General features: G+C 41.4%; 1 protein-coding gene across 2 annotated transcripts; it reads right to left on the reverse strand.

The window, feature by feature from the left end:
- Positions 1 to 25,558: 25,558 nt before the first annotated feature.
- On the reverse strand, positions 25,559 to 102,681 carry LOC148024709 (beta-glucuronosyltransferase GlcAT14A-like). Of its 2 annotated transcripts, none has more exons than XM_087694352.1 (4): positions 101,430 to 102,681; positions 26,901 to 26,976; positions 26,675 to 26,790; positions 25,559 to 26,508 (listed from the first exon to the last, which is right to left on the reverse strand). In XM_087694352.1, exons 1-4 carry the CDS (start codon positions 102,049 to 102,051, stop codon positions 25,997 to 25,999), a joined length of 1,326 nt encoding a protein of 441 aa, XP_087550478.1. In that variant the 5' UTR covers positions 102,052 to 102,681; the 3' UTR covers positions 25,559 to 25,996. The 2 variants fall into 2 exon arrangements, with proteins under 2 accessions (XP_087550478.1, XP_087550477.1); XM_087694351.1 differs by having other exon boundaries at positions 26,901 to 27,012.
- Between the last annotated feature and the right edge of the window lie 41,498 nt (positions 102,682 to 144,179).

A 144,179-nucleotide genomic window follows, 5' to 3' on the forward strand; every position in this document is an offset into this window, starting at 1 on the left:
AGTTGACCTTGTTGAGGAGGGGGAAACACCTAAACTTGCATTTATTCTGAGGATTTAAGTAGGGAAGATGAGGAGGCATTCATCTAGTTACTCAAAGAGTTTTGGATGTGTTTTCCTAGAATTATAGATCTCAAAGGAGTGCCATCTCAAGTACTTACTCACATTATTCCCATGTGGCCAGATGCTAAAATTGTCAAGCAAAGGCCCTATCCCATGAATCCTCACTACACTCAACACGTGAAGGAGGAATTGGACAAATTTTAGAAAGAAGGATTCATTTCTGAGATTGAGCATGCTAATGGGTATCACCATTATTGTAGTACTAAAAAAGAATGGCAAAATTTGAGTATGCACCAACTATAAGAAGGTCAATGCAGCAACCAAATGCAATCCCTATCTGCTACCCTACATAGATTACATGATTGAGAGAGTGGTCGAAAGGGAGATTTACATGTTGCTTGATGGGATTTCCAAATACAATCAGGTTCAGGTTCAACTAGATGATCATCATAAACTGCTTTTGCCATGGATTTGGATGTCTTTGCTTACATTGTCATGCCATTTGGGATAATCAATGCACCCACCATCTTTCAATGACTACACATGCTGTATAAGAACTTGAAGTATTTTTTGACAACCTGTGTGTCCATTCCAATTGGTAAGAGCACTTAGCCAAGCTTCACCTTGTCTTTGAAATATGTTGCCAGTATCAACTTTCCCTAAATCTACTAAAATATCAATTCTAGGTAAACCATTGCATTATTCTAGGACATCTTGTGTCCAAGAATGGAATTATCACTGATATAGCTAAGATTGAGATTATTTTGGAGTTTTCGCCTCCCACCAATTTGAAGGGTATTCAATGCTTTCTTGAGCATACTCATTATTATCGATGCTTTGTTTATAAGCTTTTGGTTGTGTGGGAATGGATTTGTGAATGTTAGGATGCCTATGGGGCCCTAAAGAAGGCCCTTGTCTCTTCACCCATTTTATGAGCCCCAAATTGGATGCTCATGTTCCATGTTCATAGTAACGTATCCAAAATTGCCATTGGAGTTTTTTTGTGCCAACCTAGTAAACATAACATGGATTTTCTAGTGAGCTTTACAAGCATGAAACTCACTAAGACTAAGATGAATTATTCCATCAATACTAAACATGAAGTTTTAGCAATGGTTTATGTAGTTAAGATGTTTTGATATTATTTTTTGGCCACTCCCTTTACATTTTTTGTTGATCATCAAGCTCTACTTTATCTTGTGAGCAAGCCACGTGCTACAGGCAGAATTGCAGATAGTTGTTGCTTTTGCTTGAGTTTGATTTCTATGTGGTTGTGTGGAAAGAAAAGTAGCATTACATGGCTAATCACATGTCTTGCTTGACTAGTGGAGAAAAGGAAATAGGCATTGATGATAATTTACCCAATACCCATTTGTTTTGACTTCAAAAAGAGACCCAATTGTTCAAGGCTAACCTCACATCTCATTGGATTGATGATATTGTTGCTATTTTAGAGAATGAAATTCTTGAACACCCCATTGAGAAGGCTTGCCTAAACCACTTTTTGATTAAGACCTGACCCTACCAAATGATTGCTGGTCAACTTCACTGACTAGGGTAAGACAATCTCCTTCAACGATACATGTGTGATAGAGCATGTCCTCCAAGAAGCCCATGGAGGCATTGTTGGTGGATATTTTGATAATCAGGCTACAACACATAAGGCTTTACAAGCCCAATTTGGTGGCCCACCTTGTTCAAGAATGCAATATGTTTTATTAAGCATTGTGATGAGTGCCAATGCACTAGACTTCCTATTCACAAGGACAAGATGGTTGGTCATTGCTAGACAACCTTTTGAAAAATGGGGGATTGACTTTGTAGGACCTATCACTCTAGCTACCCAGTATTCTCAAGTATGCTACATCATTGTGGCAATTGACTATATGACTAAATGGGTTGAGACATGTTCCATCCCCACAAGAATGACGCCCGCACAATAGCTATGTTCTTGTCGGGGAACAAGTGATTTCTTTCTTTGGCTACCCAATTGAATTGGTTAGTGACAAGCGACTCACTTTCTCAATCAAGTCATTGAGCATTTACCCTCTACCTTTCTAATTATCCATCACAAGTCATATCCATATGATCCTCAATTCAATGGCCAAGCTGAGTCCACCGACAAGATTTTGCTTAATGTTTTGACCAAGATTATCTCTACTTCCTGTTCTAATTGGGATAACAAGCTTATAGCTATCCTTTGGATATTGCACAAATTTCAAGATTGCAACTAGCCAGACTCCGTTCTAACTCAACTATGGATGTCAATCGAGTTTCTAATTCCGAGTCTTCGGTTCGCATTACAGGAGCATTGGCAAGGCACTAGTGCTTGGACAAACTACCTTCTAGAGTTGGAACACCTTACTGAGACTCGTCTTTTGGCCATACATGCTCTTCTTATTGAAAAGGCATGGTTTGATAGACAAGTGCAACAATGTTCCTTTGATAAAGGTGACATGGTGCTCTTGTATTCTTTAAAAGGCTATAAGTAGAAATTGAAACTTCAACGCCTATAACTACATTGCATTCATCAAATTAGTAGGACAAGCAATGGTGAGCTTGAGATCCTGGAGACAGAAGGCATTGGACACTTTAGTGGTAGCCATATTAAGAAAACAGCTCCTGTGGCAAACTTTGATGCATCAATGTACACATGGAATGTTATGTTCCAATTTGGGGCTCATAGGATAGGTGTGGTTGTAAGATCCTTCTTTAGTTCCTCATAAGCATGTTGGCATTCCTTGGTCCACTCAAATATGATCAACAATTTGTAGAGGGGTCTAGCAATCAATGCATAGTTTAGAATGGATCACCGATAGTACCATGTATGTCCCGAGAAGCACTGCACTCCCTTATGGTTTGTGGGTGGTGGTAATTTGACAATGACCTTGACTTTGGAGAAGTCAGTGGCAATGCCATTCTTAGACACTACATGCCTTAGGATACATTTGTGTTTTACCTAGAACTGGCACTTCCAGGAGGTTCAATGAGAGACCGTATTGCCAGCACCATTCAAAGACTATTTGCACCTTTTCCAAGTGGTCTTACCAGTAGCTGGTGTGGATACATTAAGGTCATCAATAAAGACTTCCAACCATTTCCTGATCATGTCCTTCAAAATGGCACACTTGAGGCACTAGAAGGTAGCAAGAGCATCAATCAATCAAATGGCATGACTATGTAAGCAAACACCCCCAATTCGGTGGCAAATATCAACTTGTGCCTATCATCTTGATGTGCTCACTTGGTTATAGCTTGAGAAGCCATCCAAAAAGCTGTAGGCTTCCTTTTTTGTCTCGCTTGGTAGCTCTGTTAACCTTCCTATAGTTTACGAATACTCGAAATCCCTTTTTTTTTAAATGACTATGACTATGGGTGATTCCTAGTCCATATGCTCTATCTTGTAAATGAATGATGCCTTCAATAGCTTATCCATCTCTTCCTTTACAATGTGTGCATGCTTAGGGTTCATTGCATATGGTTGTTGCTTGACTAGTATTACTTCGGGGGTCATGGGAATGTTGTGAGTCATAATACTTGGATTTATTCCCTTCAGCTCATCTAAAGACCATGCAAACACATCAGTGAACTCCTTTAAGAGATTTATGAGATCATGCTTTTCCTCATTGGTTAGGTTGTCTGCTATGTACACAAGTCAAGGCTTGCATTTCCCTCCTACCAAGTTGACCTCCTTAACCTTGAATGGTTCTTTGATGGGTTCACTTGCTTGTCCTTTTCATTTGGCTCCTACTAACACCACTATTTGATCACCCTTTTTGTACTTCGTGAAGTGCTTGGGTAGGTGCGAGGGTTTTTTCTCTTGCTCAGCTTTTGAAGATTTTGATTGTTTCCTTTTCTCCTCCCTTAACCTCTTGCACCTTAGGTGGACTAGGAGGTCCCCCTTGGTGCATCAGGTCCCAGGTGGTTAAGGTATCCCAATGTCACTATCAAAGCTCGCCTTTGACTCAAAATTGTACTCGTCATCCTCACTAGAAGAGGTTGTCTCCAGTGGTGCTCACAACTCCGAAGTTGACTCTACTCCAAATAGTGGTGTGGTGCAAGGACAAGCTAGCCCTGCTTGCTCATAATCGACCACCTCAAGGCATTCTAGCCAATCTCAATTGTAACCTTAGCAACTCCTTTGCTCACTTGAAATGTGTTGATCTCTTAGGGGTTTAGTATTCACTCTGATTTGCTCAATTACTCTTCCCTCCATATCATATTCTATGGTCTCTACTTCCTCTCTACCCTTGTCATTGATGGAACAGTAGTATTTGCCTGTGTCATTAGAATCCTCATACTGGAAATGTATGTCGCTTTTGCAAGGTTCCTACTTCCAAGCTCTACCACACTTGTCATGAGAGTCTAGTTATATGAAAAATTTAGGTTGTGCACCTTAGTTGATTGCCACTCTCTGCTTTCCATAAGATCCTTGAGAACCTTTAAATTGGTAGCTGGGTTACCCCCAAGCTGACTTGACATGTACTCAATGATTTCACGAAGTTCTTATTTGTTTGTTGGGACATGATAGGTGATTGGTGTCGGTTGACCCATGAACTCCCAACCATCATGCACAAGGGTACTGCATGCAGGTTAGAAGTGATGGCAATCTTAGGTTTGCTAATGGAGTTAGCAGCTTGACTGGATCCACCCTCATCCTCTGAGAAACGAGAGATCAATGGTTGCCAATACATGTATCCAATCTAGCTCATCTTCAAGGCAAGGAACGTACCTTGTTAGAGGTCCATAATTGCTTCTAGGCCACGAGTTGCCCTTTAGCAAGGTAGAGATGGCATCTAAGTCCACTTGTGAGGTTTTCCATGTGTCCAACACTCCATTACCCCAATCCTCTACTACTCTGGCATTCCTCATCCAAGGTCTGCCGAGCAAGATATCATAATCCACTCCTTTCATAACTATGAAGCTCACTAAGAATTGGATTCCCATTATCGTTTAGCGGCCAGTCCTTTAAGACTTCGAAGGGTCTGATCTTCATCCTGTTTGCTAGAGTGACATTAAACCTTGCAGTTTCCACGAGTGGGTTTTACCAAGCTTGCAAGACTGCATGACTAAGTACACTAACTCCTGGTCCCATGTACACTATCCCCCTTCGTATAGTATCTCATAAGGTAATGAGATAGGTAAAAGTGCATGCATCTCAGTGCCCTCCCAAAAGGTATTCACTTGTGGGGATTCAGACATTTAATTCAACGTTATGCTTGGTATGTGTCTCACTACATTGTGATTTGGAAAGTCTTGCGGTTCATGTTCATTATTGCTTTCTACCCATCACTTCAATTCTTGCTTTGCCTAAGCAATTCTCCTAACATTAATGTCACAGGATTTGTTATTAGTGTGGTTAGCAATTTTCCATCCGTCTTTCCCTCTTCAACTTCATGGGCTCCCTACCAATACTCGTGAGCCGTTTGCGCAATCACGGCCCCCTCATCCTACCCATGCAACTATTCACATAGTGGTGTTGCATCTCCTGCCCTCAAATATGTGGGAGATACTTGTGGGCTCAAAATTGAGAGTTCATAAAACTCATCCTCATTGAGCCTATCATCCTCAATGATAGGTTCAACATCTTGAAGGATAGCTTGCGCTTCTTTTATCCACTCAACCTTGTCTGCAACCCTCAGCTCTACTGGTTGGGATCAGGGTACTCTCGAACCTTAGCGCTTCCCTTCTCTCTCGTCTTAGGAGCATATGTTTCTACTTTGGCATCAATGACCTCTTTTCCCTTAATTAATGCGGTCTCACTCTCAGTCTTGAGAGTTATTTTTGCATCGATGCTCTTTTTCCTGCATCATCGACTCCTCTTCACTATAGGGATGCATCTAGGTTGCTAGGTCCAGGTAATGAGATACCAATCGGCTTCATTTGAGCTCGTGTCATGACATTTAGTGGAATATATGTGGCATCATTGTCAAGTGACTTGACACAAAAGAGTACAAGTGGCATAGAGATGGTATGATTGCCAAGCTAGTGGAGGGTTTTTACCTAGGGAAATCAGTGAACATATGTCTGACTCTGCATTTGAGGCATCTCAAGTCGATCTTCTCTCTATTCACTTGCTCCTTTTTTGGGCTGCCCTAGATGGCCACATGTCCAATATGCTATGGTTTCCTAGCTCCTAGCTCCTCCTAGGCCTCTACCTCTTCCTCTGCCTAAGGCCATGATCGGCACGTCTATAGTCCATCAATATGGGATTGCCCTCTTCGTCATAAGAGACATAAGAGTTCAAGTAAGGATCTTCCTCTAATGGTTGCTCCACAAAGTCCACTAGAGCATCGCTTGGTGGATGGCACACCATAGGTCTTGGAGGTTTAGGCATTCTCATTGGGTTGATGCCTATCCTCTAAGTGCTTGTAATATTTCCACCCGTGAACATTGACTTTCCGCACACTGCGTAAACTTTGTACAAAGGTTATCCCACATATTGGATTTACCGGCAGTATAATGTGTAGCCTGCACGTGAGAAATCGAGACCATTCGCATTGGCAAAAGCAAGCCGAGGTTCAAAAATCGAAATTCCCGCATAAACACCCTCTTGGGAGGGGCAAAATAGTTATTATTAAAGCAAATTTTTTTTTCTTTTATCCCTTTTTCCCCAGTCAATGCACGACTGGAGAAAAGGGAGTGTGGGAGAGATGGACTTGGGGGAGTCGTGGACTCCATGGAGAAGGGGAAACCCATGCAAGGGCCACGTGGGGGAGCCCTTCTCTCCCCCCCCCCCCCCCCCCTGCCTATATATACCCCCTCTGAAGGGAGGAGATGGGGGATTCTGCTGGCCACGCCATTGTTGGAGAAGGGAGGAAGACGAGGCCGCTGCCATCGCCATAAGCCTGTGGCTGCGTGGGAAGAGGAGGGAGGTCGCCGTGCTGAAGGAGGATCAGAAAAAAAAGAGAGGAGACGTGGCTGCCGCCATCGCCATAGACCAGGGCGGCGTGGGAATAGAGGGGGGGGAAGTCGCTGGCCGCTGGGGAGCCGCCGACAGGCCGCCGCCATCCTCGCCTTGTTCACGACCCCTTCCCAATCATTGGTACCCCCCCTGACGTGGCCGCTGCTGCCCAGAAGCTTCTTAGAAGCTTCTATAAGAAGCTTCTAAGGGGGCTTCCCTAAGCCCCCTTCCCACCAGAACCCCATAAGTCCATTCCTACCCCCCCCCCCCCGGGACTTTGAAGAGAAGAAGAAGAAGCTATAAAGCCCTCCCGCAAGACCCATCGTAAGAGGCTTTCCGCAAATAGGCTTCAAAGCCCACAAGCCATTCGTGAACCCATTCCTAGCCACCCAGGTTTTTCCTAAAGAACTCATAAAGCCCTCTTCCGCAAGCACCATTTATCCAAAGTCCCGCAAAGGAATCTCTTGCGCACGAGGGAAAAAGGCAAAGATCTGGAGGCTGCATACCAAGGCAAGTAAATTCATAGACCGCAAAGGCTAACCAAAAGCCGAAACCACGCCTACGATGGCCCCTAAAAAGTCACAAGGTGCGCCTGCGGGAGGTTCATCTCCAAGCATTCAAGTGGATATCTCCCCGAGCCCACAGACCCAGGTTTTTATGATTTCGATTCTACGCGAAAGTAATGCATTAGGTATGATAACTTTTATGGGATTGAAAGCACCTATGTATGTTCAAATTTATCAAGCCGAATAAAAAGGAAATTGAGGAAAATTTGTCTATTATCTCGTGACATGAAATGGAGTTAATAATAATTTCAATATGATGATCGTGAGTGGTCTATCATCTTACGACCTTAGTAATATGTTGCCTTATCATGCATTTCAAAGAAAGAGTCTAGAACACCTACCGCCTATCATTATAAGGCTAAAGTTATTAAGTGTATTTTGACTAGACATGGAAAGAATAAGCTTATGTCGCAATTTAGGAAAAATCTTTATTGTAATGGTTCATGGCGAAAAATTGTTAGCACCCGTAGGAGGTTATCCGAAAAGTAATGGTGGCATATCACAAATTGAATCTAGGGATTGGCATATGGCATGTGCTTGCAAGAAAGAATATACCAACACTAACTCTACAGTAATCTCAATTAACTACGTTGTAGTTATGTAAGGGTTGCATGTTGCACTTTCATCGTGCATAAAAATTCATTCATCAAGTGTTGCCGTAGGAAAGGTTGCAGGATTTAAACAAAGCCTGAGATTCTAAGGTGTAGATAACAAGGTAGTAGACATGATTATTTGAAGTAAGGCCTAGTAGGTCCTAAGAAAGTTGGTATCCAACTTATCATGTGTTTTTTCTACCAATAATAGAGTGAGTCGCATGTTTACATGTATTGTGGTAGTCGAGGCCATTTTTCTTCTTTAGATTTAGTTTATTATCTCTAGGAAGGATTCATCCTTGTCGCGAGACAAGCATAGTGAATTACCCAAATCACCTAGCCGCAAAGGATTCGTATGGGCAAGGTTCAGTCAATACGATAGATATCCCAAACCCTAACTAAGTATTAGCACGTTAAGGATTCGGCCAAGTTTTCCAATTGACGTTAAGTCGAAACCTTCAAACCCAATAGTCCTAACCATATTCCCAAAATGTTAAGCTAATTGGATGCTCATGTAAACAATAATCTAGGATTTCTACCTTAAGGACCAAGCATTTAAAATGATGAAACTCGAATTGAGTTGGAACCCTAGGACTAAACATTGTCGATTTAGTGAAATTAAGGATGGGGTGGGTAAAAAGACAACCTAAACCCTCCCTCTCGTCTGAAGTTAATTCCGTGACCTGAATACGCCATTCATTAGGTGAAATGATCTTTTGGAATGGAGACAACACTTGTGCAATAAGTTGCAACGTCACTTAGCCTTGCAGGTTGATCGTAAGGAGTTTTGCCATTCCTTGGAATAAGGTTGGCAAGTTCTTGCGCAAGTTTAACTTGCAAGGGGAAAGGGTAGTCATCCTCTTGCTCTATCCTCATTAGGGAAAATTTGCCAAGTTAAGGGGAAGCTAGGTATTTGCTTGGACGCAAATGATTAGTCAATAAACTAAAGCGACATGGTCGCCGGAATCTACCATTAACAAAACCTAAAAGTATTGACAGGGTATGACCCTAACCCAAAGACGATAGGAATCTTGCCATGTTGCAATTGATTCCGGATCGAATGCGGGATGCATTCGGAGAGAAGGAGTCACTCCTTAACAGTTTGCCAGCTAAACGTCCACGGGAATTGATTGTGCTTGTAACAATTTAGAAAGCACTGTTTGCATTGTTTGTTCAAGGAACTAAAGGATGAAAGATATATAAATGCTTCAGGTTGAAGGCCTGAAGGGAGTGGCAGCTCAGTTACCCCCGACTGCCTGCCTGACCCTAACCAAGGGGGTTGTTGACCGCGCCGGGAACGTGGACCGAACCCGCCGTGTGAGGTCTTTCCGTTGAGCTCTACTTGGAGCAGGAGGACGCTTGGGTGCCAGGGGGGGCTCTGGCCGTAAATCCCTCGCCTTCCGGGTCCTGCACAAGAGGCTAACGTGACTCGGGATTGGATCTCGAGGCCCGCATACTAGTCTACGGGCAGAAGCTTGGATTAGTGATCCCTAGCGGATTACTGGATAGCCTTCGGGCGGATTATGAACAAGCCTACGGGCGGAACTCCTTGTATTTCAAAGATAAAAGGATAAAATGATAATAAAGAAGTTGTTTGACATTGTTTTCTTTATGTCCTGTGATAAGATTACGTGAAGGAACCAGTGCTTAACAGGGTTAATCAAGGAAGCTGTTTGTTATATGTCAAATTAATGTGGTAGGTAATTACATAACTAAAACAAACCGAGGAAAGTGCGGAGGATGGACCATGGGTCCGTCCTATGGATGGGTGGTCCCGGTTAGCCGGGAACTTTTCTCAAAATCTTCGACGAACAGAGGAATGATCATCATCGCCGAAACAAATCACAAGAACGATGACTTAGAATTACCTATTACCCGATTCACGCTGTTTTAGGGGAACGGAATGGGATTATGCCTTATGGCAGAGAGGTCGAGCCTTGCATCCCTCTCGTTTCCCATTCTCCTTGAACCAAGTGCAGCATGAATCCGCTTCGGACCTGGCGTTTCTGCGTAAAGTAGTTCGCTCGGTTCTGACGCTAGTTGCTGCTAGTTAACGACCAAACAGGAAAAACCTTAATTCCGGTCGATCCTAGGTGGGAAACGGCCAGGACACTTCCGCTACGTGGCAGACGCGGGGAGACCTAGATTGCAAAACCCGTAACATTCCATGGGAGTGCCAGGTGGAGTTCTCTAGACAGCCTTTCCGATGGACTGCCAAGACGTGTCCTAGAGGATTCTAGTGGACACGTTACAGTGCTAGATAGCTTTGAATTGCTAGGCGTAGGGAGAGCCAAAGGGATTTCCCTTCCAAAATATGGTTGTCTAACTCCTATAGTATGGCTGAGCTTAAGGTTGCTAGTAAGGCAACCATCTTGGCAACCAGCAATGCATGGTGTCATGCTCAAATCTTCCACAATTGGCAAAGGCCTTAATCTAGGATCAAGACATTCAAAAGGCATGTGGTTCCCTCCATATTGTACATACTACACATGAGGTCGTATTGGTCTTTGTATTGAGTCTTGTAGCCTTGCTAGCTCTAATTTTAGGTCGGCTATAGCTTGGGTCTGGTCAACACTCTTTTATTTTTCTTATTCACTAGGGGTTGCTCATTCTCACTAACTTCTATAGCTCTCTTAGTGTTCCTAAACATATTGCTACCTTTGTTGTGTGCTATCGAAGGGGTTTTTGTCGAAAGGTCGTATCCACTGGGGATCAAAGATAGAAGGAAGTAGAGATAGGAGATGGAAGAGGAAAAAAGAATAGACAAGAGGTAAACACGATAAAGACAAAGCACAATGAATCGAATCAATATGTATTGATAGAACTTGGAATCCCTTGTCTGGCACTACTCAGAAGCAATCTCCAAGCATTAGATCTCCTAGGGCTCCTTCGTAGACCAAGAACGTGGATCAAACAACAGCTTCCTCTCTGTTGGTCGAAACCCAAATCTGATGGCTCTGTTGGCTTTGAATTGAAAAGGGGGGGGGGGGGGGGGGGGGGGGGGGGGGGGGGGAACTCTAGGACACCTTCTCCAAAATCTCCCAATTCACTCCTTCTTCTTCTTCCAGTTCAAAGTGTTATTTTCAACCTGTCAACTGCGATGGCAACACGCATGATTTTGCCCATCTTTCTTCTTCATGAAAAATCCAAAACTAGTTGAAAAAGTAAGTTGCTTTTTGGATGCCATCCTAATCTAGAAGCTTTTCTAACTTTTTAGGACTTTTTTACAATAAATAATATCAAAAATAGGCTAAAATTGTCCAAAAATATAGTATTTTTGGACCATCCATGCCACAAACACTAGCACTAATGACTCAGATCATATTAACTCTCTACATCAATAAGAAAGTTGGATGATGATGCACTCTAGAGTTTTCATCTACATCAATAAGAAAGTTGGATGATGATGCACTCTAGAGTTTTCACACTGTGCCCACGTAGTGGCACGATAGCGCATCCCAAGAGCTTCCCTCCCTAAGCAAGTCACCTACCTATATGGCCTCCTCAAAGACTCTTGCAAGCACATCTCTTTGCATGTTTGAGTTTCTTGCAAGGATATTATGGAGTTCTTCATTGTTTCAAATCCCATTAAATGAATATGATAGAGACTGCTCTCTCATTGGGTCGCAACTATATAGGTATCCTCTTATAAAGACTCCTCACATGTGTGACTTAGTCTCGTATGTCCTCTTTGTCTTTCTAACTAACATTCATCAGCTTAACAATGAGATTATCAAAGTATCCTATCCAAGAATCTCTTGATGAAGAGATCCTTCAATTGGATGAATTCATTACGTTCAACATTATCTAGACTAGTGAACCAAGTCTGTCCCTTGTCCAAATGCTTATGCTCATTGAGCAGGGTCTATGAGGTTATTAGCCTCACACGCCTGCTCAAACTTCTCGACAAATCTATAGGGGTCATTGCATGCCTAGTATTTATCAAGTTGCTTTGCAACTATGGGTATTTTTGTTTAACTTTGAGCATTTGAGGTCCAACTAGCAATGATGCCACCAAGACTTCCCCACTTTGCTCGACGCTGGTAGCACTATCTTGCAATCTTTTTGTGAGTATCTCACTTATTGTAAGGTTGTCCTCTAGGTCTCTCTCCCTATTGGCATTGCCTCGCATTCTATTCCTACCTGATATGGCTAGGGTCCTATGAATCTCATTGAGCTCTCCCTTTTGACACAACCTCTAAGCCCTTTGCTCATGGCTATAACTCGCAATGTGCTACAATGCTATCCTTTCCAGTCTCCTCTCTTCCTCAAGGTTGGCTATAACATCAACTATTGGTCTCCCCTCGTGTGCTATCCTCATCTGCTGGTTATATTGTGTGGCAAGTTGTCAGATGTCATCTGGGTGCTTAGCCATATTAAGGTCAAGGTCAAGGTCTAGATTTTTCTTGTTTGAGCTGATTCCTACCGTAGTAATTGCCTCCTGACCCACTAGTGCGTCTATGAGGTCAACTAAGCTAGCCAAATATGTATCCCTAATTTTGGTGAGCCTTTCCTTCTTTCATTGTGACAGTGTGAAGGTTTTTCCCCCTCTATGTCTTAGTTCCTGGCGTTTTGGGTTACTTGTCTGATCCTTGGGGTTTTACTCCTACTAGTGTGTTTGTTTTTAACTTAATCCCCCTTAGCAAGTTCCTTGTTAATCCAACAGTTTACAAATGTGCAATACTTATAAACCAATAGTGCCACTCAATGTGCACTATTGTGAAAAATCACGTTTTCCAACTTTCACACGTGCTTAAATGCCTACACTGTCGAGTCTGACCTTTGATGGAGTCAACTGCATCCATCAATTCCATGTTCTTATTGCTTTTGGAGGGGTTTTGACTCTTCCTAACATTTGAAATTGGGTTCTCTATGGGTTGCAATAGGTGGTCTATCAGGCATTCAGCCAAGTAAGTCAACTGAGAAGTAAGTCAACTTGAGTCTCTACCGAGGTAGCAGTCAATGGTCCATTCTTTTAGTCCCCCCATGGACTGCTAAATTGAGGTTTTTTTAGTATAAACAGTCATATAGTTTCATCAACTAGTCCAAACTTCCACATGTTGGGAATAGGCCCTAACAAGCCCCTAAAGGGTCACAAATTAATCAAAAAAAGGTTCTAGACAATTGGTCTGAGTCCTAGACTCGGCCGTTCAAGTCATAGATTCAGTCGTCTGAGTGGTCAGACTTTGACTCGGACAAGGGATGCCCGTCCAATTGTTCGAGGAGGCTAAGTGGTCAGTTCCATCTGAGTCTCACATCCAAGTGGTCACTTAAATGGCTCAGACGTCCGAGCCATGGTCGTCCAAGGCCTGCAATTGATATCAGAGCGATGCCCAAAAACTCACTGAACGGCACAAACACCCCATTTAATGACTTAATGCCCACTATTTAAATCACCCAAGATTCCAAATTAATGCAATAATCAACAACAAGGATTCATCGCATACCTAGAAGAGCTTAAAGTGTCAAAGACAAGGATCCTTGGTGTTGTAGCCTGTACATCTATCACTCCTTGTCTCTCTCTCACTAGCTCTCTCTCAATCTCACTGAATGTAAATGAGCTCTTTCTTCCCCTTTTTTCACCTTTTTTTCTCTCTCTTTCTCCCTTTACACTTTGTTTTCTTTCCTAGACATGAAAATCCTATTTCCTTTATCCCCTTATTTCCTTGTTTCCTGGTTATCCAAAGAGTTATCTTTTCTTCTTTTTTCCTTATTTCCCAAACCTTAATGTCTCAAGTTTGATCAAAATGCACAACTTCTCCTCAATGCACAAAATGCTTCCTAAACCTAAACTAATACACAAAAGAAATTGAATAGCCTTCGACTCCCTTGCTTCCTACCTAAAACCAAGTGCCATTTTAAAGTTGAACTCCTACTTCGTTGCTCGATTTAGAGCGCACAATCACTCAAGGCTTGAATTGATTAGTCTCGGCAACAAAACCAAAATGTGTGAGCTTCTCGCTCAACTACCAAGTCCCATGGACCACTATTATTTCAAGTGTTTCAAGCCAAGTGCAATGGCTATCTCTCACATAGCCGTGCATGCTCTCATACCTACAAGTATAGTGAGTTTACCTTCATGCCCATCGAGTTGCCTCCTCCCTCAAGCTCTCTAATAGCTCCATGATCCATTGTGCAAGCTCAATCCTCAAGCTCTAAGCTCCAAGCTCCATTGCCATGCACGAGACAAGAGAAGAGAAAAGAAGAGAAGAAGAAGAGAGGAGAAGATGGAGAGCTTCTCCATCATGGTCCCTCACACTCCCTCTCTCAAGTACAAGCACAAGCACAAGCAAGAACAAGAAGAGAAAGAAGAAGAGAGCTAATTCTGGCCACATACAAGAATGAGCTTCTTCATTCACGTTTTTCCTTTTTATATATGCCCTACTCCTCTTTGGGCATCCATCCTTTTTTTACAAGGCCATTTTAACCTAGGTCCTCTTTTCCTATTGCCTTTCTATTTACATGGTTCCTTTACCAATGCCCTTCTACACTTACAAATTGCACCATAACGCTATTTTACAAGGATTCAGGGTGTGCTTTTATATTTAAAATGTGTCTTTTCCCTTTTGCACTTGCCTTGGAATTTTGAGTTTGCTTCTTGAACTTTTGGCTCTTTTCCTCCTGTTTTTTCCATTGGGCTACCTTTTTCCACTCTCTCCTTTACATCTTTTTAATTTTATTTGCTTTCTTTGCACTTTCTTTACATCGGGGCTAACATCATGTATAAACTCTGATTGGCAATACTTATAGAAAAAGCAACATCAAGACTTGTTATGGTTAGATAGATCAAGCAACTAGCCGATTGCCTATATAGATTGGCATAAGCAAGTTTGGATCCATCATTTTGTACAAGTTTGAGATTGAGTTCCACTGGAGTGGAGGCTAGTTTACAAGATTGCATATTAAAGCTCTTTAAGATATCATTGGCATACTTATACTAACAAAGAAAAAATTGATTTTCATCCCTTAAGGATCTAGCCCAATAAAGTATTTTGACTTACCAAGGTCTTTAATATCATATTCCGATATTTGATAGCATCCATACTTGCAAGACTACTACTAGTGAGTATGAGATCATCAACATAAAGAATGATCAATGTAGTATCCATATTGTTCTTCTTTATGCAGTGATTAGGATCAACATCACTATTCTAAAATCCATGAGATTGCAAGAAAGAGTTGATCTTGGTGTACTAAGATCTAGGGGCTTGCTTTAGTCTATATAGAGACTTCCTTAGTTTGCATACCATGTATGGATGGTTGACATCTACATATCATGGTGGTTGTTGCATGTAAACTTCTTCCTACAAGTTTCCATTTAAAAAAACATTTTTTACTACCATTTGGTGTATGGGCCATCCATAATGAGCAACAAGAACAATCATAAGTCAAACACTTGTCATCTTTGCAACTAGGGAAAAGGTTTCATCATAATCTTCTCCATACGTTTGAACAAATCCTTTAGCACATAATTTGGATTTGTATCTATTGATTGTATCATTAGCATTCATGAAAGAGCAACCCTCCCACAGGCATAAACTAAACTAAAAACTAGGGAGGACAAAGCACACAAAATCTATGTGTATGGCTCTACCATTAATCTCAAAACAAGAAAGAATCACAAATCTTGCACTTAACAAAAAATATAATCTTCATCTTTATCTTCATCCTCCATAACTTCAGTTGTGTAAGAGAAAAGGGGAAAGGGAAAAGAGAAAGAGAGGAGAATTTTTGCACAAAGAAGACAAGAGAGAGAAATTTTGACACCATACAAAAAGGAGAATGTGTGTGGCTTGGAAGAAAGGGAGAGAAAGAGGCACATAATCAACCATGCACTCCACCCCACCTTTTCTCCAAAAGACACGCAACTCTTCATATTTTTAATTATTTCTTTGAATTTTCAATGATACATTTGTATTCCTAAGGCTTTAGCCTTCACATTTCAATTCTTTCTAGCTTCTCACAAATGCATGCACTTACATTTTTGTGTATACTATTTATTTATGATAGATGTGGATGTGGTCCCTTAGTGCTTCTACAACAAAATGAATATTATTCTCTTTACAAAAGATGAAAATATGGTGTATGTATGGACATTTTTGTGCATTTTTTTAATGCTTCTTTTGGTTTCATCATTTCTTTCCACACTGAAACATGAAGCGTCCTCATGAACCTTGTCAAAGAAGAACCATTGTTTAACACAAAACACCTCCAACATTGTTAATAAAACTACTTTGATTACAAGGCCCATCTATGATAGGGTATAGGGACTCCAAATCCATGACCACTAGAGTAAGGGAACTCCTGCCTCAATCATACTCCCACACTAAAAACTTGCATACTCTCCAAAACATAGGGTTCTATCTTCAACATGGTCTCACAAGAATGACTCCTCCATCACAATAGAGGAAGAAATATAACTACATCATATTCCCTCAATATGGACTTTTGTCTCATCTTGTGAAGGCTAAGATAAGCCATCAATGAGATAAGGAAAAGTATGGGAACAACCTCTTGCTTAAAGTTCTTTAAATGCTAAAGAAGCTATTGTTATAGCAACTCTTTGTTTTTCTCCTATCTTGAGAGGATAATAATATCAAATGGGTGAGGGAACAAGACCTTGCAAAAAGAAAATGTTAGCACAAAAAATATTTTTTTTATGTTTTGTAAGCTTGGGTATTATTTTAGTTTTAAGATTGTTAAACCTTATCTTTTTTTTTCTTTTCATTATCATGGTGGATAGGGAAAGATGGGCATGTGCATGTGTTGCAAGAACATTTTGCAAAGAGAACTATTTTTCTGCGCAAGAAAGAAATCTAATTAAGGGTATGAAAAGGGAGTGTGTTGTCAACAAAGATGGCTTGATGGGGAGGGAATAAGGAGAAGATGGAGGGATAATTGATGTTGATGGTACATGGGAGACAAGGTCAATGATGGGAGCATGTGGAAGGAGGCATCACGAGTGGAAAAACAAGATAAAACTACTATTATTATGGAAATGAAAAGATGGAGGGAAACTCCATGCTCAAGGGCATTTACTAGAGGAATATGTGGAAGGGGTTAGACAACCATAGGAAAAGGTTCATAGCAAAAGTGGTTTATTAAATTTAATGTTTAATTATATTACTGTTTTCATTTTTTTTCTAAAATGAAGGTAAAGTTTTGGGAATAAGAAAAGAAAGAGGAGCCGATGAAGATGCCCGAGGCAAAGGGAAGCGGCACCAATGAAAAGGCCAAGATAATAGTATTCCATAATCTATTTCCTCATCTTCCTCCTCGTTCAATCATTTGTTCACATATTTCTCTCTTCTTTTTTTCTATTATTCTCCTGTTTCTCAAATTTGGTTGCCCTCACTGTAAGAGGAGCCTACCTTCCACCAGAAAGATAGACCTTTAAATATGCTTTCGCAAACTCTTGAGTCCTCTTCCACCTCCCCTTCGAGGTGTGGTACTTATTCTCAGACCGATCTTGGTGGCATACATTCCAAGGTAGCAAAATGCCTTGGCTATGAGGAGTGCATAGGGGCTTGGGATGCTTAAGATGGGATTTAGTAGAAAGAGAAGGCACTGGTATAATGGACTTGAGCCTCTCTCTCTCTCTCTCTCTCTCTCTCTCTCTCTCTCTCTCTCTCTCTCTCTCTGCATCAAAGGTGCGATGTCGGATGAAGTGTTTGCTTGGCTACCAGCTTTTCTGATTCTAGCTTCTTCTCCTTCTTCTTCTTTTTCTCCTCCTTCTTTTGTCTCTATATCACCTTGCCTTAAAACGACATGATGGTGTGATCCACCTATAGCAGAATAACCTATGGTCTAGGCTATCCTTGTGTAAATCTTACATGTGGCTCCATATCTTAAAATTTCTATTTCTATTTTGTTTTCTATCTTTATTTTTCATTATTTTTGCTTTCACTGGGGCACTTGAAAAGAAATCTCAAAACCCTAATACAATCTCTACATTGCCACCCTATTTGAGCGGCTTACTTCAACAACAAACTCTCCTTCCTCATCATCATCATCTTCTTTGTCTTACTCTCATCAGTTTCTTATTCTTCTTCTTCTTCTTTGTCGTCATCGTCTTCTTCTTCTTCTTCCTTGTAAATTGACTCTTGCTCTTCATTGCCATCAATTTATTTACTCTACTAGTCTATGGTGTCTTTCCCAAAGCAAGCATTGCAAGAGTGCTATTTAATAATCCATTATCTTCTTGTTGATCATGTGGTGGAGAGTGGTTGAGGGGAGGAAGAAAGATGGAAGATTGTGAGGAGTAATGTGTGACATGCAACAAGGGCATGCCAACGACCACTAAATGTGTCAATTCTCTATCTTCTTCCTCTTCTGTTTCATTTTTGTCTTCTCACTTAACTCCTTTATTGTGTTGTGTTTTTTTCTTCAAAATATACTTGCCTCTTGCCCGCATGAAGAAAAATGGCTTTTTGCAACAAGGAGGCAGTGCCACCATTGCCCATGCCTCTACAAGAGAATATGGTCACCATTATTCTTTTCTTCCTTTCTCTTCTTGGGTCTATCAATGCAGTTTTCTTTGTCTTCTTCTAAGATCCTTCTAAGTACATGGAAATGAATTCTTTCTCTTCACAAGTAGACCTTTGAGAACAAGAAGCAAGTTTTGGAAATTGAATCAGAACCACCACTAGCACTTGTTGCCAAAACTTTATGAATCTCTTACAGCACCATTGCTTCACCATTACAAGTCTTGAGATTAGCCATTTTCCCAGTTGTGCACCAAAATGAAAGCATCCCTCCTGTGGCATAAACTGAACAAAAAACCAGGGACAAAGCACACAAAATCTATGTGTATGGCTCTACCATTAATCTCAAAACAAGAAAGAATCACAAATCTCACGCTTAACAATGAACAAAATCATCATCTTCATCTTCATCCTCCATAACTTCAATTGTACAAGGGAAAATGGGAAAAGAAAAAGAGAAAGAGAGGAGAACTTTTGCACAAAGGAGAGAGAAGGGAGAAATATAAGAAGACCACCTAAAGAATGATGATAATAGGCCCAAAATATGCCAAATATGATAGTGGGTCCGCCAGCATCTAATGCTCATTGGCCAACAAAAATAAATGCCTAAATAATCACTAAAATGACCACCACAAAATGCTTAAATTACTCAGTAATATCAAGCATAGCCCAGACTCACACATGAGCTGACTACATTGCTAACACATCAAGCATGACACGTCATGAGGCCCACCAGAGCTTTATCCAGTAACCTCAGTATCATGTACATTATGAGATATAAACCCTAACATTGCACTCATCTCTTTAAGCTATAACACATTAGGAATTTATGGGTGAGAGAGTAAGGTTGATGGATGAGTTGAGGGTCGAGAAGGACTTCATCACTAGAGTGGGAATCAAGAAAGGCTCATCATACATCACCTAATATCGCATGAGGGATTGAATTGTAAGTGTGGGGGGTGGAGTTGAGATACATCTTTTTACCTAAGGGGTCAAGATTCAAAAAATAAAGGCTTTTAAATATAATAAAGGAACCAATGGATGTATGGACATATTCTGCAAATTCACTAAGTAGACACCAAAATTTCAATGCATTCATTTTCCTTGTGTGAGCATCGGTTGCTTTAAATTGCATGGCATGTTTTTTTAAAATTAATGCATCTCTTCTTCAAGACATTCTACACTAGAGCATGAAGTTCATCAATGTCTCAAGCATTTCTTCCCATAGGTGCACAAGGGTTGACTAAGGAGCCCATGTAGTGTGGACATTAGTGCAAGATACTGAGAAGATATTGGGCATTGAAATCTCAAATATTGAGTGTGATGGGAGGATGGGTGCTAAAGTGTAGATTTTTCTTCCACATCAAAGAGAGTTGAGGTTAGTAAGAGAGTTTGTTTGGTCGTGGGATACTTAAGGTAATAAGACGCGATGTTTTTTTTTTGGTGATATCTAAGTAACATTTTCAATTTTAGTGTAACTTTGGGCCTATTGTGTACATAAGACACATCGAGAGTTTGCATGGGTGTTCAATTTCGCAACAGTGTTTGATATGCTTTGCTTGGGCCATCACTAAAATGCTTGCTAAGGGTATAGCATATTGTCTTGCACTTTGAAGCACAGCATTAGCCATGTCTAACAAACATGCGTTGAAGAGGCTCCAACTCGTCCAAGAAATTTATAAAGTCACAATCCCCCACAGTATTGCCACTGAAATCTTGGCCTTGTCCCATCAGTGACTTCATGAGAAAGTCCCTTGCTATTTTCATTCGTACCTTTTGTGGTGCTACACTCTTATCCATTCTTAAAACCTTTGTCATCTTCTTTGTTTTTGTGATCATTGACTTGGACATACTAGATTGCACTACATGAGAATGTTGACTAGTATGATGCATTAGTCTTGTCATATTGATATCATGTGTCATGACACAATACACTCTACATTTACAAGTGTCCACACAAATAACGAGCTTTCAATAGTAATAGCATAACAAACCATTATTACTATCATCAATGTAATGCCCGATTTTTGCCTTCCTTATCAATAAACCCTTGAAGAAGATATTCTTACAAATTTTGTGATTGGTTGCATAGTTAAGGGCATTTTATTAGTGGCAATCTAGCATGCCCACACAGTAGCTAACTTGCATGGTGCATGGGATCGACATGTTAGATGTTATATATTTAGTCCAAAGGTGGCCATTGTACTTCTACTCCATACCATCCATTCCTAAGACCTTTCCATACGTGGGCGTGGTAGCTCAAATATTTTGTTGTTATCATATATTCTAGGAATCTGTATCACTATGACCCTATCCTTCATTGTATGTGTCTTTGCTTTTAGTACTAGTCTTGCTTTCAATTATCACATTGATAGCACTTGTAGTGACAACACAGTCCTCCTCTAATGGTTCAAGTTCTTCAAAGTCCACTCTTCTTGGCATCCCCTCCATGTCAATAACATCAACTCCCACATTTGACAAGTTGGTACCCTAAAGCAAGGGTTCATCATCACTGCTTAAACCATGTCCTTAACTAGAGTTGCCATCTTTCGAAGATAGTGGCACATGCACAATGGGATCATCGGTTGGTTCAAGACTGTTAACTGCAAGATGAGTGAGGAGGCTACTTCCAAAACACCAAGTGATCAAAATCTACTTGATTCATTCTTGGTATCGGAGGATCCTATTTTGCACGTAGAGACCATTTTACACCAATAGCTAGGCTCATTACCAATGAGTAGTGTTGGTAGCAGTGCTTGCCAATAAGCTATAGGTGCATCCCACATGGCTAATACAAAGGTTATAAGCCAAGAAAATGATTGTGATGCTTACACATGCAATGTCATGACACACTACTTGGCAAAGAATTGGAGATTGATATTTTGTAAAATGTAGTTGATACCTTCATCATCAAGCAAGGATCAAAGCCTCCACTTAGTGCCTTTATGTAGATTTTTCCCTAATGAGGCGACAAGGACTATGGGTGCATAAGTTGAGAAGTTCAAATATATCTTTGACAATAATTTTTATAAGACTACTAGTACTCCATTTCTGGTGTCTATCATGCAGCCCTATTTGGACACGGTCATGGAGGTGACAAATCACAACTTACATTATTGGTCACCAATTTGGAAAACTAACAATGATGAGTTTGCAAACAAGCTTCATGGCACTGGTTGGGAGGATCTTTGCAACAAGAAATTCTTTATTTGGGATGGGAACCATCGATTCAAAGTGTGGCACAACCGCATTTGTGAAAGTATGTTTCTTACACTAGGATTTTCTATTATTTATAGTCACACAATATGCATTATCACAGTTGTCTTGCTTTGCTTGCAACATGTCCCACATGGCAACTCTTCATGAGAGAGTGCAATGTCAATTCTTGGAGGTTACAAAAGAGAGAGTGGGTGATTTGTTAATGGTACTACATGGCTAAATGAGGAAGTCTAATTCCACCCTTTTAGAGTACTTCCCTCATGGTTTTATACTTTTTCCATTTACCTCTCATATGATCATGTGTTCACAATTTAGTCAATTGTTACAAAATAGCACAAACCAACATTACCCCGACGACCGACACTATCACAAAAGATATTATATTTTCAAAAGTTTGGGCTAGCTAACAAGAGTTCCGTGATGAGAAACCTAGGCATGATGTGTCTAAATAGGCAGAGAATGATATGGCCATAAAGGAAAATGGGTGCTCCATGATTACAATGCCTTAACCATGCTATTGGAATAGCTTGTATGGAAGGTACCTCATTCTACCTTGCTGATCATTTGTTGACCAACACTATGTTAAAGTAACTTTGAAGCACTTCAAATACTTGTGTTTACTATATGAACATGGCTTGAAACAGTATGGCCAGTTTGCACATGCTGTGTGGATAGCAATTACATATGTGGATGGGACACAACTTAGTGATGCAAAATATCACATCAAGTACCACACGATCATTAAAAACATAGAGTCACAATTCAGAGATAGAGCATACAAGATGCTCACTATTGCAAATCCTGTAAATGGAGAGGGGTGCAATACCAATAACAAAGGAAAAACTTTATATTCTTACAATGTCCAAGCTCAGTCCTATAAGGTATACTATTTGGTTGCACATTAGTAATATTTCCATGGCAATGTGCTTAGGAATTACATCTAAGTCTCTAATGGTTGTAGGAAAAATGAGATCTTGCACATGTTGATTAGTAGCAAAACTCGAGATACCATAGCTCAAGCTAAGTGATAACAAGAGGATGTTTACTTATGTTCACAAGGAATTGTATCGAGAGTATATATTGCAAACATGTGAGGGTTTTATTGAGGAGTTGTGGTAGCGACGATCGAGTTACCTTTAGACTTTTGCAAGTACTAGAGGGATGCTTGGAGTAAACATGTAGATGAAGCATTCCAAAGTCTATGGAAAGATGTGAGTATAATTCAGGAAGCAAAGAAATAGCCATAGTTAGAAGAATCCTCAAGGAGAGTGGTGTACATTTAGGTGCTTTGTTTGAATAATGTATTGTTTGTTCTTATAGACTACACATAAAAAATTTATACAATTACCTACATGGTGCAGGTGAGCAAGGACCTCAAAGAGGGAGGGAGGCTTCGATATGCCATAGCTCATATTGATTTGGGCAAATATGGAGGTGTTGGGGGGCTTATATCCAAACTCGTGGAAGGAACAAGAAATGAGTGCTTGGGAGTATAGGGAATGACCATGGTGGTTGCACTATCTGCATGGACACATCCATCCTCAAATCAAGCCCTTTGGGATGGTAAACAATAAAAATGGCTATTTGATATAAAGCTTGTCATTTTTTTTCAATAGATAACATGATGTGGTAATATGTGGAGTAGGTTTTCAAGTAGCTCAGCACAGGGAAGGGGAAGGGAATGAGGATACTGGAGATAATGAAGAAGCGAGAGAGGGTAAAGACATAAATATGCTAGATAGGCTCACAATAATGGAGACTAAGGCTCCACTAATAGCAAGAGGATTGGGTCTGCCTTGTATGCCAACTTTCCCACCAGTCCTGTCATGGAGATGGAATCTACAAATTTTCCACCATGGAATTGTTTCTTTGTTCCTCTCGATGACTATCACAACATTTTGCACCAAATATGTTGCAGATGAGGGATGGTTTGTGATATGTAACATTGCAAACCCTTTGCCTATTGTTTCCAAGCATGCACAGAAGGTAGGGTTTATACATTACAAAAACGTGACCTTGGTAGTCAAGCGTGGATATATGTATGAGAATGAGGAAGAGGTTTGTATCATGTCCTTCTATGTTGACTTTCACACGTCTTGTATTGAGTGATGTGTCCATTGTAACTAAAACCATTTTTTATTGTTAAGATGAGAACTCTCATGGCCACAATTTTCCCAAAGAAGGCACATCATTGACCCATTATGGGGCAAGATAGAGGCGAGGAACTTTCACAAGCCCTTTTCAATGCAAAGAGAAACATGTTAGGGGAGCAAAGCAAGACCTTGCCATATGAGGACACCAAAGTAGACAATGAATATCTGCAAGGAGGTTTGGAGCAATCATTAAACTTTTATAGGTGATGTTTATATTCAAATTTTTAAATAATAAATGTATCTAATGACTATGAATGATATTTTATGACAGGTCATGGGATACTTTTTGTGCAAGTGGCTATTATCTACTTTTATTGAGAAAGAGACATTGTAGTTGATGTATTTGTTGGATGCGAGGATGTTTTTGTGCTTTTTATTTTCCTTGATTGTAGGGAGCACTCGACACGAAGCCTCATTAGCAAGCACATCTATGCAACGATTTGGGCAATGCTTATAAGGATGGTACCATGCCCTACCCTTACTGACTTTGTGGAAGCCTTGAACATGAAGAAGAATATTCTAGCGTGTTCCTATGCCTCCTTGCTAAAAATGTACCTAGCCCTACTTGCTAGACTCTTGAAAGTCTAGTAAAGAGCATAGGTGTGACATGCAAGGACCAACGTAAATGCAAAGTTTTCAAGCCTTTGGACTCTTTCATGCATCCTTGACTCATGGTATTCATTTTAAATGCAGTCGAAATTGTTTAAGCAATTGGTTAAACATAAATGCATTAGATATTTAGAGCATGTTCTATAAGTTTGGGAATTTGTATGATACTCTGAAGTATAAGTCTAACAAAATTCGTGCATCTCTTGTTATGACTTCAAAGAGGCTTATCACACATGAGACCACTTTTAGAATCAAGAATGGGATTTTCATATGATCCGAATGTGGACAAACATTGTTCAATCAAAATGACTTCTACGAAAATGCGTAATAGTTTTTAGGATCAAACTAGTGCATATGCTCTCAAAAAATTGGGTACTATCAATCTTAAGATCACCTCATTCAACATTAATGTCTTCAACATCAATAGTAAGATGCACTTGCACACCCACACATTTCAATACATGTGGACATCATTTATGATCTTGAACTTACAACTTTCCCTCTCCATTCACTAAGTGCAACTTAAATCCAATGCAACACATTAAAAAGCATGCTTGATCAACATCAAAGGAGAGAGACTAAGAAGATGAGATAGCCAATTAGGTTTTTTTAGTCCAACCCCAAAATCGTATCACATCTGTCATGATCCTAGTGCTTGCATGCCTACATGCATGTATACTTGCCCTTCATGAGCTTGCATCATTTGATCATATGGTTCTTCCTCAAAACATAGACCAATATTGGACAGCCAAGCATAAGAGTACATTCTTAACTCTAAAGCTTTCCATTTTATACATGCAAGTTTGTCAAACTAGTAAATATTTCAATTAATAATGTGCCAATTACAAGGTTTTGCTATGAAATGTCTGAACCTAGTGCCATACTTACAAGCAAGATGGAACTTTGATTATCAAGATCCAAAAAGCGCATCTACTTACTAACTACTAGCTTGAGCAGTGGGGAGTGTGGAAGTAACCAAAGTCAACTCTCTAATGCTAAAATGATGCATCCTTCCTTTGGTGTCAAAAACATGGTATGACTCCCATTCCTCCTTGGTCAACTTGCCAACCAAGGATATTCTTTTCAGTCATGCTGAAAAGGAAAAGGGGTTTCCTCGTGGTTCACACAGCAGGCAACTGGTAAAGGACCAATATTGAGATGATCATCAAGGGGGTTGATGGGCGTCATATGTGGTCATAGGTGAAGAAAAAGAGCCAATTTACTAGGGGTGAGCTAGGGGTGGGTGACTGCATGAGTCAGGTGAAGGCAGGCAAGTTTTTCACCAAACAAAGAACACAAGTGTGCCAAGAGTAAGACGAATATCAACTTTTCCTCCAGAAAAATTAAATGTGCAGCTCCATCCACCAGAACAAGAGAGCAGACATCCACCACATTTTCCACCTTTCACTCACTTGCATTGTTTCGCACGAAAATTTTGTTCTGATAACAAATTTGTAGTTAATTGCCTAAGCCTTGCTGCACCTGGTCCAGGTTTAATAACAGAGGGATCCCCAACAATAGAACATGGATCTGTCTCATTGCTACCCTTCCCAGCACACCATCCCCCTGGGGTAAAAAACCCAGGATTCCTACCTAATAACTCAGCATCTATCTTATCGAGAACTGGATCATCTTTTGCAAATTTTCGAGCAAATGGAGCACCACTATTATTCATAGCTTCAAAATGGTCAAGATTAAGTAAAAGGGGATGTTGCTTTGGTGGATTGTCCCATTTAAGATAGTGCATATCATGATTGACTGTAGTATTATGGAACTCCGAGTTGCAGATGATAGTGTGAAAATATCCTTCAGGGGATGAGACAAAGTTGGTGTAGTACATGAGCACAATGCGTGGCAGATTTTCCCAACCCAATATACAGTATTCTACAAATGAGCGTGTCAAAATCACCCATGCTGAGCCTGCATTGAAAAGCCAATTCATTAGTATGCCAAGTACAGAAATGCTATTTGTATAGTGGAGTCCGCAATGATCCAATCAAGACATGTAATACCAACTGACCCTTGTTTTTCTGAATGCTTGAAGTCGGAACAATTAAAAGCAATATTTCTTCCTAGGAACTTGTACCTGTAAATAACTTAAAAGCAGTTGGTACTGAACGCCTTTGTGTAACCCAAAAGATATTTGATTTCTTCGCCATATATAATCCTGGATCAATAATTATAGGCCTGGCTCTCTGATACCTTAGAATACGAAGTTCAAAACAACCAAAAACATGTTAGGATAAAAGTCGTTGGGGCAAGAAACCTAGATCCATAATAGCTTGAACTACAAGGCATAGTCAAGTGCATACTCCTTCCAGCTCAGGTCACTTGTGTGATCAAGGAAATTCAGTTCCCGGGGTAGGTAGGAAAGCACATAAAGCAGGTCTGGAACAAAAAGAAACATAATTCTGAGATCTCCACCTGTAAATTTTGAACTGGGTATTTACAAATTTTTGAAAGTACATTGATTGCAGTCAAGTTCAAAAGATGACATAAAACTCTAACCAGTCTTTAAATCACAGCCGTCCAAGTCAAACTTGAGAATGCCAAAATTGGAATGGATGCTTAAACGGAGCTCTCAAATCCATGCACAGATAGAACATACAAACACACCTACACATTTCAAGAAAAAGGGTGATAGAATGCACAAGTTGGGGCGACTCCTGTAAAAAGTGAAATCTAATTCCGTTGAACAGCTAGTACAATCTCAGCAGGCAGAGTACAAAGCTACACATCTGCCATGCATGAAAGAGGAATGTAATCTGGAATAGTCATTACAGCCACAAATCCATCCACACTAAAGAGAGGTATCTCAGCACTCCCGTAATCTGATCTATAACTTGCATAAACCAGTGGAAAGACACTGACTAGATCTAAAGGGTACAATGCAAGAGAAACAAAACTGGAATCTGCAACCAAATGGAATGAAAGCTGGTACAGCAGCCCCTCTAAATGTCCTCTGGCCATGTCTGTGAGGCACCAGACTGAAAAGGTAGGAGAGAACCTGAATGAGGCAAGATGAGAGAGCAGATGATGATGTGGCTGGAAGATGACTATGACAGCAGGAAGAGATGGCAAATCTGATGAGAATACTAGAGCACGAGAAAATGTCATGAGGACATGAATTTTTGCAAGTCTCACTTAACATGTGGATTAATTTTTAATCACATGTGAGGTGCAACTGAGGTTAGTGCAAACAAATAAGCCCAAGAGGGAATCGGCAGATATCAAAGGCAAAGGTTGCAATTAGTTATGTCGCACAAATACTAGGTGGTATCCGGTGCCAATTATTAACCTAAGTCATTTATTTAGCCATAATTGTCAATTGGTGATACTAGAGATGTGGCGTTTAATGGTACTTAACTCCGATCTAATAGTCAAAATTGACACAAGGACACTCAGGAGATGAAGTGGCCTAGCCAATTTAATTACTAGCTGGTCAGCCTATTTTTCTCAGCATCAAAAAAATTATTATATTAATTTTCAACAATTTGAGACTGAAAATTAATATGATAATGTGGATAATGCAGGAAATTCAGTTTAAAAGCCTGCCACTTGGCAAAACTTGCCCATGCAAGTTCAAGAAAGCTGAATTGGGGCTGAATGGGGAAGGAAATTTGGCTGTCTGATTGCATTTCTATGCATTTCCTTCAATTGTCTCCATCATGTGTGCATTTCAAGGTCAGTTTCTGCATTTCTTAGTTTGCCTCCACCTACCATACATTGTCCATGCCTGTCAGGATTTATCTGTGGCCACTTGTCATTTTCTCTAGCATTTTCCCAATGTGGACAGCACTAAATGCTGATCGGCCAGTATTTATGATATTTATTGCTGCAAATTGGCTAGTTTAGGGCATTTATGGCTATTTATAGCCTGCACATCCCACACTTGGCAAATTATCTCATTCAATCTTCTTCCTCTCCAACAGGTGCACACTCCACCTCCTCCATGCTTGGTGCTGCCATCATCATCACCTTGATCTGGTGCCCTCACTAATGCCACGGGCTTCGTGCAAGGACTGATCAATCTCCTGCTTTCCCATATGTTTCAACATTCTTTCCTGTATGTATCAATATTCTTCCTTATTTAGTGCAGATTTCATTCTTCTTTTCTTGCAATCTTTCTTTGTTCCTTTGTCTCTATGTTTCTATTTCCTTTCATTCCGCACTATCATATGGTATTAGCGAATGGTATTTGAGAGTGACACAGAGTTCATGGACGTTGCATAGGAGGCCATCCACATCTGCGTTTCCTACAAACACAACCTTTTGTGGAGTATTTGTGTAGAGGCGACATCACCTGGCATCTAAGCATCAACTTTCTGTGCCTAGCATCCACCTTCTGCCCTAGTGTGGAGATGACCTTCTACAGCGCCAAGTGACAATGTCTAATCAATGTTTTGCTGAAGCAACAATTCCCTTGGCCAGGCAACTTCTTCTACCATCAAGCAACAAGACCTTCTACAATGTTTTGTGTTTTTTACAGCTATTTCTTAGCAAATGACAATTTACTTCCCTCAAGCGGACCTTCTACATCGAGATCTTAGCATATGGTAGTGAAGTTCCTTCTGTTTTGGGACTGTCACACAGATTCTTGTGGGTGATGCAGGTTCGAATATGTCTTATCATCAGTTTTTTGTTGACTCACAAGATGAGGTTTCTACTCCTTCCTCTGAGAGACGGAGAGATTTTTGTGCTGGTTCACGTAATGAGCGGAGGTCTCCTAGCCCATTTCCCTCTCCTCCCCATTCTCTCCATGTTTCCCAAAAGGCCCGTTCTACTAGCCTTCATATGCCTTCCACGGCATCCTCTATACAAGTGCCTGTACTCCCTTCTTTACCCAAAGAGAACCAACTTGATGGTTCAAACTACTCACTTTAATCGTGTAAGGTGGAATATATCCTTGATACCTTTGATCTTTGGGAGTTTGTTACCCACCCTATTCCCCATCCGTATAGGATCCCACAATTGGATCATCGATGGATTGTGCGGTCTTATGGGATAGGCTCAATTCTAGAGCCCAATCTTTCCTCTTTATAAGCTTACAAGAATCTATCCCGGTGCATGTGCATAGCTTATAGAAAGCAATGGAAGTGTGGACAAAGCTTGCTTCTTTGTACCATCAAAAGACATCTGCCCAATAGTGGATTGCTCTCGAGAAGAAATTACGGGCACTCGTCTATGATTCTCCTTCCATGAAGAATCATATCAACAAGTTGGAGGATATAAGGCATGAGCTTGCGTCCCTTGGCAGGATGATCTCTTCAGAGAATATGGCTATGATTCTTTGGACTCAATTGCCATCTCCCCAGTTTGAAGTATTCTACACCAACCTTCTTATATCAAGGACCCGTGAGAAGCTTCTCTGGGAGGAACTTGCCCCGCTTGTTTTGAAGCATAACGAGTGTGCCAAAGAGATAGCCAGTGGATCCACCTCCACCAAAGCTTTTGTTGCAGGTTCACGAGGGCGAAAGAAAAAAGGAAAGTCACGGGTTAAAAGACATTAGAGTTCTTTAAGCTCTGACTCCGACTTGGAGAAGCCTAAATGCCCATACTATAGAAAGGGGACACATCTAGAGGAGAAATGTTGAAAGAAATACCCTCGCCTTTGCCCGAGAGCGGAGGGTGGATCTACATCGAAGCCTTTTTTTATCTCTACCCTAATTGTTACCCATGAGTAATCCAACAATCCAAGTTTTACAACAATCTAGTCATTGGAGGTGGAGATTTTGGATGAATTGCTGTTGTAAACCCTAATTTATAGCAAAAGTTAGGGTTTAGCAACTGCCTCACGAAGAGTGTCAAACATTAAACACTCCAAGACCTAAAATAGGTGATTTTAAACTAAAATCAAGTGGACCAACCAAACATCAAATTTGGAGCATTTCCACTCTTCTCGAAGTGGGTGAAGGCTAATTGATTGCCCAAATCAAGGGGCAAATCAAATTGAAGACTTGCTAGTCATTTTGGACAGTAAGGGAGGTTTGGATTGCAAAGGAGATTGAGAGAATTCCATAGTAAATCAACCTTTGCTTCAATAAAGCTAAAGAAATACCAAAACATGTGCTAATTTTGGGGCCAACTAGGTGTCCATTGTCCAAAGATTAGCACGTAAATTTGTATTTTTTCCAATAAATGCTCAGTGCTAAAATTAAGTTGTAATCAGGGAATTACTACCCATCCACTGAAGGAAGGCTGGTTTCAAAAAACTAGCTCTAACAAAAGGGAGAGATAAGAACAACAATCCGACCTTGGAGCTAAAAACATGACAGTTGATCAAATGCACCGGTAAAAACACAGAATGCCATGGACAAGACGCAGAAACCCAAATTTTCACCTAACGTTTGTGATGAAGGCTGTAGATAATGATGGCTGACCTGTATTTGTGGCCACATTTAATGCAGAAGACCTAATCATTTTGTTGCATCTCTTTTGCCTATTTATAGATTGCTCCTCTTGCATTTTTCATTGATCAAATACGAGCACACTCTGCTTCCTACTGGAGAGAGGAAGACTGCAGCACTCTGCTGGTTGCCCATAATCCATACCATTGTACACACTCTTGAGCTTTAGAATATTGATTCCATTTCCCGAGTCTATTCTCTTTGAGTTCATTGTGTTCTTGCTGTTCTATTCCATTCTTTGTGTTTACAGACTTCTCTCAGCTCTATCACTTTTTCTCCACTGCTCCACACTTTTCTAACATGATATCAAAGCCCAAGTCTCTTGATTCTAGTTCCGTCTGCCATGTTGACTGCTGCGTCAGGTCTGATCGCACGTGTAGAATGCTTTGAGATTTGTGTTCTGCAGTGATCCTGATCTAAGCAGTCCTGGGCCACATGCATAAATTTTCCGCATCAGGGCACCCTGCTTTGACAGTGTTATACCTCTGTTTTTGCTGCAGTATCTGGGTTTTGATTGTTCCAACCTGCATTTACCCTATTCAGCCATCCTTTTCATCACAGCTGCTGACACTTGGATCTGCTCTGCAGTCATCTCACAGTTTTCTTTTGCAGGTTTCCAATTCTTTAGCTTGCATTTTCAGCCTGATCATTAGGGGCAGGATCAATTGTATCACTAGTTGTGCTGTATCACTACACTCTCTTCACATCTATTCCTCTCTCTCTCTCTCTGAACTGCCTTTATTCTTCTTGAACTATTGAACTTGTGGTGTTCGATGTTCATCCAAAGTGCCTATCACTCAATTCTACTTGATCTTTTCAGCCTCTAATCTACGATGGCTCCTCCATGTTATAATGTTAATAACAAGCTTGAAGGACCTGACTTCTAAATTGATGTGCCATTATGAAATCTTGGTTCATGTAGAAGCAACTCCAGTACATCATTTCAGGATCTACCTTGCATCCTTGAAAGCTCTCTCCTCTTCCCTCAAATTGTAGTGATTGGTCTAGCACAGAGATCGAGACAGTCAGTCGTTACGCGCAATGAGAGACAGAGAGAGTGAGATCGAGCAGAGTAGAGAGTGAGCATGTTTGTAGGTACAATGACGAGTGTACCTTTAGGTTTTTAGATAGATATATGTATAAATACAAGTGCTAAGGGTGTGTTCACACTCGATCACATTTAAAGGCGCGAGGCCTTTATTCCCAACAACCTCCCACCTAAAGGCAATGTGCCTTAAGAGGAGAAAAGAATTAGCTAAGTCTAGGTATGTACAAAGCTGAAATACATATATCTAACCAACTTGCATCATCTGTTGGCAATGAGCAAACCCCTCGCTGGAAGACCCTTCATGAGAAGGTCTGCAGGATTATCATCTGTATGCACTTTGACAAGCTCAATGCTCTTGCTGTCAAGTACATCTCTAATGAACTGGTACTTCACCTATATGTACTTTGTCTTTGCATGAAAGACAGGATTCTGTGCTAGCATGATAGCACTCTAACTATCACAATGGAGAACAGGTAACTCTATGATGCCAAGCTCTCCCACCAAACGTGAAAGCCATAAAGCCTCCTTGCATGCCTCAGTGGCAGCCACATAATATGCCTCTGTAGTAGACAATGCAACACACTTTTGTAGCCTAGAGATCCAAGAGGCTACTCCTCCTGTGACGGTAAACACATACCTAGAAGTGAACTACCTGCAATCCACATGACCAGCATAGTTTGCATCCATAAAGCCAACAACAGATACCTTCTGCTTCCCAAAGCAAATGCACAACTCCTTATGATTATCCTTGCCAGCAATCAGCATATCATCAATATACAAAACCAAGATAATCAAGCTGCCATCTACTGCCTTCTTGGTGTACAAGCAGCAATCCACTTGACTTCTATGAAAACCTTGGGACTGCATGAATGTATTAAACTTATGATATCATTCTCTTGGTGCTTGTTTCAGCCCATACAAACTCCTTTTGAGTTTACATACCATCTTCTCTTTTCCTTGTTCAACAAACCCTTCAAGCTACTGCATATATATGTCCTCATGCAGATCACCATGTAAAAATACATTATTTACATCCATCTCTATGAGTTCCATATCCTCAACTGCAAACAAGCTGAAAATGGTTCTCAATGTAGTCATCTTCACTACAGGAGAGAAAATCTCATCAAAGTTAATTCCATACTCTTGCTTGTATCCCTTTGCAACCAATCTTGCTTTGTACTTTGGTAAGGAACCAAAAGTGACCTTCATCTTGTAAATCCATTTACATGGAAGTGTTTTCTGCCCCTTAGGCAACTACACCAAGTCCCAAGTGTCATTTTTCTCAAGAGATTCCATCTCTGACAACATGGCTTTATACCATTTCTTGTTGTCCTGTCTGTCCATTACTTCCTTGAAGCAAGGCAGTTCACCACAGTCTATCAACATGACATAATCAGCCACATTGTTTGCACCAGGAACAAATCTGTCAAGTTGTCTAGTAGCCCTAGACAATCTCCTGACCCAATGGTCATTGTTTGCTGGCTGTTCCTGCAAATTTCCATTTTCAGTATGTTGTCTTGGCATTTCAGCCTGCACATCAACATTAAGAGCTTGTTGTCCTGGCTGTTCCTACACATGTAGTGGCTCATTATCATGGCCAATAGCTGGCTGATCGTTTCCTGCACCATTTCCTACATTTATAAGTTCATTTACAGCAGGTATTTGCTGCTGTACAACGGGCACATTTTGCTATCTAGAAGGTATTTCTTCCCGCCGGAATACAACTCTATGGGTCTCCTTAGTCTTTTCCGGCTGTTCATGCATGCGATCTTCCCGGAAGATAATGTCATTGCTGTGTACTACTTTTCTTTTCTCCAGATCCCACAATTTATACCCCATTTCATCCTCGTCACCATATCCTAGGAAAATGCATTTACAGGACTTTGGCTGTCATAACAACCTCTGCCCGAAAACCATGGGTTAATGCAGCATGAGACAGCATCATACGGACCTTCTCCTGTATGATCCGATTCATATGCTCTGCAACTCCATTTTGGGGTAGGTTATGAGGGGCAAAGAGCTCCCTCTTTATCCCTTTGCTGTCACAAAATGCCTAAAAGGCCTTGGACACATATTCCCCGTCATTGTCAGAGCGAAGGCACTTAAGTGTCTTATGAGTCTGATTTTCAGCCAATGCCAAGAATTTTTTAAACTTGTCTAGCACTTCACCCTTGCTACGAATAGGGTAAACCAATACCTTTCGTGTAGCATCATCGACAAAGGTGACAATATTTTTCTTTCCCCATAAAGATAATCCTAGCATCTGACATACATCTGAATGTACTAACTCTAGACATGAAGATTTCAACGAAAGAGACTTTTTATGAGACGTTTGTACATGTTTATCATAAATACAATGATCACAATGCTCAAAATCAGCATAACGAAGACAAGGCAAGTAGCCCAAACGAGAAAGCACTTTCATTCCTGTCTGACTCATGTGTCCCAATAGGCCATGCCACAAAGAAACACTTGGCTGCTCAGTCACGGCAACAACATGGTCACGCACACTAAATACATGAAGTGAATACAAAGTATTACTCTTGCAACCTCTGGCAATCACTCTTGATCCCTTACAGATCTTCCATTTTCCATCACCAAAGGTGGTATGGAAACCATCATCATCTAGCTACCATGTGCTAATCAAGCTCTTCTTAAGCTGAGGTACATGCCGTACATACTGAAGTGTAAAGGCAAAGCCATGCTAAAACTCTAACTGCACACTACCAATACCTGTAATCTCACATGCATAGTTGTCCCCAAGATGGACAACACCATGTCGACCCCCTATATAGGCAGATATTGTAACACTGTTTTTGCCCAACTGCAATGTTATGTGCTCCAAGATGGACAACACCATGTCGACCCCCTGTATAGGCAAATATTGTAGCATTGTTTTTGCCAAACTGCAAAGTTATGTGCTCCTTCAAGCTTCTTTATGTGCATTAGATTACTGTTGTCATTGCTGCCAGCCATGATTCTCAGCCCAAATGTGACCAAAAAATCAGCAAATGCAAGCCCAAAACTGTCACCCAAGTGACCAAGGTACAAACAAGTACCAACCAGCAATAAATAACCATGTAGAAGCACAGATTTCAGATCTGTGATTAAATTTTCAGAAGCACCAAGCCATGTGCTACAGCATTATCCAACTGATTACAGCTGTTCCAAGAGCATATACATCACATTACATGAGATATCCCAAATTTTAGCTGCAATTTCTGTTGTACATGTACCCACGGGCATAAAATTTGACACACACGGTCAAAAGGCCCAAAAATTTTGCGCTCAAAGCATCAAGCACACATCTGCATTTTCTCTGTCATGCATAGAATAGGCCAATTTTGCCAAAATAGAGCAATTTCAGCAAAACCCCCAAATTTACCAAGTGTTGATGTCCAAATTGCATGGAATTCAACCTGCATGTACATAAAATGACAAATGATGCACAGATTTTGCCGAGACTCCAAAAGCCCCAAATTGCATGGGGTCCAATGGGCATCAATGTCGAGAAATTGGGTAAATTTCAGCCCAATTTCTGCATGTACATGAAAAGCCCCAAATGTCGGGGACAAAATGTCACAAATTCCTGCAATTTCTGAGACAGATATCACTATTGCATCTTGTTCGCACCAAATCTAGACAAATCCCCAAATTTTCCAAGTCCTGCATGCACTAATTTCAGTGACATTGAAAGAATTTCACTAAAATGTGAAAAGCCCCAAAATTCCTCAGTAAATGTGCACCAACTTTGCAATTTCCGAGTCAAATTGCCCAATTCTATGTTGAGATTCCCAAATTCGAGAAAAGCCCCAAATTTCAGGGCCTAAATCTACACAGATTTGCACACTACGCTTGCGCGCGCGAACACCCAGAGGAGAGGAGGCAAAAACAATCTCAAATATTTCTGAAGAAAAATGGCGGGTCAACGGCCATTCAGGTCCGCGACTTGTCAAGCGACATGACACCTGCCAAATCGCTGCCCGTCCTGGTCACGTTGTGCCTGGGGCTGCGAGTCGCTACTGGGCACCAAGTGCACGTACCTTCCTGCAATCACGCCCACTACTGCCCAACTCAGATTGCACGTTTGTTGGCACCTGCTGAAGCCTGTCGAGCACGTCGCAGCCTGTCCCATCCATTGCCCGCTGCCTGGACCTGGTCGCGCGCAGTTCTTTCATGGACCCCGTAGACCTACAACAGCTGTCACCTGATGTTTGACTTGCGTGCAGCCCTGGAATTGTCACCTGGTTCTACCTGACTGCTACTCGTCTCTTGTTTGCTGATACATACACTCAACAGCTATACACAAGCTGCCATTGACCTCAGAAAGCATGCACTCTGGGCTCTAATACTAGTTTGTAGTGACGGGTCCGGCACGGAGATCGAGATAGTCAATCGTTACGTGCAGTGAGAGACTGAGAGTGAGATCGAGCAGAGTAGAGAGTGAGCACGTTTGTAGGTACAATGACGAGAGTGTACCTTTAGGTTTTTAGATAGATATATATGTGTAAGTACAAGTGCTAAGGGTGTGTTCACACCAGAGCACATTTAAAGGTACAAGGCCTTTATTCCCAACAATTGCAATGAAGACAACTATGAGGAGTCAAACATTGATTGGAACAATGCAAATGCCAAGGCATACTCAGCTTCCCTTTGGTACATCTCAAAGGAAGATTTTCCAGTGATTACCTCCTATAGGACACCTCCAAAGGTGTGGGACAAGCTCCAGCTTGTGTACAAGGCTCTGTTGACTCTGCGAACTATGATCTCTATGGGCAGTTACAAACTTTTCGATTCAAGATGATGCAATCCAATCATTTCTTCTTAGGGGAAGATAAGTCCAAAATCAACATTGCAACACACAATCCGCCCTTCCCAAAGCTCATATCTTGTGGGGACTATACTCTACAAGCTACACCTAAAGTTTAATGGTGTGCTTTGCAAGCTATCTCCACAATTTAATGATGTTGTTAACGCCTTAAGGGCTTTGACATTGACGACACCCATCGATTTTGATCATATGACCACAATGCTGCTTAGGCATGAGGCTGCTTTGCATTTATAGGGAGGTTACCATCTCATTCTAGCAGCCAGTCAGTCTTCACCTACATGGTTGCTTCAAAGAGGTATGGCAAGTAAAAAAAGAAGTCAGTGCTATCATTGTGGTAAGAAAGGGCATCTCTGAAAGGACTGCAAGAAACTAGGAGGAGGAGGACCTCCTCCAACAAGTCATCATCCTCACATCCCAAGTCCAACTCTAGCCAGGGCGGCAAAAGCCACACTAGCCTCTGCTGCTTTCTGGCCTTAGTGTTGCTATTCTCCCTCACAACTCTCAAATGTTAGAGAGGGAATGTGAGAGGGTGGTGGTGGTGGACTATTTGAGCCTCATCCATATGCAAATGTGGTTGTTAGAGGATACATCAACTGGACAAACAAGCAAGCATACTAGGCAGCAGTGTAGGGCAAGGCAAAGACCACCATTATTCTCTCTCTCTCTCTCTCTCTCTCTCTCTCTCTCTCTCTCTCTCTCTAAACACAAACAAGGAGTATTGATTGATCGAGCCGTTCAGCTTAGCCGATCCAAACGTCCTAGGCCTCAACACAGACACCGACAACACCTTCATAGGCAGATACAGGGGATTATTGCTCGGGCTAGAGCTAGGCCCTCCATACCCACATGAGATTGTATCATTTTGGAGCTCATGGTTACTAGATAGAGCTCTATGTTTTTACACATAGCCATAGTTAGTTTCCTTTCTTATTTTGCTTGTGCTACATATTTTGCCCAAACAGTTATACCATCATACACATGTTTGTAACTCGTGGTCTCATAGGTCATTTTGGTCTTTTGTAGACATTAATATATCATTTCATCTCTCTCTCTCTCTCTCTCTCTCTCTCTCTCTCTCTCTCTCAAAACAATGTCTTGGCTTCGTTCTTCTTGAGATACAGCTACTTAGAGAGACACTTCTTAGGAACAAAGCCCCACAATACTAAGGACCAATCCAAAGGCAACTTACATATTTCTTTATGAGGAAGGCCCAAGACACTTTGGAGCAATCTCGATCCCTATCTTTATCTGGCAGGAGCATTAAGGAGACTTCGACACAACCATAGCCTACATCTACACAAGGAACACTAATTAATCAAGCAATCCGACTTGGCCAATCCAAATGTCCTAGACCCTAACATAGGTGTCAACGACACAAGCATACTACGATACAAGAGATCATTGCTCAAGCTAGAGCCAACAAGCCCCATATACCTCCATGATATAACTAGACTAGGCCCATGGTCTTATCACAATTCACACATGATTATATCATGTGGGGGCTTTTTATTCATTGTTAGCTTTAGTTCTTTAGCTTTTTGTTATTATTCATTTACATTTATTGTACTTTTTCCAAATAGTTATATCATACAAATGATTATAACTCTTGGTCTCATAGGTCACTTTCGCCTTTTGCAAACGTTAATAAATCATTTCTTCTCTCTATGTTCAACACATTCGATAGTCTAAGCACAGCTTCGACATTATAGCACTCTCTCTAGCAGTGGTGGACCTTGAACATAGCTTTTCACAAGCATTGATTATTTCAGTAGATTCAAATCCTAGAGTTGGTTTATTGCCTTTTGAGTTTACTTCATTTAGTATCTTTGAGTTTCAACATTGCCTTCTTTTCCTCAATATACACATTCGTTCCCTATTGTATCTACCTTTTGCATTGCATGATCATAATCCTTGTAAAAGGGGACTTAAACAAGTTAAAAGTTTCCAAATTCCTTAGGAGGGACACTAACGAAGTGGCACTTTGTTACATACACATTCTCATCATATAGCATCGTCTATGCATCTCATTATGCAAAGTACTTGTGAGCAACCTACTAGCACATTCTCATCAAATACCATGCATCTAAGCATCTCATTATGCAAAGCACTTGTGAGCACCCTACTATGCATAAGATCCCAAGCAATCTCTACCACAAGACACAACACAAGTCATACTTAGAATGAAAAAGACTGGACATCAAACTCACCTCCCAACCATAGAGCCAAACGTGCAAATCACGACTACATCCCAAGAGTTGGCATCCCAAACTACCAACCCACACCATTTGGGTATACGGATGCATAGGCCAATGGGCCAAGAGTGGAAGAGTGGTGCTCACACAATAGATGTGCACAATAGGGCCTTGAGTCCTATAAACAAGACTTGACTACCCTAATCCCAAAGTGTCCTTAGTGCATTTGTACTAATGCACTTCATAACCACCACGACCAATGCTACTAGCACCCATATGGATGTCAAAGGATGTAGCACTTCCCCCCTTGTGAATGATTTTTGTCCTCAATAATATCCTCAGGGACAAAGTAAGAAAAGTAACACGTCAATGAACGTACCAACTTCCAAGTAGCAAAGGCGGTTTTTCCATTTGATCATCATGATCATTTGGTCCTAAGGTTAAGAACCAATTCAAGTTCGAGTGGGAATATAACGAGCAATATCCTCTAGTCATGGAACTTCCTCGATCGGAAAAATCATTTCACCTTGTCCCAATCGTTCTTTCAAACGACTCAAGTGGAACACAGGGTGGAATTTGATTTTCGAAGATAAATCCAGCTCATAGGATACACTACTTATCTTCTTGCTAATCTAGAAAGGACCACAATACCTCAAAGATAAGTTATAGCACTTGTCAATAGTCATTGAATCCAAGTCCTTTGGGACTTTAAGATAAACCCATATGTCCTCTTGGAGCTCCCCAAGAGTATAGTGCTGGTTAGCAAAAAACGTAGCACAATCCTGAGCTATTTTAATGCTTTCCAATGCTTTCCCTAGCAATCATCAACATCTCCTACATACCGTACAAAAAGCTAACTATGGATTGTATTTTCGTGAGGGAAAAAGTGTTATGCCATCGAACCTCACGTCCAACTGCAGATTGACACTTTAATACCAATGAGATATTCCCCTAGGATCCAATCTACATACAAGACACAACACAAGCCATACTCACAATAAAAGGGATTGCACATCAGACTCACCCCCCAACCATAGAGCCAAACAAACTCACCCCTAGGCCTAGAAGCTAGCAATACTCCGAGTCACAACCACATTCCAAGCATTGGAGTCCCATACCACCAGCCCACACCATCCCTATCTATGGATGCATCAACCAACAAGCCAAGAGTCCAAGAGTGGTGATTACATAATGAACGTGCACAATCGGGCCTTGAGTCCTACAAATAGGACTCCACTACCCTAACCCTAAAGTGTCCTTAGGGCATTCGCACTAAGTCACTTCATGACCATCACGACCAATGCTACTAGCACCAATCCCATTCAAGGACATAACACTTGTGTGGAAGATTCTCCTCTTCCATACTATATCAACCTCCTCGATTGCTCAAACACATGAATCCCCATCTTGTGCTAATGAGTCATCTCCTTCTTTAAAGGAGACAAGGAGTGAAAAGATATTACCTCCACACTTAGACCCAATTCTGCCTTCCCTGCCGATTGACCCTAAGCGCAAACCATGTTCTAATGTCGATGGCCAGTCTCCTTTGAAGAAAAAAAAGAGCGGTATATTCACACCCTGAAAAAGACCCTCTTGGCCCTTCTTACCCAAAAAGAATAGGTTTCACTTGGTCAACATTGGAACCATCTCCTCAGATCGAGTACAAGCACATCCAGACTACCTTGGTGGCTGACTTTTTCCCCCTCTTTCAATTGGGAAGAGTTAGGTCTTCCTCCTCCATCCATTCAATCTATTTGCATGGTGGACTACTATCCTAATGTTTTATCAACTAGCATGGAGCTATCTCGTGAGGTTGAGATTCGAGCTTGTGAAACAAGCTTCATTCCGTGGATGGGTGGTAACCTTGATTACAACTCAATTACAACAGCAAACAATAAATGCAAATCTAAAAATACAAATTTACCTACTGATCTTAGATAATGCACACCCGATTGGCCCCAAAATTGATGCCCCTTTCGGTATTTCTTTAGCTATATTAAAGAAGAAGTTGATTTACAATGGGATTCTCCCAATCCCCTTCGCAATCCAAACTCCCCTTGCTGTCCAAAGTGACCAGCAAGTCTTCAATCTGTTTTGCCCCTTAATTCAAGCACTTAATTGGTCTTCACCCACTTCATAGATGATGGAAATGCCCCAAATACAATGGCTAGCTAGTCCTTCACCTGAATTTAGCTGAAATCCACCTTCAACCTTGAAAAATCCAAGTCTTTGAGCTTCCAATTTTTGGCACGCTTCCCAAGACTGCTAGTAAACCCTAATTTCTGCTGTGAATTAGGGTTTACAACAGAGAATTTTGCAATTTCTCAACCTCCAAGGATCCAAATGCTGAGATCTTGGAAGGAAGGCTGTGGAATGACTGGGAGATGAGAGAGAACGCTGTAGAGAGAGAAAATTCAGAGTTTTGTCGCGAAGAATAACTGAAAATTAGTCAAATGCAGCTGCTGCCCTACCACAACAACATTAAATGTTGTCGCCTACAGCTGAGATATCCAAATCAGCTGTCATCTTGTACTTGGATGCAATCGCCCAACTGTGGAGGGTCCGAATTTGCAATCGCCTCCTCAAAACTCACTCATGGTTGGTTGCAATGGCTGAAAATAGGCTAGCCATGGCTGCTCACAGCTCTCCCACATTTGCTACAATAAGAATGATCTCGTTTTTTCTCTTCTTCAGTATTTTACCAGCCTATATGGGCAAATTTGCCAAGTGGCAACCTTCCCAAATGGTTTTCGCAACATTATGCATCTTTAAATATTAATTTTCAGTCTTTACTTACTAAAAATTAATCTAATAATTATTTTGGTGCCCAAAAAAATAATCTGACTGACCAATAATTGAATTGGCTAGACATCTTTCACTCCCGAGTCTCTCTGTTCCATCTTTGACCATTAGATCGGCGTTAGGCATCATTAAACACCACATCTCTAGTGTCACCAACTCACACTTATGGCCAAATGAATGACTTTGCCTCTCTCATATGAGGATTTTCAGATTATTGGCGTATGCTCATGTGCCTTCTCAAAAAAGGCATAAGCTGGATGATAAGGTTGTTCGCTGCATATTTATCAAATATAGTGCTGAAAGCAAAGGATATCGTCTTTATCAACCCTCTACAAGAACATTTATTGCTAGCAAAGATGCTATCTTTGTGAAAAATGCTTCACACCCCTTGCTCGACTGTCAAAAACATCCTACTATTGATGCTTCACACATCTTTAGCAACCTACTACCGTTTTTCCATAATGGTTTCATGCCTGATCCTTCTTCTTAGCCTTCATTATCACCATCTAAAGATACATTACAGCAATCTATTCAGCCTGATTTACAGCCACAACAACACATGATACCTTGTCTAAAGAGCATCACCCTATCCTAGATCAATTGGACAACGGCTGAAATTCAAGAGCCTAAAAGAATCCCTCACTAGCTATTACACACTCTTCGAGATAGCAAACATCTTAGAACTTGCCAATTCTATGGGCAATGCCCAATGTTTTAGTCTTTAGTTCTCTTTCACTTCTTAGTACAAACACAACTAAAGTTTTAAGTTGTGTCACCACTCTTAGAGTTAGAATTAGAGTCAATCAACTCTAGTTGAGTTAGAGCTAGGCCTATCTTAGATCTATCTTGTACCTTTCATTCTCATTCTTTCAAGTCAACAAGTACACACTTACTCTCTTACTTCAGCACACTCTCATTGTCTCTCTTTTCTCTCCTCCATAGCTAGCTTTCATTTTCCAACATTTGGTATTAGAGCCAATTCTACGCGCAAATTCAGTTCAGCCACCATCAACTGGTACAGCCCCGCCCTAAGGTCCAATTGCTGTCCACTAGCTCTCTACTTGAGGAAGAGAAGGACGAGTTGCTGCTATTTTCAGCTTGCATACAGCCCTATGCACAATCCTACGCACAAACCCATACGCAGCCCGAGGAGGGACGAGCTCCTTCTGTTTTCAGCTCTGCCCCTTATTTTCTCACCTTTGCCCACCATATTCTCAACTCTGCTTAAGATTTTTTGCAAACCCTAAAAAGTGCAAAAACCCTAATTTTCAAATTTTGGTTTCTTCGAATTTTTTGCAATTTCCCATCCATTTTCCCATCTTTTTCCGAACTGAACCTCGTGCTGCCAAAATTTGGGCCTTATGTCAATTTTCGCTCCTGGAGTAAAAATTGACAACCAAATCCAAGAAATTTCACATTTCTCTAACATTCCCGCAAAATATTTTGGGGGTTTTGCCCAATTCGCAGTCCCACGTGCGAATCTTTATCGGAAACGTTGACATTGCACAATTTAGTCAACATTTGTCGCAAGAAATTTAGGGCTTTTTGTCCTAGAGTCTTGACATGCATCACGAGGCAAATTCCAACTGCTCTTCACTGTTGGCATGCGCCCCAAGGTGACATTACTGCAGAAATTGAAGTTGTAAGGTACAAATTTTTTCAATTTCTTTGAAATTTAAGGAAGAAAGTTGGAGCTTTGCCCAATAGGCATTCCAAGGCAGCACGGGTGGGCAAATAGCCCCTTACATTTGTGAAGTTGGAAGGCTGCTTTTCAAGTTCAAAGGCAAAGAAAAAGTAAAGCAAAAAAATCAGTAAAAGGGTGATGTTGAACAGCCATCGAATAAACCTGTCCAAGACATAGAAGAGTCTAAGACGAAGGGAAAATGTCATTATTACAAGAAGCCAAGTCACTATATTGATGAATGCCTTAAGAGATTAGCCAAAGAGAAGAAAAAGGACTCCGGTTTGGGCTATCCAAGAGACATCTTAAAACCAGCCTTCCTTCTCGGATAGGGTGGTTTAAGCTGATTAAGCACTTAATTACAGCAATTAGCAAATGAACATAAATTGAAATGCTCACTTTACCTTCATAAACTTGGACAGTGGACATCCTGTTAGCCCCAAAACTGGCGCCCCTTTCGGTATTTCTTTAATTTCAATTGCTGATGGATAAATTACAAGTCGAGATTTCACAATCTCCTTGGCTGATTCAAAAGCCCCTTGCTGTTCCAATAATCAGCAAAGCATTCGGCCAAATTGCCCCTTGATTTTCACCCAGCACTTGCTCTAATGGAAACCCAACTAGTCAAATGCTACCCCAAATTCACAATAGATGGGCTGGCATCTGAAATCCTCACAATTCCACGAATTTCCGGTGCTGATTTCAGTGTACAATGCCTTTGACTGATGGCACGGGTCCCAAGGTGGCTGCTAAACCCTAATTACTGCTGTAATTTAGGGTTTACAGCAGTAAACTCTATGCTGTCCACCAAATTTGGTTGTACTCTGCTACCCATGGCTGAGAATTGCTGAGAATACTTGAGCATAGACTGGAGGAGATGAGAGAATGCTGTAGAAAGAGAGAAAATCAGCTGAAACGTATCTTCTGATTCGTGGCTCTGATGACAAATCTGATGGCACCAACACCTTCAAAAGGGGGGTGAAACACCAACTCAGCTGGCGAGCCCTCCTCTCCTACCGCTGCCTCTCTTGAGGCGGGAGAGAAAACCTGCTGCCCCCTATCCTATCGCAGCGCGCGATCAGTCGTCGTCGCCTCTCAGAGCCAAATCTAGTCACCTCCTCTCCCTCCACCAAGCTCCGAATGGCTGCCATTTAGCTTCCACCACCCACCAACAGCCTTCTTCCTAGTTGCATGGGAAATTTTTGCCAAGTGGCAGCCCTCATAATGCATTTTCAGCCATTAAATTAATTTTTCAGAATTAACTAATTCTGAAAATTAATTTCAGCCCTTTTGACCCTGCCCAAAATTAAACATGCCCATCTGGAATGAAATTGGCTAAGCCATTTTGCAACTTGGAGTGGTTCCCAACCTCTGTTTACCCTTAGACTAGCATTAATTAATTAATTAATGCTAGTCCCTAATATCACCACCTACACTTAATGGCCAAACAATTGTCCTAGGGTCCAACCTAGCACCAACTGACCACCAAAACCAAGTTGGCATAACTTAACACAACTTCTGCCTTTAACACCCACTGCATCCTCAAGGTCTAGCCCGTTCCCATGAAATAACTACCATGTGCATCGCATGTGCTAAACAACCTTGCACATTTAATTAGTAACTTAATTAAATGTTACTAGCAAGACTAAAGCATCTCAAAATTTCACATCCCCGTGACAGACCTCCCCAATGAAAACCTTGCAATCGTCCTCAATTGCACTACATTGGGCCAAAGCAAAAGTATATTGCACTGGAATTTTAATTTGGCATGACAATCACCACAACATTGGCCACTGTTGTCAAACCGTTACATATGCACAAAACTTATTGAAAATTTCCAGCCAGCAAAACATAATAGAATATTGAAAAATAGTCCAAAACTGTTGGGTAGAAACCATTGGATGCATCCATAACTCATGTTTCTCAATCGTTCTGACTTCAAAACCACAGTAAAGCATATTCTCAGCGTAAACCATGGCTGAAACTTTCAATGACATTCGTTTACATGCGGCTGTCCATGGAATCAGCTGTGAACCATTAAAAACTGAGCATGACCTGATCATAAACTGATCATGGATTGATATGAGAACTGATCACAAATGGCTGCAAATGTGACTCCAAACTGATCACAAGCTAATGGTAAAAAAGTTTGATCAGAAACTTATGCAAAAGCTGATGCAAAACTGATACCAAAGTGATCATAAACGATTCTCAAACTAATCAAAAACTGAGCTGAAACTAATCACAAATTGATTTCAAAATTGAGGCAAAAACTCATGCCAAACTAGTCCCAAAACTCATGCATACGTATAGTCTCAAAGCCGTGGTGATAACCATACTCATATATATGTATCTCACAGTGACTAGTACACCGAGTAGTGACCTCATGGCAGACATACTGTCAGCACAGTACCTTGGATGCATGTTGAATACATCTGAGATCCACGACATATGAGAGCTGTCCAAAACCGATGGAGTGGAAGTGCTACCTCCCCCTTGAGCATCAGGCAATGCTCCGGACGCCCACTCTGCTGAACTCGAGTAAGCCTGATCCAAAGTCGGCTCTAACTGAAAGGCATCGAGATAAAGTTGCAACAACTGAGGATTGTTTGCCAAGTCATCCTCTTCCATCCATTTTGCATCCATTGGTGAACAATTTTGAAACTTCACCAAATATCTTCTGGAAACTTTACCTCTGACCTTCCTTTCCTTATGTGCCAAAATCTGCTCGGGTACCAAAATCTCATCTAGTTCCTCAATCTCTATCTGAATTTCAGCAGATACATCTTCTGGCACATCACCACAAAAAGGTCTCAACAAACTGACATGAAAGGCATTGTGTATCCGCCAATGTGGAGGTAATTTCAGCCAATATGCAACATCGTTGACCTTCTTCAACACTTGAAAGGGCCCATAGTATCTCATATTTAACTTCGGATACAACCTCTCTCTTCCCTTCATCTTTTTCAGCCTTGCCTTTTCAAAACGCAGCAATTCATAATCGCCCTCTGCAAACTGCAAAGCACGTCTATGGCGATCAGCCGTCTGCTTTTGCTTGTCCTGTGACCTCTAAAGTGCGTACTTTATCTTTCCATAGGCTGCATCCAAGCTTTCCACTAAGCGATCAGCCTCAAAGATCTTATCCTTAGTGTGCAAAATAGGTGGAACCTTCTTGCCACCCTCAACCACCTCAAATGGAGCTTTGCCAGTGGAACTATGCACTGTATTATTGTATGCAAACTCAACCAATGGCAAATACTGCTCCCACTGTCGTCTAGTCCCATTAGGATACCTAGCTTTCACCCAAGCAACCCGGGTTCAAATCCCAGCAATGAAACCATGAAACCAGCCTTCCTTCTCGGATAGGGCGGTTTAACCTGATTAAGCACTTAATTACAGCAATTAACAAATGAACATAAACTGAAATGCTCACTTTACCTTCATAAACTTGGACAGTGAAAACCCTATTGGCCCCAAAACTGACACCCCTTTTGGTATTTCTTTAATTTCAATTGCTAATGGATAAATTACAAGCCGAGATTTCACAATCTCCTTGGCTGATTCAAAAGCCCCTTCTTGTTCCAATAATCAGCAAAGCATTTAGGCAAATTCCCCCTTGATTTTCACCCATGAGTTGCTCTAATGGAACCCCAACTAGTCAAATGCTGCCCCAAATTCACAATAGATGAACTCGCATCTAAAATCCTCACAATTCCATGAATTTCCGGTGCTGATTTCAGTGTACAATGCCTTTGACTGATGGCACGGGTTCCAAGGTGGTTGCTAAACCCTAATTACTGCTGTAATTTAGGGTTTACAGCAGTAAACTCTTTGCTGTCCACCAAATTTGGCTGTACTCTACTACCCATGGCTGAGAATACTTGAGCATAGATTGGAGGAGATGAGAGAATGCTGTAGAAAGAGAGAAAATCAGCTGAAATGTATCTTCTGATTCGTAGCTCTGATGACAAATCTGATGGCCCCAACAGGTTCAAAAGGGGGGTAAAACACCAGCTCAGCTAGCGAGCCCTCCTCTCCTACCGCCACCTCTCTTGAGGTGGAAGAGAAAACCTGCTGCCCCCTGTCCTATCGCGGCGCGCGATCAGTCGTCGTCGCCTCTCAGAGCCAAATCTGATCACCTCCTCTCCCTCCACCAAGCTCCGAATGGCTGCAATTCAGCTTCCACCACCCTCCAACAACTTCTTCCTAGTTGCATGGGAAAGTTTTGCCAAGTGGCAGCCTTCCTAATGCATTTTCAGCCATTAAATTAATTTTTCAGAATTAACTAATTCTGAAAATTAATTTCAGCCCTTTTGACCCTGCTCAAAATTAAACATACCCATCTGGAATGAAATTGGCTAGGCCATTTGCAACTTGGAGTGGTTCCCAACCTCTGTTGACCCTTAGACTAGCATTAATTAATTAATGCTAGTCCCTAATGTCACCACTGACACTTAATGGCCAAACAATTGTCCTAGGGTCCAACCTAGCACCAACTGACCACCAAAACCCAGTTGGCATAACTTAACACAACTTTTGCCTTTAACACCCACTGCATCCTCGAGGTCCTTGGCTCGTTCCCATGAAATAACTGCCATGTGCATCGCATGTGCTAAACAACCTTGCACATTTGATTAGTAACTTAATCAAATGTTACTAGCAAGATTAGAGCATCTCAAAATTTCATGTCCCCATGACACATCTGTCAACAAATCTACTAATGGTGATGCTTCAGCCAACTTTGTGGAGGAGAACTATGCATTTTTTACTTGTAGTTATGATTCTTCAACGGCTGATTCAGCATTTAATGCTGCTGAAACGCAGCAAACATGGTATTTTGACAGTAGAGCTTCAAAGCACATCACTTCTAGGAAGTGTTTGTTTTCCTCGTTGCGTTTAGCCCTTGGTTGTGCCTCGCATTACCAAGAACTTGTTGTCTATCTCTACTTTTAATAAGCATGGCTTCCAAGTCATCTTTCAGGATGACAAATGCATTGTCAGAGACACGGAGATGGATTATGCACTCAGACTGTCTGGGACCCTGTATAAGGGTCTTTTTTTGTCGGATACCTATGATGTACAGTCTCTTGATACTCTGGCAATCACTACTCTATCACCTGCTATCCAAAATGCGGAGTATGGCATGCCGACTATAGACATATGAGTTTTGGAGTTTGATGACCGTTTAGAGGTGTCATATGATAGATGCATTGCCTCCAATGGAGACTCCACCTCCTCACGCATGCAAGGGATGTATTTTGGGAAAGATGCACAGATTTGCCTTCAAAAAGGATTGTGCAGTGTATGCCGTTCAAAAATTGCAACTTATTCACTCTAACGTTGTGCTGCCATGAGGATAGGTGCATTTGGAGGTTATCTTTACTTTGTTACATTTACTAATTACTACCCTCGGTATACATGGGTGTATGGGCTGAAAGTAAAATCTAATGTCTTTATGCATTTTAAACATCTTGTTGCAAAGCTTGAGGCTGAAACTGGCTTGAAAGTGAAGACACTCCTGACAGATAGAGAGAGGGAGTACATGTCTCATACTTTTAACACATATTTTCTTAGTCATGGCATTATGCATCAAGCCATTGTTAGAATGACTCCTCAGAAATGGTGTTGCTAAAAGGAAAAATCGCTCTCTTATGGAGATGACTCGTCATATGCTCAAGAGCAAGGGACTGCCTCATAAATTTTGGTTAGAAGGCCTTTAGCGTGCAAATCATGTTTCAAATCGTCCTAATACACTAAAGACAATCACCCCGTTTGAAGCTTGGCATGGCAAGAAACCCAAGGTTGACTACTTTCTAGGCATTTGGTTGCATAGCCTATCCATTGTTGAGAAACCCTTCACCCGCTGTTTGCGTTTTTTGTGTTTCTGCGTTTTGCGTTTAGGGTTTGTAGCCCCAAAAAGGGGCACCATCCTAGATTGACTATGCCTATTTATAGACCTCTCTCTCATTCATTCCTTATGGCTGATTCATTCAATCCGTCACCTCTTCTCTCCAGCCTCTCCACTACCCTCACACCCCTTCAAGAGGACATTGCGGTTCGTGGTTCGTGGCTGCCTTCATCATCTTCCTTGTGCTACGACACCCTTGGTCCCTTGTATCACATTCACTCCATGATTCGAAACTTCATCATTCCATTCATCAGAGTTTCTTCTCTCTTGTCTTCTCTTCTCCATGTTTGCCGAGTTCACTCCGCGTTCCTCCCCGCCAACCCAACTGTCTCGCTCGCACGCCATCTTTTGACATGGTATCAGAGCTGGATCTGCTCAAACACCAGCAAAGATCCTCCACTCCATTGAAGGCAAAGACCGGTGGCAGGTTTGGCATCCACTTCTCTTCTTCTTCCGCTGCATAAAATCTCGTTTTTATAGATTTCAGGTGTCTCAACTTGCTGCCCACACCCCATTCACGGAGGACATCTCAACCGAAGCTGTCCATTGCTGTCTCCATTAGTTGGCACTTGATTTCCAGCCCTCTTCACGCAATTTGGAGCTGATTCCAACCATGCAACTGTTGTTCCTGTGCAGACCTGCTACCGTACAACCTGCCACATCATCACAATCCTACTGCCTACGTTTTTAATCTTTCTCTCTCCTGCAGGCTATCTTGCTTGCGTTTTTAGTCTTTCTCTCACCTATTGCTTGCGTTTTTAGTCTTTTTTAGTCTTTCTCTCACATGCTGCCTACGTTTTTAGTCTTTCTCTCTCCTCACCTACGTTTTTCTACTGGTTGCAACCTCTTACTGTTAGACGCATCCTCCTCGCACTCGCAGCTCACTTTCAGCCCTTCCACTACCCTTCCACCCCTTGAGGCAAACATTGCGATTCGTGCTTCACACTGTCCTCACACCCCTTGAGGCGAACATTGTGGTTCGTGGTTCATGGTGGCGGACCTCTTCCTTCTTCAACAACGCACACTGGTATCCATGGCTTCTTTACCAATAGATGACCAGACTACTGGGAACTCCTACTGTGGCATCACCGAACACACCACCAATGCTTGCCGACTTCGACCTTTGCTCCCCACCCCTCCGAAGTACATGCGTCTTTCACCAGGCACTCCTTGTGCCACCTCTCCTTTCTAGGCCACAAAGATTGTTCTACATTGGCTATCAGAGTACTATGCTCAAGGCAATAAGACACATCCGATGCGCACTAAGTCCTTTCGAGCACATGGAGGTTCGATTGGCGCTACGACCTCCTAGAGATTGTCGCAATGCTAGCGGCAGTCTTCTCCCACCTATTTTTGGGTACAATGGCTACCGCGGCCCACGGTTCCACAGTCCACTCCATCGAGAGACAGTGATTGTTTGATACCATCTCCTCGTCAATCTACTCCTTCGAGAGACAGTGGGCTGCTTGACTTCTTCCTCTTCTTCATCTACCCAGTCCACTCCACTGAGAGACAGCGATTGTTGCCCACCTCTTGCTCATTCTGAGCCCTACCCTTCTCCACCCTCGACTACTCAAGTTCGAGAGGCTACCTCTGGAAGTTCTTCGGCACCCTAGCTACCTTCTTCAACACGACCCGCGGCACTTCCTTCATCATTAGACATTTTGGAGTCCGTGATCCATGAGTTTTTGGATTCCCTATCTACTTCAGAGGGAAATGCAGAGGGGGATGTTATTTCTTGCCCTTAGAGGGAGCATCTACTTTTTCTTCAACTTCAGCGGGGGCCCCTCCACCTCCCACCTCAGAAGGGGAACCTATTCCACATGAAGTTCTTCACCCATCCTCTAGTTTCTTGGGGTGGTTGTCTTCGACCAGTCATCTCTTCTACTGATACCCAGGATCTTCATGTACCACCTAGATTGAGACCTCGGAGATTCAGCCGCAACTTGGTGACGAGGCCTTCGTATTCCTTCCAACATGGATACACGGAGCTAGTGGCTTCTCTCCCGAGGTTGAGTTTCGGATTCTCCAGTTTACTCTGTCTACTGTTATTTACTACAGGGTCCCTTTCCGGTGGAAATCTTGGATCTTAGGGATCCTCTACATCTTCTTCCTTCTCCTTTTCTTGCCTTAGTCACTCGGTCAACATGGCGCCAACTCCCACGATTGAGTACGGCCATACCCTTATGGTTCTCAGCACCACACAAAGTCTGACATTCCTCCTGTGCATTGCATAATTTCATCATCTATGTACTAGGACGCTTGGGCAAGTGAACAATTTCCCCACGAGAGACACTATCCAAGTGGCACCTATTGTATGAGCATTCTTCAACATGTAGCATTGCATCTCCACCTCACTCTTATCTTATTCCCCTTTTTGGGCCTGAGAGGGGGTGTTGAGAAACCCTTCACCCGCAATTTGCGTTTTTTGTGTTTCTGCATTTTGCGTTTAGGGTTTGCAAATCCCAAAAAGAGGAGCCATCCTAGACTGACTGTGCCTATTTGTAGGCCACTCTCTCATTCATTCCTTACGGCTGATTCATTCAGTCCGTCACCTCTTCTCTCCAGCCTCTCCACTACCCTCACACCCCTTCAAGAGGACATTGCGGTTCGTGGTTCGTGGCTGTCTTTATCATCTTCCTTGTGCTACGGCACACTTGGTCCCTTATATCACATTCACTCCATGATTCGGAACTTCATCATTCCATTCATCAATGTTTCTTTTCTCTTCTCTTCTCTTCTCCATGTTTGCAGAGTTCACTTCGTGTTCCTCCCCGCCAACCCAACTGTCTCACTCGTACGTCATCTTTTGACATGCACATATTCTGAACAAGCTCCATGGGAAGCTTAATGATGTTGGGAATAAAGGGCCATCGTGCCTTTTATATGTGCACGGGTGTGAACACACCCTTAGCACATTGTACTTTCATACATATATCTATCTAAAACCTAAAGTGATACACTCGTCCTTGTACCAAAAACGTGTTCACTCTCTATTCTGCTCACTCGCACTCTCTCTGTCTCTCTCACTGCACATAAGGTCTGTCTACCTCTATCTCCATGCCTCACCGGTTCCTTCAAACTGGTATCAGAGTCAATGGTTCACTCAAGCTGTTGAGAGGTGCAGGCAACATGCAGAGTCTCGTGTAACAGTCTTGTGGACTGTTGAGGAGCCAGCAAAAGGCAGTGCGAGCAAGAATCGTTGGCATGTTGCTGGCGGGCAACAGTCCGACAGAATGGGCAGTAGCGTGACGGGCTGTGACTAGTCGAGGTCCAACCTGGACCAAGGCGATTGCACAGGCAGTAGCGTGACGGGCTGCGACAGCGTGGACCAAAAACGGCTGCAACTGACGGGAGATAGTGGACAGCAGTCAACGAGCGCAACTCCTGACGGAACAAGCACGAGCAAGGAGACCTGACGAGGTGGCGCAATGCATGACGTGCAACGCGTGACGCAAGACCGCGCGACGGGGAGACCTGACGCCCGTCATTCGAAATTTTTTCTTTAAATTTTTTTTTTCTCAAACTCCTTTCCCTAATCGGGGTTCGCGTGTGCAAGCACAAAACATCAACTTTCTGCAATTTTGGCCCAGAAAGCTGGGGCTTTGCCAGACTGAGCACTGTTCGTGAAAAATTGAGGCATCTGCATTGGAATTGCAAACATTGTGCGCATTTGAATAGGGGATTTCGCCAAAATGTTGAAATTTCGCTCATCTAAGTGAAATTTCTCAACATTTAGCCCAGAAATTTGGGCATTTTTCCAGTTTGGAAAATTTGATGCAGGACATCCAAATTTGTCTCAGAAATTGCAGGAATTGGTGACATTTTGTCCCCAACATTTGGGGCTTTCCATGTACATGCACAAATTGGGCTGAAATTGACCGAATTTCTCGACATTGAGGAACATTGGACCCCGTGCAATTTGAGGCTTTTGCAATTTGGGTAAAATTTGTGTAGCATTTGGTCATTTTATGTACATGCAGGTTGAATTCCGCGCAATTTGGACATCAACACTTGGTAAAATTTGGGGGTTTTTCTGAAATTGCTTTTTTTTGGCAAAATTGGATAGTCCTATGCATGACAGAGGAAATGCAGAAGTGTGTGTGACGCTTTTGAGCACAAAATTTTGGGGCTTTTGACTATTCGTGTCAAATTTTATGGCCGTGGGTACACGTTCAACAGAAATTGCAGCTGAAATTTTCGGATTTCTCATGTAAAGTGATGAACATGCATTTAGGAACAGCTGTAATCAGTTGGATAATGCTGTAGCACTTGGTTTGGTGCTTCTGAAAACTGAATTACAGATCTGAAATCTGTACTTCTGCGTGGTCATTTATTGCCGATTGATACTTGTTTGTAATTTGGTCGCTTAAGTGACAATTTGGGCCTGCATTTACTGGTTTTTGGGTCACTTTTGAGCTAAAAACCATGGCCGGCAGCAATGACAGCAGTAATTTGATGCAAATAAAGAAGCTTGAAGGCGCACATAATTTCACAGTGTGGCAAAAAATAGTGCTACAATATCATGTTACAAAAGAAGCAAGCAAAGCCGATCAAAACTAAAGAGGCAAAGCCTGTGGACATGGATCAGGATGATTGGGATGAGTTGAATGAGCTTGCACGCTCAACCATAGAGCCATCGATTTCTCATGCCTTGCTCTTCAACATTGAACGTTTGGATTCTGCATATGCTATATGGACTAGACTAGAAGAACTGTATGCACAGAAAAGCGATGCAAGTAAAGTGTATTGTCTCAAAAAAACTTCTGGATTTGCGTACGAAAGAAGGTACAGCAATGTCTACTCACTTGAGTGAGTTTAATTCCATTTTCAGCCAGCTGGTTGCCTTGAAATTTATGATTGATGAGGAATTTAAGGCTACTTTCTTGCTTTGCACTCTATCAGAGACTTGGGATACATTCAGGACTGCTATGAGCAATTCTAATGTGATCCTTTTGTATGCTGATGTAGAGAGTGCTCTACTTATGCAAGAGATGAATTGGCAGAACAATGCATCCAGCAAGTCTTCCAGTGTTTTGCATACTATGGGCAGATCACAGCAAAAGGACAAATATGATGGCAAGGGATGCAGTAAATCACGTGGCAAAGATGTTGAATGCCATCATTGTGGCAAGAAGGGTCACTTTAAACGTCACTCCTACAAATGGAAGAAAGAGAAAGGAAAAGGAAAGAAGACAAATGATTGCAAGGAAGAAAAGAAGGACAGTCAGCCTAAGAAAAGCAATGTAAAAATTGAAGAGGTGAATGTAGTCACTCATGACAGTCACAGTGGGAGTGATGTACTCTTTGTCTCTTCACATTTTGGTGCACATGCTCTACTTGCAAATACAGATGATGATATGCATACCTGGATTCTTGATTCAGGTGCTTCTTTTCATGTCACCCCTCATCGTGAGTGGTTTTCTGCATATACACGGGGTCGACATGGTGTTGTCCATCTTGGGGACAACTATGCATGTGAGATTGCAGGTATTGGCAATGTGCAGTTACAGTTTCAGCATGGCTCTGTCTTTACACTTCAGCATGTATGGCATGTACCTCAGCTCAAGAAGAGCTTGATGAGCACAAGGCAGCTAGATGATGATGGTTTTCATACCATCTTTGGTGATGGAAAATGAAAGATTTGTAAGGGATCTAGGGTTATTGCTAGAGGTTGCAAGAGTGATACGTTTTATCCACTCCATGTATCTAGTTTGCGTGACCATGTTGTTGCCGTGACCGAGCAACCAAGTGTTTCTTTGTGGCATGGCCGATTGGGACACATGAGTCAAACAAGAATGAAAGTGCTTTCTCGTTTGGATTACTTGCCTTGTCTTCGTTATGCTGATTTTGAGCACTATGATCATTGTATTTATGGCAAACATGCACAGACTTCTCACAAAAAGTCTCTTTCTTTGAAATCTTCTCCTCTAGAGTTAGTACACTCGGATGTATATCAAATGCCAGGATTATCTTTAGGGGAAAAGAAATATTTTGTCACCTTTGTCGATGATGCTACACGGAAAGTATGAGTTTACCCTATTCGTAGCAAGGATGAAGTGCTTGACAAGTTTTAAAAAATCTTGGAATTAACTGAAGATCAGACAGATAAGACACTTAAGTGTCTTCGCTCTGACAATGGTGGGGAATATGTGTCCAAACCTTTTCAGGCATTTTGTGACAGCAAAGGGATAAAAAGGAAGCTCACTGCCCCTCATAATCCACACCAAAATGGAGTTGCAGAGCGTATGAATCAGACCATCCAAGATAAGGTCGGTACGATATTGTCTCGTGCTACATTACCCCATGCTTTTTGGGCAGAGGCTGTTATGACAGCCGTTCACTTGATCAATCGTTCATCAAACGCGTCTCATTGGGGGGGGGGGGGGGGGGGGGGGGGGGTTGTTCCCCAAGAAGCGTGGTCCAGCAAGCCACCTTCATATGCTCATTTGAAAGTGTTTGGCTGCAAGGCTTTGTGTGCACATTCGTAAATAAAAATGCAGCAAACCTGAGCCAAAGTCCTGTAAATGCATTTTCCTATGATATGGTGACGAGGGTGAAATGGGGTATAAATTGTGGGATCCCGAGAAAAGGAAAATAGTACGCAGCAATGACGTTATCTTCCGGGAAGATGGCATGCACAAACAACCCAAAAGACTGAGGAGGTCCGTAGGGTTGTCTTTCGGGAAGAAATACCTTTTGGACAGCAAAATTTGCCCACTGTACTGCAGCAAATACCTGCTGTAAATGAACCTGTAAATGCAGGAAATGATGCTGGAAATGATCAGCCAGCAGTTGCCCATGAAAATGAGCCATTACATGTGCAGGAACAGCCAGGACAGCAAGCTATAAATGCTGATTTTCAGGCTGAAATGCCAAGGCAGCATGCTGAAAATGGAAATTTGCAGGAACAGCCAACAAACAATGACCATTGGGTTAGGAGATCGTCTAGGGCTACTAGACAACCTGACAAATTTGTTCCTGGTGCAATTAATGTGGCTGAGTATGTCATGTTGACAGACTGTGGTGAACCGTCTTGCTTCAAGGAAGCAATGGACAGACAGGACAGAAAGAAATCGTATAAAGCCATGCTGTCAGAGATGGAATCTCTTGAAAAAAATGGCACTTGGGACTTGGTGCAGTTGCCTAAAGGACAAAAAACCATTCCATGCAAATGGGTTTACAAAATGAAAGTCACTTCTGGTTCCTCACCAAAGTACAAAGCAAGATTGGCTGCAAATGGGTACAAGCAAGAGCATGGAATTGACTTTGATGAGATTTTCTCTCCTGTAGTCAAGATGACTACATTGAGAACCATTTTGGGCTTGGTTGCAATTGAGGATATGGAGCTCATACAGATGGCTGTAAAGACTGCGTTTTTACATGGTGATCTGCATGAAGGCATATATGTGCAGCAGTCTAACGGGTTTGTTGAACAAGGGAGAGAACAAATGGTATGTAAACTCAAAAGGAGTTTATATGGGCTGAAACAAGCACCAAGTGAATGGTATCGTAAGTTTGATACATTCATGCAATCCCAAGGCTTTCATAGAGGTCAAGTGGATCACTGCTTGTACACCAAGAAGGCAGCAGATGGCAGCCTGATTATCTTGGTTTTGTATGTTGATGGCATGCTGATTGTTGGCAAGGATACTCATGCCTTGGATTCATTGAAGCAAAGTCTTCATAGCAGCTTTGACATGAAGGATCTAGGTGATACAAATCACATTCTTGGCATGCGAATACTCAGAGATAGATCTAAAGGTTTACTCTATCTATCTCAGCAGGAGTATATCTCCAAAGTTTTGCAGCGTTTCAATATGGAGGGGGGGAAAACAATTGGGGTTCCATTGCCTCCGTATGTGAATCTCGGTGCAAAAGACAGCCCTATATCTGATGATGAGAAGGCTGAAATGGCCAAGATACCATATGCTTCAGCTGTTGGCAGTTTGATGTATGTCATGGTTGCTATACGTCCTAACATTGCTTTTGCAGTTGGAGTGGTTAGCAGATACATGGCAACCCCTAGCAAGAAGCATTGGGATGCAGTTAAAGGTATTATGAGATATCTCAAAGGCACAAAGGAGTTGTGCATCTGCTTTGGGAAGCAGAAGGCATCTGTTGTTGGCTTTACGGATGCAAACTATGCTGGTCTGATCATGTGGATTGCAGGAAGTCCACTTCTGGGTATGTGTTTACTTTCACAGGAGGAGCGGTCTCTTGGATCTCCAGGCTACAAAAGTGTGTTGCATTGTCTACTATAGTGGCAGAGTATGTAGCTGCCACTGAGGCATGCAAGAAGACTTTATGGGTTTCATGTCTGGTGGGAGAGCTTGGAATCACGGAGTTACCTATTCTCCATTGTGATAGTCAGAGTGCTATCATGCTAGCACGGAATCCTGTCTTTCATGCAAAGACAAAGCACATACAAGTGAAGTATCACTTCATTAGAGATGTACTTGACAGCAAGAGCATTGAGCTTGTCAAAGTGCATACAGATGATAATCCTGCAAACCTCCCCACGAAGGGTCTTCCAGCAGAGCGGTTTGCTCATTCCCGACAGATGATGGGAGTTGGATAGATATATTTATTTCAGCTTTGTACATACTTAAGACTTAGCTGATTCTTTTCTCCCCTTAAGGCACATTGCCTTTAGATGGGAGATTGTTGGAAATAAAGGGACATCGTGCCTTTTATATGTGCACGGGTGTGAACACACCCTTAGCACATTGTACTTTCATACATATATCTATCTAAAACCTAAAGTGGTACACTCGTCCTTGTACCAAAAACGTGTTTACTCTCTATTCCGCTCACTCACACTCTCTCTATCTCTCTCGCTGCGCATAAGGTCTGTCTACCTCTATCTTCGTGCCTCACCGATTCCTTCAAATGACAAGGCTGTAAAATGCACATTTACTGGCCACAGTTCGGAACGCAAGGGCTATTGCTTGTATGACCTACGCATAAAAAAAGTTAATATTAGTAGGGATACCATTTTTGCTGATCAGTTTCAAATACGAGTCACCCATGGCATTGGTGATGTCTTTGAGGATCTCTTGCCACTTTCTTTGGAGTCTGTGCCTGCTGTAAATGTCCAGAGAAACATAATACACTAAGCTATTGCTGCACCATATGCGCCTAAAGAGCAGGGTGTTGATGATGGTTTGCCACATGCAGTGGAAGATGCAATACAACATGAAAGGGCTGTCAGCTATCTCGATACTTCTTGACTCTTTCATCTAGTTTGATCTTAGGATATCATTTAGTTTGGGTCTTATGTTCCATTTTGATGTACCTAGCGTATCATCTATGGAACTTACTATCATGTTTTGCAAATTGTACATGTTTCTTTCAAAGAGCCTTTGTAAGATATATATAAATTAATAAATTTAGACATATGTATTATGTATACAATAGAAGTCATTTCCCACTTAGGGCCCAACTCCCATTCTCATTCTGTTCCCTTGCTACTATGAGCCCAAGGCTTTGACATTTATTAAAAATGTCATGGATGAAATCTATTGGGAGGATTTAGCTACATTGGTAAAATATTGACTCCCATTTACACAATTTTGAGGATCATTGATATGGAGGGTAGTACTCTAGGCCTTTTGTAGAAGTACATGGATCAAATTGGAGAGGCGCTTCACAAAAACATATTTTTGTCTCGAGTTAAGTAAGTGAATCAATGAACATTCATTCTAATTTCGTCTTTTTAATCATATGTATGAATCTATGATCTATCATGATTCATAATTTATATTGCTATGTGGGTAACAAGTTAACTTTTATATATGTTATAAAGTGTAGGACATTGGTGTACTATGCAATGGGAGATGGGATTGTTTTCACAAACCCATTCATGCTGGTGCACATTGCTTGCATCGTCTTTGGTGCAACAACAATCAATATGCAAGTGAGGAGCTTGAAGAGGGGCTGCAAAATTATTTTAGTAAGTGATGGAGATGTTTCCATCCTTACATAACTTGAGAATGATTTGCTCAAGTTTCGTAACCACACTCTCCCATTAGCATGCCCCACAGCAGAGTTACGTAAGACACAACTCCAACCTCTGTCTTGATGGGTGAAGTACGAAAATTTTGCTCCAACATTGGCAAGTAAAGCTTAAACAATAAACATGTTACATGATACATCATACAATGATACATGTAAGTTGTAACTTGTAACATAAATAAGTGTGTTGAATTTCTCCTTATTCTTTTATTGGAATTTGGCAAAAAAGGATAGATATCCATGTTCTCTCGCAAGATTGTGATAGTGGTCCTACTAAGAGAAATTGGAGCATGTGGGCATTGTTTCATACCAAAAAGAGAAATAAGTGGAAGATTGCTTAGCTTGAGAGATTGGTTTTTTGCCATTGCAACTTGCACTTAATTAAGAATTCAAGTTACATACTTGAGCCAAAACAAATAAATGTAGATAAGATTGACATAGAGAAGATGAGGGACATTCCTACCATTCCAAAGGAGGAGACAGACGTCTACAATATGCTATATGAGGAGATGTCTACACCTGCACATCGGACACGGTCCAAGCATACATCAGCTAGAGCGAGAGGATCTCGACTTCCACCTAGAGTTGCTTTTACTTCTACAACTCCAATGGCGGATGATAATGATGATGCTTCCTCTTCCTCTAGCAGCAGTACTAGTGCTCTTGCTAGTGGCCCTAAGGAGGCCGAGACAAAGATGGCTTCAAATGATGCTTAGTGACTCCTATGACTAATTAGATGACAAATCATGATATGATGATTCATAGACTTGTACTCTCCAGACTTGCTATTAGTTGATTAATAGGATTTATATTTGTGGTTCAGTGGCATTTGGATTATGACATGTCTCATGACGTACTATGATACACCATACATCATAGTTGTGTTTCTTTTTCACGTACTATTTACTAAGTTATGACTCATGAGTACTATCTTTTTTGAGTATATATCACAAGATACGAGTCTACGGCTATTTACTTTTGAGCCTTCAATCTTGAGTTTACTGTCTATGACAAGTTACAATTTACTATCTTAAATTGAATAATGATTTGTGTATTTTTTTTTCCATAAACAAGAGTATATTAATGTATGGAGATATTTACATTAGGCCTTTAGGCCAACCAAACAGGATGGAAACAACTATAATAAGCCAACAGGCTATTAGAAAACCCTACTACAAGAGTAGCACTAATAAATCACACAGAAAGGAGAGCTGGAGTAGAGTGAACAATAGCTAGCCAGGAAGCACCAATATCACAGAGAACCAAGTCGGCCAACATCATAGAAGAGATTTACCATAGCACTAAAACACGAATACGGGCCACATGCCCATGGATGCCCGATGCTGAATCAAAAATAAAGGAATTCCAAGTGCACCAAATATGCCACAGGGCTGTCCATCTAAGGAAATGGAAAAGGCAGGAACAATTTGAATGCAAAGAAGACATAGATGAGATGTTTTTCATAATCCACAAACGAGCTGGTATGCGGTGTTGAGTTGCCAAGGACCACACTCGGGAAATAAAACTTCAGATTTGTCGAGCAACTAGGCAAGAGATAAAGAGGTGAAGCAATGTCTCATCACATGTAGTGCAGAATACACAACAACCAGTAGAGATCTTTCGAGCGCGGAGCACATCTCCCATTGGAAGACCCCCAATAAGCAACCTCCACATGAATACTTTACCCTGATATGGAACCTTAGACTTCCAAAGCTAGATAAATCTTTCCTGCCACTTCTTTTTGCTATCCCGAAGATGCCATAATTTATGAACTTTCCCAAAGACCCATCTCTTGGCTTCCACCATCTGATAATATATTTGATTAGCTGACCTTTTCTCAAAATCATTAGAAAGCACAAACATCCAATCACGCCATGGATACAATGGCTATAACACAGGCAAAGGAGAGAACCTCTGAAAATTGTCCTGTACGGATGACCAAATGTCATTATATCCACGAGGCATCCTAAAGTGCCAACAAATACACCTCAAAGAATAAAGACGGGGCTGCCCAGGAATAACACCATCAAGGACTGTCTGCAACCCCAACAAAGCCATCCGATTAAACTTGTCTCGCTACAAATCTTTATGCGGCCAATTCTCCTCCTTATGAATATCAGGAGGGCACCAAACTTGTCAAATCTCAATTCTCTTCTAAGTTCTAATATTATATTGTTGAGAAATTTAAGTGTTTTTCTGTAGAGGTTCAACTAATTAGTGTTACTCCATCATATATTTATAGTTATATTTATGATTATATATTTTTATGTTTATACCTCTATTTTTTGGATTCCCAATTTCCCATTTCGTCGTTTCAAACCAAGGCAGAAACTCTGTTTCATGACTTTGCAATGTATTTCTAATCTGCCGTTTCCAAAACTCCTAGCAACTATGACCAAGTGGTATCCAGTGTCAGAACTTGGCCTAGAACATTTAATTAGCTATTGTTATCAAGAGTGACACTAGGGAATTGGCACTAAATAATTATTTAATGCTAGATCCGCACTGACGGGAGCTCATGATCGCCTAGGTGACAAATTGGACTAGCCAATTTATTTGTTAGTTGATATAGTTAAATTTTTTGAGTAAGAATTGATAATTATTTTCAAAATTAAGTACATTGAAAATCAATTTAACTAGGCTGAAAATTGCTGAAAATGTGATTAGTGTGAAAACATGCTAGGGTTTCCACAGAGAAAACACAGAATGTCAGAATAGAACTAAAACACAATAACTCAAACAGTAGTGCAAAACGCAAAACACTAAAAACACAAACACAAACAGAGAAGAAACAGAGAAGAGAGAGAACTCTGAAGTGAGTGAATGAATGTTGTAAATGAAGGAAATGATGTACAAGATGCTCAAGGGTAGAGTTGTCCAATGGTGGAAGCAAGCTAAGGGAGGTGTCGATGTGTGTCGTCCATTGAAGAGGAATCTTGAGTGCAATAAACACCAATCGGAGCAAATGATGATAAAGAATAGTATCGAAATTAGAAAAACGACTTGCTATAGATGTAAACACAAACCAAGCAAATATCGGACATGGAAGGGCAGCAAGCTCGAAACCAAAACAGAGCAGTCTCTAGGGTTGGAACTACTAAACACGGCAATGTAATCGCTTGAAGATGATGGCAGTTGATCAAGAGCAACAATGTGGGAGATTGGGTGACAAATGTAGATCCCATAGCAGCAATGACTAGGTGTTGAACAACTAGTGGAAGAGGATTGATGGCAGAAACCTGCAAGACAAGGATAGGGCCGAATGGTGGGCAACTTGTCTATTTATAAATGTAGAAGGATCCTCCTAATTTAGGGTTTTGCATGTGGGACAAAGAAACTCTCTAGAATCACTTCCCACTTAATGAAACTTTTGATAATTTACATGTTTTGGGGCTATTTGAAAAAGCTAATCAATATGGAATGAATTTTTAGCTCAAGACTCCCTCTCCTGCCCAAAACTAGAACCAAAAGGGGGTTGAAAGAAAAGCTCAAGCCCATTTTTACCCAAAAGCATCCCACCCCAAAGAAATCACGATATCACACAAAGGATACACATCAACTGACTAGTGGCCTACCAAGACTACAAAGGCAATCATTACCTTACCAACGGAGTCGAAGTGATAACCCCAAAGAGACCAAGGCATCGAGCAAAGGATGCTTGTCAGCTACCCAAGAGCCTACCAAGACCTACAAAGATGGATGGAACCATATTGAATCCTCTTTTCTATTTTTCAGGGTGAGAAAATACGGTTCTAGTCTATCAAGTAACCGTGCCCCGTGGGGCAGAGTCAAAAAGCAATGGATAGTGTTGAGAAATGACAACCAGCTATGGAGGAGAGAAAAGAGAGACAATGAGTGTGCTAAAGCAACAGAATAGAGTGCACTTACTGAACTGAAAGAATGAGAATAAAAGATACAAGATAGGTCTAAGATAGACCTGGTTTTAACTCAACTAGAGTAAATTGACTCTAACTCCAGGAGTGGTGACACAACTTATAACTTTAGTTGTGTTCACACTAAGAACTAAAAAAGAAATAAAGACTAAAAGCTTGGGCATTGCCCATGGAATTGGCAAATTCTGACACCCCCTTACAATGCCAATGTGGTAAAGTACAAGAATGATCAATCACCAAAGGGTAACAAGTTTAAGAACTTGTGAAAAGCCTCAAGCTTCTCACAAGGTAGTGCCTGTTGGGAATAAAGGGCCATCGTGCCTTTTATATGTACACGGGTGTGAACACACCCTTAGCACATTGTATTTTCATACATATATCTATCTAAAATCTAAAGTGGAACACTCGTCATTGTACCTAAAAACGTGTTCACTCTATACTTTGCTCTCTCGCACTCTCCCTGTCTCTCTCACTGCCTGTAATGATTGTCTACCTCGATCTCCATGCCTAATCGAATCCTTCAAACTCGTATCAGAGCTGGCAAGAGACAGCTCAGGTGTTGCAGGAGTCCTAGGTGGACTCGACGAGCGGGAGTTGTCCGAGTCGACCAGTTGGTTGTAGCAGGTAGGCTTGTGAGCAAAGGATACAGTCAACAGCTGTAGAAGTGCGAAGGGCAGCTACAGTCAGAACGTACCAAGCGACTCGTTAGGTACAGGCGTAATGGATGTCTGACGCACGGACGACTATAGGCGTGGTAGAGTGGCGCTGAAGGCGCGGACCAACGGGCTCACAGACTCACCGAGAGCAGACGGCAGTCGGTTGCAATAGACGGCACATGGAGCTAGTAACAACGGCGCAACAGGACCTGTAGCAGGGCTCGACAGCTGCACGTGATGGGACTGCATTGGACGCTGAGAAACGCGACCAGCCGGCGGGCGTAACGGTCAAGCAACGCCTGGTGGGTCAACGGACCCGTCCCCGTCATTTTTTTCTTCAAAAATTCAATCGTTTTTTTTTCTCTGAAAATTGCTTCACCCACTGACAAGGCTTTGCGCACGTAAGCACAAGACTTCAGATCTGTGCAAAATTGGCTCAAAAACTTGGGGCTTTTCTCGAATCTGGGGATCTCAACGCAGAATTGGACAATCTGACTCAGAAATTGCAAAGTCGATGCACATTTGGCCGGGAAATTTGGGGCCTTTCACATTTTTTTAGTGGAATTCTTTCAATTTCACTTAAATTAGTGCACGCAAGACTTAGAAAATTTGGGATTTTGTCCAGATTTTATGCACGCAAGATGCAGCAGTGATATTTGTCTCAAAAATTGCAGGAATTTGTGACAGACATTTTGTCCCCAACATTTGGGGCTTTTCATGTAAATGCACAAATTGGGCTGAAATTGACCCAATTTTGCAACATTGAGGGACATTGGATCACGTGCAATTTGGGGTTTTTGCGATTTGGGCAAAATTTCTGCAGCATTTGGTCATCTTATGTACATGCAAGTTGAATTCCGCGCAATTTGGACATCAATACTTGGTGAAATTCGAGGGTTTTGCTGAAATTGCTTCATTTTGGCAAAATTGGACAGCCCTTTCCATGATAGAGGAAATGCAGATGTGTATTTGACGCTTTTAAGCACAAAACTTTGGGGCTTTTGACCGTTCGTGTCAAATTTTATGCCCGTGGGTACACGTACAAAAGAAATTGCAGCTGAAATTTTGGGATTTCTCATGTAATGTGATGCACATCCCTTTTGGAACAGCTGTGATCAGTTGGATAATCCTGTAGCACTTGGTTTGGTGCTTCTGAAAACTGAATTACAGATCTGAAATCTGTACTTCTGCATGGTCATTTATTGTTGAGTGGTACTTGTTTGTAACTTGGTCACTTCGGTGACAATTTGGGCCTGCATTTACTGGTTTTTTGGTTACTTTTGAGCCGAAAACCATGGCTGGCAGCAATGGCATCAGTAATTTGATGCATATAAAGAAGCTTGAAGGCGCACATAATTTTGTAGTGTGGCAAAAACAATGCTACAAAATCCTGTTACAAAAGAAGCAGGCAAAGCCCATCAAAACTAAAGGGGCAAAAGCCTATGGACATGGATGAGGATGATTTGGATGAGTTGAATGAGCTTGCACGCTCAACCAGAGAGCCATCGATTTCTGATACCTTGCTCTTCAACATTGAACGTTTGGATTCTGCATATGCTATATGGACTAGACTGGAAGAATTGTATGCACAGAAAAGCGATGCAAGTAAAGTGTATTGTCTCAAAAAACTTATGGATTTGCGTACGAAAGAAGGTACAGCAATGTCTACTCACTTGAGTGAGTTTAACTCCATTTTCAGCCAGCTGGTTGCCTTGAAATTTATGATTGATGAGGAATTTAAGGCTACTTTCTTGCTTTGCATTCTATCAGAGATTTGGGATACATTCAGGACTGCTATAAGCAATTCTAATGCGATCCTTTTGTATGCTGATGTAGAGAGTGCTCTACTTATGCAAGAGATGAATCAGCAGAACAATGCATCCAGCAAGTCTTCCAGTGTTTTGCATACTAGGGGCAGATCACAGCAAAAGGACAAATATGATGGCAAGGGACGCAGTAAATCACGTGGCAAAGATGTTGAATGCCATCATTGTGGCAAGAAGGGTCACTTTAAACGTCACTCCTACAAATGGAAGAAAGAGAAAGGAAAAGGCAAGAAGACAGATGATTGCAAGGAAAAGAAAGAGGACAATCAGCTTTAGAAAAGCAGTGTAAAAATTGAAGAGGTGAATGTAGTCACTCATGAAAGTAACAGTGGGAGTGATGTACTCTTTGTCTCTTCACATTTTGGTGCACATGCTCTACTTGCAGATACAGACGATGACATACATACCTGGATTCTTGATTCAGGTGCTTCTTTTCATGTCACCCCTCATCCTGAGTGGTTTTCCACATATATAGGGGGTCGACATGCTATTGTCCATCTTGGGGAGAACTATGCATGTGAGATTGCAGATATTGGCAATGTGCAATTACAGTTTCAGCATGGCTCTATCTTTACACTTCAGTATGTACGGCATGTACCACAGCTCAAGAAGAGATTGATCAGCACAAGGCAGCTAGATGATGATGGTTTTCATACTACCTTTGGTGATGGAAAATGAAAGATCTGTAAGGGATCTAGGGTTATTGCCAGAAGTTGCAAGAGTGATACGTTGTATCCACTCTATGTATCTAGTTTGCGTGACCATGTTCTTGCCGTGACCGAGCAGCCAAGTGTTTCTTTGTGGCATGGCCGATTGAGACACATGAGTCAAACAGGAATGAAAGGGCTTTCTCGTTTAGATTACTTGCTTTATCTTCCTTATGCTGATTTTGAGCACTGTGATCATTGTATTTATAGCAAACATGCACAGACTTCTCATAAAAAGTCTCTTTCTTTGAAATCTTCTCCTCTAGAGTTAGTACACTCGGATGTATGTCAAATGCCATGATTATCTTTAAGGGGGAAGAAATATTTTGTCACCTTTGTCGATGATGCTACACGGAAAGTATGGGTTTACCCTATTCCTAGCAAGGATGAAGTGCTTGACAAGTTTAAAAAAATCTTGGCATTAGTTGAAAATCAGACAGATAACACACTTAAGTGTCTTCGCTCTGACAATGGTGGGGAATATGTGTCCAAAGCCTTTCAGGCATTTTGTGACAGCAAAGGGATAAAGAGGGAGCTCAGTGCCCCTCATAATCCACCCCAAAATGGAGTTGCAGAGCGTATGAATCGGACCATCCAGGATAAGGTCGGTACGATGCTGTCTCGTGCTGCATTACCCCATGCTTTTTAAGCAGAGGCTGTTATGATAACCGTTCACTTGATCAATCGGTCATCAAACATGTCTTTTGGGGGGGGAAGGGTGTGTGTTCCCAAAAAGCGTGGTTGGGCAAGCCACCTTCATATGCTCATTTGAAAGTGCTTGGCTACAAGGCTTTTGTGCACATTCGTAAATAAAAACGCAGCAAACCTGAGCCAAAGTCCTGTAAATGCATTTTCCTAAGATATGGTGACGAGGGTGAAATGGGGTATAGATTGTGGAATCCCGAGAAAAGGAAAATAGTACGCAGCAATGACGCTATCTTCCGGGAAGATTGCATGCACAAACAACCCGAAAAGACTGAGGAGGTCCATAGGGCTATATTCCGAGAAGAAATACCTTTTGGACAACAAAATGTGCCCGCTGTACAGCAGCAAATACCTGCTGTAAATGAACCTATAAATGCAGGAAATGATCAACCAGCTATTGGCCATGATAATGAGCCACTATATGTGTAGGAACTGCCAAGACAACAAGCTCTTAATGTTGATGTGCAGGCTGAAATGCCAAGACAGCATGCTGAAAATGGAAATTTGCAGGAACAGCCAGCAAACAATGACCATTGGGTTAGGAGATTGTCAAGGGCTACTAGACAACTTGACAGATTTGTTCCTGGTACAAACAATGTGGCTGATTATGTCATGTTGATAGACTGTGGTGAACTGCCTTGCTTCAAGGAAGTAATGGACAGACAGGACAGCAAAAAATGGTATAAAGCCATGTTGTCAAAGATGGAATCTCTTGAGAAAAATGACACTTGGGTCTTGGTGTAGTTGCCTAAGGGGCAGAAAACACTTCCATGTAAATGGGTTTACAAGATGAAGGTCCCTTTTGGTTCCTCACCAAAGTACTAAGCAAGATTGGTTGCAAAGGGGTACAAGCAGGAGCATAGAATTAACTTTGATGAGATTTTCTCTCCTGTAGTGAAGATGACTACATTGAGTACCATTTTCGGCTTGTTTGCAGTTGAGGATATGGAACTCATAGAGATGGATGTAAATAATGTATTTTTGCAGTTGAGGATATGGAACTCATAGAAATGAACCTGTAAATGCAGGAAATGATCCGCCAGCTGTTGCCCATGAAAATGAGCCATTACATGTGCAGGAACAGCCAGGACAGCAAGCTGTAAATGCTGATTTGCAGGCTGAAATGCCAAGGCAGCATGCTGAAAATGGAAATTTGCAGGAACAGCCAGCAAACAATGACCATTGGGTTAGGAGATCGTCAAGGGCTACTAGACAACCTGACAAATTTGTTCCTGGTGCAATTAATGTGGCTGAGTATGTCATGTTGACAGACTGTGGTGAACCGTCTTGCTTCAAGGAAGCAATGGACAAACAGGACAGCAAGAAATGGTATAAAGCCATGCTGTCAGAGATGGAATCTCTTGAAAAAAATGGCACTTGGGACTTGGTGCAGTTGCCTAAAGGGCAAAAAACCCTTCCATGCAAATGGGTTTACAAAATGAAAGTCACTTCTGGTTCCTCACCAAAGTACAAAGCAAGATTGGTTGCAAATGGGTACAAGCAAGAGCATGGAATTAACTTTGATGAGATTTTCTCTCCTGTAGTCAAGATGACTACATTGAGAACTATTTTGGGCTTGGTTGCAATTGAGGATATGGAGCTCATACAGATGGATGTAAAGACTGCGTTTTTACATGGTGATCTGCATGAAGACATATATGTGCAGCACTCTAAAGGGTTTGTTGAACAAGGGAGAGAACAAATGGTATGTAAACTCAAAAGGAGTTTGTATGGGCTAAAACAAGCACCAAGTGAATGATATCATAAGTTTGATACATTTATGCAGTCCCTAGGCTTTCATAGAAGTCAAGTGGATCACTGCTTGTACACCAAGAAGGCAGTAGATGGCAGCCTGATTATCTTGGTTTTGTATGTTGATGGCATGCTGATTGCTGGCAGGGATACTCATGCCTTGGATTCATTGAAGCAAAGTCTTCATGGCAGCTTTGACATGAAGGATCTAGGTGATACAAATCACATTCTTGGCATGCGAATACTCAGAGATAGATCCAAAGCTTTACTCTATCTATCTCAGCAGGAGTATATCTCCAAAGTTTTGCAGTGTTTCAATATGGAGGGGGGGAAAACAATTGGGGTTCCATTGCCTCCATATGTGAATCTCGGTGCAAAAGACAGCCCTATATCTGATGATGAGAAGGCTAAAATGGCCAAGATACCATATGCTTCAGCTATTGGCAATTTGATGTATGTCATGGTTGCTATACGTCCTGACATTGCTTTTGTAGTTGGAGTGGTTAGCAGATACATGGCAACCCCTAGCAAGAAGCATTGGGATCCAGTTAAAGGTATTATGAGATACCTCAAAGGCACAAAGGAGTTGTGCATCTGCTTTGGGAAGCAGAAGGCATCTGTTGTTGGCTTTACGGATGCAAACTATGCTGGTCTGGTCATGTGGATTGCAGGAAGTCCACTTTTGGGTATGTGTTTACTTTCACAAAAGAGGAGCGGTCTGTTGAATCTCCAGGCTACAAAAGTGTGTTGCATTGTCTACTATAGAGACAGAGTATGTAGCTGCTTTGAGGCATGCAAGGAGGCTTTATGGCTTTCACGTCTGGTGGGAGAGCTTGGAATCACGAAGTTACCTGTTCTCCATTGTGATAGTCAGAGTGCTATCATGCTAGCACGGAATCCTGTCTTTCATGCAAAGACAAAGCACATACAAGTGAAGTATCTGATGCCAGGAGGCATATTTCACGGTGGATTCCGTGCCGCGGTGGATTCCGTGAGGTTTTACGGTGGATTCCGTAAACTTTGATGACCGAGGCTCATACACAAAGTGGATTCTTTGTGCGAGAAGTTGATGGGGACGCCTGTCCTTTTCGGGCGTTTCATTAATTTAGTGTGTACATGGGTGATTTCATAGCGGGTGATTCCGCAAAATGCATATTAAATTAATAAACGTTTATGAGTTTAGAGTGCGCACTCGTAATAAATTAAGGTTAGGATTTATTTCTAACCAGTTGATTTATTAATGTAGCTGAAGACTGCTAGGTATTCACTTCTGTCGATTTAATTGTATTATTTTACTAACGATTGTGAATGCTTCAGTTGATGTGTAGAGATAGCAGCAATGGCGGAGGAAAGCATTGGAGGATAGCGAGTATTCGATTTATGGATTATATTTTGATAGGCGCCACGCCTATATTTTGTCGCGCCTATTTATTGAGGCGTCGGTTATTTATTATTATTTTGTATGCGCATGGACGCACGACTATGTTATTTCTATTTGGACATTGTATTGGGCGTGCCAGACTCTTTGGGCACCGTCCATTAGTTCTATTCCTATTTTTGTTTTAAAGCAAACTCAAAAGCTAAAAGCTTGCTATTTTGTAATTTGGGCTATTATTTGAGCTTGAAGATGAATAATACATAAAATACATGCTTTGTGGAGCGCTCACACAAGGCATGGGGGGAGATTGCACCCAATTGGTCTCTTGCTCTTGTCGTTCATGCTTTTTACCTTGTAATTTGTACAAAAAAGTAGAGTTCTATTGTTCTTGGGGACCTTCCGACATTCACTACGCGAGCGCACAGCACCCAATCTGCGCACCAGTATCACTTCATTAGAGATGTACTTGACAGCAGGAGCATTGAGCTTGTCAAAGTGCATACAGACGATAATCCTGCAAACCTCCTCACGAAGGGTCTTCCAGTAGAGCGGTTTGCTCATTGCCGACAAATGATGGGAGTTGGATAGATATATTTATTTTAGCTTTGTACATACTTAGACTTAGCTGATTCTTTTCTCCTCTTAAGGCACATTGCCTTTAGATGGGAGATTGTTGGAAATAAAGAACCATCATGCCTTTTATATGTGCACGGGTGTGAACACACCCTTAGCACATTGTACTTTCATACATATATCTATCTAAAATCTAAAGTGGAACACTCGTCATTGTACCTAAAAACGTGTTCACTCTATACTCTGCTCTCTTGCACTCTCCATGTCTCTCTCACTGCGCGTAATGATTGTCTGCCTCGATCTCCGTGCCTAATCGAATCCTTCAATGCCTTGATGAAAATGTCTGCAACATTTTCTTCTGTACGAACATAAATCAAGCTAATCTCTCCTAAATAACATGTCTCTCTAACATAATGGTAATCCAGCACAATATGTTCTGTGCCATGAAACGCAACATTTCATGCCACTACAATAGCACTCTGATTGTTAGGAAGAATGGGTGTAGGATCCTCCAATGGTAAATGTAGATCAGCAAACAATTTGCACAACCGTACACATTTCATTGTTGTTGTGAAGGTTGCCTTGTACTCAGCCTCACAGGAGGAGCTAGCCATTGTAGGCTATTTCTTGCTTAGTCATGAATGGCCCATAAAGAAACAATGTCCACTAGTAGACTACCTAGTGTCTACATCACCAGCCCAATCTGAATCATTTTAAGCCTGTAATTGCAAGTCGCCCCCCTGGGAAACAATAATGCATGTGACTGAGTACCTTGCATGTATTTGCAAATCCGCTTAGTAGCTTGCCAATGTATAGTCTGTGGGCTATGCATGTACCTGCTCATCTGAGATATTGCATACTAAATATCAACGTGTGTGCTGCAAAGATAAATAAGACAGCCAACAGCCTGGCTCTAAATTGCAACAGCAAACATCTCATCATGCATAGACAGCTTTAAGCCTAGCTCCATAACAGTACACATAGGTTTGCAATCTTGCATATTAAACATAAGTAACAACTTATCTACATACTTTAACTATGACATGATAATACAATGCTAAGTTTGAGTGAACTGAATCCCTAAATAATAGTGTAAAGCCTTGAAATCTGCAATGTTTCCTTCTGAAGGTCTAGTGAGCAACATATTATCTACATAAAGAATGATAATTAGCAAGTCCCCCCCTTCATTCTTAATGTATAGAGTAGGAGTTGTTGGACTGTTTTTGAACCCTTTGCTGGTCATATATGCACCAATTTTAGAGTACCATGCACAAGGAGCATATTTAAGACCATAAAAAGCTTTGTTTAGATTGCATACCATGTGCTCTTTTCCCTTAACCACGAACCCTGGAGGTTGTAACACATAAACATCCTCATGCAAATCCTCATTCAAGAATGTTGTCTTAATGTCCAACTGATGTACCTTCCAACCATAATTTGCAGCTTACACATCTCACCGTACTTATACAGAAAGTGGCAACAAAATAGCCTTTTGCTACCAACCGTGCTTTATACTTGTTAATGGTACCATCAGCCTTGCGTTTGAGTTTACAAATCCATTTTGTGCCAATGGCCTTCTTATGTCACAACTTTATAGAAACAGAATTTGTATCCTTTTTCATTAATTTGTCTATATAATGATTTATTAAACTTATTTCCTTTGCACCAATTAGATATAAAGAAAAGTGCATTGGAGCTGGCCACTGATGAGTGGTCACAGGTTATGGTGGACCCACGCGGTGGGTTAGAGAAAAGATAGTTCACACTTCCACCTATATGGCCCGATTGGGCGCCTGTGACCAGAACTCACGCATATCAGGGTTAGACTCGCACACAGAAATGATTAATGCCTTGAAGTGTGGGCTAGATCCACTGGAACAGACAATTACAATCAACAAGATGGCATGATCCTAAAATGCTTGTATAATGTGCATGTGTGGGCTAAAAGCTTGAAATGCACATTTCTTTGCATAGAAAAGACACATGAAGATTCTGATATTGTTTTTGTAATGTACACGGAAAAAGCTTTCATATGACACCCATATTGGGGGGTCCCTAAATTTTAGGAGATCCCTAAATTTTAGAAGGTCCCTAAATTTTAGGAGCCTCGAATTAGCCTAAAAATGCTAGTCCTAAAAAATAGGGATGCCATTCTAAAAATAGTAAGTTTTGGACTCTGACTGTGCTTACTAAATTTGGTTGTTTCTATTCTTGACAGTATTCAACCCAAAAAGGAAGGCCATAGAGAAGAGACAAGTATCAAGACACTTATCACACAAGTTTCCAAGTGTCCCACCACTTGTCACATCTCTTGACATGTGGCTGGACACTTGTCTTGTGCTACTCCACTTTCCCCTTTTGTACTAGCTCTTTCCTCTCCTATAAATAATAGCTCGTTTTTCTTCATTCAGCATCATTTTTCTTTGCTGTAAACTCATGTACAGCACCCACAAATAGCCAGAAAATGGCCCCATCCATCCCCCTCATCATCCCCCACTTCTCCATTATCAAATTCCTCCATATTCCCTCTTCTATCACTACTGTTTTACAGGACAGCAAGCCTGTAAATTCATTACAGCACCTCCTTCTCAAGCTCTTTCTTTCATTTTAGCAACAAGAAGCAAGCCCTATCCATGTACTACTGTTCAACGATGGAGAAAGGTTGATTTCCCCTCTTTTTTCTCTCATACTGTAAAGAAATCAGTTCTTATTATTGCATAATAGATAATGCATGTGTGTTTGTACATCTTTGCATGATCTTGTAAGAGTGAGAATTACTTCTCCTCACTCTCAGGTTGATTGTAACTGAGCTCTTCCCTAAGGGACTTGGGTTGAGCAGAAATACATTCCTTCGGGGGGGGGGGTTGCCCATCTTCAACCCTCAATCTTGTCTCCATTACTTTTACATTTTCATGGCTGTAATTTTGTGAGTAATTTTCATTTTCAGCTTTAAGTATTCATTCTCTTTTATATTAAATCTCGAAAACAAGCGAATATCATAATTGTTAAGCATACTACGTTGTTCGGGGCGTTTACAGTGGTATCAGAGCTTTGGCTCGGTCCTCACCCCAACACTGGTAGTGCTTACAATTATAAGTTTGTTTGTTTTCAGCCCTTGCATTGAGTGGTTAAGCATATTTTTTTTCTTAAGAGTCTCAATGGATCAGTCAAGTGCTATCCTTCAAGCCATTCAAAGTCTTAGAGAGAAGAATCAGCAAATTCGTGACCAACTTCTCAAACTAGAAAAAGTTGAGAATCCCAAAGAATTCAAGGAAAGAAGCCCATCTGCTTCAAGGAGACAAAGCCATACCAATGAAAGGAGCCGATCAAGAAGTCCAACTACTTCTAAGAGGCAGTCCCATTCTCCTTCAAGACAAAGAAAGAGATCGCGTCGAAGCTCATTCTCTTCTTCAAAGTCATCTGGCGCCTACTCTGATAAACCCTCTTCTAGTGACGAAGAGTCACACCATTCTCGTGGAAGACCTCATCATCGTCAAAGGCGTTGACATTCTTCACCCTCGTCTCCAACTTCATCTCCATCAAGCACTTCATCATCTTCAACCTCAAGATCCGGGCATGGACGAAGGCATAAGAAGAAGAAGAAGACTAAGTCACTATCTCAACTTGAAAAGAAGATCAAGTTCAGTATGTATGATGGTTCCCGAAATCCTAATCTTCTTCTGAAGTTTATTCGTCAATTTCAAATTTTGTATGGTCGTGACAAGTATAAAGAAAAAGAAAAGATTAAGTTTGCAACTTTACATTTAACCGACTTAGCCCATACTTGGTGGACGGGGTTGGAATATGATCATACTGCCCCAAAATCATGACGGCCCTTTGTTCGCATGATACAAAGCCAATTTCTTCCTGTTCATTTTAAAAGAGATGTAAAAATGGAATGGGATCGGCTTTAGCAAAGGAAAAATGAGTCACTTGGTGACTATACCAAGAGATTTTGAGAGCTACTTTTGAAAGTCCAATATTTCAAGAAGATCAGCAGTTCAGAAAAGCTTAGGAAGTTTCAAGGAGATTTGCATTTTAAACTTCGTACTGCTCTTAATCATTATCATTGTTCTAGTCTCAGGGAACTCATTGACCATGCTGAGACATGGGAAATGGAGCACAATGGCAACAAATCATTCCAAAAGAAGGATAAGAAGAGAGTAGCTGATGATGAGGAGTATTCAGCCCCAAATGAAGGACAAAAACAACGGCAAAAGCACCCATCAAATCAAAAGAAGAAAAAGCCCTATGCACCTCCTAATGCTCCTCAATTTCGCTCCAATCTATACCCACAAGCAAAGCAACTTTCCGAAGAAGAAAAGCAATGCTTCATGAAAGAAGGGAAGTGCTTTAAATGTGGACAAACAGGCCACATAGCGAAGCAATGTCCAAACAAGGGACAAAGCAAGGTTTTTGACAACAAGCCTAAGTCGCCAGTGAAAATCAATGCTATCAGTGATGTAGTTGCAAACACTACTCACACTCCAAAGACGCGCAAATTATTAAAAGCTTAGAAACAGTTGCAAGGTAAGCAAGCACTATTCTTCATAGATCTTGGGGCGAATGAAAATATCATTTCCTTGCAATTAGCTAAAGAGCTTGGATTAAAGAATGAAGAGATGGACACTCCGGCAGAAGTTCGCCAAGCTTTAAATGCTGATGAAGATGACACAGTGAAGACTGTGATACCCTACATTGGCAAGCTCAAGTTTCAAATTCAAGGCTACAGTGACGAAGATACCTTCTATATCGGAGACCTTAATGGTTGCGATGTGATTCTTGGCATGCCCTGGAATCATAGAGTAGATTCAACCATCTTCTCTCAGAAAAAGAAGGTAGAACTCACCAACAAAGGCAAGAAGTACGAGATCCAAGCTGGAGTTTCTGGAGACACCATACCTATGGTAAGCCATATGCAAGTCTCTAGAGCAATTAAGGATTGTGTTCGATGTTGTTTGCTTTATGTCACTGATGAAAAAGATAATATGAATGCTGAAAACCAAGAGTGACTTCAGCTCTTGGAAAAGTATAAAGATTGTTTTTCGGAAGATCTTCCTTATCAGCTTCCCCCAGAAAGGCCAGAAGACCATCATATTGATATTATCCCGGGCAGTTCTCCTCCTAATATAGCACCATACTGTGTGAGCCATCCTCAACAAGAAGAAATTAGAAAGCAAGTCAAAGACCTACTCAACCGTGGGCTAATTAAGCCAAGTAGCTCACCATTTTGTTCACCGGTTCTTCTTGTTCAAAAGAAAGATGGCACATTCAGAATGTGCATTGATTATCGAGCCCTCAACAAAATCACTGTGAAAATCAGTTTTCTATTCCCAGAATTAACGACATTTTGGATCGTCTAGGAGGCTCAAAGGTTTTCAGCTGCATTGATCTAAAGAGTGGTTATCATCAAATTAGGGTAATACCACAAGATGTACATAAAACTGCTTTCCGCACTTCATACGGTCTATATGAATTCTTGGTGGTTCCTTTCGGATTAACCAATGTACCAGCCACCTTTAATCGAATGATGGAGCGCATCTTTAGAGAGCATCGACAATATGTCGGTACTTTCTTTGATGATATTCTTGTCTTTAGCAAAAATGAAGAGAAGCATCATCAACACTTAAAAATTGTTCTACAATTACTTCAACAAAATCAACTCTTGGTAAATGGTAAAAAGAGTGAATTTTTCATGCATAAAATAAATTACCTTGGGCATTTCATCTCTTCTGAAGGGATTCAAATGGATCCTGAAAAGATCAGGATAATCCAAGAATGGCCTCATCTTCATGATGTACATGAGGTGCGATCGTTTCTTGGCTTAAGCTCTTATTACCGCCGCTTCATCAAGCATTTTGCACATATGGCTTATCCACTTCATGACCATACAAAGAAGAAGATCTCTTTCCAATGGAAGGAAAAAGAGAAGGCAGCCTTCACAAGGCTGAAAACAGCTCTTACTTCTGGACCTGTTCTTATCATTCCAGATCTGGTAAAACCATTTGTGGTGGAAGTAGATGCTTGTTGTGATTGTATTGGTGCGGTGCTAAATCAAGAAGGTCATGCCATAGCCTTTGAAAGCCGCCGTCTAAATGATGTGGAGAAAAGGTATGACATTTATGAAAAGGAGCTCTTAGCAGTGGTTCATGCTTTAAAGATATAGAAACATTATCTTTTAGGCAATGAATTCCTTATTAAAACTAATCATCAAAGCTTGAAGTATTTCAAGACTCAAAAGCATTTGCAGGAGAAACATGCAAGATGGGAAAATTTCTTGTCTATGTTTCATTTTCAAATTATGTACACTCCAGAGAAACAAAATGTAGTTGCTGATGCACTTTCTAGAGTGCCTCGCATTGCAACTATTACAGTGACTCATCATGAAGATTTTCAAACGATGAAGAATACTTATGATGAAGATACTGATTTTGCAGCAATTTGGTCAAATTTACAGCAAGGAGGTTCTCATCCAGATTATTCCATCAAAGACGGTTACCTTCTCATGAACAATCGCCTTTGTGTCACTCTTCCTGTTCGACAAAAGGTGCTTAAAGAAAGTCATGAACCCCCTTATGCAGGGCATAGAGGGAGGACAGCCACTCTAAGTGCAATTGAGCGCTACTTTTATTGGCCAAAATTACGAAGAGATACACATAACTTCATTGAGGCTTGTCTGATATGCCAAAAATCCAAGTATGATAGGCAAAAGATTCCAGGATTGTTGCAACGTCTTCCAGTGCTCAAAGATCCATGGGAATCTATCACAATGGATTTCATCTCAGGTATTCCAAGAATACCTCAAGGTCATGATATGATTTGGGTCATAATTGATAGATTCAGCAAACAATCACATTTTATTCCATGTCATAAAACATTGAAATCCGCACAAGCTGCAAGACTTTTCATTCAACATATCTTCAGATTACATGGTATGCCTTCTGAGATCATTTCAGATAGAGACTCCAAATTCACAAGTAACTTTTGGCGTGCTTTATTTGAGAATTTGGAAACCACTTTAAAGTTCTCCTCAGCTATTACAGTGACTCATCATGAAGATTTTCAAACGATGAAGAATACTTATGATGAAGATACTGATTTTGCAGCAATTTGGTCAAATTTACAGCAAGGAGGTTCTCATCCAGATTATTCCATCAAAGACGGTTACCTTCTCATCAACAATCGCCTTTGTGTCACTCTTCCTGTTCGACAAAAGGTGCTTAAAGAAAGTCATGAACCCCCTTATGCAGGGCATAGAGGGAGGACAGCCACTCTAAGTGCAATTGAGCGCTACTTTTATTGGCCAAAATTACGAAGAGATACACATAACTTCATTGAGGCTTGTCTGGTATGCCAAAAATCCAAGTATGATAGGCAAAAGATTCCAGGATTGTTGCAACGTCTTCCAGTGCCCAAAGATCCATGGGAATCTATCACAATGGATTTCATCTCAGGTATTCCAAGAATACCTCAAGGTCATGATATGATTTGGGTCATAATTGATAGATTCAGCAAACAATCACATTTTATTCCATGTCATAAAACATTGAAATCCGCACAAGCTGCAAGACTTTTCATTCAACATATCTTCAGATTACATGGTATGCCTTCTGAGATCATTTCAGATAGAGACTCCAAATTCACAAGTAACTTTTGGCGTGCTTTATTTGAGAATTTGGAAACCACTTTAAAGTTCTCCTCAGCTTTTCATCCTCAAACTGACGGCTAAACAGAGGTGATGAATCTCACTCTTTTGGATATGCTAAAAGCTTATGTTAGTGAACATAAGTCACAATGGGAGAAATATCTTCCATTATTGGAGTTTGCTTACAACAATACAGTGCACTCATCCACAAGGAAAGCTCCAAATGAAATAGTACAGGGTAAAGTGATTCCTCCTCCAATTATTCGCACTAAAGATAAGATTTTTACTGCTGATGAGTTTGCTTCAGATTTAAAAACAGCAATGGATCAAGTTCGACCCACTATCAAAGTTGCCCAAGAGCGACAAAAGAAGCAAGCAGATAAACGAAAAAGACCTTTGGCTTTTGAAAAATGTCAATATGTCTTGCTAAAGTTTGATAAAAGCAAGCTCAAACAAGGTTCCAGTCAAAATTCATCTTTTTCAAAGCTCTCCAGTAGATACTTTGGACCCTTCAAAGTGATTGAGAAAATAAATAAAGTTTCTTATCGACTTGAGCTTCCTGCTCATTGGAAAATACACAATGCTTTTCATGTAAGTTTGCTAAAACCTTACATAGGACCAGAACCAAAGGAACCCATTACTGAAGATCCCCCAGAAGTTGAAGAAACAGAGCAACTCTTGGAACCTGAACAGATTTTGTTTCAGAAGAATCGAACCACAAGAAGTGGCCTTGTGACACAAAAATTCTTACTAAAATTCAAGAATCTACCCACAACAGATGCACAGTGGGTAGATGAAAAATTCATGAAGGATTACCCAAACATTCTTCAGCCATATCAAAAAGCTTTTCAGCTGAGGACAACTGAATAAAAGCCAGAGGGCTGTCACAACTCTATAGAAACAGAATTTGCATCCTTTTTCATTAATTTGTCTATATAATGATTTATTAAATTTATTTCCTTTGCACTAATTAGATATAAAGAAAAGTGCATTGGAGCTGGCTACTGATGAGTGGTCACAGGTTATGGTGGACCCACGCGGTGGGTTAGAGAAAAGATAGTTCACACTTCCACCTATATGGCCCAATTGGACGCCTGTGACCAGAACTCACGCATATCAGGGTTAGACTCGCAAACAGAAAGGATTGATGCCTTGAAGTGTGGGCTAGATCCACCAGAACAGACAGTTACAATCAACAAGATGGCATGATCCTGAAATGCTTGTATAATGTGCATGTGTGGGCTGAAAGCTTGAAATGCACATTTCTTTGCATAGGAAAGTCACATGAAGATTCTGATACCATTGTTGCGATGCACACGGAAAAAGCTTTCATATGACACCCATATTGGGGGGGTCCCTAAATTTTAGGAGATCCCTAAATTTTAGGAGCCTCGAATTAGCTTAAAAATGCTAGTCCTAAAAAATAGGGATGCCATTCTAAAAATAGCAAGTTATGTACTCTGACTGTGCTTACTAAATTTGGTTGTTTCTATTCTTGACAGTATTCAGCCCAAAAAGGAAGGCCATAGAGAAGAGACAAGTGTCAAGACACTTGTCACACAAGTTTCCAAGTGTCCCACCACTTGTCACATCTCATGACATGTGGCTGGACACTTGTCTTGTGCTACTCCACTTTCCCCTTTTGTACTAGCTCTTCCCTCTCCTATAAATAAGAGCTCGTTTTTCTTCATTCAGAATCATTTTTCTTTGTTGTAAACTCATGTACAGCACCCACAGATAGCCAGAAACTGGCCCCATCCATCCCCATCATCATCCCCCACTTCTCCATTATCAAATTCCTCCATATTCCCTCTTCTATCACTGCTGTTTTACAGGACAGCAAGCCTATAAATTCATTACAGCACCTCCTTCTCAAGCTCTTTCTTCCATTTTAGCAACAAGAAGCAAGCCCTATCCATGTACTATTGATCAACGATAGAGAAAGGCTGATTTCCCCTCTTTCTTCTCTCATACTGTAAAGAAATCAGTTCTTATCATTGCATAATAGGTAATGCATGTGTGTTTGTACACCTTTGCATGATCTTGTGAGAGTGAGAATTACTTCTCCTCACTCTCAGGTTGATTGTAACTGAGCTCTTCCCTAAGGGACTTGGGTTGAACAGAAATACATTCCTTCGGGGGGGGGTTGCCCATCTTCAACCCTCAATCTTCTCTCCATTACTTTTACATTTTCATGGCTGTAATTTTGTGAGTAATTTTCATTTTCAGCTTTAAGTGTTCATTCTCTTTTATATTAAATCTCGAAAACAAGCGAATATCATAATTGTTAAGCATACTACATTGTTCGGGGCGTTTATATCTTACCAAGTGGTAAATCCACAAAATCCCATATAGAGTTAATAGCAATAGAGTCTAACTCATCCTACATGGCCTACATCCAAAGTACATCTTGCTGAGCTTCGTCTAAGAAAGTGGTCTCATCATCATTCAACACTAAGCTCATAAATACATACTCATCACAATCATCTACTTTTGTAAAATCAACCAGATGGGCTCGCCCTACATCATGTGCTACATATCTAGCAATCTTTCTAGTGCGTTGAGATAAAGGAGCATCCACTTTACTCTCCTGGAGAGTTTGTAATAACCATCTCTAGACTGTTTTTGTTGCATTTACAACAGCCCTTTTATGTTGTATTGCATCTTCCGTCGCATGTAGCAAACCATCATCAACACCTTGTTGTTCAAACGCATATGTTGCAGCAACAGCTTGGCGTATAATGTCTGTCCGGCCATTTACAGCAGTCTCAAACTCCAAAGAAAATGGCAAGAGACCCTCAAAGACATCACCAATGTCATGGGTGGAAGGCATTTGAAACTGATCATGTGAAAATGCAGCATTTTCAACAAATATGACATCCCTACTGACAATAACTTTCTTTATGAATGGATCATACAAGCGATAGCCCTTGCCTTCCGGACTGTAGCCAATGAATATAAATTTTACAGCCTTGTCATCAAGCTTCCCACGAAGCTCTTTCGTAACATGTACATAGGCTGTGCAACCAAGCACCCAAAAGAACCTACTTTGCAGCACCAATTTCGAAATATCTCTCTATGTGTTGCTCAAATGGAAAAATGTCAAACACAAAAGTTGTAGATCTCGCCATTTCCGATAACCCATACGGGCCATTTTTAGAGATCGACTTTCTATCACGAGATATTTTAAAAATGGATTCGCCATGTCTATTTTAAGAATAGCAACTTTTTAAACTCTATTCTTAACTTATGGTCCATGCAACCACCTTGAGTCATAGATAAGGAGAGTTTACTAGATTGCCTTGGGCCTCAACCTTAAGATTGACTTCCACACAAAAGCTTGTGTCATTTTAAACCTTAGAAAGGGAAAATCACTTCTCTCCTCACTTCCAAAGGATCACGTCTCTTGTCTTTCTTAGTTAGAGAATTACCTCTCATCTTTCTTAAAAAAAGAAAAGACCTTAAACCTTGACTTGCAAGGGAGATGATGACCGCAACTGAATGCAGTGCTCATTACACACAAGTAAACGTTCCCATGCATCCCCAGATGCACACATAAATACATATATACAATGCTAATGCACTTTCTCTTCTTAGAACTCAATCCATCTTCATTTATGCGCAACTCCTTGATTCTTGTGTACACTCTTACACTTGGCAAACACTTCCTTCCCTCTTCATAACTTGTACTGCATATACCAGATATCCCCGTCATAGTGCTCTGATCACCCCATTAAGTGATGCACTAGGAATACTGGTCTCTAAATAATCTCATTGCCATGCTAGATCATCATCAACACTTAAAGAAAAGTGAGTCATTAGTTTATTGACATAAATTTACTAAATAGAGAATGTGTAATAAGCAATCAATTTAGTGACAATATGACACCTTTGAAGGGTCATCAAACTCCCAAAACTCATATGTCCATAGTGGGTATGCCATAGCTCCACATTCTGCATAGCAACCAATAGACTAGTGACTGCGAGAGCATCATCAGACTATGCATCATAGATATCCGATAAACACAAGCCCTTAACAAGATCCCAGACAGCCTAAGTGCATAATCCATCTCCGTGTCTCTAACAATGCAGTTGTCATCCTCAAAGATGACCTGAAAGCTATGCTTGTTAAAAGCAAAGATAGACAGCAAGTTCTTTGTAATGCCAGCCACAACCAAGACATCTAGAAGCATGAAGTCTGAACCATCTACAACAGTAATAGTGATTGTCCCAATACCACAAATATCAAAACTATTGTTCGCACATGTAATATGCTTTCTAGCAAAGGTTGAATGCAAAGAGGAAAACAAACACTTCCTAGAAGTGATAAGCTTTGAAGCTCTACTATCAAAATACCATGTTTGCTACGTTTCAGCAGCATTAAATGCTGAACTAGCCATTGAATAATCATAACTGCAAGTTAAAAATGCATAGTCCTCCACAAAGTTGGCTGAAGCATCACCATCAGTAGATTTGCTAGCTGATGTCTTTTGGACAGCCAAACCACAATCCTTTTTCTTCTTCTTGACTAATCTCTTAACGCATTCATCAATATAGTGACTTGGCTTCTTACGATAATGACATTTTTCCTTCGTCTTAGACATTTCTATGTCTTGGACAGCCTTATTTAATGGCTATCATGCATCACCCTTTTCCTGGTTTTTTGCATTTTGCTTGACTTTTCCTTTGCCTTTGAACATGGAAAGCATAGCCGCATCTCCTGAACCCAATGCAACATTCTTTCGAGCATGTTTCTCTTGTAACAAGAGACCTTCCAACTCCACAAATATAAGGGGTTGCTACCCCTCCCCCCCCCCCGGGAAAGACAGCATCAAAGAGGTATGGAAAAAGAAGATACGACTCTAGAAGAGAGTTAAATGTAATGTTTAGCAATTCAAGATCCTGAATGTTTTCATGCACATTGAGCAACTGCTTGCGCAAATCCTGTTAGTGAGTAAGGTGATCTATCATGCTCTCACCCTCATCCATGTTCACATTGGCCAACTCTCTACGGAGATAAGATATTTTGGCCTTGTTAAGTGCTAAAAACATATGCTTAAGTACATCCCATGCTGATTTTGAGACCTTACAAGACTGGATGTGTCAAATGATCGATCTTTTCACTGACAAGGCAATCAAAGAAAGTGCTTGTGCGTCTTTTGAGCCCGATCTCCTCTAATCCTCAATAGGAAGGGGAGGAGGAACAATAGCACCAACAACCTGTCCTCTAGCGTTGCACTGAGGTGTTTGAGATGCAAGACCTCCTGGTCGCTGCTAATCACCTATAACATAGTACCAAAAGTCCTTCGCTACAAGAAAGTTATGGACCATAAAACTCCACAATGGATGGTTTGATCCATTAAGTTTGTCCTCCTAAGTGAGAACACCAAGGACATTGCTCTGACCATTAGTCCCTTGATGTGCCATGCTATCAATAATGGACAAAAATCTACAATTAAATACTTCTCTGCCGAAGTATAGATTGTACTCCTCACAGTACCAAAAATCCCCTTTGGAATATGCAACAAGTACCAAATTGTCACACAAAATACCAAAGTGTGCCCAATTTGACCCGAATCAACACTCAACCAAGAAATAACAACAATGCACCGTTGTACCACACCTAACTCGTAATGTGTGCCCTCAAAAGTACAAATTACAGCAACTTAATGTTGATTCTTACCAAAATTTACTGAATTTCTTTAAAATTTTATGCTCAATCTAATTGTAACAACAATTAAATACTATTGTACCACTTGTTTGCTGCCTTGGAATACATGTCAAGCAAAAGCCCTAGATTTCTTGCTAAAATTTCAAAGAAATTGAAGAAATGTGTACCTTACAACTTGAATTTTTGTAATAATGTCACCTCAGTGCGTGCCAACAGCTAACAACAGCTAAAATTTGCCTCATGATGTGTGCCAAAGCCTCTAGAACAAAGAGCCCCAACTTTCTTGCACAAATGTCAAGAGGAAGAAAATAAGGGGCAAAGCTGAAAACATCAACAACTCCTCCAAAACAATAGCATCTCGAGCTATATACGGGACTCTGCATAGGGTTGTGTGCAAGCTGAAAACAGCAGCAGCTCATCCTTCTCTTTCTCCGACAGAGAGATGGTTGACAACAACAAAACCTTAGGTGGGGCGGCACCGAGACTGATAGTGGCTGAATTGAATCGGCATGTAGAACCTTGCTCTGATACCAAATGTTGAAATATGACAACCAACTATGGAGAAGAGAAAAGAGAATGAGAGTGTGCTAAAGCAAAAGAGTAGAGAGTACTTGTTGAACTAAAAGAATGACAATGAAAGGTACAAGATAGGTCTAAGATAGACCTAGATTCTAACTCAACTATAGTTAACTGACTCTAACTCTAACTCTAACTCTAAGAGTGGTGACGCACGATACACCTTATAAGTTTAGTTGTGTTCACACTAAGAATTGAAAATAAACTAAAGACGAAAACATTGAGCACTGTCCATAGAATTGGAGAATTCTAATAGACAGATCCAACAAATCACAAAACAAACAAGCTAACCCAACCATCTGTGAATGTCAATAACAAGGGAAAGGGGTGAAGAAGTAGGATGATGTGGTGGGAAGAACCGTTGATGGAGATAGTGCTCTACACGATGAGATACATAGTACTATGCTACATGATGAGAATACACATCCAACAAGTGCCACTTAGACAATGTCCCTTCTGGTAAAATTGTTTGCTTGCCCAAGCGCACTTGTACAAAGACAATGATGATCATTCAATGCGGAGGAAAGGTACAGCAAGATAGAGAGGCCGATGTCAAAGACAAGTATCAAATCCTATAGAATACCAAGAAAGAATAGGAAACCTCTCTCAACCCTAGATGTCGAGGTCGAAGGAGGAAGAGGAGCCTAATATCGGTCTTCGTTGGTGCCGAGAACCATAATGACAAATGAAGATGAGGATGAACCACTTGGCATAGAAGAGCAAGATGGAAGATACCACCATGATAGCATCAAGAGAGATGTTGCAAGGTCTACTGTGGGAGGGGAAGTCTCCATGCTAGTAGAATAGCAAATCTCCTGGGAAAATGAAACCATGAAAGGAAAGGTGCACATCCGATGTCTCTAGCCCAACAAGAACCGATGCAAATGTGCATAGTAGCCCTACACTAAAATACAAAACCCTACAAGAGAGATTAAATTCTACAAAACAAAGGTTAGTAGTGAGATGCTTCAAAGCAAAATAAAATAGAGAAGTAAAGCTAAATGAAAAAAGATGTGCAATTAGTATGTATGTGTATAAGCTAAAGAAGAAAAAACTAAGAATGTGGCCACCATTGCATTCTTGAATCAACAAGTCTCTACCAATGAAATGCATGACAAGGTGGAGAAGTGTGCCTAGACTAGGGTGCAAGAGGAGACTCCAAAATGGATGCAAATAGTACAATGGGTGAGGAACCAACAAACCAATTAGCTAATCCTTCAAGGATAGTGAAAGATATCGGTTGTTGAGACTGTCCATGTGCCACGTGTCCAATGGCAACTATGCCAAAAGGAATAAATGGACAACAACGGGAGGTATAGCCCACTAGACTGTCTAGCACGACTACAGGCAATCGCATCAATCTACTATGGTTTCTTAAGAGAAAGACCCTGGATCTTGATATGACACTCCTCATCTACATGGCCCAATCTCTGGCAATGTGTGCAAAACTTATTCTTTTTAGGGAGTTGCTACCAGATGGGTTTAGGTTCTTTAGTTATGTCTAAGGAAGGGCGATCACCCTTGTTTTAAGTTGCCTTTGCATCTTGAGAGTTCTTGCCACCTCCGGTTTTCCCTTGTGCGAAGAGAAGGCAACCAGACCCCTCTTCGAATAAGAATATAGGGAGGACTTCTTATGGACTTGATCATGCCGCCTCACATAACACGATTGAAAAAAAAAAACTCATAGAAGGTTGGCAATCGAAGCAACGATATAATGTGTTGGAGGAAGTGAAAGTACCTTTCAAAAAGCCTCTTCAAAATGAATATAACTTGATAATCCTCAAACTTTTGTGAGCTAGTAGTGGCAAACTCAACGAGTAACCAGCGATATTCAGCATGCTTGACTTTCAAATCATCCCCTTTGTTAATGAAAAACTCCTAAAGCTCAAAGTCAAGATAGATATGTCGAGTGCAATCTCACACCGCATAGTAATGAATGAGATAACTGTTAGAGCTGGACACCTAGACATTCCTTCGACAAGCAGGAGCAGCAGGAGCAGTCGGAATAAGTGACATGTGGCAAGCGCAACAAGAGCAAGTGACACATGGCAAGTGACAGTAGTTTTTCAGGTCAAACAGCTAGACATTCCCTAGACATGCAAGAGCAACAGAAGCAATCGGAGCAAGTGACACGTGGCAAGCACAGCAAGAGCAAGTAATTTTTCAAGTCGAACAGGTGCCAGTTTTGAGAGCAACATGGTATCCACTGTCCAAGATTGTGAGTTAATTTGCATTTCTCTGTTTTGTAATAAATGTTCCTGCTGTAACTAAGTTGTAATCAAGAAATTACCACCCATCCACGAAAGGAAGGCCGGTTTCAGCTACCATCTATCATCAACCTGGTCTGATGGCCTCATTGACACCTTGGGCTTCGTTCAATGATCAACATTCCTTCATTGCTCAATGCAAATTTTATTCTTTCATTCTCTTCTTTCATTGCAGTCTTTTTCTTCCCTTCTCTCTCTATGTTTATGTTTCCTATTCTGTCGCGCACTTGTTAAAATTTGTCAACTCTAGGTAGTACCCATTTAATTCGTGTGGTATGGATACTTTAATAAGTGTCACTTTTGTGTGTGTGTATACCTAGTGTCTTGACATTAAAGTAGTGACACTAGGGACTAGAGTTACCCTAACTCTAGTTAGTTGGAAAGCTAGTTAGGTCAACCCTTGACCTAACTTAGGTTGTACATTCACTCTATCCTTTTTAGTTTAGCAAGTACACTCTACTCTCTTGCTTCAGCTCACACACTGTCACTTTCATTTCTCTCTCCTCCATAGCATATGCATTTTCTCACATTGTGTTTGCATCGCCAATCCAACTCAATCATTGTAAGCCTATATGTGCAAGTCTCCCCCTCAAGAAATAAAAATGCATATGACTAAGCACCTTGCAAGTATCTAAAGATTAGCTTATCAATGTATAGTCCGTGGGCTGTGCATATGCCTACTCACCTAAGATACTGCATACCAAATGTCAGAATGTGTGTTGCAAAGGTAAATAAGACAGCCAACAACTTGATTGTAAATTGCAACATTAGACATCTCTTCACCGTCGTGCATAAACAACTTTACGCCTAGCTCCATAGGAGTGCACATAGGTTTGCTATCTTACATGTTAAACCAATGTAACAACTTATCCACATGCTGTGATTGTGACATGATGATGCCATGCTGATTTTCAACAAACTAAATCCTCAAATAATAGTATAGACAGCCCATATCTCACATAGCAAGTGCATGTTTTAATTCAGCCTTGAAATCCACAACTTTTTCCTCTATAGGTCCAGCGAGCAACATGTCATCAACATAAAGAATGATAATTAGCGAGGGTTCAAAAATAGTCCAACCGGTCCCACTCTGTACATTAAGAATGAAGGGGGGGACCCAAGATACTCAATCACATGCATTATTATTTCCCCGAGGGCCTCGGGGGATGGGGGGGATTGGGCTTGCACTTATAAGCTTACAACAATTCAAATTGAACTGATGAAGCAAACACTAGGCAAACCACTAGTGGACATTGTTTCTTTCTAGGCTACTCATGCAATTCATGGCTAAGTAAGAAATAGCCTACAATGGCTACCTCATCTTGTGAGGCTGAGTCAAGGGCAGCTTTCATGACAATGGTGGAATGTGTATGGCTACACAGATTGTTGGTTTATCTGCATTTACCATTGGGGAGTCCTACACCAGTGTCTTGACGTGTGTGTGTGTGTGTACCCAGTGTCTTGACATTAAAGTATTGACACTAGGGACTAGGGTATGTTAGCCTAATTCTAGTTAGTTGGTGGAGGACTGGTTAGGTCAACCCTTGACCTAACGTACCTTCACTCTATCTTTTTCATTTCAACAAGTACACTCTACTCTCTTACTTCAACTCACTCACTATCACTATCTCATCTCTCTCCCCCATACCTAGTGCATTTTCTCACAGCACTCTCACAAGGGTTTCATTTAGGGGTTTCTATGACAATTAAACTCTTTAGGGTTTCTTATAAAAAAATACTTTGTGTCTCATTAGCACGTAAGTGGGTTTCATATAAAAAGACACTGTGTGTCATTAGCGCGTAAGTGTGGCATTATTCATTTTGGTTACCTTGAGCATCATACTCTTTCTCATTCATTAATACACAGTTACTCCATACCCGAGCCAACATTTCCTTGTTAGGTAGGGGACAAGGAACATCTCACCCAACAGGAATGCATTTCCAGCTCGGATTTCGTCAAAAACCACATTTCACCATCCAAGGCTCCATTCCGACCACTCCCTGTCTCCACCCTCTCCCACCTGCCTCTTCCACCTAATGCCTACTTCCATCACTTGGAGTGCTGCATTTACTACTGAACTCACTATTCTAACCTACGCTTGGAGCTATTCTGCTGCCACCAGCTGCTAATGCCATCAACAAACCCTACATTTCTTGTTTCTGACTACCACCTATGCTGCCACATCATCAGTTTGCCTGCATTTTAAAATATGCATGCATCACCAACTTGCCACATCATCACAGCAAGTTGTGTTTGTTGTTTTCTATTGCCTAGCTCCATTTGACATTGATCCAACCATCTTTGAGCTGCATTTGTTGTTGCTAGACGTATCCAAAGGGTTGTCTTTTGCGTATTACACATGCTTTGGCAGCCATTGATGCAATGTCTCATGATGATGACTTGGTGTCATCTACTTTAGGAGGCATTAATAATAAAAAGGCTTGGAGATCCTATGCTAGTGGTCCCAAATAAGATATCTAGGGCTCCAATGGAACAAAAGCCAAACAACATCTAGAGATAGTCTCTCGAAACTGAGTAGAAGAGGGATGGGAGGGAGAGGTATCACACATAAACTCCTCGCTGCTCATATCAGAGTTGATGTCCATGGAGCCATACAAGGGAGGAGAAATGGATAGTTTCTATGGAGCCACACATGGGCAACAGCCTCTATCTCTCAGTGGAGTGGACTCCGAACCCAAAGGAGTGGAAGGAGTCAAACAACCACTATCTCCCGAAGAAGCAAACTATTGAGGAGACAATACCCAACAACTATTGTCTCTCAATGGAGCGGACTGCAGAACCGCAAGCTGTGGAAGCCACTCGACCATAGCTATATACCAAAACCAAGAAACAATAACAGAAACGGGGAATGCGACTGGAACGAGGAGGCCCCTATCCAAGAACGAGAAGATAGGGAGCAAGGAATGAGATTGAAACAAGGAGGCCCCATTTTGAGAATGAGGGGAACGAGGGGAAGACAAAATTCAAGATTTTTAAAATAATTTTGCATTAAACAACTTTGAAAGTGTTCATAGATACTCTAAAAGCACACTTTAAAGATATTCAAAAAATAAAGTCTCTAGTACATCAAAAAAATCATAGATCAAAAACATACATGTAACATCATGCTCCAAGATCATACAACATAGAATTCGTTATGATAGTAAATGTCTACACTCCATCTGGCATGCTGCATGACAATATCCTTAAGCCTCTACGGCCAAGGCTCAAATCCTGGCCTCTAGGACCTCAAGACTCATCTGCCAAGTCCCTAATGCTCTCCTTTGCTGCCTCCTCCTCAATCACTCATGAGAGTGGAATGTGCCCTGTTATCTGCTGTCCTACTCCATCACCCACTAAGTAAAGCGATTCGCCTTCCCAATGATAGTATTGCAAAGCATACATAAGTTTACACTCACAAAGACAAGATCACTAGCCTTCTACACACCAAGGCTGCTTCTTTTCTTGGATGCAATGTGGCTGGTAAAACTCTACATTTGCTCCAAACAAGAGAAGCTAACAACCTAGCAGTGAATTGCTAACCATTGTCGCTCAGGGCCATCATATCCATAATCCTCCCACCACAAAGCACCACCTCTAATGAACTTCTCTACCTTTACATCACCATAGCCATATGAACGACAACCAATCCTATACAATGTAAGTTGATCCCTCACAATGTACCTCACATCAATATCAAGAACCATGCACTGTAAAATGTGCCTCCAGCCATCATTTACCTCCTTGTCATTATCCTTCCCACAACCCTAAAACTCAAGATCCAACATATATATTGTTGAATGCAAAGGAGACGCATATGTATCTCACCGTGTCATACACAAGGTGAAAATCTCATCATATTGATCCTCATTTGGCACCAGCTCCTCTAGGTGCTCAATCATCCTATCCATAGCCTAAATACTTGTCTCATTGCACCACTGCACTCCCTCAAGTGACCCAGCATCAAGAAGTTGTAAGCAAAGCAAGTGTCAGAGTACTTGAGGAGAATCTTTTTAGACAGCTTTGAAAATGCATGGAGAACATACAAATGGTTAAGCACATAGGTCACCATCTTAGCTGAAACCAGCCTTCCTTCCGTGGATGGGTGGTAAATCCCTGATTACAACTTAATTACAACAGCAAACAATTAACGCAAATCTGAAAATACAAATTTACCTACTGATCTTGGAAATGCACACCCCGATTGGCACCAAAATTGGCGCCCCTTTCGGTATTTCTTTAGCTTTTATTAAAGAAGAAGTTAATTTACAATGGGATTCTCCCAATTCCTTTCAGTATTCCAACTCCCCTTGCTGTGATGAATCACCAGCAAGTCTTTAATCCAATTTGCCCCTTGATTCAGGCAATCAATTGGCCTTCACCTACTTTGATGGAGATGGAAAATGCCCCAAATTTAATTATTTGCTAGTCCCTCCACTTGAATAGGCTAAAAACAGCTTCAACCTGTGGTGAAATCAAGAACTTAAAGATAAGATGTGCACAATAAGAGATAGAGATAGAGACTATAGAAAAGGTAGTGAACTGTAATTCAACATTTCATTGCTAGTGGTTGTATATATACAAGGTACATTAAATGAGGTAGGTGAGCCTTATCTCTAAATATCTAAGATATTGACAAAGTGGATATCTATGAGATCCTTTTGTCCACATACTGACTTGTCCTTATCTTATCCAACTTTCTTTACATCCCCCCTCAAAAGGATTCCATAGGTATCTATAGAGAAAAAAAAAGATTGCATTCAATTCATCAATTCAGTTAAATGTTTTCCCCTCCCGATCAGATCATGCAAAGGATTTACATGGCAATTTTGTGCTTCAAGTGAGGAACTAATTTGGTGAGGAAATCAGCAGCATTGTCACATGATGGTACATATTGAAGGATGATATGGGAACTTTCAACTAATTCTCGTACAAAATGATATCTCATATCAATATGGCGGAGTTTAATGCTCAATTTTGGTCCTTGAATGACAGAGATAGATGCTTTATTGTCAATGAATATTGGAATTTGTTGAGGCTGATACCCAAAACTGATGTCTTCCAAGAGTTTCTTCAGATAAATAATTTCCTGGGCGGCCATGCTACATGCCACATATTCGGCTTCAGTAGTAGAAAGTGCAATGGAGTGTTGTTGTTTGGTACTCCAAGAGATGGGACCTCCTCCTAAAGTAATGATGAAACCAGTGAGAGATGTTCGGGTAGCAAGATCACCACCCCAATCTGCATCGGAATAGACTTGTAAGAGAAAATCATTGATGTCTTTTGTAAAACAAATTCCCACATTTGATGTTGCTTTTAGATATTGCAAGACCCGTTTTAGCTACTTCCAAAGTTTATAAGTGGGTTGATGTATGGCCTTGGAGAGAATGTGTCTCGCATAAGATAAATCTGGACGGGTACAAGTAATTAGATATTGGAGATATCCAAGTGCTTCCATGTAAGGAATGGTCTCCATTTCACGAGCCTAATCAGTTGAAAGAGAATGGAAGGAGGATGGATTCAATTGTAGATTTTGGGCAAGTGGAGTGACCATGGGATTACATTTTAGCATGGAATAACGGGAGAGAATAGACATAATGTAGGTATGTTGATGCATTTTGATGGATGTGGTTGATTATTCAATTTCAATGCCAAGACAGTAATGCATAGGACCATAGTCTGTTATAGCAAACTGTGAAGATATGATAGATTTGGCTTTGGACATTGCATGAGTGTTGGCAAGAATAGGAATGTCATCAACATAGAGACCTAAGATAATGACAATGTTGCCTTGAAGAAGAGTATAAATGTTGTGATCTATTTCTAGCCTCCAAAAGCCATGGTGTAGTAAGTGAGAATGAATACAAGTGTACCACTGCCTAGATGCCTGTTTTAGACCATAGAGATCTTTATGCAGTAGGCAAACGTGTGTAGGAAATTCCGGATCAGCAAAGTTTGGTGGTTGAGACATATAGATTTTTTTCTTCTAAGTGACCATGCAACAAGGCAGTCTTAACATCAATGTGGTGAAGAATTAATTTAAAATGAGCTGCCATGGAGAGTAATACCCGTAAAGAGGACAAAGAAAGTACAGGAGAGAATGTACTTCTGTAATGGAGGCCTTCAATTTCTTCGAAACCACGAGCCACAAGTCGAGCTTTGTACTTATCGATGGAACCATCCGGTTTGAGCTTTTTGCGAAATACCCATTTGCAACTTATTGCAGATTCTCCAGGAGAAAGGGATACCAATTTCCAAGTATTATTTTGAAGTAGAGCTTTGTATTCTTCAAGCATTACAGCTTGCCATTGAGAGACTTCAATACTTTGAAGTGCTTGAGTAACAGTAGAACAAATTGGAGCTTCGAGAATAGTGATTGGAGGTGAATCTCAAGCTTGGCCAAGAGCAATGTTAGCTTCAAAGATAAAGATCATATAAGTTCTTGAAACACGGAGTTTATTGTGATTGTACCTCTTCAGTATCGGAGTCGGATGTACTGAATAGAGTAATCAGCATTGATGGAGAAGCTGGAGATGGAGGCCGTAGAGTCATAACAATGAGAGCCGTAGGAGAAGTATTGCTTGATGTCGACGACATTGCGGCTATGCGAGTAGACCTTCAAGGTTTGTGTTCATTAGTGGATGGAGCTAAGTTGGAAGTAGAGGCATGGAGAGGAGGCAAGTGTTCATGAGGAAACGAGGCTTGTTGAATGGAAGCTTGACCTTTATATAGATGTTCTTGGGAATTTTCAAATTGTGGACGACTAAGAGTATCAAATTGAGATCTAATTTTGGCAATGATAGCAGCTTGTTGAATGCTGTTCTCCCCCATGGCAACACAGAGTGGAGTAGAGATCTTTTTTAAGTCGACTAGCCATTCCTTAGGAAAAGTCATATGATGAGTAGCTCCAGAATCTAGAAACCATGTATATTCTTCTTTGGAGTTTGATGAAGGTGGCCAAACACTGGTGGCTAGGCTGATGATTGTTTCTGGTTCCTCTTCTATGTCATAATTGCCGATACTAACAAAGTGAGCCTGACCTTTTGATTGATATTTGATGAATCTATTTTATTTACGACAATCCTTTTCAATATGACCTTGCTTTTACAAACATTACATATGAGATGATAATGAAGGTTTCTTGTTAAGGATAGGGATTGAGAAGACTAGTAAGAGTTGGGCTTATGTTGTGAATTACCAAGAATCCCTTTGAAATTAGACCGAGAAGAAAACTTAGGCTTTTGTTGAAACTGTTGACCTCTTTTGTGAAAATGTTTTGGGTTGTAAGTAGTTACAGCTAGAGCCTTGGATTCTTGATTTGAAGAAGTAGAAAGGGTATCTCTCATGACGTGCTCTTGCTTGATTCTATTAATCAGTGGCTGAAGCTTGAGTTTATCACTGGAAGTTTGAGTAGTAATAAAGGCTCTTCAAGATAGAGACAAAGAAGAGAGTAGAAACATGGCTTATAATCCTTCTGAGATGACTAGACCAGATATTATAGTGTCATCTAGCAAACATTGCCACTGTTCTAAGAACTTAGTGGCAGATTGATCTTCATGCATAGTAGCAGTAGATAGTTTTCTAAACATGGTCATTTGATAAACAATATCTGTGTGTTCATATGTATTGTTGAAGAATTCCCAAATACCTTTTGCAATGGGTATTGTTCTTACTAGTTGTACTCGACGATCTCCACAATGGACAAGTATTTCCATTCTCGCAACTGCATCTCTTTGCATCCAATCTTCCTTATCTGCTCCTTCTTGTTCAGGGCAGTCTTCCTTGCCATTGATAATATTCCATAGATTTGCTTGAGATAAGTAAAGTTCCATCCTTAGCTTCCACACTTGATAGTTGCTGCCATTGAGTTTGTCGATCTTGATGTGTAGGTTGTAGGAGGTGGTGGAATTAACAGGAGCCATTGGAAGAATGAGAGTAAAGGAGGACGAGTGGTTTGTGAATTTGAGGAGAATATGGTAAGCAGCAAGCTAGAAAGATAGGACCTAGTGCTCTGATACCATGTGGTGAAATCAGGAACTTGAAGATAAGATGTGCATAATAAGAGATAGAGATAGAGACAATATAGAAAAGGTAGTGAACTGTAGTTCAGCATTTCATTGCTAGTGGTTGTATATATACAAGGTACATTAAATGAGATAGGTGAGACTTATCTTTAAATATCTAAGATATTGACAAAGTGGATATCTATGAGATCATTTTGTCCACATACTGACTTGTCTTTATCTTATCCAACTTTTACCCTTATCCACAACTTTATCTTAACACAACCCTGTTGAATTGAAGTCTTGGAGCTTCCAATTTCTAGCACGCTTCTCGAGGCTGCTAAACCCTAATTTCTGCTACAAATTAGGATTTACAACAAATAAATCTGAAATTTCTCAGCCTCCAAGGGTCCAAATGCTAAGATCTTCAGAGCAAATATGAAATGGCTGGGAGATGAGAGGGAAGCTATAGAGAGAGAAAATTCAGAGTTTTGTTGCAAAGAATGACTGAAATCGATCAAATGCAGTTGCTGCCCTGCCACAACAACTTGTAGATGCAAAGAACTGAAGAAAATCAATCATTTACTACTGCTGCCCTGTCTTAACAGCCTGTAGATGCTCTCCTACTGTTGATTGGTCTTCTCCTGCCCTTGGCAACCTCAAAAGGTCCTTCAATGGCTGCAAATCAGACCAACAACCTTCCCCTCCCTCTCTCTTGCAGGCTGAATTTATAAAAATGCCTCTTTCCAGCCTCTAAAGACGTTTTTCAGTCTTGCATGGACATTTTTGACAAATGGTAGCCTTCCCAAATGGTTTTTCCAGCATTTTCCATAATTGACCCAACCACCTCAATGCTATCTATCTACTTGTGGGAAAGTACATCGACACTCTTGCATGTGCCTCAAGCATCATGCCATGAAACAACTCACCAAGAGAATATGCTATTAGCCCATAAATGAATCTCCTACGCCTGTCACTCCATCTCTCTATGATCAATGACACACCATGGCATGCCCAAAGCCTCCTAATATCCTCTATAGCTTGCTCAACCTTGCATCTCTCCCTCTCCAAGAAGAGAGTGATAAGAAACTGCTCTAATGATGGTGGTGTGTACAAGGGCCATATTCAACAACCTTCTTTAGCATTTCCTTGAAGAACTCTGATCTATTTAATAATCGAACACAATGCACATCATGATTCATCAATGATCACACATGTAGTATTGCATTATGCATAGTATATCCATATTACAAACATCAAATTTCAAAATCATGATTAAAGATTTAACATTAAAATTTATTCCATTTATAAATAAACAATGAAGTTATGAATATTTATTATTTCTAAAAAATTATCTCGCAATATCAAAGGCAATGTGATCCACATACAAGTACTGACCAATAGTAACATCAATCTCCTCCTTCATATCCCATGAAGCCTTGAGGGTATTCTATCATCGTATGTGAGGTGCATCAAAAGTAGATACACCAATCTCGTATATACTCTAGAGTCTAGACATGGGAGGATGAGTATATAGCTGACATCAATCCATGAGCACCAATGGGAGTAGATGTTACTATAGATACTCATATAATATGTGTGGCAAGATCAACAGCCACATGTCGCCTTGATCGAGCCAAGGCATCTTGATCTATTGCACACACCTCGAGCTCTTGCCTCATCTCAAACAACAATCATGTGCAAAAGCGCACCTCTTTTCCTTCCTCTCCCAAGAAATAAGCGCATATCTTATCTACTCCAATTGTGCACCCATAAGGACATAGCTTGCACATCCATCAACGAGCTCCACCACAAGCAAGATGCTCAACATTCACTTCATCCCACCATGACCAATCTCTAGGTGATTGTGTGCCTAGTTCACACATGGGAGAAAGTTCTAGCAACAGCCATTTTTCAAGGTAGAATTTTGAAGTTTGAAGGTTGTAACCTATACAGTAGAGGGCCTATGCTGCAAGTCACCTCTTGAGATGAGAGAGAGAGAGAGAGATGGCCAAAGATGAAGGCTTGGGTATGTCAATGTATTTGTGTGTGCGTGCGCGCACGTGTGACGGCACTAAGCAGCCTCGTTAAAGCCTTAGGGAGAGAAAGCTGATTGAGGCAAGAGAGAGTGTCGAGCTGGCTGAGACAAGAGACAACCAGCAGGGGAGAAGCGTTAAAACAAGTTGTGAGAGGATTTGCAACAATTTAAGAGAGAGACCCACCCACCCAAAAAAAAGATAAACTTTCACTTCATTTCTAGACCAAAAAAGAATCGCGAAGGGTGAGTTCGCAAACCACATCTCTAACAAGGGACGCCAAGTTGGAACATTCCAACTCAGGGAATATGGCAACACAGACAAGTTGGAACAACCCAATTGGAACACCATGTTCCCAACAAGAAATGCCAGGTTGGAATGTTCCAACTCAAGAAACGTCGCAGCACAGACAGGTTGGAACATTCCAACATGTTGGAGCACATCCCCCGTTCATGTTCTTTATGGAACAGCATTCCGACATTCCTAGCCTCATTCCCCCTCCATTATGGAGGGGCATTCCTAGCCTCAATTCCATCCATTTCATATTGCTATATGCATGGGACCCAAAATAGGTAAAGGAAACCTCTGTAGCACATCACAGTGGTCTACAAAAGGGCTTATCACCTCATGGGATCTTCGAGCCTCCTTTTGCTCACAAGGGCTTAGTATGTGAAACCAGCCTTCCTTCTTGAAATGGATTGGCCCCAAAATTGGCGCCCCTTGCGGTATTTCTTTAGCTTTCATTCAATTGGAAGGAGTACAACTCGAGATTATTCAATCTCCTCCTGCTAACCAATTGCTCTTACTGTCATAAATGACCAGCAAGCCTTTTGGGTCATTTCCCCCTTGATTCACCCAAGATTTCTTCTCCAATTTGACCCTTGGCTGGCCAAATGCTGCCCCAAATCAATTCAGGATGGGTTGGCTCTTGAAATCCCTTGATAATCTTCAATTAGCAGCTGCTGATTTCAGTCCCTTGAGCCTTCAATCTCTGGCACGGACCCCAAGGTGGCTGCTAAACCCTAATTTCTGCTGTAAATTAGGGTTTACTGCAAAAATTATAGATCAGCCCACCAAAAATGGCTGAGATCTCCTCCGAATGGCTAAGAATTGCTGAGAATGGTTAAAGGAGATGAGAGAATGCTGTAGAGAGAGAAATTTCTGAGATTTGTCACGAAGAACTAATCAAAATCAGCTGCTGCCCTGCTGTACCGGCCCCAAACGGATGCACCAACAGCAATAGGAGCATCAAAGACTGAGATCTTCAGGAGAAAGTGCGTCAACAGCAATTGCCAACTTCCCAAGGTCAAGAATATGCAATCTCCATCACCAAAATGGTCTCCAACGGCTGGGAAAGGGCCCCAAAAGCTAGCAGCAACAGTCCAACACCTCTTCCCTCTCCCCTCAACCCTATTTAGCCTTTCCCCCACTTGCATGGGAAAGTTTTGCCAAGTGGCAGCTTTCTTAATCCAATTTCAGCAATTTCCAATCATTTAATTAATTTTCAAAATTAATTAATTCTGAAAATTAATTTAACCCTTAATCCATGCCCAAAAAATTGACCTTGCCCATCCAAAAATTAATTGGCTAGGCCATTTGCAACTCAAAGTGGTCCCATGCATTAATTGACCCTTGGACATGCATTAATCCATTAATTAATACCTAGGCCCTAGTGTCACCACTGACACTTAATGGCCAATAATGATCCTAGGGGCAAACTGACACCATAGTTCACCTAAGAACCTAACAAGTATAACTTGTTACAACTTTTGCCTTTGACACCCATCTTTTTCATAAGATCCTTGGGCCTTCAACTGTAAAAAAGTAGCTTGCACCTCACATGTGCAACGCGTGTATCTTTTAATTGCACATTTGATTAATCCTTTAATCAAATGTCAATTAAACATAAGCAAAACATCAAATTTTCACGTCCTCGTGATAGTATGCATCATGTGCGTCTTATTTGCTTGAGCATAAAAATCAAATAGCCAATGTAGAATGATCTCTGTGGCCCAAAAGGATAACGTAGTACAAGGCATGCTAAGGAAAAGATACATATACTCCGGTAGGGTAAGGAGCAAAGGTTGATGACAACAATCGTCAGCAATATGACCATTCAAGCCCCGCAAGAGGAGTCTCTAGTAGTCTATCCTTCTATTTGTGAAGAAGCCACAATGCCAGTGCGTCAAACCTATAGAGAGAGTGTGAGTGGGAAAAGATAATAGTGTCCTCATGATGGCACAATGGAAAAGGAGAAGATCTCAAAGTGTTGACGATCCTGCAACTTTCACCTTCAATAATACCATGTTAAGAAAAGTGAGAATGGTATACACTTATACCATATCAGAGAGACAGTGGGTTTTGTAGGGAGAAACACAAGAGTGTACGGCAAACACTAAGAGAAGGAAACTCAAAAGAAGAGTGAATAATGATTAACATTAAATCATGCTGAATAAATCACATTGATACAATGAAGCAAAGCTCTAAGATGACTGCATTATCTTAGCTGATCAAGCGGCAACACCTATAGGGAATTTGCACTATGAAGGAAGCAAAACACAATCCTCCAAATAGTAGAATATAGATATAAATGCTAAATGATAGGACTGTTGCACAGGGAGCGGGACGCAATTCTCACGTGCTATCAAAGTAGAGAAAGATGATATCCAGCAATGGCCACACTCCACGGTGAAGAACAGCAGGGCAGCCTGCAGCAAACTGAAACGCAGCCTCATGATGATCACCAACTGCAAAACTCAGGTCAGCAGCCCTCAGCAAGAAGCCATGTGTGTCACCGGAGAAGTGAGCGGCTGCAAAATGCAAGTCAGATCTGTGCAGATTCTGGTTGCCAGCAGGGAGAATCTATTGTCTGCCAACCAGAAGGATGTGGACAGTTGAGTGACCTGATCAGCTCCAAAATGCAGCCTGCACATGAAGAGACAGGGCACCTAACGGCAGACAGCAAGGAAGAATACTCCATGAATTGTAATATCCTCCGAGAACAGCAGCAGAGAGGCGAAGGAGGAAGAGATGAATGTTGCAAAAAGTGCGTGATTTGATGAAGAGTGTCTGAATATTGTGTGCGCGCGCACATGCGCCCTACTTATAGGCACGGGGTAGTCTCAGGTGGCACCCTAGAATTTGGGCACCCAGCCCTTTCACTGTAACTGTTAAACCAACAGGAATTAAGGAAAAGAAATAAACTTTATAAATGGGTTTCCCAACAGGACAGCAACTTGAGATAGTGTATTGTACTACCAATGACAATGTTGCTAACATCTTCACAAAGGCCCTTTCCATTGCCTTCTATTCTCCATCACATGCATCTTCTCAACCTTCAACCACTCCTAGGATCCAAGATGCAATATTTGTTTCATTCTTTTTATGTGTTGATTTCATGTTTGTGAGCCTCAACCTAAGCAAATGGGGGCATTAGGAGCTAAGGCATGGTATGCAATATTCATTTTTTACCTTCCCTACCATCCAAACACCATCCCATACCTCTCAAATTGTTCTGGTGTGGGTGCCCAATTTTTCCAACCCCTGATGGCATATTATGCAGGTCATCCAGTTTGAGAACATGGGTTCAACTTGATTTACCAAGTCAGGTTCGTTACCATCTATAGGCAGCTGCGCCATTAATTTATCCTTCCTTCGCTCCTTCATAGTTAGCCTACTTCCTGCTGCCATTCAGTCCTGCATCCTCATCTATATGTCTCTCCAACATTTATGCAGACGCCTTATCTGTTCTATGCAGCATTCATCCTCAGCCTGTTTTTCAACAGTCAATTCAGGTTGTGTTTCTTCCTTTCTCTATATTCTGTCTTTTTCTCTCATTTCATCCAGCTTTCACATGCTCACCATCTCAGTTGCTAGTTCTAGTACGTTCTGCACTTCTTTGACCCATACCATAACTTTCTCTATGTTTCGAGTTAATGCTTGGGATCTGGATACTCGTTAACATTTGCATGTTCTTTGATTGCTGTACTGAAGAAGGGGCCGCTCTTGCACTTCCTGCACTAGGTACATCAGCCTATATAATGTGTCACTTTCGCTCTTTTAAACTGATCCTTTTCTTATGAAAAGACTTTTCAAGCAGAAGCTAAGAAACACCTGAAAAACGTGTCTCGATTCTATCCACTTGAACAAGCATCAGCAAAACACCACATCACTCGTTTACTGAAGGCCTATTAACGTAGGTCACAAATTAAAAAGGATGTCGACAGATGATTAATTCGCTAGAGATACAAGACAGAGAAAGCTGACCATCTTGAGTAACAAGAGGATAGTCAGAGGCGCTCAAATTGATGAACCAATCCCACTCCTTGCTTTTCTTCAACAGGATAGCAGCTGCCTGGAGGGTGCAAGCCACCATGGTAGGACCCATGTAGGTCACAAGGTTGGCCTTTGAAACCACATGGACGTTTCCTACCTCCACGAATATGCGAGTCGACTTCACATAGCTTGCAAGCTCAACCCTCTCTTGGGGGGGCGCTTCTCGATCCAAATGGAGGACGTACTCGTTTCTCGGGTGATATAGAGCTTGCAGAGTCCTCCTCATCCTTGCACCATCTCCTTTAGATCCAGATATCACATAGGCCAGCCTCGGTGGTGAGGGGAACAAAGAATAAGGTGGGGTTGTGGCTAATTTGGACTCTACAAACAGATTATTAGGGTCGTTGTTAAAGGGGATCAAGGACAGAACAGACGTAAAAGCAACTTGTGGTGAAGAACTTAGGGCTATGGTTATGACCAGGAGGAGAAGGACGGAGAAAACAGAGCTTAGCAAGAGAGGGATAAACCATTTCCTGTCCATAGGAGAAAACCCTGCAAGGATTTGTATAAGGCGCTTTAACTTTCGCCTGGCATGGTCTGCAGGGGGAACCATGTTTATTATGATGGGAAACTAGGAAGAAGATCAGGCCCTGTAATATCAGAGTTAGAAAAAAAAAAACTGAAAACCCCAGCTGCAAAGATGAAATCCGCCACTTGGCTTCAACGAAGGATAATCAAACCCGCATTCCAGGACAGGTCGGAGATGATAGGATTAGGAAGAATCCGCGACAGTCTAACAGAGACCCGACAAGCCCGACCGGCGGGGTGTGACAAGGTTGGACAGAAAAATACATAATCTGATGCAGCGAGGAAAACTACGTGCAGGGTGAAGGCTTTAAGAATCACTTAGTAAAACAACAGGGAGACGAGGCAGACAAATATATACATATATATGTTCAATAAACATAGAGAGAGAGAGAGAGGGAGAGAGGGAGAGAGGTGCAAAGCCCGAGAGCCGTAGTAGTACGAGCGACACAGAGAGAGGGGGACTGGCAAAGAAGTACGGCCTTTTAAAAAAACCAGGCGGGTTGTGAGATTGTGAAATTTAGGCTCGTAATGACAAGTTTCACACAACGAAAGGTCGCGTCTGCACTCTGCAGGGAGACAGAGAGAGACTCGTCTTTCTGTGCTTCACGCTGTACTGGCCTACAGCAAGCGCAAGATACGATGTTTTTGTGCTCTTTCAACGACGGATGTTTGTTTCAAAATGCTTATTTTTGTTTTGCCTTAAGAGCGAGCCCAATACAGTGCCAAAAAGCAACACGAGAATGATGGCCCATGGGTAAGACATTTGCCCTCTGTCTCTCTCAACACCGCCATGTCCACATCATCCAATTGAGTGAGTGAAGCAACCCTATTACTTCCACCCACGAAGTAAGAGCCAAATCATTTTCTAAGGGCGAGCTGATGTTAAGAGGCTAATTGTTTTTCTCTAATAAAATCATTATTTTAAGAAAAGTAAGTACTAGCATCCCATAGAAAACCACTCTTAGATTGAAGCCTCTCCACTTTACAAATATAACTTTGCCCAAAGCCAAACAAATAAAAGGCGTGTGAGGGATGTGATTATTTGGGTGGCTAGTCTTGGGGTAGAGACTTCTCAAGATGCACGTGGTAGTTAAAGCATTGGTATGTCATAATATCCTAACATGGTGAGAGATGTGCAACTATGTGGCCATGTGGCAATTTGCCCTACATGCAGGTAGCATTGAGCGAGAGACAACGAGCTAGTCTCATGAATCCTAAGCAAGCTTCTAGAGGATTGAACTACAAGCAGGCCTCCATGGCTCATTCCTTGGATATGGTAGAAAGTGGATTTCTATCTACGTAAGGACTAGGCATGTCACAACAAAGAGTGGAAAGCCAAAGGTAGTTGATGGAGCTTGAGTTCACAAAGCCACTACTGTCGTTTCTCTCAACAAAGTTGGGCCAAGATATGCAAACGTGGTTACTACTAGCATTCTATACTTCATAGGTTGGCCACCTATGGAGAAGGAGTGGTATAGGTGGTTTTAGCCACCTATCAAGTTAAAGCCTTGCTCATGCAATTCAAGTTCGTCAATAAAGGTTTTTGCTTGGTTCTCCTAGCATTTAAGGTTGAGTGTGATTGGGTTTTGGCATCGACAATTCGATACAAAGGTCTTGGTTTACACCCTTCCATGGTGCTCTTCCTTTACTCTTAACAATGTGCTCCTCCATGAATGCCCGATGTGGATTACTTTCCCTAACTTATCTCCCTAGCTTGATGAAGAGGGTGCTAACATTGCTTCTACTCTTGGCAAAGTATTGTATGCATAGGCTATGCCCACTCTATGGGGACTCCTCAAGAGTGAGAGGCATGTCTATATCCTTTGGGATCATTGCAACAAACCCCCAATGTTTTTGCAACTCCAAGTCCCAAGGGGGTTCAAAATCGTGGTTAATGTACAGGTCTCCCTCTTCCTCAACTCTTGCTGCCATTGCAAGGGAAATAGCCATTTTTTTGGCTCCTAGCCCAATAAAGCTACAATGGATAACATTGAGCAAGTGGAAGACAAAAAGAGGAACAATGGTTCATCTTCTTCTATGAAACCCTCCTACAATTGCCTCCACAAGGAGCTGAGATTGACAAGCCCAAGCAAAAAGAAGCAGTTCAAGTGTAGCTTGCCAAAGTAGATTGTGGCCAAGGACAAGCACGATCATGTGACCCAAAGTGCAAAGATGTCTCCTCAAAAATCCTCAAAAGGCAAGATCATGCGACCTAGAATGCAAAGATGTCTCCTCAGAAATCTTAGCTTGCTGATATGAAAGAAATAAGGAGATTCATAACCCTAACGGCTCTAGTTCGAAAGGAGGTAACACCACCAAGTATGCAAGTAAGGTCTCACTCAAGAAACTCGCAAGCACTCAATTGGTGGATAAAACTACTTTGCTCCTATTGATGGTCATGAGCTATCTAGAGGTCTTGGATGGATTGTATTGAAAAGGATAGATCGTTACCCAAGTTTAATCTTGTGTCATGGGATGTCTATGGATTTGGCTCTAATCTATGTAAGCAAATTTGTTTTGGAATCATTAGAAGACACAAACCACATGTGATTACCCTTTGTGATGTGAAGCTAGATGAAGAAGCGTGCAAAAATCTATAGATTTCAAGCTATCTTAAATTCCTTGGCATGTTGCAAGGGTAGAGGTGGTACCATTCTACTAATTGAAGAAGAATGCACCCTAGCTTTAAGTTGAAAAGCTAGTGATGGGAGTTGTGTTGTTGCCATAGTCAAAGTTTGGGAGAGAGACTTTGTTGATAATTTCTATATATGCTTCCAATACTTTGGTGCTCATAGCTAGGCAATGGGACCTTCTCAAGTCTCAAGGGGTTGACAAAACTATAGTATTGGCCAAGGATTGGATATATGACATGTAGAGAAGAGGATAGATCTCATGGTGGAAAAGAAATGATTTTAGAGGAGCCAAAGGCATGGGATGACCTTATTTAGTCATGCGATTTAAAGGATCTTGTTTTGATGTCTTCTAATCACCCCAACCACTTCTTTATGTGACATGATAAGCACTTGTGTTTGACATGGAATGCAAGTAGTACAAGAAACCAAATATTTGCATAAGGTCACGACATTGGACCATATCTTGATGTTGGTGTCTTTCAAAATGGTTATCTCAAATAAAAGTATTAGTGATTCTCCTCCATTTCAGCTAAACACACTCCTCCTCAATGATTCTGTGATGCCAGGAGGCATATTCCACGGTGGATTTCGTAAAACTATATTTATTTGCTGGGGCTCATACAGAAGGTGGATTCCTTGTGCGAGAAGTTGATGGGGATACCTGTGCTTTTCTGGTGCGCAAATCGGATGTTGTATGCGTACGTAGCGAGCTCCAGAAGGTTCTCAAGAACAAAGAACTCTACTTTAAGCTCAAATATCAAGAGAATAGACTTGCATGGCATGAGGCAAAAAGACCAATTGGGTTCAATCTCCCTCCACGCCTTGTGTGCGCGCTTCACAAGGCATGTATTTATAAATTTATTCATCTCAAAGCTAAAAAATAGCCCAAATTTACAATTAGCATGCTTTAGCTTTTGTGTTTGCTTTTGTCCAAATAAAGAATAAAGCAGTTGGGCAACCCAAGAGTCGAGATGTGTCCAAATACAATGTCCAATAATGAATATTTAAACCGTGCGCCCATGCGCATAATAAATATGTATAAAGTGCTTCAATAAATAAGTGTGCCTAAATAAATATTAGCACCACACCTTTAATAATAAGATGCGCGCCCAATCAAAAATGATAATTTCTTCTAGGTAACTTGAATACATGCTATTGCCTAGTGCTTCCCAATGCCACCGCCGCCTGCTCTACACATCAATTGAAGCATTCATAATTGTTAGAAAATTATAAAATTAAATCGACAAAAGTGAATACCTAGCAATCTTCAGCTACAAAATAAATAAATAGGTTGGAACTCTGTCCTAACCTTAATTAAATATGAGTGCGCACTCTAAACTCATAAACGTCCATTAATTTAAATATGTATTTTGCAGAATCACCCGCTATGGAATCACCCACTTGCACATTAAATTAACATGATGCCCGAAAAGGATAGGCATCCCCGTCCATCGACATATCATTCTAGTGATACTTTATAGCTCGACGTCAATTAGTCCACCTATTGGAGTTTTGAGATCTCTATCTAGTCATCTTTTTACTTAGTGTCTTCATGTTGTGGACTACTTGTATATTATGTATGTTGTTCTCTCTCTTATTCTTAGTAGACTTGTATAGTGAAGAAGAAGTAGAAAAACTAGGGTTTCAACTTCCTTGTGTACATTCTCTTTGTGTGTCTTGTGTCTTGCAAGAGCTCAAGCTCTCTCTCTCTCTCTCTCTCTCTCTCTCTCTCTCTCTCTCTTCATGGTATCAAAGTAGTGTTCAAGAGCAAGGAACTGTGAGCCACAAGCACGAGTCTACAAGGAAACTCTACTATGGAGTACACTTGTGGAGATCTCTCTCATATTATCTCTAATTGATGAGCTGTCTTCACGAGCTTGAAATGCTTGAGGAAGTGCCTATGTGGTTAGATTTGCATTTTGAGCGCATTTTGATCTTCGTTGTTCAAGAGTTTGAGGCAGTTCATATGCGAATCTAGTAAGATTCATGAACTCTGCAAACCTTTGTCATTTCACAAACAGGGTTGCTAGCCCCAGTGCAAAGAAAGTTTTTTAAAAAAAGTAAAAGAAAAGAAAAAAGATGTAGGACAAAGTGGAAAAAGGTGGCCCAACAAAAAAAATAGGAGGAAAAGGGCCAAAAGTGCAAGGAGTAAATTTAAAGTCCAGGGCAAGTGCAAAAGGGAAAATGTGCATCTTAAATATAAAAGTGCACCCTGAATCCTTGTAAAAGAGCTTGAGGCTCCCTCCTGTGCAATTTGTAAATATAGACATGGGTGAAGGAACAATGTAAATGGGAAGGGAATAGGGAAAGAGGACCTAGGCTAAAATGACTAGTCATGTAAAAAAGGGATGGGCGCCCAAGAGGAGTAGGGCATGTATAAAAGGCAAAAAGTGAATGAAGAAGCTCATTCTTATGTGTGGCCAAAACTAACTCTCTTCTTCTTCTTCTTGCTTGTGCTTTTTCTTGAGAGAGGGAGTGTGAGGGAGTGACTATGTGAGGGTGAGGGATTGTGGTGGAGAAGCTCTCCATCTTCTTCTTCTCTTCTCTTGTCGCACATGTGACAATGAAGCTTGGAGCTTGAAGCTTGAGGATCAAGCTTGCTTGAGCTTTGCACCTTGGATTGTGGAGCTACCAGAGAGCTCAAGGGAGGAGGCAACTCGATTGAGCATGAAGGTAAGCTCACTACACTCATAGGTATGAGAGTGCACATGATTATGTGAGAGATAGCCATTGCACTTGGCTTGAAATCCTTGAACAATAAGCAATCTGTGACTCTTGGTGGTTGAGTGAGAGCTCTCATTTTTTGGTTCATTTTGTCGAAACTAACGGATTCAAGCTTTGAGTGCTTGCATGCTCTAAATCGAGCATTGAAGTAGGGTTCGCCCTGAACTGGTACTTGAGTTAGGTAGAAAGTGAGGGATTCAGAGGGCATTTGATCTCTTTTGCAAGTTTTTTTTTTGGTTTTTAAGGTTTAGGTGAGTAGATTGGATTAGCTGAAGTGTTTGCTTTGTGATTTTGATGCATTTAAGTAGGGAAAACTAAGGAAAAGAAGGGAAACACACAGTACTGTTGTAAAATAGGGAGAAAAAGGGGTTTCAATGCATTAAGAGAAGAAAGACAGAGAGACGGGGAGTGGAAGATTGATAGAGAAGCGGTTTAAAAGACGAAGAGAGTAAGGGTGAACTCATTTCTACACCTGAGGTTTGAGAGAGAGAGAGAGAGAGAGAGAGAGAGAGAGAGAGAGAGAGAGAGAGAGAGAGGTCTGTGACAAGGCAGTAGGGAGGCAAGGAGATCTTTTGATTTGTGTAACTGGGCGTATTTCCAAGCTATAGGTGAGTTGTTTTGATTATTGACCCCTTGTTGTTTGATCGTAGAGCTTGCGAGAGACTAGGAGGAAGCATTGAGAGTGATATGATGGATTTCCATTGAGTTTGTGCGTGTTTTCACTATCACAATAATTGGACTATCTGATCCCTAGAATCATACCGTCCGACTATCAAAAGTTGTCCAATTTTCATATTCTAACACATCATCACCGGATTGTCTGATTGGACAACACTTGGCCCACCAAAATTGGACAGCTTTAACCATTCGATTTGGAAAAATCAAACTCAAACAGCACCTTCGAATTAGATGGTCGAGAATTGGATGCAAGAATCGGATAGCCCAGAATTGGATGTTCGATTCTACGAATCCAACTGAAACTTGGAAATGTAAAAGAGAACAGAGCATCAACTTTTGGTGGTTTTTTACATTTCCTGACTCTGTAGGGGCCAAACCCTAGATGTAGGGCATCCTAGTAGAGCTCCAAGCGAGTAGATAGGGCAACAAAGCCAATTGACTCGAGGGTTGAGCCTGACAGCCGAAGAGCGACTGTGGTCACTAACCATACCCCAATAGAGGTCCAAACTGACAAGTTGAACCCACTATCCTTCAGATCATGCATCAAACATGTTGCAGGGACCTAGAGTGGACCACTACAAGTGGCAGCCACTTGTATGGGAGAGTTACAACTAGCTGAAATCGATTGAAGGGAGTGTGATCTAGATTCATTATGATTAAACTCACACACTTCGTCACATAAACACAAGTGCACAAGGAAAGATAGAAATCCTAATTTGGCACAAGTCCACTTCACCACTCATGTGTCTAGTTCATGTGACATTGCAAACTAATTTGTATAACAAGGAACACACTAACGGGGGCAACCCACTAATAGGAGTAAACCCCAAGAAGTTGGATACAACCTAAGAATGAGAACTTAAAACAAACAATTGCGAACTGTTAAGTGATGGAGAAGGTAAAGAGAACCAACACAATTAGGGGTGTAGCTTTACCTGATCTGATCAATCTAATCAATACACTAGTTGCTTAGGAAACCACCAACATGTCGGGAGCTAGCACTTGACCTTGCAGATGATGAGCATGACTTGGCAGAATTCCCAATTGACATTTAGCAAATGGTAAACTAGTATAACATGCAAACCAAAATGGCGCATCATAGTAGATTAGCCGAGGAGATCATAGCCAATCTCAAGGAAGAGAGAAGGTTGGCAAGAAAAGCATTGCAAGGCATAGCTGCCTACAACCAAGAGCAGCAAGCTGCTCAGAAGCTAAGACAAGACATAGAAATGTACGAGGTCCAACACATCTTAGCTCTTGCCAATAGAACTAGGGCAAGACCAAATGCTAAGAGGGAGAGAGTGCTAGAGGTTGATCTTACCTTGAGCAAGCTTCTCACGAAGCGACTCTTTGATGCCAGGAGGCATATTCCACGGTGGATTCCGTGAGGTTTGACGGTGGATTCCGTAAACTTAGATGACCGGGGCTCATACGCAAAGAGGATTCTTTGTGCGAGAAGTTGATGGGGACGCCTGTCCTTTTCGGGCGTTTCATTAATTTAGGGTGATTCCATAGCGGGTGATTCCGCAAAATGCATATTAAATTAATAAGCGTTTATGAGTTTAGAGTGCGCACTCGTAATAAATTAAGGTTAGGATTTATTTCTAACCAGTTGATTTATTTATGTAGCTGAAGACTGCTAGGTATTCACTTTTGTCGGTTTAATTGTGCTTGCTTTTACATTGGTTTTTGTGCTAAAAAGTAGAGTACTTTGTTCTTGGGGACCTTTGGGAATTCACTACGTGAGCTACCTGCGTCCGATCTGCGCACCAGTGGGGTATGATGCCAGGAGGCATATTCCACGGTGGATTCCGTGAGGTTTTACGGTGGATTCCGTAAACTTAGATGACCGGGGCTCATACGCAAAGAGGATTCTTTGTGCGAGAAGTTGATGGGGACGCCTGTCCTTTTCGGGCGTTTCATTAATTTAGTGTGTACATGGGTGATTCCATAGCGGGTGATTCCGCAAAATGCATATTAAATTAATAAACGTTTATGAGTTTAGAGTGCGCACTCGTAATAAATTAAGGTTAGGATTTATTTCTAACCAGTTGATTTATTTATGTAGCTGAAGACTGCTAGGTATTCACTTTTGTCGGTTTAATTGTGCTTGCTTTTACATTGGTTTTTGTGCTAAAAAGTAGAGTACTTTGTTCTTGGGGACCTTTGGGAATTCACTACGTGAGCTACCTGCGTCCGATCTGCGCACCACTCTTAGACAATACAATTGTCGAGCAGCAAAGCGGAGTAGCCCTAGTAGCGATTACATTGCTAGCAGGACTAGGAATTATGCCAAAATCTAAGAGCCAGACCAAAATTCATGTGGTTGCTAAGCAACTTGATAAGCATCAGCTTGGCACCGTACAACTTCCTGGAGCAGTTCGAGCAAGTATGCAGGCGAATGGTCTCATAGACCTTGCTCAACGAGGACAGGCTTTCAAACTTTACCTAGGAGATAAAGGATGGACGTGGTTTACTAGCTTGACAATGCCAAACATAATAATTTTAATAACCTCAAGAGTCTCTTCATTAAGAGGTTCTCTAAAGCAAGATACTTTGACAACGTTAGGTTGATGAATGTCAGTCTTCAAAAGGATAAGGAGGATATTCAAGACTACGTCACCCATGTGCGGAGTCTCTTTAAGAGAATCCTAACAGTAGAACAACCTAACGAATGAGCGGTCTCAATTGTATTTATAAACAGAATCTAAAGCGAAGAGTTCCACAAGGCCTTGGTGAGCAACTCAAACCTGCAAAGGGACGTGCTAGCTAGGGTCTTTGAAGAAGCCATACATGGATGGACTATTCAAGGAGAGAAGCTCCAAAACCACAACCCGAGATGGCACTGCCTCTAAATCCTCAAAGAGAGCTATGAATATTAGTGAGAGATTTAGCCAGAGCACACAAGACAAGGGAAAGGGTGTCAACTAAAGCCATGCGACTAGGGCTAGAGGAGTTGGCGGACATGAGGCTAGAGTTAGCTAAGGTTCAAGAGATGATGAGAAGGCCCACATGACCTCACGTGCAATGCGTGCATTGTAGAGGAAGTCATCTCCTAGCTGAGTGCTTGGATTCCATGTCAAGACCATGTACTAATTGCAATAGGTTTGGAAACGATGCGATGCATTGCAAATTGCCAAGACGATTTCCATACTCACAGCCATATAATTAAGACGATTTCCATACTCACAGCCATATAATCAATCGTACTACCTAGGGAAATAGGCCACTGAACTTTGGAAGGGGAGCTCCATTAGCTCTCTTGGCACCCAATGACTCAAAGTCAGTCATCCCTAGGATGGACATCAACCCTACAAGGATACCTAAACCACCTGGACCCATTATGACCCATCCATCAAGCGATACTTTGATACATCGTGTAGAGCAGCCGAACGAGGACGAAGCATATGTGAACCCTTACATCTCATACAATGAAGAGGGTAACCCCATCTTGATGGTTTTCAGACCGGTGTCGGTGATGGCATTAGGCAAGGGAAGAGGTAGAGGTCTAAGAGGGTAGAACCAAGAACCCATCATGTGCTAAACTTGCGGTTACCCAAGGTATATCTCATCTTGTTGCCCTAAAAGGGAGCAAGCCAATCGAGACAAAGCTGACCTAAGATATCCAAAGTGCGGGATCACACACTTGTATGCCAAGTGCCCTATGCGAAAACCTTCCACTAATTCAACAATCGTGCCATTTGTACCCTTGGGGTTGTTTAGAGTTGAGACACTTGATGGTGAGGCCACCCCAATTCCGTTAAATGTCATGTCCAAGTACAAACAAAGCAGGCCAGTATCTCATTACCCAAACCTAGCAAACTTGACATAGCTTTAATATGGAAGAAGAGTTGTAGGAGAAAGAGAAAGAGAGCTGAGACAAAGGTAATGCTTAAGACAGATAGTGCCACCACGTTCCATCTAACAAACTCAAACCCAATGGGATTATTGAATGCTTGATAAGAGAGCGGTTGGTAACCCAGCTGCCAATCTCAAACTTCTCAAGGACCTCATGGACAAGCCGAAGTGGCAATGGATCAAAGTGCATAACTTGAACCTATTGTACAATTGGGCACTAATCACAAATGAAAAGAAGGCTGAGAGTAGAGGGCTAGGAGATAATGAATAGTCAGAATATGATGATTCAAATGATGAGAACGAAGATTGCTACTTTACAAATGAGGAAAGTGAGGAAGAGGCCAATACAATAGAGTATGATATGAATAGTCGAGTGTTCGAATAGATATGAGTGGACTCTAAGCCATGAGAAGCCAATCTCTTTAGGTTTGAAAGAGGATTTGCCAAGATGGAATGTGATTGTGGTTTGGACCACCTAGGTGCAATAGACTATGAGCAAGCTGGCTTAGTTCAACCAAGTACCACACCACTCTTTAGAATCGAATCGGCCTCAAAGTTGCAAACACTAGAGGAAACTCCTTCTAGTGAGGTTTGTGAGTTTGAATCTAAATTAGAAGTGAGCTTCGAGAGTGATCTAGAGATACCCCGACCACCTAAGACCAAACATACCAAAGGGGACCTACCAATCCACCTAGGGCACAAGCTGTTGAAGGAGGGAGAGGAGAGGCAATCAAAGGGGTCAGAAGCCAAAGAACAAAGGAAGCCCTAGGATCTATCAAAGTGTTTCACAAAGTTTAAAAAGGGCGACAGGGTGGTGATCTTGCTGGGAGCTAAGAGGCAAGGATAAGCAAGCAAACCGATAGAAAAGCCCACTAAGGTCAAGGAGGCCAACTTAGCAGGGGAAGGTGAAAAGCCTCAATCTGTATTCATAGCTGAGGACCTGATTGAGCAAGAGGAGGCTGATCTCCTCGCTTTCTTGTGTGAGTACATAGATGCGTTTGCTTGGTCTTTAGATGAACTAAAAGGAGTATATCCAAGGGTCGTGACTCATAACATCCCTATGACTCCTAATGCGATGCCAGTTAAGCAGCGAACCATACCCAATGAATCCAAAGCATGCACATGCCATTAAGAAGGAGATAGATAAGCTATGAAAGGCCGAATTCATCTACAAAATTGAGTACATGGATTGGGTGTCACCTATAGTGATTCTCCTAAAGAAGAATGGGAAGATTTGAGTGCGTGTAAATTATAAAAAGGTCAAAGCTACAACTAAGAGGGACAACTATCCACTACCCTACATGGAGCATATGCTCGAAAGAGTAGCGAAGAAGGAAGCCCATAGTTTCCTAGACGGCTTCGCAGGCTACAACTAGGTACATAGACACCTTGACGATAGACATAAGATAGTATTTGTGACCAAATTGAGCATATTTGCCTATATACCATTTGGGCTAACAAATGCACCAACTACCTTTGAATGCCTCATGTACGCCATCTTCAAAGACATGCTTAGTCAAGAATTGGAGGTATTTGTTGACAATCTATGTGTGCACCCCAGTTGGAGGGAACACCTACATAAACTTCATGCATTCTTTGAGCAGTATAGACTATATAATCTCTCCTTAAACCCCCAAAAGTACTAGTTTTGGGTAAAACATGGATGTATCCTAGGGCACGTGGTATCTAAGAACGGCATTGCCACCAACTTTTCCAAAGTTAGGGTCATTGTTGATTTATCACCACCCACAAACTAAAAGGGAGTTTAGTGCTTCATGGGACACATAGGGTACTATTGGTGATTCGTTCTAAACTATGCATTGATTGCTAAACCCCTTTATAGACTATTGATTGTATTTGAGTGGATCGAGGAATGCCAATGTGCTTATGAGGAACTAACGAAGGCTCTTACAATCACACATATCCTATGAGCCCCAGATTGGAACATAACATTCCACGTGCATATTGATGCATCAAAGTTTGCCATCATGGGAGCTGTTTTGTGCCAACCTAGTGAGCATAATCTTGATTATCTTGTGAGATTTGCTAGCAAATAGCTCACCAATATGAAGATGAATTACTCTACAATGAAGAGGGAAGGACTAAGTATGATGTTTGCTGTGAAGAAGTTCCGTCATTATCTTTTAGCTACGCCCTTCATCTTCTTCGTTGACCATCAGGCTTTACTTTATTTAGTAAACAAACCTTGTGCTACAGAAGGACGCATAGTTAGATGGTCACTTTTTCTTCTAGAGTTTGACTTCTCCATAGTTGTACGCAAGGGTACGTAGCACTACATTGTAGACCATATGTCCCGCATACCCACATGAGAAGCTACTGACTAGGGCATTGTAGACAACTTACCAGATGTACACCTTTTTAGCATGTCTAGTGAGAGAGACCTGTTTAGGGCCAATCTAGCACCGTATTGGGCAGATGACATAGTCCAAATCCTAAAGCATGGATTGCCTGAGAGACCTATAGAGAAGGCTAGGCTAAAGTGCCTTATTCTCAAGGTTTAATCCTATCAGTTAATAGCCAGCTAGCTTTATAGGCTAGGACATGATGGGTTATTATGAAGATGCATGTGTGAGCATGAGATGCAGGATGTACTTGCTGAAGTGCATGGTGAAATTGCTGGAGAACACTTCAACAGAGACACTGCAGTACGCAAGGTACTGCAATCTCAACTGTGGTGGCCCACCCTATTTCACAATGCAGCTAAGTTCATGAAGCATTGCGACGAGTGCTAGAGAACCAAAGTCCCCATCCATAAGGACAAGATGGAGTTGACCCCAGTAATAGCACGACAACCCTTTGAAAAGTGGGAAACCAACTTCATTGAGTCGATTAGTCCCATAGTGCAGTACTCACATACGAAGTACATAATTGTGGCAATGGATTATCTCATGAAATGGGTTGAAGCTTGGGCCACCAAAAAGAATGATGCTAGAACCATGGCTAAGTTCCTTTGGGAGTAGGTGATCTCATGATTCAACCACCCCATCGAACTAGTTAGTGATCAAGGCACACACTTCATTAATGAAGTGATTTTCCATTTACTTGTTAATGATAATTTGAGAAGGTTGTAGAAAGTGCAAGTGTCAGATATTATTTTGTACTCATGGACACCATCAAATCATCATGGTTGTATTACTTTGTGAGAGCCGGGCTCACTCCCATGCACATTGTATTTATCTCCCGTAGTTGTATTTGTCACACCCGCAAGTGTTGCGTGGGTTACGCACATGGATTTGTGATTAGATTAGCATAGGCTTTGGTCTATTTAGGCTAAGGTTGAAGCATGCAATGATGTTTGACCAACCTAGAGCCCATTAATTGGGAGGGTGCCCAAGAGAGGGTGCAAACCCTAATTCATATTTGTGGAAACCCTAAATGCAAAATGCAAAACGAGCACAAACCCTAAACACAAAATGCAAATCCTAACCCTAACCCTAATTCTTGGTCTATATAAGGGTAGGAGGTCTCAGTTGTATTACCCCTTTTGGCATATCCATACTACGGAAGCTCTATCAGTGTGACTACTCAAGCTTTCTATTCTATCTTTCCATACTATCATCTTGCTTCCATTGTGTTGAGAGTGTCCAAGAGGGGGAGGGTGAGAGGTGTGTTGAGCGAGGGACTGAGGGAAGGTGAAGCTCTTTGTGGTCATCTTGCTTTTCTCGTATTCTCTACTAGCTCTTCGACTTGTTGGTGTGCTCACGGTGGTAGATGCGAAGGAGTGACGACATTGGATCATGTTGATCATTGCTTCTCTTTTCTTCTCTTCTCTTATCTCATGCACACGATAATGGAGCTTGGAGCTTAGAGATTGGGGCTTGAGGATTGAGCTTGGGCACCTTGGATCATGGAGCTACCGGAGAGCTAGAGGGAGAAGGTAACTTGATCGGGCATGAAGGTAAGCTCACTACACTCATAGGTGTGAGAGTGTGTATGGCTATGTAAGAGGTAGCCATTGCACTTGGTTTGAAACACTTGAACAACAAGCGATTCGTAGGTCTTGGCAATTGAGGGAGAGCTCCTACAAGGTTGCAAGTGTTGGGTGTGGCAGATAGTATTTAGTTATTGTTAGTCATTATAGGTGTTGCTCAAGGTATGCTTATATACTAAGTTTAGTATATGTGATGGTTTACTAGAATTAATAGGTTATTGAGAAAGGTAGATTTGTGGATTTTGTTCCATAGTGTTTGAGGGATTTGATAAGATGGTCAATGACAAGCTTGACAAGCACAACTTCTATACTTAAAAATTCCAATTTACCAATTTCCTTATGGGTAACGATTATTGGGACTATATTGAAGGAGATAATGCTAAGGCTCCAGAGTTACCGGAGGAAAAGGTCATGCCTGATGAGATTAAGGCATTTAAGAAATGGAACTAGGGTGCTTGAAAAGTTATGTATAGGCTTTCTATCAATGTTTTAGACAATATGATTATGTATATACACAATGAAAATAGTCCCATAAAAGCATGGAATAACCTAGTCAAACTATTTGTTGGTGCAATATCAAAGTTAGCAAGTTACACTTACAATCTGAGTTAAATAATATCAAGTGTGGCAATCAATCTATTAATGACTATGAATTGAAGATTAAGAGCATTTTTGAAGCTCTTGGATCTATTTTAATATGAGTGAAGGGAGGTGATCCTTGAAGTGGAAGCACGAGTGGGAGCAAGAGCTATGGTGGAAGGAGCAAGAGCAAGAGAGCGAGACACACACAATGTGAGAAGTCAAACAGTCACAATGTGTAATTGGCCTTCCCTTTATTCAAATGTCTCTAAAATAATAAAGAATGAAGTGATAGTGATGGGCACTCACCGCCTGCAGTGTGCAAACGTGGATATTGTCAGTGTAGTAATACACATGCCGCTAGGAAGAGGCACCTTTGCCCACAACAACCTCCCACTTAAAGACAAATCTACCTCAATGATGAGGAGTGAAAAGAAAAAAAGAAAAGACAATACAACATATACATAGATACAACAAGATGAGGAAAAATGTCATCTCATCCAACACCCATCAACCTCCTAAGGAAGGCAAAGCGCTTTGTAGAGAGGCTTTTTGTGAGTAAGTCTACAAGATTCTGGTAAGTTTAGATCTTGACAATGTCAATAGACATGTCCTCAATGACCTCATGAATGAAGTAATACCTCACCTCAATGTGTTTCATCTTCTCATGGAAGACCGAATTCTTGGCTAACTGGATAGCTTTCATAGAATTCGAATGCAGTGTAGGGATAGCATCTGCAATAGCAAGGTCAACAAATAAATGATCCAACCAAATGGCTTCCTTGCAATCCTTAATGGTTGCAATATACTTGGCTTCTATAGTAGAAAGGGCCGTGTGTTTTTGCACCCTGGACATCCATGTAACAACACTTCCAACAAAAGTGAACACATAGCCAGAAGTGGACTTTCTACGATATACATGTCCTGCATAGTCAGAGTCAGTGTACCCCATGACTCCTATATCCTGGCTTCCATAACATATGCACATATCAGTAGTGCCCTTTAGGTATCTCATGATACCTTTCACAGCATCCCAGTGTCTCTTCCTAGGTGTAGCCATATAACATGCCACAACACCAACTGCAAATGCAATATTTGGGCATGTGGTTATCATGGTATACATAAGACTGCCCACTGTGGATGCATAGGGAATCTTGGCCATCTCAGCCCTCTGCTAATTTTTTTGCAGACAATCGGCCTGTGATACCTTCACATGAGAAGGCAATGGACAGCCAATAGGCTACACATCTTGCATACAGAAGCACTCAAGGACTTTATGGACATAATCCTTCTGTGACAGATAGACTAGTCTCTAAGACCTGTCAGGCATAATATGCATACCAAGTATATGAGAGGCATGCCCCAAATCTTTCATCTCAAATCTCTTCTTGAGCTGATCCTTAAGAGCATCTAGCTCATGGTGCACTTTCCCTGCTAAAATCTTGTCATCCACATAGAGTACCAAAATCAGTAATAAATCATTACGGACTTTCTTTGTGTACAAGCACAGATCCATACCACTACAACTATAGCCCTGTGATTACATGAATGCATCAAATTTCTAGTATTATTCCCTAGGTGTCTGCTTCAAGCCATAAAGACTCTTTCTCGGTCTGCACACTAGGTGTTCCCTGCTGCTATACTAGGCTCTGTAAAGCCCTTTGACTGCTCCATGTAGATCTCATCATGCAAGTCCCCATGTAAGAAAGCCATCTTGACATCCAACTAATACAAGTCCAAGTCAAGTTGTGCAACCAAAGCGAAGACTAAGCGTAGGGTGGCCATCTTAACCATAGGAGAGAATACCTCATCAAAATCAACACCGTGCTCCTACGTAAAACCCTTTGCTACCAATTTGGCCTTGTATGCCGACCTGGGGTATCCAGGGGTACTCTTCAACTTGTATACCCACTTACAAGGCAAAGCACTAGGAAAGGAAACTAAATCTCATGTATGATTCTTATGCAACAAGTCAATCTCGGATTTCATAGCCCTCTCTCAGGAGCGAGTGTCACCTCTATTCATAGCCTCATTATAGGTGAGAGGATCTCCTAATATGTAACCAATATATAATTTATGGAGGGCTCATAATGGTCAGGAAGTCATCTATCTCTAGTAGAATGCCTCAATGCAGGCTGTGCTACTTGTCCAACATCCTGTCTAACATCCTAGCCATAAAGATCTTGGTTTTTGTTCAGGTTGTCTAGTTGGTTGTGCAGGAGTAGGGGGCTTCTCCTAAAAGATAACCATGCATATCTCAACAACTTTCTCAGGCTACATATGCACTTTGTCCTCATGGAACACAACATCATGGCTGCAGATCATTTTCACCGCATTTGTCCTTGGGCACATGGCATAAGGTCTCACATCTAAAGACACGCAAATGAGCATATGAGGCAGGCTTTCCTGTCCATACCTCCTCTGCAACCAAGAAGTAAATACCACTGCAAGGTGACTTGTTAATGAGATGCATGGCAGCAGAGACTGCCTTAGCCCATAAATGTTACGGTAAGTCTGCTTGGCTAAGCATATTGAGGACCCTCTCCTCAATAGTCCTATTCATATTACCATTCTAGGGAGGGGTGTAAGGGGCGGTCAATTGATGCTTAATACCTTGCTCATCACAAAATTGCTCAAAGGCACGTGAGATGTACTCACCCTCGTTATCGGTCCTCAGGCATTTCAGCCTATACTGAGACTGGTTCTCTACTAAAACAAGCCAACGTTTAAAGATTGCCAAGACATCAGATTTTTGCTTTATGGGATAAGCCCAAACCTTATGTGAATAATTGTCAATAAATGTGACAAAGTACTTCACACTCCTTAATGACTAACATGGCATGGGTCCACATGCATCTGAACACACAAGAGCTAAACGCTCACCCATGAGTGGAATACTAGACTTTTTATGTGAATTCCTAGTTTGCCTACCATATAAACAATTATCACATGACTCAAAATGCGAGTAGTCAAAAGGCGGAAGATATTGCAAAGCACCAAGCATTTTCATTGAAAGGTGAGAAGGATCGAAGCTTGCTTGGAAATGAGCTATGGCAGAGACTAAGAGTAAGAAGAGAGAGAGAGACACAAATGGGAACTCCAATAGTCATAATGTGTGTCGGGCCTTCCTTTATTCAAATTGTCACTAAAATAATAAAGAATAAAGTGACAGTGACGGGCGCCCACCACCTGCAGTGTGCAGTGGCGGGTACTGTTAGTGTAGTAATACATGGGTGGCTAGGCAAAGGTGCCTTTACCCCAAACAACCTCCCATTTAAAGGCAAATTTGCCCTAGTGAGGAGGGAAAAGAAAAAGAAAAGACAGTACAATGTATACATGTACAACAGGATGAGGAAAGATGTCATCTCATCCAACGCCCCATCAATCTCTCGAGGAAGGCAAAGCGCTCAGTAGTAAGGCTTTTCGTGAGTAGATCTGCAGGATTTTGGTCAGTGGAGATATTGACAAGGTCAACAGACTTGTTCTCCACGACCCGACATATGAAGTGATACCTCACCTCAATGTGTTTCATCTTCCCATGGAAGATCGGATTCTTGGCTAGCTGAATAGCACTCATAGAATCCGAATGCAGCATAGGTATAGTATTAATCCCAAGGTCATGAACTAAACGGCCCACCCATATGGCCTCCTTATAAGCCTCAATGGCTATAACATAATTGGCCTCAGTGGTAGAGAGAGCCATACATTTCTGAACCCTAGACATCCAAGAAACAGCACCTCCAGCATAGGTAAAGACATAGCCAAAAGTGGACTTCCTACTATCTGCATGTCCTGCATAATCGAAGTTTGTGTAGCCCACAACTCGTGTATCCTGGCTGCCATAGCAAATACACATACCTGCTATGCCCTTCAAGTATTTCATGATACCCTTTACGGCATTCCAATGCTTTTTGCCATGTGTAGCCATATAGTGTGCCACAACACTGACTACAAAGGCAATATCTGGACGAGTGACTATCATGGCATACATCAAACTGTCCACAACTGATGCATAAGGGATCTTGGCCATCTCGGCCCTCTGCTCATCCGTCTGCAGACAATTGGCATGTGAAACCTTCACATAAGAAGGTAATGGACAACCAATAGGCTTTACATCCTACATGCGGAAATGCTCAAGGACTTTATGAATGTACTCCCTTTGTGAGAGGTAGAGTAGTCCCTGATGCCTATCGCGCTTAATGCGCATACCAAGAATGTGAGAGGCCTGTCCCAAATCCTTCATCTCAAAGCTCTTCTTCAGTTGAGATTTAAGAGCATCCAGCTCATCATGAGCTTTTCCTGCTATCAACATATCATCCACATAAAGTACCAAAATAAGCAAGGAGCCATCACGGGCTTGCTTCGTGTAAAGACACAAATCCATAGCACTCCCGCTATAGTCGTGTGACTGCATAAAGGCATCAAACTTATGATACCACTCCCTAGGTGCGTGCTTCAAGCCATAAAGACTTTTCTTCAATTTGCACACTAGGTGCTCCATGCCAGGTTCTACAAAACCCTTAGGTTGCTCCATGTATATCTCATCATGCGAATCCCCATGCAAGAATGTAGTCTTGACATCCATCTAATACATGTCCAAGTCAAGATGAACGACTAAGGCCAAAACCAAGCATAGGGTGGTCATCTTGACCATAGGAGAAAAGACTTCATCAAAGTCAACTCCATGCTCCTGTTTAAAACCCTTAGCAACAAGTCTTGCCTTATAAGCTATCTTGGGGTTTCCAGGGGTACTTTTTAGCTTGTACACCCATTTGCATGGCAAAGCCTTTTTTCCCTGAGGCAATGCAACCAAATCCCAAGTCATATTCTTATGCAAGGAGTCTATCTCAAACTGCATAGCTCTCTCCCAAGAGTGACTGTCACCCCTACACATAGCCTTATCATAGGTGAGAGGCTCTCTTGCATCTGTAACCAAGACATAATGCATTGAGGGCTCAAATCTATCAGGTGGATGTCTATCTCTAGTAGACCATCTCACGGTAGGCTCTGTGGCCGATCCAACACCCTAGCCATGTGTATCAACTGCTGCTATAGGATGTCCAACTGGCTATGCAGGAGCATGTGGCTCCTCCTGGAATATAACCTTGCATATCTCTACCACCCTCTCAGGTTGCTTATGCATCTTGTCTTCATGGAAGACTACATCATGGTTGAGGATGACTTTTCGCGCTTGCGGATCCCAAAGGCGATAATCCATCTTGCTTGTATCCCCATAGCCAAGGAAAATGCATTTGACACTCTTAGGACCCAACTTAGTACAATTGTCTTTGGGCACATGGTAGAATGCCTCACATCCAAAGACACGTAGATGTGCATAAGATGGAGGTTTCCTAGTCCATACCTCCTCTACAACCTGGAAATACAAACCATTAGAAGGCAATCTATTTATGACATGCACAGCTGTACTGGCTGCCTTGGCCCAAAAGCTCTGTGGTAAGCCTGCATGGCTAAGCATACTACGTACATGCTCCTAGATGGTTCTATTCATCCGCTCAGCCAAACCATTCTAGGGTGGGGTATAGGGGGTGGTCAACTGACACTTAATACCCCTCTCGTCACATAGTTGCTCAAAAGCACGTAATACATATTCTCCCCCATTGTCAGTCCTAAGGCATTTCAGTCTATGCCCAGTTTGGTTCTCAATCAATGCAAGCTATCTCTGAAACACAGCCAAGACTTCAGACTTAAGCTTAATGGGGTAAGCCCAGACTTTACTCAAAAAATCATCAATGAACGTCACAAAATACTTTGCACCACCCATAGACTGATAGGGCATGGGCCCACAGACATTTGAATGTACCAATGCCAGGGGCTTACTCATGTGTATCCTACCAAACTTCTTATGTGTATTCCTAGTCCATTTGCCATAAAGACAATGCTCACACGAATCAAAACATGCGTAGTCAAGGGGCAGTAAGTACTGCAAACTAGAAAGCATTTTCATTCCCTTCAAGGACATATGGCCCAAACGGGCATGCCAAAGAGATACATGTGGGATGGAACCCACTAAAAAAACATGGTCAACAGAGGACCCATCAACTACAAGAGAATAGAGGCTGCCAACTTTGGCACCTCTAGCAAGCACAAGTCTGCCACCACGGGTGATCTTCCAAGCAGAATCCCCAAATGCAACATGAAACCCAGCATCATCAAGCTGCCTTGCAGACATAAGATTGCGTGTAAGCACATGTACATGATATACATCTTGTAATAGAAAATTACTGCCAGTAGAAAACTGCACCTGTACATCCCCAATGTCAACAATAGTAAGTGACCTATCATCACCCAAGCGAACTAAACCAGAGACAATGCGGTAGGAGTGGAACCACTCACGGCATGGTGTAACATGAAATGAAGCACCAGAATCCAAAAGCCAGCATTGCGCATACATAGAGTGAACATCGGTCAATGATGTAGCATCACAAGAACTAGCTGCAAGTATGTACTCCCCATTGGAGTCATCAGTCTGTGTGACATTTATCTCCTCGATTTTCACACTGGATCTCGCAGGCATAATGCTGCGATCAGAGGACTTTTCCTGTAGTTTGTCTTTCCCCTTCTCTTTGCGTTTCTCATTGCGCAACTCATGACATTGTGGGCGTATATGACCCTTCTTGCGGCAATGATGACATGTCACATTAGCATTTCTCCCATGAGACTTGTTGCACAACTTACCATGCGACTTAGACCTAGACTTCTGCGAGTCTCTACCACGGCCATTCCCTCGGTCATTCTTGCCATTACCATCTCTGCCTCTAACAATCAAAGCATGCAACACACAAGAGGCATCCAAGTTCTTACGGTTGATCTCTTCCTGTAGAAGAGCACTCTTTACATTAGGCAAATTCAAAATAGTAGCAAGAGCACATAAGGTAGTGCGGAATACATCCCATGACTCACTTAGAGTCCCAAGCAAAAACAATAGAGTAACCTCATCATTAAAGGTAATACCCTACAAAGTCAAGTTCTTGAGAATAGCATGGAACTAGCTCAAATGAGAAGACATTGTCATATTCTCCTTCATGTGCAGGTCCATAAACTGGTTCAGCCAATACATCTGACTTGCTAGACTTTTCTTGTCATAGAGGTTCTTAATTTTATCCTAAAGTTGCCAAGCACTTTGTGATTCCTCAACCACATTGTAATGCACCTATTTAGCGAGAGACAAGATGAGGGTGGACTTGCATAACTCATCAAGCTCATCACATTCATCATCAGTCATAGTTTGAGGTTGCTCGTCATGCATTCTTAGTGGCTTTATCTGCAATTTTTGCACCAATACCTGCCAAACTTGGCTATTCTAATAGGCATAATTCGTACCATCAAGCTTAGTGATGTTGAAGATAGCACTATCAGTGGAAGAAGAATCCATATAGTTCAAAATTGCTTGATGTACTGCAAATAGCCAAAATACCACCAAAACCAAGGCAAAATGACCTGATAGCTAATGATGCTACCCACCAAGTACCATCAAAAGTACATAAAATCAAGATGATTCAGTATGAAAATTCCACATCAGTCCATACATAATTGCTTGCTGTAATAAATTACAGCCAGGTACAATGAGAGCAAATTGTAGGCAAAATCAATGCACCATGTCAACCACTGACTGTCAAAGCATAACCAACATCAAGCTGGCATAAATCAACATATGACAGTCATACGGACAGTGAGCAAACACCCAAGCATGTTAAACAAATCTGTCAGTAAGTCGGCACACCCCTTGTGTAATAGGAAAAAGTGTACACAACACTGGCAAGACCTGACACAAAAAGGTGTATGCTCAAGGAGTGCGAAGCCCAAATCGGTCCAAGTACATGTATATGGACCATGGCATATCAACCATGCAACATCGGAGTGAAGAAGAACCCAGTCTCAGAAGACACAAAGCTCAATAGCATAAAGCACCTGCTCAATGTCTGTCAAACATTCAACGATACTCCCACTGGCACAAAAGCCGTATGGATCAAGCCAAGAAGCTCAAGAAAGGCATATGAGAGCACCAGTGAGATAAAAGATACAAGACCAGACATCAATAAGACATCATGAGCATAAAGACTCTATAGCCTCCAAGTATAGCATCCATAGACATCAATTGTATCCCAAATACAACTCTGGTAAGCCAAGAAATATCCCAAGTAAGTTCTAGGAAGCTAGATGCAAGCCAAGTCAAGGCACTAGTAGCAATCGGCTCCAAACAATATAACTAGCATGTAGTAGTGGCATAGGCCAAGCCTCTCAAGACGATCGGTTAGACATAGGTAACATACATGCCATATGTACATCCAAGACGGAGCATCAAATGCATTCCAAAGCCGAGCTCAAGCTCAAATAAAGATCCAAAACCAAAGACAAGCTCGATGTCATACCCCGAAGGTCAATACTTCATTGCATATTCCAAAGACATAACCCGAAACCAATCGGTATAACCAAACATGAGGTAATAGGCTTTAGCCCATTGTTGTATAACATTGATTTACTGTTCAAAACTGAGTATTTTTAGCAAGAAAATCAATCCAAAATGATGGCATAAAATGTGCCTTGCATTGCCCAAACAGTCGGGCATCAATAGGCACCAAACCGGTTAAGTAGAAGTGCCCAAACAAGCATAGCATTAGATGACAATGTTACTTCGGCATAACATGACTATGGGACTATTGTAAACAGTCTTGAGAATGTACACATCAGACCCAAATTTGATGCCAATGATCAAAGAGGCTTCAAAACATGTTAGAGATCATTGCCAAGTGCATTGCCAAGCCCGAAGAAGCATGACATAGCCATCACTAAGGAATAGGTGAGCTACTGTAGTATGTTGTCCAGATCAGCCAAAAAAATGGTGCAAATTTGCTGATTTTTTCTTCTGCTCATCCACGTGGCCTTAATGGTAGTGGTTAGAGGCTCCAGGGGGTGCAGAGGGAGGCCCACAACAAGCCTCAAGTGTCCAAATGCAAGAGGGAGCAAGATACAAGCTCCAAGGGTTTGAGGTATGGTTGCCTTGATTGACTGCAACTTGAGAATTGAATAAAAGCACTGAAACAACACTTCAGTATCTCTATAGCAATGCCCTGAGGCTATCTCAATAGGTTAGGAAGGTGCTCGGGAAACCAAGGAGTGATGGGAGCTCGGGAAGGTCGGCTGGTTGATGGGAAGGAAACCCAATGCTGTAGGTATTTGAATGGAAGTTAAGAATGCCATGAACCAAGCTCGAGAAGTTAGGAAGCCTCGCTCTGATACCACTTGAAAGGTGAGAAGGATCGAAGGAAATGAGCTATGGTGGAGAGCAAGAGCAAGAAGAGAGAGAGAGAGACAAATGGAAACTCCAACAATCACAAAGTGTGACTGGGTCTTCCTTTATTCAAACTGTGACTAAAAGAATAAAGAATAAAGTGATGGTGATGGGTGCCCACCACTTGCAATGTGTAGTGGCGGGTATTGTCACTGTAGTAATACACGGGCAGCTAGGTAGAGGTGCCTTTTACCCCAACATTCATTCCCTTGAGTGACATATGCCCAAGACGAGTATGCCAGAGAGATACATAACAAGACCGTATATCAATGGAGTATCCAGAGCAAGGGATCGGTCAAGCATCACTTATAACATTTAGTAAATTCACTGTCAAAACTAAGTAAATTAGTCCTCAAATCAAGCTCAAAGTCACCTCAAATCATGGGCATATGATATACCAATGTACTAGTATGAATGATAGACACCGATAGTACATATAGAACATTCAAATCATGACCAGGAGCAATAGGGATATAGAATCCTTGTTGAAAGAGGTTCAATCATGTTGCATATAACAGTGAATACTCCATCAAACCAAGCTATTTTAGTACCAAAATCAGCTCCAAATCCAATCTATAATATAGGCATAGCATTCCCATACATGTAGACATCACCCTAGCATAACTGGGCATCATAAGACCAACAAAGCTGACCATAGACGTATCAAATAGAGTGCTGCCTTGTATTTTTAGCTAGCAAACCTCAGCCAAAACAAAGTAAATGAAGTGGTTAAATCAATCCAAAATTAAGTCCAAGAAATGACATAATATCCTTGAAATATATAAGCAGCAGTCGGGCATAATCGGGCATCATCCAACCAATGGCAATGAGTGTAGATAAGTGTTGCTCTATTTTATGACAATCTGTGGACCATTATAACAGTTCAAAACTAAAGTATAGCACTCAAATTGAATGCCAAGAGTGGAAGGATCAATGCCAATCATCAAACCAAGTGTATAAGTGCTTGTATAGTTGCCCAATGAAGAAGATATGTTGTAGGAGATGAAAAACATGAGCTGCTGCTAAAAATAGAGAGCCTACTTCACACAACGTGATGTTGCATTAGCAGGGTGAGAGCTATGGGGGCTACTCCAACTTGCTCGAGAAGGCTCAAAGAGTGCCCAAGTAGAATGCAACCGATAGGAAGCTCGAATGGAGTGGCTATGGTTGTCAACAAAGAGATCATTGATGTAGGTATTTGAATGGAAGCTAACAGTGTGCCACAAGCTTGTGAAGAAGAAGGCTCTGATATCGGCTGAAGGAAGGTGAGCCCTGAAGTGGAAGAATGAGTAAAGCAATAGTTATGGTGGAAGGAGCAAGAGCAAGAGAGAGAGACACACACAATGTGGGAACTCAAACAGTAACAATGTGTGCATGGCCTTCCCTTTATTCAAATGTCACTGAAAGAATAAAGAATGAAGTGATAATGATGGGTGCATGCCGCCCTGTAGTGTGTAGGTGTGAGTACTATCAGTGTAGTAATACACAGTTGGCTAGGCAAAGGCACCTTTACCCCTAACAATGAGTTGATGATGATGATATAGTGGCTGCATGTTTGGAAGGCTTGGGTGAGGATTACAAGTAGTTTCGAATCTCCATCAATACAAGAGACACCATCCTTGATTTTGTAGATCTAATATCTACATTGACATTTGAAGAGAAACATTTAGATCTTACTACATCTTTGTTACAATAATAGTTCAAAACAAGTGCTCTACTCTAACATAAGTAGAGGTAGAGATCATGGTGGTAGAGGCCATGGTGGTGGCTATTATGGGAAAAACTAGGGACAATCTCACAATTCATAAGAGTAGTCACATATAGGTGGTAGAGGCCAACCTCGAGGTAGGGGGAGCCATAGAGGACGTGGTAGATAGAATGCATATTAGGATAATAGAAGGGAATGCTATAATTGTGGTAAAAAAGGTCATATTTCATATGATTGTCCAAAAAAAAGAAGACATGAAAATAACAAAAATGGGAGAAGACACTATAACAATTATGTATCTACCAATAATCAAGTTGACAATGATAAGTCATATGTTATGCAATATATGATGAATGTAATAAGTGCAATTGCATCAGTAGTAATGATGACTAATGATATATGGTATGTGGATTAGTACCTCTAACCATATGACTTCTCATGGAGAATGGTTTAGCGAAATGAAAAATCTTGAAATGTCTAGTTTTGTGGAAACATGTGACATTACAGCGCATTCTATTGCTCAGATTGGGAGTGTCCCATTGTCTATGCAGGATGGAAAAGTTAAGTATTTGGTTGATGTGCTAGACATTCCTAACATGACAAAGAACTTGGCTTTTCTATTGGGCAAATGGTTGAGCAAGGATTGCAAGGAAAATTTAATTAAAATGGTTGCTTTGTAGAAGCTTTCAGGAATGAAAGTAAACTGGTTCAAAAAGGCAAGTGTGTGGGAAGGATGTTTACGTTAGATGTAAATGTACCTGAGTTAAAGGCTGCTATGTCTACACATGATGCAAGAGCTGTGGTTGATATTGATATTTGGCATAAATGTATTGGCCATGTAAATGTGCAGGGATTAAAAGCTTGCATAGGTTCAAAGTGGTTGACACGCAAAAAAGTGTGTGAAGCATGCCAAATTGAAAAATAGAAAAGGCATGCATTTCCTTATGATAAACATACAAGCAGGCATTTACTTGATGTTGTACATTTATATGTATGTGGTTCTATAAATGCTCCATCAATAGCTAGATGTAAGTATTATGTAACCTTCATTGATGATCATACAAGGAAGGTATAGGTGTACTTCATGAAGGAGAAAAGTGAGGTGTTCTCTTACTTTTAAGATTTTAAAATTTTGGTTGAGGAACAAACATATGTGCAGATTAGGTGCCGGAGGTTAGATTGATTGAGGGTGAGAATATCTCTCCCCAATGATTTCAGTAATTTTTTGAAACAACATGGAGTTCAGAGGTAATTTACATATAAGTATACTCCACAATAAATTGGTACTGTTGAAAGGAAGAACAAGCACATTGCCAAAATTGCATGAGCCTTGATGGTTGAAAAGAACATGCCTTATTATTATTGGCCTAAAGTTGTTTTTACAACTATGTATATTATAAATAGGACTCCCACTGCTGCAATGCATGATGTTGTTGAGATATTTGCAATCACACCTACTTCAATCTCTTTAGATGGAGCAATGAGGGCTCAAGACAAGAATCCCATAAGCACATAGGGAGGATGTGCTACCTAGACTTTCCTATAAAGCATTGTACTTGCTTGTCCTTTTTATATGAGATGAGTACAATGTCATTGTCAGTCTTGTACACAAAAATGTGTTTATGAGTCCGAGTCTCAATCTTGGAACCTAGTTCACTTGTGTAATAGGTTAAGTCCTTGTCTTTGTCTATGTCATCATGATCTTAATCTTCATCTTTCATCCACCATAGCATTTGACATGCTCTAGATCCCGCATCTTTTACATGGTATTAGAGCCCAGTTGGGCATGGCACTGCCTCTCCGGTCTCTTCTCACATTTGATCATCTCTGTCCAGCTCACATCCAGCTAAGGACTTCATTTTTTGAACTTCACCTTCAGCCAAGCTTGTGGTTGCCATAGCTAGACAGGACCTGCTATACTTGGAGCTTTCATATCTCATCATATAGGTCATATCTTTGGAAGCTTCCTTCTGGAGAAACATTTCCCAACTCTAGCTGCTTCTCTGTATCACAAAACAGTTGGACATTATCCACTTTATGGAGCAATATTACGTTTTTTTCTAATCATTGTTAAAATAATGCCTACTTTCAGTCATAGAGTCTGCGTGCTTCGCCTGCTTCACGATATTGGACAAGAGCATAGGGCTTTTAAAGCTTGACATCTAAGGCACCTTTCCACCAGAGATCTCGTTGAGATACTGCTGCATCAGGCTGTTGCAGACGAAAAACCAGTGGCGGTGTAGTAAACCCTAAGTTGGGAAGCCATATCTTTTGAGCTCAAGCTCATAAAAACTCATCATTTTCTCTCTCCTACCACTTGGATTCAGACATTGTCACTCTGGTTTGCTAATCCATTGAAGACTCTAGCAAGATTTATCCTCAAACCATTGAGGAGGGAAGATTTTGGAGATTTTGTTTCTTGCGAATCTTTTTGAAGCATAGCCCGGCCATAAGCTTGTTTTTTTTTTCCACCTCTTTTCCACCTTGTCACTCAAATCTACTACCAAACCGGTTTGGCATCAAATCAAGGAGGGAAGTTTGGAAGATTTGGAGCAGACTAGAGCAGATTTCTAAAAGTTCTTAAAGATCTCAAGTCCAACAAGGCAAGCAATACTTAGTTTGCCATAACTAGTATCTCTTGATACTACTCCTCTAGTGTCTCTTGACACTTGTCCTTGTTAGTACACTCAAGATCGTTTCTTTTGCTGAGAATTTTAGAGCTGATTTGCTGATGTCCTTGCAAATCTAAGATGGGAAAAGACTCTCCAACATCTCGCTTCAAAAGAGTCTGGTTTCACACCTAGCAAACCCGCATCAAACTCATCCTGATGAAGAAGGGCCTATGGGCCATTACCACTAGAAAAGAAAAGAAGCCTCGTAATGCAGACTTGGCAATCACTTGGCAAAAGAATGATGATAAGGCTCAGGCCATTATCAAACAAGAGCTAGATGACAACTATATCCACCATGTGGATAACTGTGATACTTCACATGATACATGGAAGAGACTTAACACCTTGTTTGGTGCACAATCTAAGTCATCAAAGTATGGTCTCTTGATTGAATTTTTTAGGCTTGACATGAAGTCCAACACTTCACTTGCCACACATCTAAATTACATGGAAAGACTTCTAACCCAGCTTATAGGAATCAACATTAAATTGGAAGAAGATGTTTGCATTGGTGTTCTACTTAAAAGTTTGCCTCCTGAATATAACAATGTATCAACAACCTTAATCAATATGCCAAACCCTAAGCTTATTGATATTTAGGCATCATTCTTAGAGGAGGAAAAGAAGCTAAAAAGTAAGGAAGAACCAAGCACCTCTAGAGATGAACAAGCATTATATGTTGGCAATAGGCACAAAGGAAAGAAGGACCAACTTTTCTGTGATTTTTGCAAAAGAACCGGACACACTGAGAAGTTCTGCCATGCCAAAAAAGGTCCTAGAAGGCCTATCTTGCTGCAGTTAAAGAAGAAGAAGACCATGGAGCAAAGTAAGAAGAAGAAGAAGACCACCTGGAAAAGGACAAACCTCATCAGTCCTTGTATTTTGATAGACTTTTTTAGCCTTGTATTGCCAAGCCCTAATGCTTTTGACATAAGCTTGTAAACTCCTCATGTAGCCTTGCACTACAGTCTTTGTACACTTTGTGAGGTCCCTGTTACAACCTTTGGATGTTTGTGGTACCCACACTTAGACTTTTCTGCAATAGCCTCTGGTGTTTTGCCATGTCTATGGTGTGCCCACACTTTGCAGGTGTTGCTTTCATTAAAGTCTCTATAGGCTTTGTACTTCTGGTTGTGATTGAGGAGGGGTGTTGAGGTATTTACAATCACACCTACTTCCGTCTCTTTAGATGGAGTAGTGAGGGCTCAGGAGAAGAATCCCATAAGCACAAAAGGAGGATGTGCTACCTAGACTTTCCTATAAAGCATTGTACTTGCTTGTCATTTTTATATGAGATGAATATAATGTCATTGTCAGTCTTATACATAATAATGTGTTTATGAGTCCAAGTCTCAATCTTGGAACCTAATTCACTTGTGTAACAGGTCAAGTCCTTGTCTTTGTCTATATCATCATGATCTTAATCTTAATCTTTCATCCACCATAGCATCTGCCATGCTCTAGATCTCGCATCTTTTACAGATGTGACACTAGAGGAGAAGTTTACTAGTAAGAAATCAATTTTGGCAAATGTTAAGGTATTTGATGCATTGCATATGTGCATGTTCCTCATAAGCTAAGAAAGAAGTTGGTTTGGCTCATTTGAGTCAATAGAAGACTCTCTTATGCTTTCTTGGTTTATGCATATACTGTCACTAAAGAGGTTTATGAGACTGTGGACTAATTTACCTTTTATTTGGACACCTTGTGCCTCTCATTGTTAGTGGGCTATCAGTGGTGGATATATGCTTGGCATGCATATTGGTGTGCATCTATGTACCTGACACCTTGGATGTTTTTGATAGTCTTTGGTAGTCAATGGCTTTTATACTCTGACTTTACACTGCTAATTGCATTGTGCATCTTGGTTGCTATCCATATTTGCATTCATTTTTGTATTTGATCTAAATACTCATGAAATTTATGTTGGGAAGATTGAAGGAAGATGTGACACATTCATCTTTGATCTAGGCTAACTGTAGTGCATAACTGCAAGTAGACAACAAGGAGGTGGGCTAAATATAACACACATTTTTCGTAAGTTAAATGTCACTTAACAAGTTAAGAACCCCCTAAATGAGGTGAATATAAAATGTATATGTATTCAATCAACTACATATACCTCTTTTATTTTGTTTATACACACATAAGTTGAGACTATAGATAGCCTTTCACATATTGGACAAGGAGAGCAAAATCTTTAGCCTCGTCTCTATAACTGTCTCATGCCCACCATACTTTCTGTTGCATGATGAGGGCCCTAAAGGGTTGAGCGGCAATGAAGTGCTCACTTGGATTGTAGAGCTAGAGCTTGTGAGACTTTTGGTAGAAAGCACATGACTCAATGCTTGATACAACGATTGGGTTTCAATCTACATGTGAGTGACTAGGTGAGAGCTAGTTTATAATACATGCATTCAAACTTTTGAAAGAATAAGAGTGTGTCCAATGGTCTCAACATATTGAGCATTTAGCACAACATTTTGGTTCCGTTTTGTTGAGACCAAGGGCATGTGGATCGTGGATCGCTCGTGTGGTTTTTTGCTATGGAATAGGATGGTGCTTGTTGCATCAACTTCGAAACATGTGTAAACTTTTGTTAGGTTCGATTGCACTTTTTGTTATTATGATTTTTGACAGTTGCATGGTATGTGGATCATGGATTTGATAAGTGGACATTGTTTTGTCTAGAGTAGGACACATTAATACACACATTTTTGTTGCAAATCTTTTCACTTTTTTTAAAAGGTCCGAGTGCCTATAACATGCTCTTTCATGCATAAGCGCAAGTGTGTGATGTAAGAGAAAGACAGAGAGTTGTTCAAATTTTAAAAAATATCAATTAATAGGTTTTTCTTGTACAATGGTTGCTCACATTGTGTAGCGCGAGAAGGGCAAGGATCTAGTTGGGAGCTTTGTGTGCAAGTAAATGCACTACAACGAGAAGGAATCCGTGATTGCATGTGTATATGTGTCAAGAGGTATCTTGAGGATGAAAATCACTATGTGAATTGGGGCTTTGGTCCATGGAAAAGTAATTGCACGAGAAGGGGGCTTCAAGCCTCCGGAGAAAATCACGTGGAAGGGGGGAGCTTCGGGTCTTGAAGACACCATATAAAAGGGGGGGGGGGGGGGGGTTGGTTCAAGTCATTCTACAAATCTTGGGTGAAGTGGGGCTTAGTACCCTTAAATTTTTTTTAAAAAGAGAGCAAACGTACTACTTTTGGTAAGAGGAGGACTTACCATAATAAGGTACCCCCTCTATAAATCACCACCATCATCATTATTAGCACCACCGTCGAGCCTACAGCATTCCCTGTCATCGCTCACTCTCCACCATTACCACCCTATATACCACGGTCACTGTGCTATCACCTTCAATCAGCACCCCTGTCATGCTATTGCAATCCCGCCTTGAAGCTACCACCTTGGCCACCGATGCCCTACCTCGCTTTCCACCATCTCTACCCACCACGCCCGGCCCAAAGCCACTGTTACAGGCCATGTGACCACCCTTGGGCTCTGCATGCCACACCACGGTACTTCACTACAAGGATATGAGGCTATACTGACGACAAATAGCGGCGTTGCTATTTGCTTCACTACAAGGATATGAGGCTATAGTGACGCGTGATAGCGATGATACCCAGAGCAAAAAAACACGGGCTGAAATTCAAGCGCGTCATTTTTCGTGCATTCATGAAAGAGAGAGAGAGAGAGAGGGAAAGCAACCATCTTGCTGAGAGAGAGAGAAAGAGAAAAAGAAGGCTTCTCACTGCCACCGCTGCCACCGCCGCTATTCACAAAGAAGAGGAGGAGGTGTACGGAGGGTGAAGAGGAGCTGCCATCGCGAAGAGGAGTCACCAAACCCTTCATCGAGTCTTTACGGTGAGTGCATTGTCCATTCTTGCTTTGCTTTTGTGTTTTCTCTCTTTCTTTTACTTGTTTTTGGTATAATTTGTGTGTATTGAGAGAGGGAGAAAAAATGAGAGAGAAAGAGAGGGAGAGGGAGAGGGAGCAAATGGGAGAGGGAGGGAGAGGGAGAGAGAGAGAAAGAGAGGGAGAGGGGGAGGGAGAGAAAATGAGAGAGGGAGAGGGAGTTTTCTCTCTCTCTTTTACTTGTTTTTGGTATAATCTGTGTGTATTGAGAGAGGGAGAGGAAATGAGAGAGAAAGAGAGGGAGAGAGAGAGAGGGAGGGAGAGGAAATGAGGTATAATTCGTGTGTATCGAGAGAGGGAGAGGAAATGAGAGAGAAAGAGAGGGAAAGGGGGAGGGGGAGGGGGAGGGAGAGAAAATGAGAGAGGGAGAGGGAGTTTTCTCTCTCTCTTTTACTTGTTTTTGGTATAATTTGTGTGTATTGAGAGAGGGAGAGGAAATGAGAGAGAAAGAGAGGGAGAGGGAAAGGAAGGGGGAGGAAATGAGAGAGAGAGGAAATGGGAAAGGAAGAGGGAGAGGAAATGAGAGAGGGAGAGGGAGAGGGAGAGGGAGGGAGACATTAAACATAATAGGGAAATGAGAGAGGGAGAGGGAGAGGGAAACATTGAAAGAGAGAAAGAGAGGGAGAGGGAGAGGGAGGGAGAGAGAAAGAGAGGGGAAGGGAGAGGAAAAGAGAGAAAAAATATTAAACATAATAGGGAAAGAGAGAAAGAGAGGGAGAGGGTGAGGGAGGGAGAAGAAATGAGAGAGGGAGAGGAGAGAGAAAAAAAATGAGAGAAGGAGAGGAGAGAGAAAAGATGTTAAATATAATAGGAAAAGAGAGAAAGAGGGTGAGGGTGAGGGTGAGGGAGGGAGAGGAAATGAGAGAGGGAGAGGAGAGAGAAAAAGAAATGAGAGAGAGAGAGAGGAGAGAGAAAAAAAGAGAAAATCATTAAGCCTAATAAGGAAAGAGAGAAAGAGAGGGTGAGGGTGAGAGAGGGAGAGGAAATGAGATAGGGAAAGAAAGAGAGGGAGGGAGAGGAAATGAGATAGGGAAAGAAAGAGAGAAAAGGAAATGAGAGAGGGAGAGGAGAGAGAAAAAAATAAGAGAGGGAGAGGAGAGAGAATAAGAGAGAAAAATCATTAAATCTAATAGGGAAAGAGAGAAAGAGAGGGTGAGGGTAAGGGAGGGAGAGGAAACGAGAGAGGGAGAGAAAGAGAGAAAAGGAAATAAGACCTTACAATAAGCTCATCCTATGCTCATAGGGGTTAGGCTGATCCTCAACAAACCTAAGGGATATATGGCTAGAGAACCCTAGCACACTTGCGCCTCCTAGCATAATGTCCTTCCTACAAAGAGACCTCTCATACATGGGGCTTGTCCTAACCTCCACCACGCTCAAACTATCCCCTTGGTGAAGGGATTTAGCCACTAACCTTGGGGGAGGTTTAGTGTATAACCAAATATCTACCTATGAGGGCATAAGAACTTTTGTAGAAGTATACAACGAAGGCAATTAGCCTATCAGTTAGAAAAACATTCATTTTTCATGACGTAAATCCAAAAATAACTTTAGATATTCCATAAAAATCAATCTCTTCTTAAAAAGACAAATACAAAAAACTAAAACAGCATCATTCATATGCTTCGCAAAAGAAGATGCAATCCACAATAACTTACCCTTGTTATGTTAAGTACAATAATAACTAGTACTAAAGATAAACAATTCCATCCCAAGTATATCATTGTACTTTATTAATCTTACATTATTTAAAGTTACTAGTCTTGGTAGTACATTAGGTGATGAGTAGCTTTGGTAGTAAAGGTTCTTTTCTACATAACGTCTAGATTGTCCCTTATGTTCATCACCACAAGATCTCTTAGGAAACTCAACTTCAACTATCAATTTTAATTAAAAAATATAATATAATATCATTTGCAAGGAAGGCTAGTCTTTTATCATTAATCCTCTTTCATCCTTAGAATAGTCTTAGGAACAAATTTCTGCTCTAACAAGCATGTATTTGAGCATAATAACTATTTTAAGGTTTCTTCCATGAGTAGTAGTAGTATATATACAACCATCAAGCTAGAGATCATGCTTTGGTATCTGTGGAGATCCCAATCTCATGCACTCATAGAGATTGTAGTGTGCAATAGTGTGGAGAGAAGGTGGGTGAGTTGTAAATGGTAAAGGGGAATTCTATTGATGATGGAGAGAAGATGAGGTAGAAAAGACAATTCTATTCTTAGTGAGTGCAACCTACCCATAGTATGGCATCCATGACCGATTGAAATCAGTAAGACTTTGAAATCCTACCTCGAGTATTATAACTACTGTTTTGTGGTGGATTTTCTTGCCATAAGTCAATGTCAATTTGTGCTTGTGTTCTCCATGGTGTGTTGGCTATGGGTGTTAAATGCTATAGTCGGGATCTCTCTCTCTTTCTCCTCTCTCTTCTCTCAACCCTTCTCTCTCCCTCAATCTTCCATCTTTCTCTCTTCCTATACTCTCCCTAAATCCTTCTCTCTCCCCCTATCTCTTTTCTCTCTCTATCTCTCTTTCTATTTCTATCTCTCTTACTTCTCTCCTCTTCTTCTCTAACTTTACTCTCTCCCTAACTCTTGTCTCTCTCTTTCTCTCTATATAAGTAGTCGTAGTCGTAATCGTGGTCGTGATCATCGTGGTCGTGGTCGTGGTCGTGGTCGTGGTCGTGGTCGTAGTTGTAGTCGTGGTCGTGGTCGTGGTCGTGGTTGTGGTCGTGGTCGTGGTCATGGTCATGGCCGTGGTCATGGTCATGGTCATGGTCGTAGTCATGGTTTTGGTCATCGAAGTTGTAGTCGTGGTCGTAGTGGTGGTCGTAGTCATAGTGGTGGTCGTAGTCGTGGTCGTGGTCGTGGTCATAGTCGTGGTCATGGTCGTCGTCGTCGTAGTTGTGGTCGTGGTCGTGGTTGTGGTTGTGGTCGTGGTTGTGGTCATAGTTGTAGTCGTAGCCATGATTGTTAAAGAAAATGAGAGAGGGGGAGGAAGAGAAAAAAGAAGAAGGAACGAGAGAGGGAATAAATATACAACATAATAAAGAAAGAGAAAAAGAGAGAGAGATGGAAGGAGAGGAGATAATGAATGGATAAAAAAACAAAGAGAGAGTGGTGGCGAGGTCTGGTGCAACACCACGAGATGGGAAACACTCCGACATATATATCTTAATCTATGGGTGGGTGGGTGGAGACTTTACACACATTAATTTTTGTTGAGTTATAAGAGAAAAAATCCCTTCTCAAACAATTTAAGAAAGAAAAAAAGAATGATAACAAAAACAAATTGTTTGTCATAACGTAGACAAAATGGAAAACGATGAAGGTCTTGTTGTTCAAGATCGCGAGGCGTATCTTAATCAGCATGTCCCATATCCTTGCTTTCAATGCAATCTAGCAATTAGACGAAACGTTGATTGTCTAAAGAACACGTACGAAGCTTTGGCGAGTTTCAATCTGAGATCATTGATTAGGTGATTGCGGATTTTTGGAAACGATAAGAAAAGTTAATATCAATCATGCATTGTACTCACAAGCTAATTGAATACCATATACAAGAAGATTGGGTGTGGCTGGCAAATTTTCTATCTAGGGAGGTGATGTCTCGTCCCAAGGAGGAGTGCACCCTTTGCGGCCAATTAGAAGAGTTCGTGGGCGTGCGATGGATGGAGTGCATGAGCCAATCCACCACTTGGAAGGCACTACCCAATCTATACTATCAATACCAGAGGAGACAAGCAGCCTTCTAGATCTACCTACAATCTTGGAGCCTGAGATGGAGGCAATGATCGATGCATTGATTCCCATGGATGTTGAGACTTTTGATCGACTTAGAGAGGAAGCATCCATACCATTATATGATGGGTGCCGAGTATCTCGCCTGAAGACACTGCTTGCACTCCTAAGTGTGCAAGTAAAATATGGGTGGAGCGATGCGAGTGTGACTTAGTTGTTTAGGTACCTTGTACGTACACTTCGTTGATTTATTTTCAGTACTATTATTAAAAACATTTGTGATTTTTCAAGGTGTTTTATGATTTTTTAAAGGTTATTGAAATATCATATATTACCACCTATAAATACCATGCTTAAGTCTCGTGATGATGCACCACATGTTTTACGAAAGCTTGGCATGGAGTACAACAGCATCCATGCATGTATCAATGATTGCATATTGTTTCGAGGAGAATACGAGACTATGGAGACATGTCCAAAGTGTGGTGCTCACAGGTATCGATAGGACTTGCAAGAGCAAACCATCCCTCAAAAAGTTCTTAGACACTTTTCGCTTATCCCCCGCATAAACCACATGTTTCGTACGTTCGGCATGGCGAGCTTGACAGCGTGGCATGCGCAGCATAGGTCCATAGATGAAATTCAACGAATATCAGCGGATTCACGCGCATGGAGCCACATTGACTCTACCTTCCCAGACTTTGCCTGAGAGCGAAGGAATCTTCAGCTTGGTCTTGCAATGTATGGCATGAATCCATTCGGTCTGCGCTCAACTTCTTACAGTGTATGGCCTATAGTCCTTGTCAACTACAATATCCCTCCATGGCTTTCTACGAATAAAGGACATCTCATCCTTAGCTTACTCATCCCCCGCTACAAAGTAAAAAATATGGACGTGTATCTTTGTCCATTAGTCGACGAGCTTAAGATTTTGTGGGAGGAGGGGGTCATCGTGCAAGATATGAGCAAGCACGATGGTCGACAGTCCACCAATATTCGAGCCATTCTCATGTGGACGATGCATGACTTTTCGGGATTCAGAGAGTGCTTAGGTAAATAGGCTTCCGTTCTCGTTGGTAACATCTATATTTTATCTCGTTCAGGTTTGTATTCACTGGATAGAGGCGTTGGAACAGGTTTGGTTACCTCAGGTTATCATGCATGTCCATTGTGCGAGCCATAGTTAGACTCCCGAAGGTCACGAACCATGAATAAGCTGGTATATCAAGGATACGCCACTTTCTTGCCAGAGGGTCATGAACTCAGGGAAGGTTTTCTTGGACGACCTCCAACACATATGAATGCCGCAAGCTGGTACGAGCTGAAAATGGTCCATGCGGAGTCACATCCAAACGGAATACGTCGGTTCTCAGTTTTCTACGAGTTGCCATATTGGACCCACTTACAAATCAACCACTTGTTGGATCCCATGCATATTTTCAAGAATGCGGGTAGCTTGCTATGGGACCACATCACAGGAAAGAGAGACACTATAGGGGCACAAATGGATTTGAAGGAGGTAGGCAAGATGGAGGCGCTTTGGCCGCAGTCGAGTGCTGATGGTCACGTGCAGTTACCTCACGGTCCTTGGGTTTTGTCCACTAAGAAGAGCGCATTGTGACACAAGTAGTTAAGTCTATCCGCACTCCGACGGGTATGATGTGTTCTCTCATGTCTACATTTTCTAAAGATGACCAATTATTAGGGCTAAAATCCCATGACTGGCAAAAGATATGTTAGGTTTGTACTATGAATGGATTGTAATTGGCGTGTGCATTTTGCTATTTGGAGTGTAGCCATTGTTCATAATGCTTTCTCATTTGTGGCAGTTTGTACTACCGATCGCGATCGCAGGATGCCTTACTCCAAAAATACGCAGGGCTATTTACAGATTGTCGATTTTGGTGCAATGGATCTCACAGAAGGAGATTGAGACATTCTCTATTGAATCCGCGAGGCGAAGATCAGTGGAGACGGTCTGTCTCTTTGAGAAATACCTGCCTACCAGCATGCTCACGATACAAATCCACCTTCTTGTGCATCTTGTAGATGAAGTGGAGATTGTTGGACCTGTCCATACGCGATGGATGTTCTTCTTGGAGCGCTTCATGAAAATCCTGAAAGGCTTTGTGCGACAATGAGCTCGGCCAGAAGGTAGCATGGCTGAAGGTTGGTTGGTGTCTGAGGTGGTAGTGCATATTTCACAATGGCTACGAACAGTGGATCTAGACAACAAAATGCTATGGTCGCTGAAGGATGATGATAGACTGATCGGAGATGTGGTGGTTGAAAATGGGGTAGAAAAAAAAATGGATGCTGCAATGGAGAAGAAGGTGCATCGCTTTTGTATATTGCACCATGTCTCTATGGAGACGTGGCTCGCCAAGTACCAGATCGCTAGGCAAGATTGAGAGGAAGTGCGATCTGAATTTTGATGTAGTATGCGCCATCGACCGATTCGATATCCCGAGGGCATGGAGGAGATGCCGCGGTTTATGTCAATGCGATGGTTGCATGGAGCTTTGACTGCAACATCTCGCGAAGGGGAGGAGGTCTCAATGGAGGAGTGGGAATTCTCGAGGGGATGTAGTCCAAAGGTGATGACATGTTTAGGATTTGTCGTATCTATATTTTATATGCGACAACTAATTTGAGTGTTTCAATGTACAATACAAAACATATAGTGTAGCATAGTCACGCAGACGGCATTTTCGCGTGGAGCGTATTGACAAAATACACTCCATAATGGACTGTGGTATCATAGCAAGGTTTGAGCAGGAGGCCGACGACGAGCAACGGATCCAAACACAGTTATAGATGAGATGGAGTATTTTGGAAACTTGCAAAGTATTTATGGTGGATTACCGTAGCTTCTCCATGATACTATTCGATGTGCAGTGGTTCAAAGTGGTACTTGAAGGAGCTGGAGCAACAGTTCGACAAGGTCCATCTGGATTTCTCAAAATAGATTTCGAAAAAACATAGACGGATTTGCGCGACACCTTTGTGTTGCTGGCCCATTGTGAATAGGTGCATGAACTCATTTGTTTGTTAATTGTATTACGACATGGTACATGACACAATAGTTTAATCTCTCTTGTACGTGTTTGTGAACATGTAATCTTCTATCCAAACCCCCGACAACCTCGATAGTGGTATGTTATACCTTCAGCTCCCCAAAGTGTGAGAGTATATGATCAAAGTGATGTTCCGAGCATAGATGAGGATAATATGCAAATAGAGGGGTTGATATTGCAAGGGGTGGAGGCCACCGAAAGCTTCAAGCATGTAGAGGAGCTAGCATCGGCTAACAATGATGGAAATACAGGAGTCCAAGAATTCTTTGAGAACGAGGTGGACTCATCCTTTTGTGGTGACATGTCTATCGACCTTCCAATGTATGCGGAGTTGTGTCAGGAGATTGACATGGGACCATAGGATACTTCATACTTGGAGCATCCACCTACTCAATTCGTTGACTAATCGCTTATAAGGGTACATAAGATATGTATTTTAAGTGACATCATTTTTAAAGGATTTATATTACCATGCTTTGTATGATTTAAATCGATTATGCTAACATCATTTGTTGTCTGTGCAGGTGACCTTTTCAGGATGAGTCGAGGGATGAGCGATGAGGAGTTGTAGGATATCTTCACATGCATGTCTCAAGCTCAGATGGCAAGATTTAGAGACGTGGCGGACCAGGAGCTGTCTCGGACATCGTCAGGCTGCTCTACTAGATCTATTTCGGGGTGATCAGATGCTTCAGCTTCGAGCAGACAAGGTCGACGCTCGAGACTTAGACCAGAGGGAGGGAGTGCTTCAGGACCAGGGAGATGCTATAGAGATACAGAGGCAGTGAGCCCGCGGTCGGCACGGGATAGATGTGCGACTCCTCGCTCTCGTGGCGGTTCCAAGGAGCATGGCTCAGGTGGATGGTGTGGAGGCACGGACGCGATGTCTCTGTCTCATCGTTCTGCTAGAGTTGCATCACCTCCAGGATTCGTCACACCTGTGGGGATGTCTACTCCAGTTACTCCGGCTTTTGCTCAACCGTCTGCAGGTCATCTGTAGGTGGCACCCCTATGGGTGCTACTCTGATAGATACTATCTCGGTTGGTACACAAGATGTATAGGGGTCTCCTGGATATGCCCAAGAGCGTGGACGTAGGTGGGAGAGGACCCATCTTAGGCATATCCCAGAGGGATATGCCTATCTTGTCGATGATAGGTCATGAGCCATTATCATGAATGATGAGGGGAGGAGTGTGATGGCTCGCATGAGAGAGTTGTGTCAATAAGTTTTTCGGCATGTCTTAGATCATTGGAAAAACATACCGGAGGGGAGCAAGGACTATATAGTAGCATCTTTGCATGAGGAGTTTCCGGTTTCAGCCACAGTAGATAGATTTTCTACGGGCTGGATGATGGACTACATGTGTGCATATATGTCACACAGACGATCGGACGCACGCAAGGCACTCAAGAGTGGGACTACAAAGCCTGAGTGGCTAGACGCGGACAACTGGCGTCGACTGAGGGAGAAGGCTACAGATTCTCCAGGATGTTGGAGTTAGTAGTGCGAGGCGGCAAGGGTACGACTAGAGGCCGGAGTAGTCCATCATCTTGGGAGTGGTGGCCACATGACATATTTGGAGGACTTTGTAAGTTTTTATTTTGTTTTGCTTGCTTATTTTTTTGCAATATCCTTTTTACTGACAATCATGTTTCTTACAATTAGTATTTTGCTTTCTTTGTAGCACTCCATTACAAATCGCTATCCGACCAGCCTTGAGACTCGATATGCAGAGAGACATTGTCTCACTGCATTGATCGACCGATTATATAGACGCGGCGGCCCTGTAAGTTACTCATCTTTCTTGTTCGTAGTTACCATGTTTAATTACAATGCATTATTGTATGTTGGACTGATGTGTAGTTGTTTCCTTTTTTGCAGAGTCCGTTCGATGCTCCTTTGCGGTGGGATGAGCTTTCGGATGGCGAGGATATGTAGCTTGCCCTTGGATGCCTGGAGCTCACACACCCTTCTTTTTTGGTCGCCTGATTTGTGTAGACATTTTCTATGTAGTAGTGATATCTTGTCATGATTGTACCAGTCACTTTCATTATGCGATCATGTATTTATTTCATGTATTAGTGTTATGATCTTAATACACTTTGTTTTTGTTTACACGAGTATTGTACACAGTGAAGAAACTATTTTGTATGGCCCAAATAAAGCACACAGTGCTATATGTGGCAGAGTAGCTTGCTGCCCTGCCACAAAATTTTTTCCCCCTGTTACCGCCACTATTAGTGTCACAAATTTACTTGCATGCATTGTTATTTGCGTCGTTATTAGCGTCGCAGAGCATCGTTATCAACGTTGCTATTTGCGTCAGTTTGTTCTATGGCGTCGCCAATAACGATGCTTTGTTCGACGACGGGGGCAAATTTTGTTATTTACATTTTCATCGCTTTTAACGTCGGTATAATGCCTATATCTTGTAGTGATTGCTATTGACCACCGCCATCACTCCCAATCCTCGCCCCTACTGTCGCCTCTGAACCAAGCTGCAGCATCATTACGCGTGCACGATGCCATCTCCACATGGTCTTCCTCACGCATGGTCTGCAACACATCGCATGTCCATGATAACCACCATCAAGCCGTCGTTGCAGTTGTGATCATGATTCTTGGGTTCCATCTACTAAAGAGGAGAACGTGGTAAATAAAATTATTAAATCTATCTATACGTTGATGGATATGATGTGTTCTCTTAGGTTCGTATTTTCTAAAGATGACCAACTAACAAGACTAAAATCCCATGATTGGCACAAGATATGCCAAGTTTTTCCTAACCTTGATAGTAAGTAAATCTAGTATTTCATTACTTTGTGTCAATTGTTAGTTTATAATGCATTAAAATTATGGCACTTCATATTATCGATCGTAATCATGGGTATCTTACTCCAAAGATTACATTTGGTGATTTATAAGTTATCAGATTTAGTATAGTGGATCTCATAAAAGGAGATCAAGACATCATCAAGTGAATTTGCAAGGTAAGAAGCAGTGTAGATAGTATGTCTCTCTGAGAAGTACTTATCCACAAATATGCTCATGATACAAACTTACCTCTTAGTATATCTTGTGGATGAAGTGAAGATTATAGGAGCAGTCCATACTACATATATATTCTTTTTAGAGAGCTTCATGAAAACCCTGAAAGGCTTTGTGTGATAATGGGCTCATCCAGAGGAGGGAAGCATGGCTAGTGTCGAAGAAGGCATTGGTGTATATTTCAGAGTGGCTACTGCTGATGGTGGATTTAGATAACAAGATGT

Source organism: Lygodium microphyllum, chromosome 15 (genome assembly GCF_053477565.2).
Source record: "Lygodium microphyllum isolate KBCC chromosome 15, Lygodium_microphyllum_v1.1.10, whole genome shotgun sequence".
Classification (NCBI taxonomy): Eukaryota; Viridiplantae; Streptophyta; class Polypodiopsida; order Schizaeales; family Lygodiaceae; genus Lygodium; species Lygodium microphyllum.

Excerpts from the sequence above, each read along its gene's own strand:
- LOC148024709 (XM_087694351.1), bottom strand. The coding sequence starts at position 102,051 with ATGGTTCCCCCTGCAGACCATGCCAGGCGAAAGTTAAAGCGCCTTATA. Across the intron at positions 26,791-26,900 it reads AGTGACCTGAGCTGGAAGGA|GTATCAGAGAGCCAGGCCTA; the intron begins GTATGCACTTGA and ends TCGTATTCTAAG. Across the intron at positions 26,509-26,674 it reads TGCTTTTAAGTTATTTACAG|GCTCAGCATGGGTGATTTTG; the intron begins GTACAAGTTCCT and ends TTTTCAATGCAG.